The sequence below is a fragment of the Aethalodelphis obliquidens genome, unplaced genomic scaffold (genome assembly GCF_003676395.1).
Source record: "Aethalodelphis obliquidens isolate GAN/ISIS:26980383/991018 unplaced genomic scaffold, ASM367639v1 scaffold2, whole genome shotgun sequence".
Classification (NCBI taxonomy): Eukaryota; Metazoa; Chordata; class Mammalia; order Artiodactyla; family Delphinidae; genus Aethalodelphis; species Aethalodelphis obliquidens.
The window spans coordinates 73,249,582-73,383,637 of NW_020837946.1; the positions used below are offsets into that span (position 1 = coordinate 73,249,582).

A 134,056-nucleotide genomic window follows, 5' to 3' on the forward strand; every position below is an offset into this window, starting at 1 on the left:
AGTACCACTACAACAAGTATTACTACTCCTACAACTACTGTTACCATCGTATAGTGTGTCTTTGTGTTAAGCACTTTATATGAACAATTTCTAATGTTCACACAATCCTAGAAGATAGGTCCTATTATACCCATTTAACAAATGGTGCAATTAAGTTAATCAACTTTCTTGAGGTCACACACAGTGTTATATTGTGATTTACAATAAGAAATATATATTTGGTCTTCATCCCCACTCCTGATACAGAGCTCCCAAAATCTTTCGAATTTCCTGTGATGAGAGCAATAAAAGTGACTTTTGTTATGTGAAAGTGGTGACTTTTGGAAAGCACCTGAGGATGGGGCAGGTTGCCAGTGGAGTTAACCATGTGGTTAGAAGTTTGAAAATTTCAGTCCACCTCCCACCTGCCCACACACGTTCTGTCACCTGGAAGGAGAGAGGGGCTGGAGATTGAATTCTATCACCAATGTACAGTGATTTAATCAATCATGCGTATGTAGTGAAGCTTCCATAAAAACCCAAAAGTACAGGTTTGGAGAGCTTCTGAGTGGGGGAAGAAATGAAGATGCAGGCCCAGAGAGAGCATGGAATCTCTACACCTTTTCCTTGTACCTTGTCTTCCATATGGCTGTCCTGATGTATATCCTTTTATAATAAGCCAGTAATCTAGTGAGTAAAATGCTTTTCTGAGTTCTGTGAGCCTTCGTAGCAAATTAATCAAACCCAAGGTAGGGATCATTGGAACCACCAATCTACAGCCAGCGGGTCAGAAGCACAGGTGACAACCTGGATTTAGGATTGACATTTGAAGAGGGGTGGCAGTCTTGTAGGACTGAGCCCTTAACCTGTGGGATCTGATGCTTTCTCCAGTAGATAGTGTCAGAATTGAGTTGAATTGTAGGACACCCAGCTGGTGTTTGGAATTGCTTGGTGATGGGGAAAAACCCCCACACATCTGAATGTAATTGATGAACCATACCATAGTTAGTAATTAGCAAAAATGGGACTAAAATACAAGTCTGTTGGAGACTCCTGCATCTGAGTGTCAGGACTGATCTTTACAAAGTGGTAGCTCTCTCTTAGTCAGGACTGAGATTCTGGAATCTTAGAATGTTCTCCTAACACAAGGGTGCATTAAAATTAATCCGATCACTTTCAGTGCCAGGCTCCACTCTCCTTGCTATAATGCAGCCAGAACGATTGTTGTGAGACACAAATCTGGTCATATCACCACTTGCCCTAAATATTTAACAGCTTCTCATTGCCTTCTGTATACACATCTATCTCCTTCATATGGTTTATAAGTAGGCTGACCATATGACCCACTTTCCTGGAATAGCTTCAGTTTTCGCTTGCTATTTCAGCATAATTATTAACAGTCTTTCACTCACAAATGTGTCCTGGTTGGTTGATAGATTGTAAGTTCATCCTATTTATAAGACTTCATTATTTGGGTTTTGCATATATCTCTAGTCTTATCTCTCACCATTTCCTCCTTAAATTCTCCGTCTGTCTCATTAAATGCCTTTCCATTCTCCTGACACACACTCTTTATCTTCCAGACTATTGCCCATACTTCTCTTCTCCTGGGCCCCTTTTCATCTTCTTTCAACACTGTTCATTCTTTAGGTTGCAGCTTAGTTCAGTTGCATGTCTGTCTTGCCATCACTCGGAGCACCAGTATTCTTGCCCTCATGGTCCTTAGCACATTGAAGCTCAATTATGTATATATATGTCCGAAGCCACCACTATACCATAAACTCTATGGTGGGGATCATGTCTGTTTTGTTCACGTTTTCCCCAGGAGTTACAGCTATCCCATTTACAAAATAGATGCCTTGTAAATATTTGATGAGTAAATGAGTGAATTTGGATATATGAGAATGCCTAGGAGAGAATCAACACATCTAGGCTCTCAAGTGTGGAGTGGGGATGTATAAGGGGTTTAATAGTCAGCAAAACAAGGGGCAGGGCCGTCTGTGTCACTGTGAAGTGAGGTACAATGGACTTCACAGTGCCCTTCAGGAATATTTTTTCTCTTTCTGGCTGCCAAAAAAAATTTAAGTGTGATTTCACCTGTGTCAACAAAAGACTGGTGGTTGAGGCATGAGCTCACAGGATATAAACTTGCCTTGCTCCTTTTCCACACCTAGGTCCCTTATTCTGCTAGGGAAAACTCAAAATGAGCACAAGGCATGTTTTATGTACAATTGTAAAGTGGTAGGTGACTTGGTGTTCTTGCACATCCGCTTCTCAGGTCCTGTCCATCTAGGGCACGAGGCTAAGCTTCTGAAAGGGATTCTAAATTTCCCATGAGGATATTCAGAGTTTTGCTAACTGTTTGCTCTCTTGGTTGTATTCCGAACACATTTTTCTTTTCCTTGATTAAGCATGGGTAGAGCAGGTTCTGGAAACCACGGCCAGTAGGCCAAATCTGGCCTGCTGCCTGTTTTTGTAAATAAAGTTTTATTGGAACACAGTCATGCCTATTCACTTAAATTCTGTCTGTGGATACTTTCTTGCTATGATGGCAGACTTGAATGGTTCCAACAAAGACCCTGTAGCCCACAAAACTTAAAATATTTACAAGTTGGCCCTTTACAATAAAACCTTGCTGACCCCTGGCCTTGTGCCCCAATCTGGGACACCTTGGGAAGAATCTAGGAGCTTGCTACTTCCAAGTGTGGTCTGTGAATCAGAGACAATTGCATCCAAAAACTTACTATGAATATAGAAATCTTGGGCCCAACCCCAGACCCATTGAATCAGAAACCGTATTTTAACATGATTTCCAGGTGATTTATGTGTACATCAGATTTGGAGAGCACTTATCTAGGTTCCTCTGGAGACTGAGGAGAACCCTCAAAGAACTCACTCTTGAGAAGACATTGCCTCTAAGATATGCAGAAAGTTTAGATGGTGGCCTAACGTTTACAGGTTTCAGGAGTATCCTTATGCTAACATGCCGTACTTCAGAACCTCAAGGAATAAAACCTCAACAATGGAATCTTAAAACTATGGAAACTGATAAGGTGAATATTTTGGAGCCAGAGAAACTCCAAGCACTTCTCAAGTCACACTATTCAGTAGCCACGTATTTTGACTTTGAAGGAGGCCAACCCTGAGCATTTTTTGAATCCAAGAGCGGCTCTGGGGGATTAGTGGTGCTGGTGAGAAGCAGCTGCTGTTTTATTACACGCCTCAGTGCTCCATTTTATTGCAATGACAAAAATACCCACTCTCTCTACGTCTCTCTCACTGTTTCTGATTTCTTTTCCCCTGTGTCTGTAGTTGGTACTAATAGCTTTGAGGGAGAGAGGCAAGGTGAATTTTTTTTTAAGTTATTTGTTATCCAAAATGTGTTTTGGTGGCTCTAAAATGAAAAAAAATGTCACGTGAAAAACGGCTATTTTTCTGTTGCTCTTGAAACCTCATGCTGGGGATAATTCCTGGAACCCTGTAAGAATCATATTGAGCTGTGAGCGTGGCAGTGCCTGTTCCAACAAGAGAAATAGGTTGATTGCTATCAAACAGTGCTTTTATGTGAATACCAGTGAAAGCTGTAGAATATTCTGTGAGTTATTTAGTGGCAAGGCAATGAATGTCTCCGATAGCACATGGTGTTCCTCTTTAGAGCAAAAGATGTGTTTTCCCTCCCCAAACAATTCAAAATAAAATCTGGAGTCACGGACAGAGAGTGCTCTTTTGTTGTGGTAACTGGGCGGTTCTAGTGTCAACCTGGGAAATTTAATAAATCTCTTCATCAACTTCATCACTGTAACATTTTGTCACAGTGAGGAACACACAAGAAGTTTGTTTGGTTTGCCTGTTTTTGTGGCTGTTGCTTTGCCCAAGATTTTTATTTCACTAACCTTGGATTCAGATCCTTTGGTCGAAGAGAAAAGAACACTCTAAATTTATTAGCTGATTAATTTGGAAAAAGTACACTTTGTATATTTTGGAATCTGAGAAGAATAGTCCTAATCACTCTCAATTCAGCACTGTAGCATGGGACAGGGTTGGTTTAGAAACCATGCTTTTAACGTCATCTATTTCTGACCTTACTGCACTCATTTCGATAGCTAGTCATTAATAAATTTGATTGATTTTGATATTGTTTTCTTTATCTGACTTTACCATTTCCCTGATGCAGATTCAAATGAGTCAGTTAAAACAAAAATTGTGTCTAAAAGAAAAAAAGAGAAACAGAAGAGATTTGGATACTCCAATATTGCTGGTTGTATGGATTCATTGAAGCAGGCTTTCAGCTGGGCAGGGTTGAGGATGCTGGTCCAAGAGGGTTTACAGACCTAAATGTCAGTTGTGCTCCCAGTACCCTTGAAAGACTCAGTGACCCTGGAGCCCAGAGACCATACAAATGGATTTAAGATTCTGAACTATGGCAAGTTTTTCTCATCAAATCCTTTGCTGTTATAAATGCAGTCTCCATATCTAGGGAATGAGGACTAAATATTCCCCATGTCAAGGGAAAGCCCACCTCCTCTTCTTGAGACAGGCTGTTCTGATCCAAGTAGACTCTTTGAATAAGTAGAATTCATGTCTTTCCTTGTTTATCAATTGATTTTAAAAGTTTCTAAGGTTCTAGTTCAGCAAATGGTACCTGCTCTGGGCCAGGTCCTACGTCAGCACATGTTTTTTAAGTTACTCCTTCCAGTTACCTTGTGGGATTAAATATATTTACTCCATTTACTGATGAGGAAACAGAGTCTCAGAGGGTGAGTATCCTAGCCACTGCACCATGCTGCATTGGGTTATAAGTGGGTAGAAAGTCCTCCTTTATTAATTCATTGTCCGTAAGTAATGCCTAAGGTAACTAATATACAATGTGCTAGGCACTGTACGCAGCGCCGGTGATACAAAGGTAGATGAGTCACTGTTTTTGCCCTCAAGGGGACCCATACCGAATGGGAAGGTATGGATTTCATTTTTCAACAAATTTGAGTTGTTGTTTTTGTTGTTCTGAATCTCTTTTATTGCTTTTGCTTGGCTTTAAGAGTGTAGTTGCTATATGGCTCGTGCTGAGTAGGACCTGTGTGAATTGACTTAGGCAGAGCCTTTGCCCTGAACGTTTACACCTCATGACAGACATAATAGACATGGAGATGACTGCACAACTGTAAGGCAATGACAAATGTGCTCATTAGCAACGACAGCTAACTGAAGAATCTCAAATTTTGAAAAATACCATTTATCCAATACATAAAAATAAACCTTTGAGTATCCAAAATAGAAGCCACCGAGTCTATTTACTAAAGCTCATGTGCTTTATTTGCAAGAAAACAATCCAGGCCCTCACTTTCAACCAGTTTATTCTTATCTCACGCAGAATTTTAACACAATTGGATATCTACTTGCAGCTTATAGTACATTAAAAAAGAAATTTGTTTATCTTTGGGCATTGGCTGAACAAAAGAAGAGATTAGATTACCCCCAAAAAACTTATTAATAATTTTGCTGAAGGCTGATTTTATCCACTGGAACCGGGAGATAGTGCAGAAAATGTATTTAAAAGAGTTTAAAACAAACACATTTGATTTGGCTTTCCCATGAAGCGCATGACTGAGTTTGTCTGTTTTCAAAACCACCATACCTTTTACTGAGAGTAACTTCATCCTTTACCCTTTTGCTCCATTCCCTCTCATTTTTCATTGGTTGGTGTGCATGGCTCTTGTGTGTTGATAGCCCCAGTCAATCATTAACTGCCGAGTTTCTGCAAACTCAATGAGAGTGGCTTTTAGTCTTACACCCCCACACAGTTTCCCATGGACTTGAGTGGAAAACATCAAGCTAGAGTTTCACCATCTTTTGGCAAAACAGTCTTTCCTGGAGTCTTGCCTAAGTTGCTTCATGTTGTCAGTCACTAGACTAGGCTTCTCCAGGGAACAGCTACTCTAATAAGAAAGGAGGCCCTATGAGGCAAAAGGAAACCAATGGCCACACTACGTTCAGAGACAAAATTGCTAGCCATCTTGGCAATGTGATTATGGATCTTGGCTTAAGAGCTTCCATTTCCAGGTGGTACATGAGTTACTTTGTTGACTTGTGAAGTCTTTTTTTTTTTGAGTATGTGGCTAAATATTTCTGAGAGTGGATTTATAAATAGTATCTGATGATGACTCTGTTCTTGAGAGGGAAAAAGAAGAAGTGAAAAAGGGTACCAGGAGGACTTCATTTTGTCATTTTGAAGAATTATAATATGTTAGTTACCTAAGGAAAAGTGGATCTTTGAAACTGAAGGTGAGATATCAAATATAAATTCTTGTTTTTCTTTGAATAGTGTAGGAAAGGGATGTGTAGTGTTCTTGTCACTTTTAAGAATTACGTAGCTGAACACAGAGCAATGCAGAATCTTGACCAAATGTAGCAGAGTAAGACAAAAATGGGAAGAGCCAGAAATACAACGCAGATCTCTTGACTTGTGTTTACATGTTCTACAGGCTAGTCTCATGTTTTTATAACTCGTTTTGATAAGTTGCCCACTCTTTAAAGGTTAACATTTTATGACCAAATGACTGAGAAACATCTGTCTCTGAGTCAGGATGGTAAGAGAAGCACAGTATGAGGGATACCACTAGATAAGAACAAGGCAAGGAATACTAGACTTGGTATCGCTCTCAAAGAATCTCTATGTCTAATGAAAAAACTTATATTTGATTCTTTTTCAGTGCTTCTTCTTGAAATCAGATATTTAAATTTAATGTAATTTTGTATTTAAAACAATTAATAGAATTGGGGGTTTATTTATCCAGTGATTAAGTGTCTGAGACACAAGTGGCCTTAAAAGTGATAAACATAGATGAGACTTACATTACAAAGTTCCTCAGCTGAATTTCTCTTTGACCACTCTGTATAATCACATTTGTATTTTCTAGAATTTTATACAGTTTACAGATGATCCAAATATTTTTCCCTTACCTTTTTCTTTCATAATGTTCAGTTCATAAAATCATCATCATCACCACCACCACCACCACCATCAGCATCTTCATCACTGCCCTTATTATTATTGAGAAGATGTTAAGCTCTTGACACATATTAACTCATTGATATCTCCCAATAATCCAATGAAGTAGATATTATTACTATCCTGATTTCCAAGGCACAAAAAGTAATTGGCCCAAATTTATACAACTAGTATCTATCATTGAGGACAGTCTTTTAAACGTTATTCTATAATGCTTTAGGCCTAGTGAGACCTTAGGGAAATTTTAATTTAGCCCCTTATTTTGCAAACTGAGAAGCTAAGGACCACTGTGAACTGACTTTCCTTTGGGCAATTCTCGGCAGAGCTTTGATTAGTACTCACATTTCCTGATTTCCGGTACAGGGATCTTTCTAATACTGTACTTTGCCCTTATCTTCGAGGTACTACAATCTTCACCAGAATGTCCACTTCATAAGGGGAAAAATATAGAAACAAAAGCACTTTGCTCTTCCATAAATAAAATGTTTGGTAGGAATGGAGACTTAGTCTATTGATTAAAATAGGATTCTTGGAATATTTTTATACTCATTGCTACCTGTGAGGTCCTGGTAACCTGGATATTTCATGGAAGGCATAGAATATTAACCATCTTTAGCCTTTTAGGGAAGCGATTTTTATCACCAGTGTCCTTAATTATGAAGGGTTGTAAAGTCCAGTTTTCTTATACCCCTTCTCTGTAATATCATTCACAAATGAGTCACGTTGAGTTATATCGTAAAAACACATAGTATACATTTCTCATATCTAAAACAATGAAGTTAAATAACCACATCCCTAGAATAAAGTTGAACAATACTTGAGTAGGTTTGAACGGGATTTGATTTGCCTTCTTCTGTCCTTGGAGAATTTCATAACTATCCAGGAGTAGTTCTTTAGGCATATGCAAGATAAGTGACTTCTTCTGAAAATGCAAAACTCATTGTTGGTTAATATCTGTTAAATACAACTAAAGATTCAAATACACCAAAGAAAAATGGAAAGCATGCTTTCTGCCAATTAATAGCTGGCATTCTAAAAAATCTGAAAGTGAAGGTCTTCTAGTATTTTGGGGTACTCAATTGTATTTAATTATGAAAACTATAGAACATGATTCTTCTTATAAACTGTATTAATTACAGAACAGATTTCTGTATGAAATTGAATTAATTTTAAACCTTCTTTGTGGTAAGGAATTTGGATTATGAAGTACCCAAAGGACTTCATAATGAGGCAGCTTCATTTATAAGCAGGACATCAATCTACCTATTTTGCTTTTGAGCAAGACTCAAACTTATGGGTAAAATATTCCCTTGGGGTAAAGCAGATGCCTTCAGAAGCTGCATTAATAACTATTTGCAGTAACTGTTTATGATTCATGAGCTAAGCGGGGTTATTTTCCTATGGCTCACCAGACCATCTGTAAATTGGCCTGACACAGAGCTTCAAAGGAATAAATAAACAGTAAAAAATTCAGAGTTAGAATTGAGGCTGTTTTCTTAATGTGAAATCCCAGTTGTTGCTGTTTTTAACCTAATCAAGTACTTTTCCTTTTCATTGAGGTCTAAATGTTGACTGTAGGTTAATTTCAGCATATAAGCCTTAACATATGGTAAACAAGTAAATATTTATTTTACATACTCTTCCTAAGGTTTGCGTATATTGCATATATTAAGTAAAAAATATGCATGTCATTTAAAAAATTGTCTAAAAATTAACAAAAAAGGAGAAAATATGCATGTCCAGGAAACCCAGAAAAATAATAAAGTAATAATAAAATTAAAATAATAAAACAATAATATATATTATAAAATAATAATATATATATAACCACCAGGTCCCTGACTTCTCCATTTTCTAAATACAAATAAGGTCTCAATGACTTTAATTATATGGATAATTGTTTAATTATCTAAATGTAAAGAGTATATATTTATGATAAATGTAACACATGACCCTGTACAATTCAAACAACACAGAGATGAATAAAAAATGAGAGTGATTACCTACCACTAACCTCTGTTTTTCAGGTATTTATAGAGTGTAAAATTCGAGGCTCTCCTTCACAAACACATCTAAATATGTGCATATACATACACATATGTAGTCTTTGTTTTATAGACACTGGGACTTATTGTATGGTAATGTTTTTTAATCTTAAAAGTGAACAACTATGTATAAAGATTAATTTAAGTTTTTTAAAAGCAGTGCATTATACCATGCATTGCCTTTTAAAAAATTATTTCCTTGTTGATATTGATGTTACCTTCAACATTTTTTTTCTATAAAAAAGCTTCCTGTTGAAGATATCCTTGTAAATGTCCCAATAACATTAATCATTACAATTTTAATAAGTAAAATTTATTCTTGATTCAAAGTTCAAAAGGCACACATGAGTATATAATGAAAAATCAATCTCATTCCTACTACTATTTCCCAACTACTCAGTTTCCTTTCTTTTCTTGTGAATCCTTCCAGAGATTTTCTGTGTATGTGTGTGTGTGTGTGTGTGTGTGTGTGTGTGTGTACAAAATTTTCCTCCATATATGCTATCATAATCTATATACTCTTCTATACCTTGCTTAAAAAAATTTTATTGGAGTATAGTTGCTTTACAATGTTGTATTGGTTTCTGTTGTACAGGAAAGTGAATCAGCTGTACATATACTTATATCCCCTCCTTTTTGGATTTCCTTCCCATTTAGGTCACTACAGACCATTGAGTAGAGTTCCCTGTGCGATACAGTAGGTTCTCATTATCTTGATTTTTAAATTCATAATAGATTGGTCTGTTTAAGCTGCTTATTTCTTTTTATTGATGCTGAAGTGTTCCCTTATATGGATTAGTGTAATTTATTCATCTTATTAAATGTTAAGTAGTCCCTTATTAAGTTGTTTCCTATCTTTGCTATTACAATAAAGTGAATATCTTTATATGTATACAATTTTCACCCAGGTGATTGTATATCTGTACCATCATACTTAAATACAGAATTGTTGGATCAAAGAATATGAGCAATTTTATTTTGAAAAAGTTAAAATTGCAAGCCTCTTTTGTAGAGAGATTGTATCAACATACTTTTCAACCAACAATGTATAAGAAATATACATTTTCATAATTCATTTTACATAATGTATTTTCCCTTCAACTCTGTCCAACATAGTTTCTCTTTCTCTCTCTCTCATCATGGCCAAAATGGTAGATGAAAATGTAACCTCATTATGATTTTGTTTACTACTTTTTTTTTTTTTGCCAGCCATGCAGCTTGTGGGATTGTAGTTCCCTGACCAGGGATCGAACTTGGGCCGGTGGTAATGAGAGTGCAGAGTCCTAACCACTGGACTACCAGGGAATTTTCTGTTTACTATTTTTAAAAAGTATCAGTGAGGGTGAACAATAATTCATATATTTAATAATCATTTGTATTATCTTTTCTATTAATATTTATCTTCCATTTCCCCCAATCTGATTCTTAGATTTTTCTTATTGAGTTACGTGAACGCGTTACATTTAAGGCTATTGGTTGTCTAATAGTGGTGTTGGTTGCAAATTCCCACCCTCTCCTCCCCAAAATTATCATTTGTCATTTGACTTTTGGTCATTATTGCAATGCAGAAAGTTTTTATTTTTATGTAGTAGAATTTATCATCTATTTTTAGTGGTTTCTGAGTGTTTTTTTTAACATCTTTTTTGGAGAATAATTGCTTTACAATGGTGTGCCAGTTTCTGCTTTATAACAAAGTGAATAAGCTATACATATACATATATCCCCATATCTCCTCCCTCTTGCGTCTCCCTCCCACCCTTCCTATCCCACCCCTCTAGGTGGTCACAAAGCACTGAGCTGATCTCCCTACGCTATGCGGCTGCTTCCCACTAGCTATCTATTTTACATTTGGTAGTATATGTAAATCCATGCCACTCTCTCACTTCGCCCCAGCTTACCCATTCCCCTCCCCCGTCCTCAAGTCCATTCTCTATGTCTGCGTCTTTATTCCCGTCCTGCCCCTAGTTTCGTCCAAACCATTTTTTTAGATTCCATATATATGTGTTAGCACACAGTGTTTGTTTTTCTCTTTCTGACTTACATCACTCTGTATGACAGACTCTAGGTCGATTCACCTCACTACAAATAACTCAATTTGTTTCTTTTTATGGATGAGTAATATTCCCTTGTATATATGTGCCACATCTTCTTTATCCATTCATCTGTCAGAGGACACTTAGGTTGCTTCCATGTCCTGGCTATTGTAAATAGGGCTGCAGTGAACATTTTGGTACATGACTCTTTCTATGTTTTTCTCAGGGTATATGCTCAGTAGTGGGATTGCTGGGTCATATGGTAGTTCTATTTTTAGTTTTCTAAGGAACTTCCATACTGTTCTCCATAGTGACTGTATCAATTTACATTCCTACCAACAGTGCAAGAGGGTTCCCTTTGCTCCACACCCTCACCAGCATTTATTGGTTGTAAATTTTTTGGTGATGGCTATTCTGACTGGTATGAGGTGATACCTCATTGTAGTTTTGATTTGTATTTCTCTAATGGCTAGTGATGTTGAGCATCCTTTCACGTGTTTGTTGGCAATTTGTATATCTTCTTTGGCGAAATGTCTATTTAGATCTTCTGCCCGTTTTTGGATTGGGTTGTTTGTCTTTGATATTGAGCTGCATGAGCTGCTTGTAAAGTTTGGAGATTAATTCTTTGTCAGTTGCTTCATCTGCAAATATTTTCTCCCATTCTGAGGGTTGTCTTTTCGTCTTGTTTATGGTTTCCTTTGCTGTGCAAAGCTTTTAAGTTTCATTAGGTCCCATTTGTTTATTTTTGTTTTTATTTCCATTTCTCTAGGGAGGTGGGTCAAAAAGCATCTTGCTGTGATTTATGTCATGGAGTGTTCTGCCTATGTTTTCCTCTAAGAGTTTTATAGTGTCTGGCCTAACATTTAGGTCTTCAATCTGTTTTGAGTCTATTTTTGTATATGGTGTTAGGGAATGTTCTAATTTCATTCTTTTACATGTAGCTGTCCAGTTTTCCCAGCATCACTTATTGAAGGGGCTGTCTTTTTCCATTGTATATTCTTGCTTCCTTTATCAAAAATAAGGTGACCATATGTGTGTGGGTTTATCTCTGGGCTTTCTATCCTGTTCCATTGATCTATATTTCTGTTTTTGTGCCAGTACCATACTGTCTTGATTACTATAGCTTTGTAGTATAGTCTGAAGTCAGGGAGCCTGATTCCTCCAGCTCCGTTTTTCTTTCTCAAGATGGCTTTGGCTATTCGGGGTATTTTGTGCTTCCATACAAATTGTGAAATTTTTTGTTCTAGTTCTGTGAAAAATGCCATTGGTAGTTTGATAGGGATTGCACTGAATCTGTAGATTGCTTTGGGTAGTATAATCATTTTCACAATGTTGATTCTTCCAATCCAAGAATGTGGTATATCTCTCCATCTGTTTGTATCATCTTTCATTTCTTTCATCAGTGACTTATAGTTTTCTGCATACAGGTCTTTTGTGTCCTTAGGTAGGTTTATTCCTAGGTATTTTATTCCTTTTGTTGCAGTGGTAAATGGGAGTGTTTCCTTAATTTCTCTTTCAGGTTTTTCAACATTAGTTATAGGAATGCAAGAGATTTCTGTGCATTAATTTTTTATCCTGTTACTTTACCAAATTCATTGATTAGCTCTAGTAGTTTCCTGGTAACATCTTTAGGACTCTGTATATATAGTATCATGTCATCTGCAAACAGTGACAGCTTTACTACTTCTTTTCCAATTTGGATTCCTTTTATTTCTTTTTCTTCTTTGATGGCTGTGGTTAAAAATTCCAAAACTCTGTTGAATTGTTGAATAATAGTGGTGAGAGTGGGCAACCTTGTCTTGTTCCTGATCTTAGTGAAAATGATTTCAGTTTTTCACCATTGAGAACGATGTTGGCTGTGGGTTTGTCATATATGGCCTTTATTATGTTGAGGTAAGTTCCCTCTATGCTTACTTTCTGGAGGGTTTTTATCATAAATGGGTGTTGAATTTTGTTGAAAGCTTTTTCTACATCTATTGAGAGAATCATATGGTTTTTTTCCTTCAATTTATTAATATGGTGTATCAAATTGATTGATCTGCATATATTGAAAAATCCTTGCATTCCTGGGATAAACCCCACTTGATCACAGTGTATGATCCTTTTAATGTGCTGTTGGATTCTGTTAGCTAGTATTTTGTTGAGGATTTTTACGTCTATGTTCATAAGTGTTATTGGCCTGTAGTTTTCTTTCTTTGTGACATCTTTGTCTGGTTTTGGTATCAGGGTGATGGTGGCCTCGTAGAATGAGTTTGGGAGTGGTACTTCCTCTGCTATACTTTGGAAGAGTTTGAGAAGGATAGGTGCTAGCTCTTCTCTAAATGTTTGATAGAATTTGCCTGTGAAGCCATCTGGTCCTGGGCTTTTGTTTGTTGGAAGATTTTTAATCACAGTTTCAATTTCAGTGCTTGTGATTGGTCTGTTCATATTTTCTATTTCTTCTTGGTTCAGTCTCGGAAGGTTGTGAATTTCTAAGAATTTGTCCATTTCTTCCAGGTTGTCCATTTTATTGGCATATAGTTGCTCGTAGTAATCTCTCATGATCCTTGTATTTCTGCAGTGTCAGTTGTTACATTTCCTTTTTCATTCCTAATTCTGTTGATTTGAGTCTTCTCCCTTTTTTTCTTGATGAGTCTGGCTAATGGTTTGTCAATTTTGTTTGTCTTCTCAAAGAACCAACTTTTAGTTTTATTGACCTTTGGTATTGTTTCCTTCATTTCTTTTCCATTTATTTCTCATCTGATCATTATGATTTCTTTCCTTCTGCTAACTTTGGCTTTTATTGTTCTTCATTCTCTAATTGCTTTAAGTGTAAGGTTAGGTTGTTTATTTGAGATGTTTCTTGTGTCTTGAGGTAAGATTGTATTGCTATAAACTTCCCTCTTAGAACTGCTTTTGCTGCATCCTATAGGTTTTGGGTCGTGTGTTTTCATTGTCATTTGTTTCTAGGTATTTTTTGATTTCCTCTTTGATTTCTTCAGTGATCTCTTGGTTTTTTAGTAGTGTATTGTTTAGCCTCCATGTGGTTGTGTTTTCTACAGATTTTTTCCTGTAATTGATATATAGTCTCATAGCGTTGTGTTCAGAAAAGATACTTGATATGATTTCAATTTTCTTAAATTTGCTAAGGATTGATTTGTGACCCAAGATATGATCTATCCTGGAGAATGTTCCATGAGCACTTGAGAAGAAATTGTATTCTGTCGTTTTTGGTTGGAATGTCCTATAAATATCAATTAAATCCATCTTGTTTAATGTATCATTTAAAGCTTGTGTTTCCTTATTTATTTTCATTTTGGATGATCTCTCCATTGGTGATAGTGGGGTGTTAAAGTCCCCTACTATGATTGTGTTACTGTCAATTTCCCCTCTTATGGCTGTTAGCATTTGCTTTATGTATTGAGGTGCTCCTATGGGTACATAAATATTTACAATTGTTATATCTTCCTCTTGGATTGATCTCTTGATCATTATGTAGTGTCCTTCTGTATCTCTTGTAATAGTCTTTATTTTAAAGTCTATTGTGTCTGATATGAGAATTGCTACTCCAGCTTTTTTTTGATTTCCATTTGCATGGAATATCTTTTTCCATCCCCTCACTTTCAGTCTGTATATGTCCCTAGGTCTGAAGTGGGTGTCTTGTAGACAGCATATATACATGTCTTGTTTTTGTATCCATTCAGCCAGTCTATGTCTTTTGGTTAGAGCACTTAATCCATTTATATATAAGATAGTTATTGATATATATGTTCCTATTACCATTTTCTTAATTGTTTTGGGTTTGTTATTGTAGGTCTTTTCCATCTCTTGTGTTTGCTGCCTAGAGAAGTTCCTTTAGCATTTGTTGTAAAGCTGGTTTGGTGGTGCTGAATTCTTTTAGGTTTTGCTTCTCTGTAAAGGTTTTAATTTCTCCATTGATCTGAATGAGATCCTTGCTGGGTAGAGTAATCTTCATTGTAGATTTTTCCCTTTCATCATTTTGAATATGTCCTGTCACTTCCTTCTGGCTTGCAGAGTTTCTGCTGAAAGATCAGCTGTTAACCTTATGGGGATTCTCTTGTGTGTTATTTGTTGTTTTTCTGTTGCTGCTTTTAATATTTTTTCTTTGTATTTAATTTTTGGTAGTTTGATTAATATGTGTCTTGGTATGTTTCTCTTTGGATTTATCCTGTATGGGACTCTCTGTGCCTCCTGGACTTGATTAACTCTTTCCTTTCCCATATTAGGGAAGTTTTTAAGTATAATCTCTTCAAATATTTTCTTACTCCCTTTTCGTTTCTCTTTCTCTTCTGGGACCCCTATAATTCGAATGTTTGGGCATTTAATGTTGTTCCAGGGGTCTCTGAGACTGTCCTCAGTTCTTTTCATTCTTTTTTCTTTATTCTGCTCTGTAGTAGTTATTTCTACTATTTTATCTTGCAAGTCACTTATCCATTCTTCTTTCTCAATTATTCTGCTATTGATTCCTTGTAGAGAATTTTAAATTTCATTTATTGTGTTGTTCATCATTGTTTGTTTGCTCTTTAGTTCTTCTAGGCCCTTGTTAATCATTTCTTGCATTTTGTCTGTTCTATTTCCAAGATTGTGGATCATCTTTACTATCATTACTCTGAATTCTTTTTCAGGTAGACTGCCTATTTCCTCTTTATTTGTTTGGTCTGGTGGGTTTTTACCTTGCTCCTTCATCTGCTGTGTGCTTCTCTGTCTTCTCATTTTGCTTAACTTACTGTGTTTGGGGGTCTCCTTTTCGCTGGCTGCAGGTTCGTAATTCCCATTGTTTTGGTGTCTGTCTCCAGTGGCTAAGTTTGGTTCAGTGGGTTGTGTAAGCTTCCTGTTGGAGGGGACTAATGCCTGTGTTCTGGTGGATGACGTTGGATCTTGTTTTTCTGGTGGCCAGGACTGCATCCTGTGGTGTGTTTTGGGGTGCCTGTGACCTTTTTATGATTTCAGGCAGCCTCTCTGCTAATGGGTGGGGCTGTGTTCCTGTTTTGCTAGTTGTTTAGCATAGGGTGTCCAGCACTGTAGCTTGTTGGTCGTTGAGTGGAGCTGGGTCTTAGTGTTGAGATGGAGATCTCTGGGAGAGCTTTTACTGTTTGATATTATGTTGAGTCGTGAGGTCTCTGGTGGACCAACGTCCTAAACTTGGCTCTCCCACCTCAGAGGCACTGGCGTGACACCTGCCCAGAGCACTAAGTCCCTATCAGCCACACAGCTTGGGAACTTCATGTTAGTCCGGTGGTCAAGACTCAGCTCTTTCACCACCATGGCCCAGGTTCAATCCCCCGTTAGGGAACTAAGATCTGAAAGCAAATGGTTTCTATAGTGACAAGATACATCCACACTGGTGTTGACTGAAAGGAACATATCTCAGACCTAACAGAGGACACAGAGGATGGATATCTTTGGGAATCTTTCTTTTCTCCAGCCTTTCTGTCCTTGGTCCTGGCTGTGGACCCTGCAGTGCCTGGTAAACTGGCTCTCATCCTTCAGCGTGGTCTGGGAGTCCCTGGAGAACACAGAGTTAGACCGAAGGATGAGAGTGCCTTTGTAGAAGTCCACAAATCCTGTAGCGTAGTTCCAGCGTAACAGGCATACGGCCCTTCACCTGCGGCTGGCAGCACGGCATGCCGAAATTCGAATTTCGTGCGTCTGGCGAGCTGGTGTAGCATCCAAGATATATTTTTTAATAAGCTAAAATAGGGACTTCCCTGGCAGTCCAGTGGTTAAGACTGGGTGCTCCCAGTGCAGGGGGCACGGATTCGATCCCTGGTTGGGGAACTAAGATCCCGCATGCTGCATGGCGCGGCCAGACACCGAATCTGCCATCTGCCAGCACCTTGATCTTGGACTTCCCAGCCACTCCCGTTGTCCGTCTTTGGTCAGCCAGGGTGGAGACATGTTCCTGCCCCTATGGCCCGAGAGACTGCACAGTGACTGCCTGAGTTTTGTTTGATAATTAGAAAGTTCATGTCATGTTCCAAGTTGTTTAACAAAATCACTTGATCTTTTTAGCACTTCTACAGATTAATATTTTTTCACATTTAGATCTTATGTCCATCCAGAAATCCATATCAAGTTTCAAATTTACTCATACTGATTTAATGCCCAACATACATGACACAAACCCCTACTTAACTAGATTTGAGGACCTCAGCCACTGTGTTAGTGTCCTTCAGTTGTTTTCTGGATATTCTCATAGGGGTTATTTCATGAACCATCTGATATGAGGCAGGATAATTTCTTGGCTATAATTATAGCTTCTGGAATCAGACAGGTTTTGATTTGAAATCTGGTTCTGCTATTTACTAGCTGTGGCATCTCCAGAAAATGTGAGTAGTTGCTGAAGGTCATAGCAGTAATAAGACTTACATCATAAGATTGCTGGGAATATTAAATGAGATGATACATGTCATCCTGATACACCTAACTGGCAATATTTGGAATGATTATCATCATCAACATATTAATGTGATTATTAATAATTAATAATAATGTTATTATTGTTATTATCATTAAAGTCAGTTTGCTGGGTAGAACCCCAATTGTGATAGCTTCCTCTGCTGATCTAGAGAGAGCCCAAGTGATGCCAAAGGTAAACATAGTGGGAATGTCATTGTTTAAGGTAGTGTCTCTAAACGTGCCACACTCCCAGAGCCACACGATTTTAGAGCTGGATTATATGGAAAACTGTTGACTGCACATTGCCACATGGGCCCTGAAGAACCTGGCCTGCCCACCAAGCTTTTCAAGAAGGCTGAAGACCCACATTCATCTAATTATGAGATTCAAACCCAGGCCAGTAGGCCTGGTGAGTAACCGGTATAGAAAATAGAGAAGAGGGACTTCCCTGCTGGTCCAGTGGTTAAGAATCGCCCTCCAATGCAGGGGACATGGGTTCGACTCCTGGTCAGGGAACTAAGATCCCACATGCAGTGGGGCAACTAAGCCTGCACACTGCAACTAGAGAGAAGCCCACGCGCCACAACTACTGAGCCCGTGCACCACAACTAGAGAAGCCCTCATGCTGAAACTAGACAGAAGCCCTCATGTCACAATGAAGACCCAGGGCAACCAAAAAAAAAAGAGAAAATAGAGAAGAATAGTATATTTATAACCCTGAAAGAGGTAAAACTTTCCTGGGATTCACAAAATTCAGAAGTTATAAAGGAAAGCATCAACTGATTTTAGTATCTAAAAGTTCAGAATTTCTGTGCAATAGATGTCAAAATTAAAGTCAAAAGACAATTGTCAACCTGACAGAAATTTTTTGCAACATATGGGCATAAAATGATATCAGCCTTAATATCTAAAAATTTCATGCCAATTAAGATGGGAAAAAACAACCTAATAGAAATTCAAGAAATTACAAATGATTAATAAACATGTGAAAAATGTTCAAATGCAAATTCAAACAGAGATATATTTTTGCCCTTAGATAGACAAACATTTAAAATATTTGTAATAGCCAAGAGCATATAGGTATATTGCAGGTAGAATATAGTTTGGGAGTACCTAAAAAATTATACATTCACTTTGAATTGGCAAATGCCACTTCTAGACATCTTTTGTACATACATGTGTGTACTAAGATATAGGATTAAGAGAATTAATTGCCACATCATAAAAAATATAGAAACAATTTAAATATCCATCAACAGAAGAATGGTTGATATGGAATGCTATACAATGGTTAAAAATCATGTGGTAAATTCTAATAAGGAACGGTTTCCCAAACATACTGCTGTATGAAAATGCAAGTTGCAGAACAAAATGTATAGTGTGATTCCAGAAGTGATAAGAAATCCTCCAGACAAAAGTATATATAGTGTATATACTTATGTAGAAGAATGTCTGGAAAAGTCATACGTAAAGGTTAGTTTAGAGTGCTTCTGTTAAGGAAAGTGGGATCCTCTGAGGAGAGGGAGGTGGAGAGGTAGGCGAGAGAGTATGGGAGATTTTCACTTTTTATTCTCTATATCTCTCTGTGGTTTAAAGGTTTATGACTAGAATGTATTCAAGTACTTGTGTATCTGAAACTTAACAAAAATGACATGGTTATCCTTACACAGTACTGCTTGCTGCAAAGTTTAATGGAATAGTTTCTTCTAAAATCTCACCTAAGATGATTTATAGTTTCAGAATACAGTTGGAAAACCAATTATGAGTTCACAAATAATCAGGGTGTATAGCAGGATTGCTCACAAACCACTAAATTTAGGACTGGTGGCCGAAGTCCTTGTTAGAGCTGGTGCCGGTTATAATGAGGTGATTTTGCTGACAAACTGAACCCAGCCCCATCATACTAAATTCTGCACTGCAGCAAGTAGTGTCACATTCTGGGATGGGCTTTCTTTCTCTGCTGCAATCCTACTGAACTTTTGCTCTTTAACATATAAGAAAAACGGTGGCAGAATGAAATTTCCCTGGTATCATTAAAATTGTGAAACTAACTTACAGTTGTTTGGCAAAGCCATTGCATAAGAACATAATTTTTCTTGAAATTTCATGAGAAAAAGCTTGATGCCCTCATATTCATGAATTTTCTCCCTCTAAGAATGGCCTTTTTGGTCTGTCATTTGTTTTCCTGCTTTTGACAAAGACAGAGGTCCAAAAAATATTTCACTTTCCTCTTGTCTGTACACACTATCTGCATAAGCAAAGCAAGAGTGAAAACACCATGGTAAACAGCAGTGATATTCATCTGTGGTAGCAGGGAATGAAGAGGACTGTGACAAAATAGTAAGTGCACGCCCCATCCAAAGAGGCAGCTTCGTTCAGTTCCAGCTGGTTGTTATCATGTTGGAATGGAAGTCCAGTGCTGCAGATTTTCTAATTTTTAAGGAGAAGCCAAAAAAAAAAAAATTCTGAGTTTATGTGGTTATTAAATATTGGGAAATATAAACTATAAATACAAAATATAATGTGTAAAAATCACTTAGCCAGCCCTGTAAAACATATGAAAACCAAATTTAGCTTGTGGGCCACCACTTTGCAACTCTAGATTCATGTCATTCTTTTTGTCCTGAATGCTCTGCATCATGGGTTCCCAAACATGGCAGTGCAAAAGGATTCTCTATGGAAGTTATTAAAAGTCCAGACTATCAGGCCCTATTCAGTGTACTAAACTTGTAATTACATTTTTAACAAGTTCCTCTATTAACTGTATACAGCTTGCCCAACAAGAGCTTTTGAATAGCTGCCTATCAGCTACAATTGGAATAGCAGATGAAATCCATCTTGAATGCAAATCACAATCTATTAATGGTAGTTGCCCAGGGCACTGATTTGAGGAGAACTGTCTGAGTGTGACCAGGTTCAGTGGGGAGACTGATGATCTGTTAGTGATGTCTACCTTGGGCATAGACAGGGAGAAATGCGGTACATGTGCAGTTTCTTTGCTGACCATGACCAATTGGTTAGGATCTGTGCTTTTAAAAATAATATTTAAATAGCTCCATGATGTGGCCTCACCTTCTTCTCTGGTCTCATCATCTACTATATCCTGCCTCATATGTGAATCTCCAGTAACAAAGTATTTGTTGCTTCCCATATGTGTCGTTCTGTTTCACTGCTCTGTGGCTTTGCTCCTGCACTTTCCGTCCCTTACGCCCTCCCTTTCTGGCTGACTCTGCTCCCTGGGTAGGGCTCAGCTTGGACATCTTCTTCCAGAGGAGGATTTTTCTGACTTCTTCTCCCTCCCTCTTTATTTCAGGATGGGTTAAGTGCCTTGTGCTTCCTCATATGAGTGTCCTAAGAATATCTCCATCATAGTATTTGTTTCATATTATTAAAACCATCAGCTTACACTTGACATTTCTTTCCCAAACTTGGAGCTTTCCCATCTTGAATATTTTATTCATATATGTATAAACACACAATGTATCATCAATTACATAACTAAACTACATCTGATATATCTGTAGTGCTGAATTAATGTTTATTAAATTGAACTTAGCCATTTTTATTATGGATAGCCTTATATTATATATGTTTGTATTGGAGACTTATCTTTCTTGCTGAATCTTATCTTGCTTAAACATAGATGTTAAAAAATGTTGAAGCGTAGAAGCGCCTTAGAAATTATCTTATTAATGTATTTCTCTTGTAATTATACACAAGAGGAAAATGAGGTTAGGAGAGGAGAGAAGCCTATGTGGTTAAGCTTAATTTCTGGAATCATACTGTCAGGGTTCAAATCCTGGTTCACCACTTCCTAGCTATGGGAACTTAACTGTAAATTCTGAGCTTCACTTTTTTTGATGCGAGGATGAGGCCAATAATATTAAGTCCTTAAGAGGGATAATATGTTGTTTCAATGAGAAAACCCCTTTTTTTACGCTTGGTAAAATTCTTATCATGTTTCAAGCACTAACTGCATGTTACTTGTTGTAGTTTGCCCCTAAAATACATAGTAGTTAGTGAAAGAACCAGAAGAAGAACCCAAGTTTTCTGACTTTCATTCCAGTTACGTTAACAGTTTAATTAATCCTCTACTATGGCAGACTACATGTTTACCAGTTTTGGCACTGGCCTTGCCCCCCAAACACCTAATACTTAGCAAGAGGGCTAAGCAATGAGGGCTTTTTGCTGGAGCCTTTAAAAGTGCGTGCAAGGTAAAGGGAAAGCATTCTTAAGCAAAAACAAAACAAAATGAGAACAATGACAGAAATTTGGACTAGATGAATAGACAAATTCTTTTTCTCACATGTAATACATTCTGCAAAACATTTAGCTAAGCCACTGAATACATTTCGAGTCAAGTTTGCTTCGGTGGTTTAAAAATAATCATCCAAGGTGAGTTGGAGGGAAACATGTCTGGCTGTGTCCTCTCAATGACAACGTGCTTGTAAAATGGCGAGCATTTGGGAGTCCTTGATAAAATCATGACAATCATTTGAGCCATAATCACAGTGAATAGTGTCAATAAATTATTCTTTTAAACATTGTCTGTAGCATTACATAATGTTCAAGTTCTTGTTTTTAAATCAATTCTACAGGATTCTCACTAATCTAAAGAAACCAAAAATATTTTACCATTGCAGTGGGACAACCAATTGCTCATCAGTTCAGCTTTGTATAGAATGTTCTATTCAATGTAATGTCTGGCATCCATTTTCTTGCCTTGCCTACAATATCCTCTATCAAGGCTTCAAGACATTATTTAATGTTAGCCATGCTCACTGGAAACTGATTAGTTTGATCATATATATAATCAAATAATCAATTTTTAACAGATGGTTTTAATGGATATGTTTTTAATATATATTATTGTAAAATTAATCTGTTTTAATATATAGCATCAAAAGGTTTTTGATAATCCCAATATTGAAGTTGACAGAAATCATTGTGTTTTTATTGAAAACAATAATGCTTAACTATAGATTTAGATCAGTATATCGTAGGAACCTAAATCCTTTTAAAAAAGGGATATATGTTACCTGTGCAGAGTTGAGGCTGGCATGGTACGTTGGTTCTTTATGACAATGTGATCTACCAAACCAATGCTGAGACTGCCCACCTCCAATTCTTTTGTTAATGAGTAAGAACTGTGTCATATTCCTACCACAGGACAAAGGGGAGTGACTTAGGCCAATGATAATTTAGTCCACAGGGCTGGACACATTGCAACCAACAAATCAGAAGGAAGGGGATAATGAGCAATGGGGCAGTAACCAAAGGTGTGTGCTGCATCACCTCTAGAAATCAATTCGAAGAATAGATCCTAGTGCTAGGATGATGAGTGTTTTCTCACACCACGATGGCATTCCTAATGATCAGGCATTCATGTTCGTGAACAGCTTGGAGGATAAAGGTGTGCAGAAGTAATAACTAGCATGAATTTAGCTGTGGTAATAAGATACATACCATTTAAAAACTGCTCTAGTATCTATGCAAATACGATACGTATTTAGGGAAACTTTTATTATTTCAGGCCACCAACTGGTGCTAGTTAATAAGAGGTTTTAGTTAATAAATAGGATTAGTGTTACACCAAGAGTCTCAGGAAATAATAGTTGTTCCCAAACCTGGCTATGAAGCTGAATCACATGGACTTGAGAAATTCCAAGGACTTGTGGGATAGATGAAGAGGTGTTAGTATGAAAGGTGGAATGGTCCAACGTATTTTTAATTTGAGCAATAAAAAAGCTTTGAGATATTTTGTGACCTATAGAGTTTAGAGTAACACCGTATGAAATAAACACGCCTGCCCTGAGCACGCTGGTATTCTTAAAAGGTGAATAAAACGTACTCAGGTGTGAATAGAAACCCTCATTTAAAAAAATGGAACAAACTCGCTTGTGTTTGCCTCTATCCAGTGGTTCTTAGCTTTCTTGGTTCAAGGGCCTCATTGAGAATCTGATCAAGGTTATGGAACACTTCCCAGAGAGATGCACATTTACATATTCACACAGTGCTTTGAATATTAATACTCCCTTCTCTAATGTTCTTGGTCTTATTAGAAAAACCGAAACAGCATAACTAATAACTAACAACAGATACGATTGATCAAGTCCTTACCAGTTTTCCAAGTTCTACCTAGATCTACTGAATTAGAAGCTTCAGGGGCTCAAAAATACGTAATTTCATAAAGTCCTTTTGTTGTTTCTGATGAAATTAATTGGATCCCTCTTGATTAGTCAGAGAAACAAGGGCTTTAGAGTCAGACAAACTTGAGTTAAAAAATCAAAACTTTACATTCAATGAGCAAGGAAGTCACTTAAACACTGTGTCTTAGTCCCTCTCACCTATAGAATGTGAAAGGCAGCTGTCTTCACAAGAGTGTGATAAAAATAATATGATATAATGTATGACAGGCTCAGAGCATGCCCCTAGCATATAGTAAGCACTATATGCATCTTTTCTTTATCGTAGATACTCATAAGGGGCCTGATTTGTTTGCAGTGAGGATATTGTCCTAATATTAAATAATTCCTTGAGATAAAAAATTCAGAAAGCAGAAATCATGATACTAAAACCAAGATAAAATAGCAAAGGCAAGAGCTGCAGATGGCTTTTATTTGAGTCACATAATGTATAAACATATTATCATGGCAGAGCTTCAGAAAACAAAGCTCATTTCTCCCCAGATGCACAGGTCTCATCTTTAACCTTAATTTTGCAAGGCTTCTGGAAGGTTTCCAATTCTTAAAGCTTTTAAATTTTCATGTCAATATAGTGAATTCTTGGTTGTGTGAAAGGAGACACAAGTGTTCAGAATGGTTCTGAATTGGGAAAAGGATAATATAAATCATGTTTTATGTCTAGCAACAAACCTTTGAGCATGATGCAATAAACACTGTGGAGAAGAGTTAAGATTTAGAGATGTACCCCGATTGTTTGGTCAACCAAAAAAGAATATTCTTATTGGAAACGTTAGCTTTAAAAAGGATAAAAATGGGGGGTCTGGGTTAGGCAAAAAAAAAAAGAACAGTAGCGGCATTGGGTGAAATAACTGAGAAAATGGAAAAGGAGGAAACAGCCAAAAACAGGGAAGCAGTGATGACTGCTGGCATTTTGGGAGAGATTTTAAAGTAATTTTGCATAGCTCAGTAACTTACTTGGGAGGTTTTCTCTCGCTTCTTAGGTTAATGTATCTTTGATACATCCAAGAATCTAAGAGATGGGTCAGGAGAGTTAAGGTCAATGATGGAGTGTCCCGAAATAGAATCAGATCACTAAAAGAGCTTAGTGACATTTAGTGACCCATGAGGCCACTATTGTCTCACAGAGAATCAACATATGAGATAAATATTTGCCCTGAGCTGGTGAGTGTCCTCTCAAAATGTTGAGTGCGGAACCATGGCTGTGAATCAGTACTTTCACAGAGAACAGAGCCAACACGTGTTTGTTTTTTTTCCGTGGTCTTTACGTTTTCCACCCATGGACTTCACTGAAAATCTGACAAAAGATTTTATATACCCTTCCTAGAGAAATTGTTTACATTTACATATAAGCATAGTTTTTTGTTGTTTGATCGCCACTGCTCTAATGTTCTTGGTCGTCTAGGGAAATATAAACAATGTAACAAGTAATAATACCTTCAATTATTAATTAAGCTAATAATAACTAATAGTTACCATTAATTAAGTCCTTACTGTGGTAAGGCCATTGTGCTAAGCCCTTTATATGCATTACCTCATTATATCCTCACATTTACCCTATGAATTAAGTAATATTATGGACCCCATTTTATAGATGAGAAAACTGAGGCTTAGAGAACTTAAATAGCTTGCTTAAAGCTCTACGGCTAGCAAGTGGCAGAGCCTGGAATCAAACTGAGGTCCGTGTGGTGCCAGTGCATATAATCTTAAATACTCCTTCATAATACCTCTAATTTTTTTATAGAATTTTTTTATAGGCACTTAAGATTCCATATTCCAACCTGGGCTCTAAAAGATTAGTGAACCTTCTGAATTTATACATTGTGTGCGTGTGTGTGCAATGTTTGTTTTTCTGGAGATCGATAGCTTTAAGCGGATTCCCTTAGGATACCTCATCTAAAACAGTAAAGAGTCAGTCATCTAGCTCTGTCAGATTTTAGCTGTGGAGTAAGTTAGGCCATCATAGAGCCACATATTTGGGCCACATTGACCGTCTTCTCTCCACTTCTGTCATCTCACAGAATTGCTGTTATTGAGTTGTTTTTGGAATAATGCCCTAGTCTTGAATTGAAGAATACTGCCAGAAATAGATGTATAAAATATACGACTGCATTTGTTTTAGGAATATTTTTGAGTATATTTTAAATATACTCAAATATTTTAAATATTTAAAATGTTTAAAAATACCTCCAGTGTCTTCTAAACGAAACCTCAACCAACAAATTACTTTTAGAAGAGAGAATATACCTTCCTTATGCATAATAAAGAAAGCAATGATGTATCCCTTTACGCAAAAGCCAAAATTTCAGACTCGAATCTGCAATCCAACTTTAGTACTTTTGGAGGGGTCTTTGGCTTGCACACTTGAATTTTATCTCACCCTCAGTTATAGTCATCTACTCTGATTTGTATTTTCCCTTGTTTTGTGTGTGTGTGTAAATAAATATATATATTTCATTCCATGAATTTTTGTTTTTGGCGGGAGAAGGATTTATTACTTGCAGCAAGTAGGGAGAACACAAGGGATCTTTCCTAAAGCAGTGTCTCCATTCCATGAATTCTTGTAAAGCGTCTGAAATTCTTTATGGAACACTGAGGAATATAAATTAAAAATATAAGTTTTCCTCCTTCTTCCTTTTCTATCACTTCACGCCTAAAAAGAGGCAGAGCTTTAAGACCTTGCAAATGTTTGTTCTTTAATGCCTTAACCGACAAAGATCATTTTCAAGGAAATGATCCCCAGTTAGGGCAAAATAGCTGATTAAAATAATACAAATGCCTTCAATGACAAACACTTTTCTTACTGATTAACTTAGCAGAGGACCATATCTTGCTTCCCTCCTCCCCTACAAATATTTTCTCAGGCAAAAATGGATTTCTTTCATTCACGACTGGATTTTCTGAGAAGTAGCTGTATTGTAGCTATTTTGTGTTGTGAATCTAATAAAGCCACATGGTTTAAACCCAGATTTGAAGGGGCAAAGTTCTCTTCCGGTTGTGTATACTTGAGTACCTGAATGTGAAGTCTAGCCCAGTGAAAAGATCAACACACCAGCTCAGGCGTTAGCTAATATGCTGGTATTTATGCATAGAGTTAACATTTGGCTCAAGAAAGAACTTTGAATTTTCTTAATCAGTTAAAACAAGTAATTGGTTAAGAGTCTAAACCTTGGTGCCATAGAGCATGATTCTTGAAAACATTTTAGGTCAGGTTGAACCAATTATGAACTCTGCTGGGAAACTGTAAAAAATCAGGAAAAACTTTAAGACAGCTACAGTGGGTGTCTGTTCTGAAAAAAATGTATACAGAAAATCTTTTCCACTGCCTTGCATACCAAGAGAACTCTCAAATTTTTGCTTCTCACCAAGATCAGTCTTATAAACCCTACACTTACATATCTCACTACTGGTTCCTCAGCTCTAACGCATGTCTCATCATTTCGAACTCAGTATCTGAAGTGGAGTTCATACACATCCAACCTGACTCTTTTTTTTAAGTATAGTTGATTTACAATGTTGTGTTAGTTTTAGATGTACAACAAAGTGATTCAGTTATGCATATATATATATAAAATATACTTTTTCTGATTCTTTTCCCTCATAGGTTATTACAAAATATTGAGTATAGTCCCTGTGCTATACAGCAGGTTCTTGTTGGTTATCTATTTAATATATAGTAGTGTATATATGTAAATCCAACCTGACTCTTCTCAGTGTTCCCTCTCTGAGTGAATGGCCCACCCAGGGCAGGCATCAGAACGCTGAGGGATACTTGAATCACTCCTCTCCTTTCCTGTCTCCCCCTCCTCTTTCAACAAACTGCTCTTTTTTCTATTTCCTTTGTCAAAATTTGTTCCTGCCAAGAGTCTTTTTTCAGCCAGATGACCGAGCAATCCTCCTGGCTAGTGAGCTAGATTTCACTCTTGCCTAGGCACAGCCCATTCTCTGCATGAGAAGCTGGAGTGGTATTTTAACATTTCAATCTGATCATGCCATTCCCTTTATTGAAAACTTCCAGTGACTCCCATTACTTTAAAAATTAGGATCCAAATCCTTAATGTTGCCTAAAAGGTGCCCACCTGATCTGAATACATCTTCAGACTCATCTCTAGCATTCGGATTTCTCTAAAACCAAGTGCCTACTTGCCTTGAGTCTTTCATACACACACACACACACACACACACACACACACACACGCAAGCACTCAACCTCTAACTAATTTCTATTCTACTTTCAAACTCTGCTCAACACACATCCTAACAGAAACTTTCCTTGCTACTTCTGACAGATTCAACCCACTGTAATTTTTAGAGTACCCTATATTTGCCCTTTCTAATACTTATCACAATTTAATTAATTCTGTAACTAGTTTTTAATATCTTTTTCTTTTGTTTGACATAAATTTCAAAAAAGTAGATGACATTTTTTTTTTTTACACTGTATACCCAGTGTCTGAAATTAGTGCCTTGCACAAAGCAGGTATTGGGTGAATTAAGTAACAACTGGTGAACCACCTTGTGAGTTAGGTACAAAATGCCACTCTAAATAGTTATATGATTTTTACCTTGTGGAAATTATTAAACATTAATGCTACTAACTTTTCCTATTTCCTTTGGGAAGAAGTCAATTTTAAACACAATTTTTAGTAAAAACTAGGAAAGAAGAGGATGGACATATACATTGACTGAGTGCTTACAGTGTAGAACGGCTTTAGATCATCAAGCGATACTAATTCTAGTGTAATTCTCACAATTGCTCAGTGAGAATTCATGAGAAAAGAACAGAGACCCAAAGGATAACTTGACCATAGTTACACAGTTATCAAATGGCAGAGATGGCAATAATTCAAAGGTTTCAACAAAATAAGTCCACTTTTGGGAAATAACAGGACCAAATGTATCTTCTGGTGTATTAACACTTGTTAACAAAGGAGATGCTGGGATCTAGGTGTATTTGACTCAAGTGTCAAGAAACCATTTCCATCACATAACTGTCACTCCATCTATGGAATGAACGAAGAAAAGGCTCTTAGCAGTAGTGCTTTGATATACACGCTGAAGATGTATTAATTGCCCATAAAACTTAAAACTAAAGTGAAACTTTGAGGCATTGTAGGAGCCATGTAAGTTAAATCAAGATACAACATAGCAAGTTTTCCATCTGCTTCTATGCCATGTGCTATCAGATACTTTGACCTTTGAGATTTATGAAAGAGTACGACAAAATCCTGTTCTCCAGTTTGTTTATCCTAAGGACATCATGGCTTCAAGGTCTTCCAGGACCTTGAAGAAACAGATGACAACCTGTTGTCCACTTCTCTGCCTCTCTGGTATAGTCTGAGCTTGATCTCTTAATAGATAGCTGCAGCAGGGTAATGGGACAGGCCACCCTCTTCAGCGAAATGAAATTCATATTTGGTGCTTTTGATTGCAGACTTGACTGTCAGTGATCCACAAAGAGATACGTACGGTGCTGCAGTGAATTGGGTCCTTGCTACTCTGTGTGTGTGCACCTGAATGTGCACCTGCATGTGCACCTGAATGTGTATCTCTTTTGGTGCTTTTGGTGCTTTGGATTCTGATATGGTTCTCCTGTGAAGTGGTAAGGTCACACCTATGTGGGTGGAAGGAGAGTAAGTGGTCTCACTTTAAAGAGTTGGATATTACTGGAGTCAATGATGTGGTGAAGAGGAGGATTCTCAGAAAAGAATGAACATTTAGAAGGTGGGCTTTAGAAAGGCAAGAGGGAATGTCTGTTGCTCTCTGGGGTCAGCCTCCCCCTAAATAAGATGGCCTCTGCCGAACAGGCCACAGGGAAATGAGTCTGGAGCTGAGGGGGGAAACGCCTCTTTAGGAAACCACAGGAAAGAACATGAGCAAATAATACTTTATGAACTATGTTGCCTGGTTGTATGTTCCTATCTGGTTTGGTTTCCCTTGTTATTATATCTGAGCTTCAAGTGGAGTTTGTTTCACTCCTCCAGCCTTGCATCAACTCCAGGACTAGGAATTTAGAGAGCAGTTGTGTTCCACATCAAGCTGTAGTATTACACGTGAATTTTTCTTCTATTTATGTCCCCATGTCCCCACTCTCTGGGCCCACGTGGTGGTGGCAGAGTTGATTACTGAGCTGTTTATCCGTCAACCTCTTGCCTACATGACAATATTCTCTCCATTGAAACCTCAGAAGGTATTAGACTTGAGTTATTGAGCAAGGTTCTGGACTCTTTAGAGGAATATCTTTAGATTCTTCTTTCTCGTAAGTTTCTCCATAGCCCTCAGATTTCCCGCTAATAATTGCTGTTTTCTGAAAGTCATGTAAGAAAAAATTTTTCTTCAAAAAAAAAAAAAACACTTAAAGGCACAATATACAAATACACAGCTATATACTAGCCTGATAGAATTTTGTTCATTCTGAAATATAATTTATCAACCAATAACCATACAATTTCAGAACGTTTCTTGTTTGAATGGGAGGAATGGGTGGGAGATTAGGAGCCCTTTGTGTAGGACAGAGGGGGCAAAAGAGGAATAAGAGAGGCTAGAAATAGCAAAGACCAGCTGGGCTTACTTTGCCTCTTTTCTTGGAGTGAGGCTAATTTACTTTCAACTGGTGGAGTCCTTTTGCCCAGAGTGGGAAGAGATAAGCTGTGAGCCAACTTGTTTTTCAGTGATGGACCAAGTATTGGATGACTTTTTCCCTCAACCACAGCAGTTTCTTAAGAATCTGGTTTCCAGAGAATTCATAAATAGAAGTATCAATGTATTTTACATCTCTATACAATAGATAAGGAGAAGGGGCACACCAAGAAAATAATGTACCTCATCTTCCAAAATGTCATGGTTTGCTGTATGTTTGATAATCCTAATGTAGGAGTCACCTTAAAGGAAATGAGTGGGTTGATAATGACTTATTATGAACCTCTAAGAGCAGGACACATGTGGGGTCCTATCACAAGATAAGCACCCTACTTGGCAGCAGGTTAGTAAAAGCTACTGGGTCACATAGACAATCCAACAGGAAGTAATTGAGTTTGGATTATTTTTGAGATCTCCCAGCATCCTTCGCATCACTCTCAAGTTTACTCCTCTGGAGCTTTGGGCAGTAATGCTTTCTATCATTGTTCTTTTTGGTTTCTTGTCCTGTTAGGTTATAGAAAAATGCCTGATGTCTCAGTTTAGGAACAAGAGTCTCACTCTTAAGGGATAGAAAGTGAGTACTTCTGATAACTATTTTTGGGCTTTTGTCATTGGCAATCTTTTTTACTTTGTGCATTTTATGTTTTACAGCCAAAAGTAAATAAATAAATAAATATTTTTAGAAACCTGATGCTCTGTTCTCAAGCTTTCCTTGGAGCTACAGTTAGGGTGAAGAAAGGCACAGCTAGTGTTCAGATGCAGCAGCAGGAGAGATCCTAGCGGAATCATCCACTGTCCGGCCTCAGAGTGTTGATGGCATCAGATGCACTGTCTGTGCCCATTGGGGGACAGGGCAGAGCACTTCAAAGGCCAGTCCCCCTGGGTGCTTATTATGTGCCAAGTTAATTTCAGTTGCCAATGTCAGAACTGCCAGTGTTAGAACTAGCAATACGTCTTAGGTAGCATTCTGTTACATGAACACATTTGTACTATAAAAAGATCCTTCTGGCTGAAGAGTCCATGAGAATAGATCGGAGAGGAGTGAATCTCAAGGAAGGGGGACCAGCTAGGAGGCATATTTGACATTTCAAGTAAAAGAAGATGATGATTTGCGGTAGGATGGTCGCAGTGAGATGGAAAGAAGTGAAAAAATTTGAGAGATTTTTAATAAAAGTTAGAATCCATAGAAACTGCTGATTAACTGGATGTAAAAGATGAAACAGAGGGAAGTGATAAGGGGGAAAGAAACAGGGTATTTGTCTGGGGTTAAAAATAACTGTCCTTTTTGAGTGATTTACTCAGGAAGAGATGCATTTGTACTGAGTCATCTAACTCTCTTACCTCCTTGTAACCTCACTCTGGTAGAGTATAATTACAGGCCCATTTTAAGGAAATGATCCAAGTGGTGGAGGCTTGCTTACTTGGAACTGAATCTCTGACCTGCCTTTTATAGATAGAGCCTGTATTGAATGTGCCTAATCAGCTTAGCACACTGACATTAGCCAGTGGAAGAGAAAACAGACAAAGTTTGAGTTTGTTGAAAGACCATATTAATAGTATTAAAAGCATACAAAAATCAGTGAAGGGGGTGCAGTCATTTTGGAAGGTGGTGAAAACACCTAGTGTGAATACTTTACAAAGATATTAAGCTTTTAGCAGTGGCAGTCGAGCTAAGAAACTGATATCCCCCCATTATCCATGTCCACAGAGCGGGGTCATTATTTTTCTTTTTTATGAGACCTGAGCTGTCTCATGAGGTATAGACACTTTGAAGGTATATATTGTAGAATCTCAACAAAGTTCCTAAAACACATGACTATTTTCATGGGATAGAATTAACAACAGACAAGAGAAGAAGAAGAACCGAAGTGAAACTAAAATTTCCCAATGTAAAACTTTCTGGGATTAAGAGATGAGATGAGTGAAGATGAGTGTGTCATGCACTTCTTTAGAGAGAATGTGAGTTTAGGGAAGGAAAAACGCAGTAAAATGAGAAAAGATTAGACCTTGACAGTATATAGCAAATTATCATAGTATGCCTCCTCACCATATGCTTGTTCCATGACAAGTTCATGTTCCAAGATGAAATGAGAAATTAAGATGCATGGCATTCATGATTCTGGAAAGGATAATAATAAAAGAAACCTGTACAATAAAAAAAATCCTAAACAACCACACCCAACCAATAGTCATTTTCAAAGTTCAGTTATTACACATTTACTTGCCTTATTCATTTGGAATGTTATTCTGCAAATGCATCAAATCTTTACAATTTATACCTGTTTCCCTGGTTATGTAAGATTTACTCACCCGAAGTCTGTTTTGCTGATGGGTTATGAACTCCTCAATTATTTGTTGTTTTTGTTTTCCTTTGATGATGGGAATCCAGGAGTCATGATGTAATGTTGCTATGGTAATGAATATGTACAAATAGATGATTAAGGGTGGGGGGAACCTTAAATCTTTAGAAACATATTTGCATGTAAATTTCTTTCCAGTGAAATTTTTTAAAATTTCACATGTAAATTTTTTTCTGTTATGTACAAAAGTATGAAAGAGGTACTATATTATATCATATCTTGAACAATGCATTTGTGCTGCTTATATTAAGTAACAGGAGTCACTCACTATGCTCCAAGGAGTGTTTTCTTAATAATAGTTCATTTTTAAAGATATTGGATTAAAACTGGATTAATATCCATAGGTGCGTTTATGTGTGTGTGTACAAATAAAGTATACTCTTTTAAGTAAAAATTGGGACACATTATAAGGGTGAAGCTCTTTTCTTCAAGGCTATCAGAAGTATTTATAGTTGCCTAAGAATATACTTTGCCAGCCATTGGAACTCAATACATGCTGAGTGGTTAACTTGTTACTTCAGAGCTGCCATAGAACTGATGTTGGAAGAAGACATGAACTTAGGACAGAGGGAAATGGTATTTGGAGATGTAGTTTAATATAATCCTACAAGTTAAGTATTTAGATTTTGACTTATTAACCTTTTTTTTGTTGTATCACAGAACTTTGCACCAAGATATCAAGAGTTGCTGCTTCCTTCATTGGCTGGCCACATGTTGTCTGGCAAGGTACTTAACAACACTTGGCTTTATTATACTGTGCTTAAGACAAAGGTAATGATCTTTTGCCATTTGAGGAGGATTCATTAGACCAGCATTGTCCAATAGAGATAGAATGCGAGCCACACATATAATTTAAAATTTTCTAATAGCTATATTAAAAAGTAAAAAGGAAGAGGTGAAATTAATTTTAGTAACATATTTTACTTGACCCAATGTATCCAAAATATTATCATTTCAACATGTAAGCAATATAAAATTATTAATGATATATTTTTACATTCTTATTTTGTAATAAGTCTTTGAAATCCAGCGTGCATTTTTTTTTTTTTTTTTGCGTTGCGCGGGCCTCTCACCGTTGTGGCCTCTCCCGTTGCGGAGCACAGGCTCCAGACGCGTAGGCTCAGCGGCCATGGCTCACGGGCCCAGCCGCTCCGCGGCATGTGGGATCTTCCAGACCGGGGTACGAACCCATGTCCCCTGCATCGGCAGGTGGACTCTCAACCACTGCACCACCAGGGAAGCCCCAGCATGCATTTTATACTTACAGCACATGTCAATTTGGACTAGACACAGTTCAAGTGCTCACTACTCACATGTGGCTGGTGGATAACATAGCAGACAATGCACCATTAGACTAAGAGGAAAGTGTTGAATTTATTTAGAATATTGAAGTTATTCAGTATCAGACTTCTTGGGATAATAACCTTGCTTTCTTAGAAGATGAGAGCTTTCCAACTTGCAGGGAAATTGCTTACTGTATTCAAGAGACAAAATAAATATGTGGAGGGTAAATACCTGACATTAGCATAATGCCTTGGTTTGACAGTATGTTCACATTCACTACCCTTTTTAATCCTGTCGTGGTTCTGAGAAATAGGGAGGAACGAAGTTCCACTTACTTTTGAGGAAGCAGGCCCTGATCTTTAGGCTCCAAGTCTCATGATCGAATGGTAGATCACCATCTAGGGTATAGTTACCAAATAATGAGCAAGCCAAGTCAGCCAAAATATAATGTGTTCTAGCATTTTCTTTTCTTTTTTTAAAAAAAGCATCTGTTTTGTGGGTGTCTGGAAGGGCTCAGGCTTGTCCCAGATCTCCATTTTTTTTTTTTTGATTTATTTGTTTGCTTGGATCCAGAATGAAATGAGAACAAAGTCTTTCTATGCTTAGGAATGTTTTGATTCATACAAGGTGGTGGTGGTGGGGGTGAGATCCTCAAGACTGTCACTATTATGCATCAAAGTCCGACAAATATCCCACCCCCAATACTGTGACTCTTTGATTAAGTCAACTGCATACAGCATTTCACCATAGGTCTTCCATAGATGTGCTATTTAGAGCTAAAGTAGGTGAAGAGGCAAGTAATATCTCTTACTCCAAAGCAATTCATTTATATGACAATCACTTTTCAAAGAGGCCCCTAACAGCAGCAATAACACCAGCACTGGATTCTTGGCTTTTTGTGTTGTTCAGTTTAAAATAATCCCATTCAGATTGACATATACACACTACTATATATAAAATAGATAACTAATAAGGAGCTACTATATAGCACAGGAAACTCTACTGAATACTCTGTAATGGCTTATATGGGAAAAGAATCTAAAACAGAGTGGATATATGTATATGTGTAACTGATTCACTTTGCTGTACACCTGAAACTAACACAACATTGTAAATCAACTGTACTCCAATAAAACTTTTAAAAAATAATTCCATTCACTTTAATGTACAAGCTACATACCTGGATTAAATTTAGGCTAATTTCTATTAATTGGTAATGCTGCCCTTATATTTTCAAACGCAATCCACATGGGAAGCACACTCATTTGATAAGCCCCAGGGATTTAAACACTACTCAAAGTGTCTAGTGCAGTACTTTCAATCATTCTTCACCTCCCCTTAAAGCTTGTGTATGATTCCAACCCGCCCCTCAGTTTTTCAACTGCTGAAATTGTACTTGCTAAGTATTTTGCATAGGACGGGTCCTCTACTTCCTTCTAAACCTGGATTACACATTGCAGACGACCACATCACCTGGTGCAGGTAGTCCAGCTTCGGTCGCCATTCTTGGGGGGGCGGGTCACTTGAAGGCATCAGATTAGAGATGAAGTTTGTTAAGCCAAAACTATAGGTAGCCTAGGAAGTGAGGCACCTGGTTATTTCCAGGGCTGGACAGAGAGGGCGCCCTTCCACAGACGCGCGCACAGCCAGGACGTGGCGGAGTTAGGAGCCAGGAGGAATACCCAGGATGTTTCAGGGCTCAGTCTAGTTAGAAAACCTTTAGGGCACTGGACAACAAATGAGTGTCGAGACCTGGACGCGTGGATCTTCTGTAGGAGACTATAGAGCGGAGCAACAGGAAGCAACTGCTGCAGGGTTTAAGTCTTCCTGAAGTCTCAGTAGGGCTTTCCCTCCTGTCCCGACGCCCTTCTCAGCGTATCCAGTCTTGGGGACTCCGCGCCACCCCACCTGCTTTCTTTGCCTCCCCCTGCGCCCCCCCCGCCCCCACCTCTCTGCGATCTCACTGCTTCTTCTGCGGGCCGCCCTTGCCCGCCAGCCGGGCTGCGGCAGGCCCCGTGCGGCTGCCGGAGGGCCCAGGGGGCGGAGGCGCGGCAGGGGCGGGCTCTGTCGCCCCCCCGCCCCCCTGCCAGCCGGGCTGCCGGGGCCAGTGGCTGGAGCGCCGCGCACCGCCAGCCGCGGGGGCGGGGGATGGGGGAGGCAGGGGAGGGGGGCGCCCGCGCTGATTAGAGCCAACCGCACACTTCAAAAGGGTGTCGGGCAGTGCTTCCCTCCTGCGCCCCGGGAACTTCAAAGCGGCCCGCGCTGCCCCGGCCGTCGCGCTCGGCTCCGGGGCCTCGCAGCCCGGGCGCGGCGCCTGGTGGCCATGACCCGAGCGTTCCGCGCCGCGCTTCGCCAGGCTCTCCTGCTGCTCGTCGCGGCCGCCGCGCTCTCGGCAGGTACTACAAGCGACCCTTTCTCCGCGCCCGTGAGGGTGGGCGTTGGGGGCGGTCTGCGGGTGGGCAAGGGGTGGGGAAAGAAAGTGCTCCGAGCGAACTGACCGTCCTTGGGGCGGAGTGCAAAGCGCCAGTTAGATTGAAGGGGCGCGGGATAGGGCGCAGCGTGGGCACCTGAAGTCGGCCAGCAGGGTAGACAGGTGTGTTGGGGATGAAGCCACCAGGAGGGGGAAGAGCTCCAGGGACGTTGGGGTATGGGATTAGGGGTGAGGTGGGTGACACATTTGGGGGCAGATTGTAGCGGAGGGAGTAGGAGAGTGTTTGTGGGTGTGTGCAGGGCTGGGAGTTGGGTGGCACCGTGAGTTCACTCTGCAGGGGCTTGGGGGACGCTCCGTGCTGAGCTCCGGAGAGCTAAGCAAGGATGACGACACGGTGGTGGTGGGAGAGTGGGGAGTGGTGGTGGCGATTCAGTCAGAGTTTTAGGAGATGAGGGATACCTCAAAAGCCGCTGGTGCCAAGCTCTGTAGGCGGGAGTGGGAGCTTAAATCTGCGTGGTTTGCAAGGCACAATGCTTTCGAGGTATGATCTTTACTAAGAGCTGCAGGGAAAAAAAATTCTGGCAAGAGTCCCAGCGTTTATGACAGGTCTGTGCTTTGATAGGCTAAATAGAGCCCTCGGCCCAAGCTAGAAATTAAACATTTCTTCATAATGTTTACTAGAAACTGGGGCAAATGCATATAGTGTGCTATGATGAAGAGCCCTTTAACTCTAAAATTCTTTTCATTATCACATTATTCTGGGTTATGGAGAGAGACCAGGAGCAGATTCCTTGCTAACTCATTCTTTAAACATGTCAATCAGACATTTAAGACATTTGCACATAAAAACCTGGTGTTTTTCCGTAGGGCTGTACTTTGTCTGAAGCTGATTTTGATGCATTTTTGTTTTCTCCGATGACAGTCTGTTTGACATTAATAGCTATACTCCAGGGTAGGTAGTTTTCCTCTTAGTGACATGTGCACGAGAATGTTTTGAATAGTATGATTGCTGTCACGTGCAGATTCAGTGTTTCAGATGGTCTGAGAGACTCACCAAATACAATATTCAAATGAAAATTTGATTGTTGGAAGTGATCAGTTGATACAATATTAGAATGAAAACATTTCAGTTATCTTTGAAAAGGCACAGCCTTTTAGGAAGCAGTTACCCAGAGACTTGTCAGGAAGATGATGGGATAAAGGGAAGTATTTGCATTCAGAGTTAGTAAATTCATCACTGAGAAGAAGAATGACTATGGGAAGGTCTTTATGAGAAATGGGCAGAAACTCCACTAACTTGGAATACTCAAAGTGCTCTTGATGACTTAGTAGAATTTACACACACAAAGTCTTCTGGAGATCACAGTTTTAACTGGACACCTGTGAAGTTGCCTCTGAAGGCTATCTGTACAAACCCTGTTTATTTCAGGGAGCTAATAGCTTTGTTGCAGACATTTAAAAAAATAGACTCAATTATTTTTTATCTAGCTTGAAAGGTATATTTGGTTGTATGACAGAATCATTAGAAGATTTCAGAGACTCTGGGCATAGCAAAATAGGAAACACATGCCCTGCCTGCTATGTTCTTAAAAAGGCATGGAAACTTTTGACATTGAAATGTACAATAGATCATCCATTCAAATTTGATTGTTTCCTTAAAATTTGAAGGCTAAGAAAAATGCCTGATATGGAAATAATGTGGCAATACAGTAGAGAAGGACTTATCAAAATTGAACTTTAACGATGAACTTTTCTATGTAGAATGCAATCATTCTGAAACCTGTTTAAGAAATTTTACTCCTCTTTGTGTCCCACAGGAAAAAAAAAGTATATTGCAATCTACATTTTTGATTCTTATTTTTTTATACAAATCTTTGATTATTTGATCGAGGGAGTCAAGGTTATTTATTTATTTAATCTTTTAAATTGTTTTCTCATGTGGCTACCTTCATTATCTTTGACCTGGTCACTTTTTTTTTTTTTTTTTTTTTTTTTGCGTTACGTGGGCCTCTCACTGTTGTGGCCTCTCCCATTGTGGAGCGCAGGCTCAGCGGCCATGGCTCACGGGCCCAGCCACTCCACGGCATGTGGGACCTTCCCGGACCGGGGCACGAACCCGTGTCCCCTGCATCGGCAGGCGGACTCTCAACCACTGCGCCGCCAGGGAAACCCTTGACCTGGTCACTTTTACAAATTGCATTGTTAATCATATTTACCATGTTTTGGAGATGTACATGCCATTGTTGACATGTTATATGATAAGTTGCTATTGACAGTGACATAGCAAAACCACATGACAGAAAACACTACTTTCCAACTTGGCTCTGTTGAGCACCAAGCCTAGGACCTTAAATATCTGAAGATATTGATGAACGAATAAACCCTTTTTGCTTTGGCTGTTCTTCCCCAGCATCTCTAGCACCTTAGGTATGTAAAGCCTTGACAGCAGAGTAGAAATCATTGCTCCTTGGTGAAAATCTCAAAGGGTAACCGCTGGTCTGGTGGAAACTTAGAGAAACTATTTATTGGTCTGGACTGGCTAAAAAAATTAGGCTGCTCTGTGTTGCTCTAATTATCTAGTTTCTGGGTTCCTTGATGTTGATAAGAAAGACCTGACATGACCTCACAACATTTATCATGTGTATTAAACAAAGAATTGCCAGAAAATGCCCTGGAGTTCTCAAATTTGAAGCTGGACTTGGACATTATACAGATTTACACATTGTATATTTTCTACTAATTTCATGAAACTCCTTTGTCTTCTGGCTAGAAAGGATTATTAAGAGTCCAGAAAGCTAGATGCTGTTACTCTAAAGGTGAAAAGATAACTGTTGCATTTAATAACCAGAGTGGGGTAGGGGTTTCAGGTAGTGAGTTTTTTTTTCCCCCCACTTAACAGCAGTTAGCAGTTCCTACTATACATTTTAAACTGTGCTGGAAGTAAAAGTGAAAGCCTTGGACTGAGTTTATAATGCAAAAGATGGCACCTTTGCCCTTCTTTAAGCATGGTCATTTATTGGTTGATTGACACAAGTGTAGCAAGAGGCTCCCTGGTTCCAAAAAAGAGACTTCTTTGGACTAGGAGAAACTCTGTGCAGAAGTCCTTGGGAGCGTATTTCTTCATTGATTGTACTGCCTGAACCTGTTTTCTAGCCTCAAACTTACAGAAGTATAAAATAGAGAGTTCCTCCGATTTTCTACAATGACGCAAAAATACAGGATTTGAGGTGTGAGAGTAAGAGAGGAGCAAAGGATGACACAAAATTTTGACCCAAGCAATAGAGGAATAGACCATTAAGTAAGGTGAGGCTGACTGCAGGTGGAGCAGGCCTGGGGAGAGGTGGGGCATGGTGGAGGAGAGCTGGAGCTCAGTTTTGGGTATGTTGAGTGTTAAATGTCTCATCGGTACTGGGGTGGAGATGTCATGTGAGCAATTGGTTTTGTGAGTCTGGAGTTCAGTCTGACCTGAAGATTAAAAATCTAAAGCCAAGGGCATTTACAGATAATTTTTTTTACTTATTTATTTTTAAATATAATTTATTTATTTGACTGCATTGGGTCTTCATTGCTGGGTGTGGGCTTTCTCTAGTTGTGGCGAGCGGGGGCTACTCTTCGTTGTGGTGCGCGGGCTTCTCATTGTGGTGGCTTCTCTTGTTGCAGACACGGGCTCTGGGCGTGTGGGCTTCAGTATTTGTGGCTCATGGGCTCAGTGGTTGTAGCTCACAGGCTCAGTAGTTGTGGCACACAGGCTTAGTTGCTCTGCGGCATGTGGGATCTTCCTGGACCAGGGATCAAACCCATGTCCCCTGCATTGGCAGGTGGATTTTTAACCACTGCACCACTGGGGAACTCCCTTTAGATAATTTTAAAAGACACATTAAATACAGTCACAGATTTAGTGAATCACAGCATGCCCAGTTAAATTGAATTTCAGATAAACAACAACAAATAATTTTTTAGTATAAGTAGGTTACAAATATGACATGGGACATATATATATTAAAAATTAATTGCTGTTTAATTCTAGTTTAACTGGGTAGTCTGTACTTTTATCTGGCAGCCCAACATTAAATAAATATTGTGGTGAGATGAACTGCTTCAGATATATGTATTCCCGGCTCTTGCATTAGAGAATACACTTATTTTCTAGTTCTCATCTCTTAAAACTTCTGTTCTAGCTTTGCTGCCATCCCCATGTGTATCTCTGAATAGATCACTTCCAAGTCTTGGCACTGAATGTCCTTCTGAGTCAACAGAGGGGGATACCCAGCCTTTCCTAATCTTACATGAGTACCTTAACATAAAAGGATGTGTGAAAAAGAAACAATACTCTCTAGACTCTCTGCAAATATTTATTGTTACGTGAAAGCAGTTGGTTTTGCCCAAAGTTATGGTCTTTTGAATGTGATTGTTGCTTTCAAATGCATTTTTAGAGTACAGGGGGACTGGTTCCAGGACCCCCGGGATACTGAAATTTGAAACTTGAGGATGCTCAAGTCCCTTATGTAAAACGGTGTAGTATTTACATATGATCTACGTACATCCTCCCATGTATTGTACTTTAAATCATCTAGATTACTTATAATACTCAATACCGTGTAAACACTATGTAAATAGTTGTAAATATAATGTAAAACCTATGTAAAGAGTTACCAGTGCATGGCAAATTCAACTTTTGCTTTTTTGGAACTCTCTGGAGTTGGTTGGTTATATCTGCAGATGCGGAACCTGTGGCTACAGAGGGCCAACTGTGTTTTCCTTTTGAATAAACATTCATGTGTTTCTCTTTAAAAAACTTCTAGGCAGCAGCTGAGATCCAGGTTGTTGTATTTTTCTTGGCAGAACTTGCATCTCTTATTGTAAATAAGGAAAGGTTAGAAGAGAGGAGAACAACTAGGGTCACACAGGACCTGATAATCTGACAGTTTATGGTTCCAGAGCATCTTCCTAAAAGAATGATCTTGAGTCCTTCAGGAGAGGGACAGGGATACATAAATATCAGCCAGAGGATGTTTAGTTCCTGCTCTAGCTAAGTCTCGACCTGCTACCAAATAATTAGCATTGGCTTCATTTTGAGGTTTGCACGGGAAAAGTGTCCTATAAGTGAACTGTAGGCATGGATCATTAAAAACTCAAACAGATATGTTCACATGAATAGAAAGAGTTTGTTTTAATAAATAAACAATAGGATTAATTTTCAAATATAAATGGAAAACAGAACTAAATAGGAAAAAAAGGAAAAGTTCTAAGCACAGAGTGTGTATTTATCATTCCTTATCTTTTATATCTTTTTCTGGATTTTTTATCGATTGGGATTTCATGTTTAAAAATTTTCACAGCAAATACTAAAAATCTCAAGGTTTATCTTTACATTGTTTAAGAAATTGGGATAGGACTTCCCTGGTGGCACAGTGGTTAAGAATCCGCCTGCCAGTGCAGGGATCACGGATTCGAGCCCTGGTCTGGGAAGATCCCACATGCCACGGAGCAACTAAGCCCGGGCGCCACAACTACTGAGCCTGTGCTCTAGAGCCCGTGAGCCACAGCTACTGAGCCCATGTGCCACAACTACTGAAGCCTGTGCGCCTAGAGCCTGTGCTCTGCAATGAGAAGCCCACACACCACAATGAAAATTAGCCCCTGCTCGCCGCAGCTAGAGAAAGCCCGCGTGCAGCAACAAAGACCCAATGCAGCCAAAAATAAATAAATTAATTTATTAAAAAAAATTGGGATAATATTGGGATATGTTCATAAATGATATAGAAATTCAAGATAGATGCACAACTATATGAATGTACTAAAGCCATCAAATTACATACTTTGACAAATTGTATGGTATATTATTTTATCTCAATAAAGCTGTTAAAAAAGTAAATATAATAATAATAAAAAAAAGAAATTACTCTTTTGTTAAGGGACCTAGGAATACCTAAATACTGTCTTGGTTCAGCTGTGCCTCTCCTCCAGTCTAAGATGGCTTACTAAGTGGGGCATCTAGAAAAGGGAGGGAAAATAAGGCAAGGTAACTTTTTTTTGTTGTTGCCTGGTACTTTGGCTGCAAATTCCATGGCAGAACTCTAATATTCTCCCTTTTTCTAAACTTTGAACAACTAAATAGCCTAGGATAAAGAAAGGGAGGTTATGATAAGTCAGAATCCTGGATCCTGACACTACGCTACCAACAAAAGGTCTTGCAATGCATGGATGAAGCCAGAGTGACAAAGCAGGGGACCTCTATCTCCAGTAGCTCATGGTAGTTCAACCTTCATGGCAGCTCTGACAGGAGTTCTAGGCCATAATCTCAGGGGTGACTGCTAAGTGGGGAAAGATGGAGTGTCTGTGGAGTTAGGTGGCTGGTTCTCTTCTATGAGGAAGCAGGTCCTGCCCTTCCCACGCTTGCTATGAAAAGAAGTAGGAGACAGGGACATGACCATGAGCCCTGTGCCTTTCATGTTCTTTGAAAGCTGGATCCCTGAAGTGCGTGGGTCTCTCGGTTCCCTGGAACCTGAACAATACAGATCACTACTCCTCTCACTTAGGGATCCAGCAAAAAGTAAAAGAGAGGGAGGAGGTGAGTAGGAGTGTGAAAGAGACAAGGAAGACTTTATTTTCATAGAAGCCAATACTCCATTATTTTTCACTCTTTTGCCTTATCATGTGGCTCTTGAATTCATCTGCTCTGATTGGCCAACCAGGCTAACAAGGTTCTATTCTGTCCTGATGCTTCCCTTTTTCTCCTCTAGAATAATTTCCCTTTTCTGTTGTTCTCTTCTGGTTTTTTTAGAGTAGGTATGTGAAGATGCTGTTTCTTCGGAACTGTTTTAAATTAATCCCCTCAAGAATTCATGGGTGAATCATTCCGTATGACTCAAGAGCTTGGCTTATTAGTTTTTTTAAAACAATTTAAATTTGCCAGTGACTTAAGCATCCCAAATTAGATCAGTCTACTTTTTCATTAAACTTTTCACGTCAAGAAAATGATTAGGTTCTCTAATTTTGAAAGTGAAACACATATATTTTCTTCTAATCTGTTTTATCATTCTTGTCTCATGCTAAAGTAAAATGACAGAGATAGATGCTACATCTCTGTATGCTGATTAAGTTCCTTATACATTTTTCATTCAGTGCCATGATTGAATTAATACTTTGGTCAAAAACCAGATTAGAAAAAAATCTAATCCATCAGGATCTGGACAATCATCATTTTAACGCAAAATGTTTAGTTTCATAAGTGCATGCTTATCTTAGAGATGTTAACTCAGAGGGTGGTAATCCAGATTAACACAGCTTTCAGGAGCCAGATTGTTTTCAAACAGAGCCAAAATATATTAAAGAATATTAACTCATCACATCTCATAACTTTATCTGATGACATTTTCCTGGCCTGATCCCCTAGAAATGTGTTTTTTCCTTCTTTCCATTCCCCTTATTTATCTTCAAGAGTAAAGATCTACACTGTGAACCTTTGCCTCTCTAAAATCATAGTGAGACTGCATTCTCACTCAAATTCCACTTGGAATCAAGAGTGTGTATTTCCAGGAAATAGACAATACACTCTAAATTTGAAACACTGAAAAAAGAATAATTATATGATTAGCAGAAGATTCCTTACAGAATAATAAATACATAGTTGAATGAACCTCTCTCCCTTTTATAGCTGTTCTCTAGATACAGCTGTTCTCTAGATATATTAGCTATATTATATTAAAAGACATTGCTTTTTTGCACATAGAAGAAAGTTGACTTTGTTAAAACAGCTGGACCTCTTTAAAAGGATTGAGAGTTACTGTGACAAATCAAGATGAGATGCTCCTTTAGAGTTAGTTTTCCTGAACTCTCCTTTGGATATTGTCTTTATCATAGTTTTTCATAATATTTCCTTATTACCTTTTTAATACCTATAGTATTTGTAGTGCTGTCCCTTCTTATATTCTTGACATTGAGAATTTGAATATTCTTTCTTTTTCCCTTGATCAGTCTAGCTGGAGGTTTATCGATTTTATTGATTTCTTTCAAATAAAAAACTTTTGGTTTTATTGATTTTCTTTGTTGTTTTTTTCCTTCAATTGTTTTCTGCTCTTATCAGCACTGTTTCTTTTCTCTACTTACTTTGAATTTATTCTTTTTTATTCTATCTTCTTAAGTTGGTACCTTAGATCAAGAGTTGACAAACTTTTTCTTATAGGGGCAGATAGTACATATTTTACTCTTATGGACCCTACAGTCTCTGCTGCAGCTACTTAATTCTACCATTGTAGTATAAAAGCAGGCATAGACAATACATAAATAGGTGTTGCTGTGTTTCAATAAAATTTTATTTACAAGTGGGACAGCCAGTGGGCCATAGTTTGCTGACTCTTTCTTAAGTCATTCACTTAAGACCTTCCTTCTTTTCTGCTATAAGCATTTAAAGCTCTAAATTTCCTTCTCAGCAGCTGCTTCAGCTCATCCATAAATTGTGCTGTACTGTGTTTTTGTTACCATTGAGTTCAAAATATTTTCTAGTTTTTGTGATTTTTCTGGGACCTGTGGGTTATTTAGATATCTGTTGGTTAATTTCCAAATATTTTGGGAATTTCCAGATCATTTTATTATTGACTTCTAATTTAAATCCATTGGGGATGAAAATACATCAGCTGTATGATTTCAGTTTTTTAAATTTCATTTTTATTTGTTTCAGAACCTAGCATGTGTCTGACCTGGTGAATGTACCACATGCACTTGAAAATAATATGTGTTCTGTTGTTGTAGGGTGGAGTGTTCTATAAATGTTATTCAGGTCAAGTTGCTTCACATGTTATTCAAGTCATCTATATTTTTACTGATATTCTGTCTTCTTATTTTATCAATCACTGAGAGAGGATTGTTGACATCTTCAACTTACATTTGAATTCAGCTATTCTTCTTTTTAGTTTTTCCAATTTTTGCTTTATGTATTTGAAAAGTTTGTTAATGGGTACATACACATTAAGATTATTATGTCCTCTTGATGTATATTCAGCATTAGGAAACCACTTGCTTTATCCCTGGTAATATTTATTATCATGACATGTCTTTCTTTATCACTGGCAGTATTCTTTGCTTTAAAGTCTACTCTGTCAAAATTAATATAGACATCCCAGCTATGCTTAATATTTGTATATCTATCCTTTTTTTACTATTAATATAGCTATTCCAGCTATCTTGTGCTGAATGTCTGCATGTTATAGATTTCCCATCCCCATATTTTTAACTTTATGTGTACATACATACATTTATACATGTACATATACATAATATATACATATGTATATATGTATGTGTGTGTTTATGTATGTGTATAGATGGTTACTTGAAGAGAGCAAATGATTAGGTATTGTTTTTCATCCAGTCTTCCATACTTGTCTTTTAAATGTAGTGTTTAGACCATATACATTTAATGCATTTATCAATGTGGTTATGTTTAAATCTGTCATCTTATTATGTTTATATCTCTCCTTCTCTTTCTTCCTTTGTTTGCCTTCATTTAATTGACTAAATGTTAGTATTCTATATTATTTCTTTTTTTAAAATTAATTAATTAATTAATGGCTGTGTTGGGCCTTCGTTTCTGTGCGAGGGCTTTCTCTAGTTGTGGCAAGCGGGGGCCACTCTTCATCGCGGTGCGTGGGCCTCTCACTATCGCAGCCTCTCGTGTTGTGGAGCACAGGCTCCAGGTGCGCAGGCACAGTAATTGTGTCTCACAGGCCCAGTTGCTCCGCGGCATGTGGGATCTTCCCAGACCAGGGCTCAAACCCGCGTCCCCTGCATTAGCAGGCAGACTCTCAACCACTGCGCCACCAGGGAAGCCCTTATATTATTTCTAATACTAGTTTATAAGCTACATCTCTTTGTTTTTAGTGATTACTGCAAGATTTATAACATCCATCTTTAAATTATCAGAGTTTAATCTAAGAACATTATTATCATATTCTTCCATTTCTGTCTTCTTGTCCTTTGTGCTATTAATCTCATATATTTTACTTCTAAATATTTTATGAACCATGGGACAAGTTATTATTCTGGCTTTAAATATTTAATTTTATTTATTTTATTTGTTTTTAGTTTTATTAACTTTTCCATTGAAGTATAGTTGATGTAATTACCTTTAAGTGAATTAAAAAATGAATGTGGGGGCTTCCCTCGTGGTGCAGTGGTTAAGAATCTGCCTGCCAATGCAGGGGACACAGGTTCGATCCCTGGTCCAGGAAGATCCCACATGCCACGGGGCAACTAAGCCCGTGCATCAAAACTACTGAGCCTGAGCTCTAGAGCCTGTGAACCACAACTACTGAGCCCTCACGCCACAACTACTATAGCTCGGGTGCCTTAGAGCCCGCAGGCCGCAACTACTGAGCCCACGTGCTACAACTACTGAAGCCCGTGCACCTAGAGCCTGTGCTCCGCAACAAGAGAAGCAATAAGAAGCCTGCACACCACAATGAAGAGTAGCCCCTGCTTGCCACAACTAGAGAAAGCCCACACGCAGCAACAAAGACCCAACGCAGCCCAAAAAAAATAGAAGAAAAAAATGAATGTGGTATTTTGCGTTTACCCACCTATTTATCATTTCCATTTATTGCTCTTCATTATTTTGTGTGGATCTGAATTTACAACTGGTGTCACTTTCTTTCAGCCTGAAGAACTTCTTTTAACATTGCTTGTAGCTCAGTTCTGATGACAATACATTTATTTTATTTTATTTTATTGGAGTAGATAATAATGTGTTAGTTTCTGCTCTACAGCAAATTGAATCAGTTATACATATGTATATATTCACCCTTTTTAGATTCTTTTCCCATATAGGTCATGGCAGAGTATTGAGTAGAGTTCCCTGTGCTATACAGTAGGTCCTTATTAGTTATCTATTTTATATATAGTAGTGTGTATATGTCAATCCCAATCTCTCAGTTTGTCCCTCCCTCCCCTTTCCCCTCTGGTAACTATATGTTAGTTTTCTACATCTTTGACTCAACTTCTGTTTTGTAAATAAGTTCATTTTTTTTTAGATTACACATATAAGTGATATCATGTGATATTTGTCTTTCTCTGTCTGACTTACTTCACTTCGTATGGCAATCTCTAGATCCATCCATGTTGCTGCAAAATTATTTTGTTCCTTTTTATGGCTGAGTAATATTCCATTGTATATGTATACCACATCTTCTTTATCCATTTCTAATCTGTTTTTGTTTTCTGGAAATGCTTTTATTTTCATTTTTCTCAAAATTTTATTATTAAGCTTTTCATACACTGGAATTGAAAGAATTTTATAGTTACTACTGATACATTCACCAACTAGATTATATTTGCTTTGTCCATATACATCCATTTATCTCTCTATTCATTAATACATATTATTTTTGATGCATTTTTAAATAAATTACAAATAGCAGTACACTATTCTCTAAGTACCTCAGCATGCATGTCATTACACAAATTCAATATTTGCAAACACTTGCAAACACAACACTATCCTCTTTTGATGAAACATTTACATATAATGACATTCACAAGTCTTATGTGTGCATTCTTGGTGTTGAGAAATGCAGTCACTTAATCTTCTTCAAGATGTTAATGTTAAACGTCACCACAATGAGTTTACTCATGTCCTTACCCAGTCATTTCTCAATGCCATACTCCCAAAAGCATTTGCTGTTCTTATTTTTTTCACTGTAGATTAGTTTTGGCTGCTGAGTGTGTTGCTTTGTAAATGCCAATTAGGTAGTTTGTTGATAGTGTTGTTCACATCATCACATTTTTACTGAGAGGGGAGTGTTAAAAATCTCCTACTGTACTTGTGGATTTGTCTCTCTCTCCCTTTATTTCTGTCGGTTTTTATTTCATGTGTTTTGAAACTCTCTTATTAGACACATACACATTTAGAGTTGTCTGTCTACCTGATGCAATGACTATTTAATTACTATAAAGTCTCTCTCTTCATCTCAGTAATACTTCTTGTCTTGAGTCTATTCTCTCTGATATTATTATAACCATGCTTCATATTTGCATGTATATTTTCCCCATCCTTTTACTTACAACCCATCTGTATCTTTATATTTGAAGTGCACCCTTTGTATATAATGTTCAGTTGGTTCTTGATTTTTATCCTTTAACGATATGACAATATCTGCATTTAATTTGGTGCAGATATTGCATCAAATTAAATGGCTAGTCCATTAATATTTAGTGTAATAATTGATATGGATTTAAGCCTACCATCTTGCTATTTGTCTCTCTTTCTATTGTTCCTCTGTTTCTTCTCTTTCGCCTTCTTTTTGTTTGATCATTTTTGGGGCATATTCCATTTATTTCCTTTATGGATTTATTTACACTCTGTTTTAATTATTGTTATTTTTAGTGTATCTAGAGTAACCTAAAATTAATAATAATAAATTAGGTTACTCTAGACCTAACTGTATTCTTTCTTAACTTAATGTTTACTTTGAGTCAATATTGTACTATTTCATACTTCACTCTTTATACCTGACACTTCATTCTTCCTACTTTACTCCCCTCTTTATCCCATGACATCTCCTACTTTAATGTAAAGACCATATAATAATATGATTACATTTACCAATAGTATGATTATACTTGACACCAACCAAAAATTATTAGAAACACAAATAATCAAGGAAAAAACCTTACTGTCCGGAGACAGGGCACTCAATAGAACCTAGTTTAGATGTGATGCAGATATTGGAACTATCATACAGGGAATTAAAAATAACTGTGATTAAAAGCTGTGTGGAAAAGGTGAAAAATATGCATGAACATCATTTGCACTCTGAGTGCCATCCCAAGTGAAAGAAAATTGACAGAGTGAGGCACCTTTATTGATAAAGGCTTGTTTTTTCAAAGGATTAAAGCTTAAATGACAGAGCTTGGTTTATGAGTCCTAAATGGAAAATGCTTCCCAAACAGGTGTTGAATTCCTCCCTATTCACAACTTGCTCAGCTTAATACATGCTTCTTGTGCTCCCTGAAGTGCCTGAAAGTTTTTATTTTTAATTTAGTCTTTTTGCTTTGAAACAGGTTTCATTTACTGTGTGCTTTTGGCATTATTTATTCTTTTCAATTTTATTTTCTAAAATACTGTTGTCCTAGATTCTACTCTACCCTGGAGCCCATTTTTATGTTTTAAAACTGATTAGGTGGTTTATTTCATTTGTTTGCTTCTGTTTCCTGATTTTATGTTTAGTAGAAATAAAGCACCATGTTACAGTATGCCTGATGAGAAAAAAATATGCCTGAACAGACGTGGCATTTTAGCAGAAAGATAGAGTGTAAGAAAATGTCAAATGGAAATGCTAGATGTGAAACATGAGAGGAAGAATGTTCTTGATGTGCTTATCAGTAGACTTAACACAGCCGAAGAAAGAATCATGAACTTGAAGATGGAACAATAGAAATTACCTTATAATTATGTAATTTTACTATTATAGAGTCATTACACAAAAGTGGAAGGTGTCAGGAGGTAAAGACGGAAGAATGAAAAGAACAAAAACAGGGCATCCAAGAGGTGTAATACAATATCAAGTGGCATAACATATGTGTAAATGGAATCAGGTGGAAAAGAGAATGGGATAGAAGAAATATTTGAAGAGATTGATGAATAATTTTCCAAATATAATGAAAGATATCAAATCATCAATCACAGAGACTCAAAGAAGCCCAAGCAGGGTAAATATCTCTCCTTCCAAACCCCACACTATTAGACATATCATATACAAATTGATCAGATTCAAAGATAGAGAGTAAAGCTTGAAGGAAGCCCAAATAAAATAGACCTATAACATACAAAGGAACAAAGTTAAGAATTAAAGCAGATGTCTCATCAGAAGCTATGCAAATCAGAAAACAATAAAGTGACAACTTTAAAGTACAGTATAAAACTGTCAACTCAGTATTCCATAAAGTTATCCTTTAAAATGGAGGAGAAACAGACATTTTCAGGCAAATAAAAACTGAGAATTTATTACCACAAGACCTGCACTACAAGAAATGTTAAAGTAACTTTTTCAGACGGAATGAATACAACATCAGAGACTTGTATCCACAGAGTGAAGTAAAGATCTCTGGAAATGGCTAAAATGAAGATAAATATAAAATAAATTTTTCCTTAACTTTAATCACTCTAAAAGATGATTGACTCTCTGAAACAAGAATAAACTCTGTGAGTTTATAGCATATGTATGGATAAAATGTATGACAGCTTCAGCACAAAGGATGGGAAGGAGGAAATGGGAATATACAATTGTTAAGTTTCTCATATGTGAAGGGTTATATAGTATTATTTGAAGTTATACTATAATTAATTAAAGATGTATATTTTACAATCAAGGGCAATGCCTAAAATAGTAAAGTGTAAATTAAAATATTAAGGTATAAATAAGAAACAAGTAATGTACATAAAATAAAATGAAAAATTTTAAATCCCAAAACATGATGACAAAATGGCAAAGGCACCAAACATAGATGGAACAAATAGAAAGAAACTAGCAAGATGGTAGATTTTAATTCAACCATATCCATAATCACATTAAATGCAAGTGGTTTAAATACAGTAATTAAAAAGATGAGACTATCAAATTGAAAAAACAAACAAGAACTAACTATATGCTGGCTATAAAAAACTCACTTTCAATATGAGAAATGCACTTTAACTATAAAGACACAAATAGGTTAAATGTAAAAGAATGAGAAAAGTGGTACCATGCAAACAATAATCATAAGAAAACTGGAGTGACTATCTTAATTACAAAATTGACTTCAGAAAATGGAATGTTGAAAGGGATGTTCCATAATGATAAAGGAGATAACTAACCAAGAAGATATGATAATCTTAAATGCGTATGCACCTAAATACAGAGCTTCAAAATTCGTGTAACAACAATTGATAGAACTGAAAGGAGAAAAGACAAATCCATAATTAAATTTTGAGTCTTCAACACTCCCCTCTCATAATTGATAAAATAAGCAGACCAAAAATTAGTAAGAATATATAAGGTCTGAAAAATACTTTTAACCAACTTGACTTAATTGACATTTGTGTAACATTCCTATCAACAACAGAATATACATCATTTTAAAGTGCACATAGAATGTTAATCCACATAGATCGATTGTGGGTCATAGAACAAACCTAATAAATTTAAAAGAACTTAAAATATACAGGGTATTTTCTTTGAACATAATGGAAGTAAACTAGAAATCAACAACAGGAGCCTACCTGGAAAATCCCCAAATATTTGGAAATTAAGCAATAAACTTCTGAATACTCATGGATCAAAGTAAAAGTCAAAAGAAAAATTAGATATTTTTAATGCAAGGAAATGAAAACACAACATATCAAAAACTGTGGGCTATACCCAAAGCAGTGATTAGAGTGAAATTTATAGGAACAGCAAATAAAGCAAACAGAAGGAAGGAAATAAAGGTAAGAAGAGAAGCCAAGGAAGTTAGAAATAGAAAAAACATTAAAGAAAATCAAGGAAACCAAAAACTTTGTTTTTAAAGATCAATATAATTGGTTTACCTCTATCTAGATTTACCAAGGAAAAGGGCAATACACAAATTACCAATGTCAGAAGTGAAAGACGACATCACTATAGACCCTACATACATAAAAATAAGGGAATATTTCAAACATTTTTATGCTCACAATTAGGATATTTAGATAAATGAACACATTTCTTTTTTTTGACTTTTTTTATTGGAGTATAGTTGATTTATAATGTTGTGTTAGTTTCTGCTGTACAGCAAAGTGAATTAGTTATACATATGTATATATCCATTCTTTTTTAGAGTCTTTTCCCATATAGGTCATTACAGAGTATTGAGTAGAGCTCCCTGTGCTGTACACTAGGTTTTTATTAGTTATCTATTTTATATGTACTAGTCTGTATATGCCAGTTCCAATCTCCCAATTTATCCCTTCCCACTTTTCCCCCTTGGTAACCATAAGTTTGTTTTCTACATCCATGACTCAGTTCCTGCTTTGGAAATAGGTTCATTTGTACCATTTTTTGGTTCCACATATAAGTGATATCATATGATATTTGTCTTTCTCTGTCTGACTGACTTCACTTCACTGACAGACTCTAGGTCCATCAACCTCACTACAAATGGCATTATTTCATTCTTTTTTATGGCTGAGTAATATTCCATTGTATATATATGTACCACATCTTCTTTATCTATTCCTCCATCAATGGACATTTAGGTTGCTTCCATGTCCTGGCTATTGTAAATAGTGCTGCAATGAACACTGGGGTGCATGTATCCTTTTGAATTATGGTTTTCTCTGGTTATATGCCCAGGAGTGAGATTTCTGGATCGTATAGATCCAGCTGGATCATATGATAATATCTCTATTTTTATCGATAGTGTTTTTAAGGAATCTCCATACTGTTCTCCATAGTGGCTGTACCAACTTGCATTCCCACCAACAGTGTAGGAGGGTTATGAACACATTTCTTAAAAAGTACAAACTACCAAGTTTACTCAAGAAGTAACTGAATAGTCAGAGGGATTTATTTCATAGCTCAAAGCTTGAAAACTTTTATCAAAGAAGTATCCAGTCCCAGATGGCTTAACTGGCGAATTCTATAAAACATTTTAAGAAGAATAATGTCTATTTCCACAAATTCTTTCAGAATATGGAAGTAGAGTGAACACTTTTCAGTTCGTTTTATAAGACCAGCATTACACTGAGACCAAAACTAGGTAAAGACATCTCAATGAAAAAAACCTACAGACCAGTATCTCTCATAGAGATGCAAAAACTTCAACAAAATATCAAATTGAATCCAACAATATAATAACAGGGTAATACATCATGATCAAGTGGGGTTTTACCTGGGTATACAAGACTTTCGACATTCAGAAATCTGTTATTACAATTCACCATTTCAGTAGCCCAAAGAAAATAAAAATATGACAATATCAATAGATGCACAAAACCCAGATGACAGCACTCACATCTATAATAAAAACTCTCGGGCTTCCCTGGTGGCGCAGTGGTTGAGAGTCCGCCTGCCGATGCAGGGGACGCGGGTTCGTGCCCCGGTCCGGGAAGATCCCACATGCCGCAGAGCGGCTGGGCCCATGAGCCATTGCCGCTGACCCTACGCGTCCGGAGCCTGTGTTCCACAACGAGAGAGGCCACAGGAGAGAGCCCCCCGCCCACCGCAAAAAAAAAAAAAAAAAAAAAAAGTGTAATTAAAAACTCTCACCAAACTAAGAATAGAAGGTGAACTTTCTTAACATGAGAAAGAGCTTTTTCAGAAAACTTACGGCTAACATTGTACTTAGCTGTGAAAGACTGGATGCGTCTCACTAAGTGTGGGAACAAGGCAAGGATGTCTGTTCTTACTACTTCTAATAAATACCAAATGTAAAGTCCTAGCCAATGCATTAAGGTAAGAAAACTGTATAAAAGTCATATGGATTAGACAGGAATAAACAAAAATTCTTTATTCACAGATGATTTGATTTTATATATTAAAATACTAAAGAATCTCCAAAAAATTATTAGAACCAATAAGTTCTTGTTTAAGTTCAAGGTTGCATGATACACAGTATAAAAAAATCAATTGTCTTTTTATGTAGTAGCAATGAAAAATTAGAAATTGGAAAAAAGGAACCATTTACAGTAGCATTTAAAAATCCATGTAGTATTTAGGTATCAATCTAACAAAATATGTGGAGAATCTGTATTTTGGAAACTGTAAAACACAGTTGAAAGATTCAAAGACCTAAATAAATGGAATGATATACTATATTTACAGAATTGAAGGCTCAATGTTGTTAATAAGTCAGCTATCTACAAATAAGTCTATAGATTCAGTGTAATCACAGTCAACATCCCAATCAAAATTCCAGCAGGGAGTTTTGCAGAATTCACCAAACTTTAAAAAAAAATTACTATATATGGAAAGGCAAATGAGCTAAAAGAACCAATCAGTTTTGAAAAAGAAGAACAAAGTTGGAACCTCACAATGCCTGATTCAAGGCTTATAAATCTACAATAATTAAGACAGTGCATTACTGGCAAAAGGAGAGAGGAATATTGGTTAATGGAATAGAATAAAGAAATGAGAAATAGATCCACACATTATGATCAATTGATTTTTTTACAAAAGTATAAAGGCAACTCAGTAGAGAAAGGACAATCTTTTCAACAAATGATGCTAGAAAAATAGGCAAAAAAAAAGAATAAAGAACCTCAAAACATGACTGACATGGTTATAATTGTTAAGTCAGAATGGGTAATACATGTAAAAATAACATCTAAAACTATAAAAACTTCTAATAGAAAACATAGAAGAAAATCTTGTGATCTTGGGTTAGGCAACATTTTTTAGATGAGAGCACCAAAACCATGATCCATAAAAGAAAATATTGATAAATTGGACTTTATCAAAATTTAAAACTTTTATTCCTTGAAAGGTGCTGCTAAGAGAATGAAAAGACAAGCTGAAAGCCGGGAGATAATATTTGCAAGACACATGTTTGATAAAGCACTTGAATAAGAATATATGAAGAATTCTCAGGACTCAATAACAGGGAAACAAAGAACCCAATAAGAAGTGGGCAAAAGACCTGAACAGGTATAAGGAAGATATCTGAATGGAAATAAGCACACCAAAAAATGAGGAAACGCTTATTAAAACCACGACATGCTGCCACACACCTGTTCCAGTGGTGAAAAAACCCAAATAAAACAAAACAACAAACAAAAAACAAGATAAAAATACCAAGTGCTGTCAGGAAGGCTAAATACCTAGAACTCTCATACATTACCAGTGGGAATATAAATGGTACAGCCACTTTGAAAAACACTGGTAACTTTCTATAAAGTTAAACATACACTTTCTGTAAAATGTACTAATCCCACTCCTAGATATTTAGAGAAGAGAAATGAAACATTTCATATAAAAATCTGTATATTAATGTTTATTACAGACTTGTTCCAAATCAGCAAAAACTTGGGAAATACGTCCTTTAACTAGTGAATGGATCAACAAACTCTTGAGCATTCATTCAATGAACTTTAAACATTTTTAAAAAAATTTTTATTGGAGTATAGTTGATTTACAATGTTGTGTTAGTTTCTGCTGTACAGCAAAGTGAATCAGTTATACATACAGTTTTAGATCCTTTTCCCACATAGGTCATTATAGAGTATTGAGTAGTGTTCCCTGTGCTATACAGGAGGTCCTTATTAGTTATCTATTTTATACATAATAGTGTGTATATGTCAATCCCAATCTCCTAATTTATCCCTCCCACCCTCTTTCCTCCCGGTAACCATAAGTTTGTTTTCTACATCTGTGACTCAATTTCTGTTTTGTAAATAACTTCATTTGTATCATATTTTTTTGATTCTGCCTATAAGTGATATCATATGATATTTGTCTTTCTCTCTCTGACTTACTTCACTTAGTATGATAATCTCTAGATCCATCCTCATTCAATGAACTTTGGTTGTATGCAACAACATGAATGAATCTCAAATGCCTTCAGGCAAATGGCAGAAGCCAGACTCAAAAGGCAACATTCATTTGACATTCTAGAGAAGGCAAATGTATAACAGAAAACAACATTGTTTGCTATGGGCTGGGGTAGCAGGAGGAGTTGTCTAACAAGCTGTATAGGGAATTTGGGGGGAAATTTGAACTGCAGTTGTCAAAACTCATAAAACTGTATACTAAAAAGGATGAATGTTACCATATGTAAATTACACCTCAATAAACTGGACCCTGCTTCCCAAATTGGAATGCATGTGTATGAACTAGGGAGTCTTAATATAAATCAGGAAGTCAGCAGATAGTTGTTCAAATTGGTTAATCAAGAACAGCACTCTATTTTTAGAGTTAATGCCCTAAGACAGTATCCTAAAAACAAGAACAAAAATAGTTAAAAATGGGTGCCTCTGGGAAGTGAGACTGGACAGATTCTTTTCATTTTAATTCTTCCTATACTACTTTTTTTTTATCATGTGCATTTGTAACATTGATTAAACAAACAAAAAATTAAAAATTACAAGTAATTGATTTACTTTTGTTATATAACTTCCATGTAAGTAAGGGATGTCTGTACATATTAAAATGTTTTTTTGTGTGTATCATCTTCAGTCTGTAAAATAGCATAAGGTAGACAGAAATGAAATCAAATTAGGGTACATAAGGCTGTGTTTCATTCATTAGCGGGGAGTAGTGATTTCTTCTCTTAGCAAAGGAAATTGCAACTGAGGGTTGTTATCCATACACAGATAAAGCCCGTTGTAAATGTGGCATTGCTCACCTGCTTTTTTAGGTGAAAGCATTTGGTTCAACTTGAAAGGTCATTTATCACCTACAAGAGAGCACTTATGGGCTGCTTTGGCTCTTTTTGTTGGTTTACTATAGCATTAAGCTTGCTTATGGAGAATTTTGCTTACATCTGCAGTCTATACACAGACCCATTAATGCATTAACAAACCTTATTTTGCTGAGTCAGGTTAGAGGTACCCCTTGTTTAATACAGTGTCATGCACATAGTGGGCAGTCAGCATTTTCTTGATTATCTTCTACACAGTCAGAGAAAGTCACCTTGCTGGTTTTGACACTCTTCTAAGACAAATTAAAAGATGAGAGGAAATGTTGTAGAAAGATCATCAGGCTACACTAGTGTGTTGGTTTATGTCCTCGAGATCAGGTAAGATTCCAGTGTAGAGTGGGAGTCATTATGTGATATTCATATATCTGAATTTTCAGGGATAGCCCTGCTTTCAAATATGCTAGCCTATTTTCAGAGCACAAATTACAATTTTTGGACTTGAAAATAGAGTTGCTGTAAGCAATGGGGTAACATGGCAGCACACATGTGGGTGAATGCCAGACTCTGCCATCAGTGTTATTTTAAAGGCATAGGCAGAAGAGCTGACTGAAGATATCCCTATGATATCCTCAGGCACTCCCTATGAACTAAATATTTTAACAGAGCAAAAAGTGATTTTAACAAAACTTTTTTGTTAGTTTCTGATCATAGCATTAATATGTGTTCATTATAGGAAATTAGGGAAAAGTGTTCAAAAATGTAAAAATCATCTTTAGTTTGATACCTCAGAGATAACCACTATTACTATTTTGTTTTCTTTCCTCCTAATCTTTATTTCTATGTAAATTAAGATCATATCCTAGATGTTTTATGACTCTACTTTTCATTTAATATCTATAGTGAGCTACTCTAATTAAATATTATTAAAAACAGAGTATTATGCTGTCATATGTATTATCAAAATTTATTTAAACATTTTGATTTGGGGATATTTAGGTTATTTCCATTTTTCACTTTTGTGAATAATAATTCCGCAATGGAAATTTTAAATAAAATTTTTTTTTTGATTATTTCATATAGAGGAAGTGGAAATGCAACCGCAAAGATGATAAACATTTTTAGGACTCTTGAGACAGATATGTCAGATTGTACTCCCAAAAGTTTGTACCAAATGATACTCCATCAACTGTGTGTAAAGGTGAAATTAATTGATCCCCTCTTGTCATTTCTGGTTGTTATAATTTACAAAATAATTTTAAATAAAAATTATGTCTTTGTATTAATTTCCTGTTTTGATTATTAATGAGATTAAAGCTTTTCATGTTTATTGAAAGTTTTTCTTTCTCTGTTCATCTTCTTTGTTCATTTTTCTATTGACATATTTGTCATTTTCAAATTTATTTGTCAAACTCAAGAAATCATTGATTGATATGTGGGAAAAAAATAAGTGTAGCAACCAATATGAGAGTTAACATTCTAGATACTTCTCTTTGATCATGCTCAGATGTCAAAGCTTTGGGGTTTTCTTAAGACAAAAAAAGTCTATTTCGAGTTACAGCTGCTGATTTTATCACCTTAGTGGAGCAGTTTCACTACCAAAGAAAAAATTAATCAAAGCCAGAAAGAGTTGTCAGAAACACTCACAGTTATATTCAGGGAGTATGGTTTGGGCTTTGAATGTTGAGCTCTGAACAGCTTATAACTTATAACAGCAGGAACTTAATTTTTAGGTTTTTTGTTTTAACCTCTGTGTGTCAAATGTTTTATACAAAATATCTCTTTTAATCACAAAAACCTTGTGAGATTGGAATTATTATCCCTGCTTCCCCAGTGCGTAGTCACATTTAGAGAGGTGAAGAAACTTCCCGGGCTGTGCAGCTGGTCTAGCAGTGGCTCAGGATTTCAGCTACAGATGTGGAGTCTTCTGAAGCACAGGATGCTTTCCCTACACCTTACTGAATTCCCACAATGTTAAACTTAAACGAACAGAGCTAGAAAGATAAGGGTTGTTTTTATTATTTTGCTACAGTTTTTGTTTTGTACTGTTTTATACTGGCTTATCACGACTGTAGCAGCAAAACTCAGGACTACCTGCCTTAGACTTTCCTTTTCTTTTGGCTTAATATGAATTCTTTGAGGTTTCTGAGGTCCTCTAATTTCTTATATTTCTTCACTTTTATGTCTTGAAATATATTTGCATAGCTGAAAAGCAAGCAGTTATTTTGTTTAATAATGCTTTGATAAACAAAAGGAAGACATAATTCCAGGGAAAGCCATGTAACCTACCTTCTGTAGCAGCTATGATAATCCCTAGAGGTCTGAGAATTACATATATTTTAAAAATTATGAATTTAAAAATGTCATCTCCCACTCATCCGCTCCCACTCCTACCCATCTTCTTTGAATAGAGGAAGGTAATGCTGCCCATTTCATGCTTGTACAATGTAAGTTCTTCACAGTATCCAAGCTAAACCTTTGAGTTTTGGGGTCAGTGTTGGAAAGAGGCCCAGTGGGATCAGCCTTAGAGAAAACTTTCCTTTTAAATCACTTGCCCTCCTCTTCCCCTTTCAACTCTTCACTTGCCACTCTATTTTTAGTTAGAGTAGGTTCTTACTTTGTATAGTTTCCTTTTATTTCTAGATTGAGAATTATCTATTCCTTACCATATCTGATCGTAGAAATGAAGAACTGTGGATTGTGATAAAAATTTCTGACAAGTGAGCCCTTAAGAACGCTGAAGACTTTAATTTTTCAATTTTATTTGCCACTTTCATTCTAAACTTGCTACCATTTTGTCTCTTTTTCTATCTGTGTATTCTTTTAGTCCTGTTGTTTGACTATTAATTATTAGTTACATTTTTCTTTATTGATTATTTTAATTGCCTCCTTTAAATAAGTCAGAACCTCCTTAGCTTTTAAAAGTTTATCTTTGTATCAACTTTCTGTATTTTTTTTTTTTTTTTTTTTTTTTGCTGTACTTGGGCCTCTCACTGTTGTGGCGTCTCCCGTTGCGGAGCACAAGCTCCGGACGCGCAGGCTCAGCGGCCATGGCTCACGGGCCCAGCCGCTCCGCGGCATGTGGGATCTTCCCAGACCGGGGCACGAACCCATGTCCCCTACATCGACAGGTGGACGCTCAACCACTGCACCACCAGGGAAGCCCCAACTTTCTGTATTTTGTTCCATTTTTTATAAATAGATTAAATATTTCACACGTTCGTATTCTCCTTTCATCACCAAATTCTCTGTGTTCCTCTCCCACTTGGTTTCTATCTTCTCTACTTCATAGAGATTGAAAAGACAACACTAGCTTTCTATGACTCAGTGGACTTCCAAAGTATGAACTCTGATTATACACTTCAATCTTCAGCAGAACGATGCAATAGTCTCCTGAACAGGTTTCTTCGAGAACTAAGATTCTAGGACAATGACTTCTTTGTTCTCTGGGTATGCAATCACTCACATTGCTCTATCTCATACTGCATGGTGACCATCTATGCATTCACCTCTTGGAGTCATAGATCTTTAGAACTGGGAAGGACATTAGAGGTCATCTAATTGAATTCTTTCTTGGATGGATCAGTTGAGGTCGCAGAAGTCTCAAAGGCCATGTTACTAGAACTAGGATTAACACCCTGCCTCCAAAATACACTGAACTGAATCAGAATTCCTGGGCCGTTCTTTTCTTTACCTAGGTTCATTTCTCCATGCAACAGAGTAGCAACCTGTGCTCATCACTACAAGATATTGCTGGAAATCATATCCTTCAGGAGGTGGTTATAATTGGTAATAATTTCTCATGGAAACAATGTTAAAATTGTACAGTGTGTTCCTGATTAAGAGCTCATCATCAAGTAAATCACAGATTTGAGAAGCAGTATATTGAACACAGGTCTGTAATAATTTTAAAAATACCTTCCTCCAAGTTCAATAAAATAGACCTAAAAGTACAGGTTGATTAAATACAGTGTTAATATCTGTGCCCCAATACTGGTGGAAGCATTTACAAAGTGAATCTTTGGCAGGTGAGAATTTGCCTAGACTGAGCTCATTGAGTTGAGCCCAGAAGGCCCAGCAGTCTGTTTTCTGAACAAAGAAGTCCCTTGTTAGTCAAACACTGTGCTGTCTCCCACTATTAGCTTTCTTTGTAGCTTGGCGTGCGTGGCTTTTATTATTCAGCTTTATTCAGTTTTTTGGAACGTTCCATATTGAATAAAAATAGCACTGTGGATGGTTGCCTCTTGCATTTAAGAGAACATTTCTATGTGGATTGTGGCCATTGATCATGAACAAAACAAAGTACAGGAACAGGTTGAACACTCAAGTTCCGCTTTCTGATGCACAGTTCATCCCTAGATGAACAATCTGTATCAGAAAAAGACAAAAGAAATGTAACATGATAAAATACAATTATGTTTTACAACATCTGAAAATTTTAAAAGATATCCTTGATCTTATTAAGGTCTGTCCTTAAACCTGGGATTTATGTCTTTCCTTACTTCATTGGTATTGTAATTCCCTTTCTTTTTTGAAATGATGCTAATAGAGTGTGCTTTTTTTTTCTTTTTTTAATGTTCTTCCTTGGGAAAGCAAAAATTTAGTTCAACCCTTGACTGAGTCTCAAAATTATTTTCGAAATTTTACGGGTGGGTGATATCCCCAAATCTGGTAACCATTACTATCAAGTGTGATTTTATGTGAACATCAACATAGCAGCTCTATGGGCAATGGGATCTAAATGAATATGCAAATAATAAGTATTAAAGACTTAATTATCTATTTTTCTTTTATTCATTTTATTTCCAATGTCAAATAATAGAAAACTAAGGGTGTCAGATTTTTATGTTTAGTTAAAAGAAATACGGGTTTTAAAAATGCTTGAGAGGGACTTGCCTGGTGGCACAGTGGTTGAGAATCTGCCTGCCAGTGCAGGGGACACGGGTTCAAGCCCTGGTCCAGGAAGATCCCACATGCCATGGAGCAACTAAGCCCATGCGCCACAACTACTGAGCCTGCACTCTAGAGACCGTATGCCACAACTACTGAAGCCCGCGTACCTAGAGCCTGTGCTCTGTAGCAAGAGAAGCCACCACAATGAGAAACCTGCGTACCGCAACAAAGAGTAGCCCCTGCTCGCCACAACTAGAGAAAGCCCGTGCGCAGCAACAAAGACCCAACGCAGCCAAAAATAAATAAATAAATTTATTTAAAAAAAAAAAGGCTTGAGAAACGCTACTCGGGAGTGGAGGTTATTCTGTAAAAAGTATCCCGCGTCCTCTCTATGCTGCCACTAGATGGTACCCAGGATCACTGGGAAGGCATCTCTGGAGTGAGACTCTCTCTGGGCAGGCAGGGGGTGAAGCCAGCCGGAGCTGACTGGGTCCGGAATTCACTCATGCCAAAGCCCGGCTGACATCCTGGGGATCCGGGCAACCCGAGGGAGGACCTGCAAACCGTTCAGGTGAAGAGGAGGTAGAAGTCCCCAGGCCCTGTACAGGGGGAGGGCTCTGAGCCCCAACCTGCAACTCCAGGGAAGGTGACTGAACCTTCCCAGTCAGTGTCAGAAGAGTCGAGGGGCCCTTGGGAGGGTGGTGCCCAGGACACTGAGATGCTTGGACTGGGAATGTAGTTCCATCTGGGGAATGGGTGTGACAAGAATATATTGGCAAAGTGGGGACAAGTTAGCGCCCATATATTTCAGCCCCATAACAGGAGCTATTTCCCCACTGTCCAGTGGGTGAGGACTGCCATGCTTTCCCCAGGCTGGTGGGGCTGGCTGGAGGGTCTTTGGGGACTGCTGAGAGTGTGGGGTGGGACTGGTACTCTGAATGGGGGAGGAGAGGAGACTGGGGATGGTGAAGAACAATTGTGCTTCTCAAGACTCACCTCAGAGGAACCTTCCCTATCCACCCCTGCCCCCTCCCCAGCTGAATTAAGCAGCACTCAGCCTCTGTGTCCTAACACACTGTGTACACATCTCTGGCTCCGTTTTCCACATTATAGTACTGTCCTTTAACACTGCAATTTCTTTAGGAAATGACCTTTTTGCTTTCCTCCCTACCTCCTTTCCTTAGCTCTTACCATGGTGTTTGACACATAATAAATACTTGTGATGGTTAATTTTATGAGTCAACTAGACAAGACCATGGTACCCAGTTTTTGATCACCAGTGTGGATTTTGTTGTGAAGTTATTCTTAAGATGAGATTAACATTTAAATCAATAGTCTTAGAGTAAAGCAGATTACCCTCCATAATTGGGTGGGCCTCATCATATCAGTTAAAGAGCTTTTGAGGAAAATTAAGGTCCCAGAAGAAGGAATTCTGCCTCCAAACCATTTTTAGACTTGAGTTGCAACATCAACTCTTCCCTAGGTCTCCATTCTCCTGACCTATTCTGCAGATTTGGAATTGTTAACCTCTACAATCCAGTGACCGATTCCTTAGAATAAATTTCTCTTTCTCTCTGTAGGTACAGATGTATAGATATATATATATACACACATACGCGCATGTGTGTGTACACATCCTACTGGTTCTGTATCTTTGGAAAACCCTAACTCGTACAATATCCTTTTTGTTAAAGTCTAGTTTATATTTATCACCATATACTATCACAAGATTTTAATTTTCAGATTCTACATATAAGTGAAATCATATGATGTTTGTCTTTCTCTGTCTGACTTATTTCACTTGTCATGATGCCCTCAAGGTCCAGACATATTGTCACAAATGGCAAGACTTCATCCCTTTTTATGGCTGAATAATATTCCAGTGTGTGTGTGTTGTGTGTGTGTGTGTGTGTGTGTGTGTGTATGTGTGTGTGTGTGTGTACCATATTTTCTTTATCTATTCATCTGTTGATGGACACTTAGGTTCCATATCTTGGCAATTGTAAATAATGTTGCAGTGAACATTATTTACATATATAATGTTCATATACCTTTTCAAGTTTGTGTTTTTGTTTTCTGTGAATAAATATTCAGGAGTGGAATTGCTGATTATATGATAGTTCTATTTAAAATTTTTTTAGGGACCTCCTTTTCCAGAGTGGCTGCACCAATTTATATCCCCATGAACAGTGTACAAGGTTTCCCTTTTCTGCACATCCTCACCACCTCACTTGTTTGTTCTTTCCTTCTTTCTTTTTCTTTTTTTTTTCTTTTTTTTTTGCGGTACGCGGGCCTCTCACTGTTGTGGCCTCTCCCGTTGTGGAGCACAGGCTCCGGACACGCAGGCTCAGCGGCCATGGCTCACGGGCCCAGCTGCTCCGCGGCACGTGGGATTTTCCCGGACTGGGGCACGAACCCGTGTCCCCTGCATCGGCAGGTGGACTCTCAACCGCTGGGCCACCTGGGAAGCCCCCTTTTTCTTTTTTTTTTTTTTGATAATAGCCATTCTAACGGTATAAGATGATATCTTCTTGTGGTTTTGATTACACTTCCCTGATACAAATTCTTAAAAATTGCAATATTCTTTTAATAATGTTTTAAAAAACATTTTTAACATCTGGGAACTTGGCATAAAATAATTCACTTATCACCTTCCCTGGTGGCGCAGTGGTTAAGAATCTGCCTGCCAATGCAGGGGACATGGGTTCGAGCCCTGGTCCAGGAAGATCCCACATGCCGCGCTGCAACTAAGCCCATGCGCCACAACTACCAAGCCTGTGCTCTAGAGCCCGTGAGCCACGACTACTGAGCCCACGTGCCATAACTACTGAAGCCCACATGCTTAGAGCCTATGCTCCGCAACAAGAGAAGCCACTGCAATGAGAAGCCTGTGCACTGCAACGAAGAGTAGCTCCCGCTCTCCACAACTAGAGAAAGCCTGTATGCAGCAACGAAGACCCAACGCAGCCAAAAATGAATAAATAAATAAGTTTAAAAAATAAACAAAAAAGATTTATATATTTTTTCATACCACAAATTCCACATGAATTTAATGGTTAGTGTATAAAAAATCATTAGGTGGAATAAAATATTGAACATTTAGAAAACATCTGGATGGGAGATTTTTCAAGCTTGAAGGCAAAGGAGGAAAGTGCCAAGTAAAAGACTGGTAATCCAGAGGAAATATATATATTTTTCAAAACAATGAAGATGGTACATTAGGAAAAAAGCAAATAAAATGAAAGTGGGAAAGGTTATATGTGACACATATGACAAAGGATTTCTATCTTTATAGACAGCTCTTTTAAACTGAGAAGTTTCAAGATTTTTTCCAAGAGATAAACGGCATGGACAAAAAATCACCTAAGAGAAAATCCAGAGGAAATATTAAAAAAAATTTCAACCCCATTAGGAGGGAAAAGCAGATTAAAATGAGATGCAACTTCCATCTGTCATATTATTAAGTTTTTAGTGAGAATATCTAATGCTGAAAAATGTATTGTGAAATAGGTACTTTCATAAGGGCCAATGGAAATCTTAATTAGTACAACTTTTCTGGAAAGCTGTTTGACAATTCTATCAAGAATGTCAGATGTTGTAATTTTGGGGGCTCTAGATTAGGAAATTAAATTTGGTTAAAAATTAATCCACAAAGATGTTCAACAGTGTTATTTAATTGCAAAAATTAGAAACAACTGAAATGCCTAAAAGTAAGGAAATGCTATATGCCATCCATTTACATTAATAATAGGTCTATCAATACCATCGAATTACCATAAAGAAGATATTATAAAGCTCATGATATAATGCTGACAGACTTAAAAAGCAGCATTTAAAATTGTGTTTATAGGTAGAATTCAACTGTGAAAAACTCTTACGGAAAAAACTAGAAGAAAATATACTATAATGAGAATATTATAGGGTTTTGAGTTGTGTTATGAATTTAGCTATCTTATATTCTTCTGTACTTTGCAGTTTTCCACAATTTTTAATTTAATACTTGTTAATTGGGTTTTTATCATATGCCATACCGTCTTCTAGTTGTTGGAGAATATGATGGTAGATAAGGCAGGAAAAGATCCCTGTCTTCATGAAGTTTTCATTCTAGTGAGGCTGATATAATAAATAAGCTAATTACAGATTGCAGTTAAGTACCAGAAAGGATGGAGAGCAGATGGTCTGGCAAGAGGAGTCTGTGAAGATTTCTCTGAGGTGGAGATGTTCGAGCTGAGATCTGAAGAATTAGAAGGAAAGGAGGAGCATGACAGGCAAAGGGACCAGTCTGAGCAAAGACAATGATGTGGGAAAGAACTTGTTATTTAGAACTATAACAAGGAGACCGGTGTGTCCAGGAGGCTTAGTTATAAGAAATGAGGTTCAAGGATTGAGAAGAATCCAGACTTACTAGGCTCTTAGGTCATAATAATGATTGTGGATTTTGTTTTATCCTAAATGTAATTGGAATCCATTGAGATTCACTCTTCTCCTAGGCAGAAGACAATACAAAATCTCAGGACTCGAAGGAACAGTTTGATAAGGAACCACTTAGGCTGCCAACGTAAGAAAACTTCTCAAATTCAATAAGAAGTATATGGGAGGGTAGCAGAAGACATGTATCCTGTGATTAGGAACAGCCTTTTCTTTGACATGATGCTTTGAGATGGGAGACCCCAAACAGCGTCAGTCCTTTTCTTCCTTACATGACTACAGTCAAGGTCTAAAGTTGTAATCATGTATATACAGTGATTTAGGGATTAGTCAAGAGTCTGGATGTCAAGATCAATTCAGAGAGGCTTTGAACTTTCCTCTACTTCCCCAAAATATCATGCTGACCTCGAAAAGAACATTAGATTCTCATATGATAAATATAGAGCAAGATAAATCATCTTTAATATTGACTGGAGAAGTTTTGTTGGATTACAAACCTGTAGGATCCACTCACCCACTGAAATATGTGTGTGGATCTGGAGGTACAAACCTGTCCTTCACTGGGTGCTCATATTTCTAACCCAAGCTCTCTATCTATGATAGATCGGGTAACCCCAAAATTACTTATATTGAGAATTGTGACCTGAGCTCAGAGCAGAAGAGGGCTATAAAATTGGAGGGGTCTTTAGAAATCGAATCTACTTCCTGACCTTATGATATATCGGATGAGGAGTCTAAGATGCGGAGAGGTTGAGAAATTTGTCTGAAGTCTTAGGTGGTTTATGGTAAAGGTGGGCTGAAACCTCAGGTTTCATTTAGTGCTGCTTTATTTTTTAATATTTATTTATTTTATTCTATTTTATTTACTGATTGATTTTGGCTGCGTCAGGTCTTACTTGCAACATGCAGGGTCTTCGCTGAAGCATGCAGGATCTTTCACTGCCATGTGGGCTGTTCGTTGTGGCATGCGGGCTTCTCTCTAGTTGTGGCTCAGGCTTCAGGGCGCGTGGTCTCTGTAGTTTGCGGCATGCGGCTCTCTCATTGAGGCGCGTGAGCTCGGTAGTTGTGGCACGTGGGCTTAGTTGCCCCTTGGCATGTGGGATCTTAGTTCCCCAACCAGGGATTGAACCCACGTCCCTTGCACTGGAAGGCGGATTCTTTACCACTGGACCACCAGGGAAGTCAATTTAGTGCTGCTTTTGGATTGAGGATGTTCAGAATGGCTAATATTAGAATTCAAGATGTGCTGGACTTTTCCTAAATTGAGCTCTACAACTGGAAGTGAAAGTGGTTCACTTAGATAGCATCCCTCCTGTTAGGGTGGTTCTGCTCCTTCTCAGCCATGAGGATGAGGCCTCCTGGAACAGGGAATACAATTGCCATTTGCACAAAGGAATGGTTTTCCGTTGTGCTGGGTATACATTCCTATATTTTAGGAGTTATGAATTTCTTTGGATACAGCCAGGCAAATATAATTTCTAGAAGTTGAATTTCTGCTTAAAGCTCATTTAGCCAAAAAGTTTGCTTTTATATTGCCCATATTTTACTTCTTTATTTAGCATCTTTATTGTAGTATAATTGCTTTACAAGGTTGTTGTTAGTTTCTGCTGTATAACAAAGTGAATCAGCTATATGTATTCATATATCCCCGTAACCCCTCCCTCTTGCATCTCCATCCCACCCTCCATATCCCACCCCTCTAGGTGGTCACAAAGCAGTGAGCTGATCTCCCTGTGCTATGCAGCTGCTTCCCACTAGCTATCTATTTTACATTTGGTAGTGTATATATGTCAATGCCACTCTCTCACTTCATCCCAGCTTACCCTTCCCCCTCCCTGTGTCCTCAAGTCCATTCTCTACATCTGCATCTTTATTCCTGTCCTGCCTCTAGGTTCATCAGAACCATTTTTTTTTTTTAGATTCTATATATATGTGTTAGCGTACAGTATTTGTTTTTCTCTTTCTGACTTACTTCACTCTGTATGACAGACTCTAGGTCCATCCACCTCAATACAAATAACTTAGTTTCATTTCTTTTTATGCCTGAGTAATATTCCATTGTATATATGTGCCATATCTTCTTTATCCATTCATTTGTCAATGGACACTTAGGTTGCTTCCATGTCCTGGCTACTGTAAATAGTGCTGCAATGAACATTGTGGTACATGACTCTTTGAATTATGGTTTTCTCAGGGTATATGCCCAGTGGTGGGATTGCTGGGTCGTATGGTAGTTCTATTTTTAGTTTTTTAAGGAACCTCCATACTGTTCTCCATAGTGGCTATATCAATTTACATTCCTACCAACAGTGCAGTAGGGTGCCCTTTTCTCCACACCCTCTCCAGCATTTATTGTTTGTAGATTTTTTGATGATGGCCATTCTGACCGGTGTGAGGTGGTACCTAATTGTAGTTTTGATTTGCATTTTTCTAATGATTAGTGATGTTGAGCATTCTTTCATGTGTTTGTTGGCAATCTGTATATCTTCTTTGGAGAAATGTCTACTTAGGTCCTCTGACCATTTTTGGATTGGGTTGTTTGTTTTTTGATATTGAGCTGCATGAGCTGCTTGTATATTTTGGAGATTAATCCTTTGTCAGTTGCTTCATTTGCAAATATTTTCTCCCATTCTGAGGGTTGTCTTTTCATCTTGTTTATGGTTTCCTTTGCTGTGCAAAAGCTTTTAAGTTTCATTAGGTCCCATTTGTTTATTTTTGTTTTTATTTCCATTCTTCTAGGAGGTGGGTCAAAAAGGATCTTGCTGTGGTTTATGTCATAGAGTGTTCTGCCTATGTTTTCTTCTAAGAGTTTTTATAGTGCCTGGCCTAACATTTAGGTCTTTAATCCATTTTGAGTTTATTTTTGTATAGGGTGTTAGGGAGTGTTCTAATATCATTCTCTTACATGTAGCTGTCCAGTTTTCCCAGCACCACTTATTGAAGAGGCTGTCTTTTCTCCACGGTATATTCCTGCCTCCTTTATCAAAGATACGGTAAACATATGTGTGTGGGTTTATCTCTGAGCTTTCTACCCTGTTCCACTGATCTATATTTCTGCTTTTGTGCCAATACCATATTGTCTTGATTACTGTAGCTTTGTAGTATAGTCTGAAGTCCAGGAATCTGATTCCTCCAGCTCCATTTTTCTTTCTCAAGATTGCTTTGGCTATGCAAGGTCTTCTGTGTTTCCATACAAATTGTGAATTTTTTTGTTCTAGTTCTCAGAAAAATGCCATTGGTAGTTTGATAGGGATTGCACTGAATCTGTAGATTGCTTTGGGTAGTATAGTAATTTTCACAATGTTGAATCCTCCAATCCAAGAACATGGTATATCTCTCCATCTGTTTGTATCATCTGCAATTTCTTTCATCAGTGTCTTATAGTTTTCTGCATACAGGTCTTTTGTCTCCCTAGGTAGGTTTATTCCTAGGTATTTTATTCTTTTTGTGGCAATGGTAAATGGGAGTGTTTCCTTAATTTCTCTTTCAGATTTTTCATCATTAGTGTATAGGAATGCAAGATATTTCTGTGCATTAATTTTGTATCCTGCTACTTTACCAATTTCATTGTTTAGCTCTAATGGTTTTCTGGTAGCATCTTTAGGATTCTCTTTGTATAGTATCATGTCATCTGCAAACAGTGACAGTTTTACTTCTTCACTTCTGATTTGGATTACTTTTATTTCTTTTTCTTCTCTGATTACTGTGGCTAAAACTTCCAAAACTATTTTAAATAATAGTGGTGAGAGTGGGCAACCTTGTCTTGTTCCTGATCATAGTGGAAATGGTTTCAGTTTTTCACCATTGAGAATGATGTTGGCTGTAGATTTGTCAACATGATCTTTATTATGTTGAGATAAACCCCCTTTCCAGAGGATTTTTGTCATAAATGCATGTTGAATTTTGTCAAAATCTTTTTCTGCATCTATTGAGATGATCATATGGTTTTTCTCCTTCAATTTGTTAATATGGTGTATCACATTGACTGATTTGCATATATTGAAAAATCCTTGCATTCCTGGGATAAACCCCACTTGATCATGGTGTATGATCCTTTTAATGTTGGATTCTGTTTGCTAGCATTTTGTTAAGGATTTTTGCATCTATGTTCATCAGTGATATTGGCCCGTAGTTTTCTTTTTTTGTGGCATCTTTGTCTGGTTTTGGTATCAGGGTGATGGTGGCCTTGTAGAATGAGTTTGGGAGTGTTCCCTCCCTCTGCTATATTTTAGAGGAGTTTGAGAAGGATAGGTGTTAGCTCTTCTCTAACCGTTTGATAGAATTTGCCTGTGAACCCATCTGGTCCTGGGCTTTTGTTTGTTGGAAGATTTTTAATCAGAGTCTCAATTTCAGTGCTTGTGTTTGGTCTGTTTATATTTTCCATTTCTTCCTGGTTCAGCCTTGGAAGGTTGTGCTTTCTAAGAATTTGTCCATTTCTTCCAGGTTGTCCATTTTATTGGCATAGAGTTGCTTGTAGTAATCTCTCATTATCCTTTGTATTTCTGCAATGTCAGTTGTTACTTCCCCTTTTTCATTTCTAGTTCTATTGATTTGAGTCTTCTCCCTTTTTTTCTTGATGAGTCTGGCTAATGGTTTATCAATTTTGTTTATCTTCTCAGAGAACCAGCTTTTAGTTTTATTGATCTTTCCTATTGTTTCCTTCATTTCGTTTTCATTTATTTCTGATCTGATCTTTATGATTTCTTTCCTTCTGCTGACTTTGGGGTATTTTTGTTCTTCTTTCTCTAATTGCTTTAGGTGTAAGGTTAGGTTGTTTATTTGAGATGTTTCTTGTTTCTTGAGGTAAGATTGTATTGCTATAAACTTCCCTCTTAGAACTGTTTTTGCTGCATCCCATAGGTTTTGGGTTGTCGTGTTTTCGTTGTCATTTGTTTCTAGGTATTTTTTGATTTCCTCTTCTATTTCTTCAGTGATCTCTTGGTTATAAGTAGTGTCTTGTTTAGCCTCCATGTGTTTGTAGTTTTTGCAGGTTTTTTTCCTATAATTGCTATCTAGTCTCATCGAGTTGTGGTCAGAAAAGATACTTGATATGATTTCAATTTTCTTAAATTAACCAAGGCTTGATTTGTGACCCAAGATATGGTCTCTCCTGGAGAATGTTCCATGAGCACTTGAGAAGAAAGTGTATTCTGGTTTTTTTTGGATGGACTGTCCTATAAATATGAATTAAGTCCATCTTGTTTAATGTATCATTTAAAGCTTGTGTTTCCTTATTTATTTTCAATTTGGACGATCTGTCCATTGGTGAAAGTGGGTTGTTAAAGTCCCCTACTATGATTGTGTTGCTGTCAATTTCCCCTTTTACGGCTGTTAGCATTTGCCATATGTATTGAGGTGCTCTTATGTTGGGTGCATAAATATTTACAATTGTTATATGTTCTTCTTTGATTGATCCCTTGATCATTATTCAGTGTCCTTCTTTGTCTCTTGTAATAGTCTTTATTTTAAAGTCTATTTTGTCTGATATGAGAATTGCTACTCCAGCTTTCTTTTGATTTCCATTTGCATGGAATACCTTTTTCCATACCCTCACTTTCAGTCTGTATGTGTCCCTAGGTCTGACGTGGGTCACTTGTAGACAGCGTATATATGTGTCTTGTTTTGTATCCATTCAGCCAGTTTATGTCTTTTGTTTGGAGCATTTAATCCATTTACATTTAAGGTAATTATCAATATGTATGTTCCTATTACGATTTTCTTAATTGGTTTGGGTTTGTTTTTGTAAGTCTTCTTTTGTAAGTTTCCTGCCTAGAGAAGTTCCTTTAGCGTTTTTGTCAAAGCTGGTTTGTTGGTGCTGAATTCTCTTAGCTTTTGCTTGTCTGTAAAGGTTTTAATTTCTCTGTTGAATCTGAATGAGATCCTTACTGGGTAGAGTATTCTTGGTTGTAGGTTTTTCCCCTTCATCACTTTAAATATGTCCTGCCAGTCCCTTCTGGCTTGCAGAGTTTCTGCTGAAAGATCAGCTGTTAATCTTATGGAGAGCCCCTTGTATGTTATTTGTTCCTTTTCTATTGCTACTTTTAATATGTTTTCTTTGTATCTAATTTTTGATAGTTTTTTTTGTTTGTTTTTTTGTTTTTGTTTCGCAGTATGCGGGCCTTTCACTGTTGTGGCCTTTCCCGTTGTGGAGCACAGGCTCCAGACACGCAGGCTCAGCGGCCATGGCTCACAGGCCCAGCCGCTCCACGGCATGTGGGATCTTCCTCGACCGGGGCATGAACCTGCGTCCCCTGCATCAGCAGGCGGACTCTCAACCACTGCGCCACCAGGGAAGCCTGATAGTTTGATTAATATGTGTCTTGGCATGTTTCTCCTTGTATTTATCCTGTATGGGACTCTCTGCACTTCCTAGACTTGATTGACCATTTCCTTTCCCATATTAGGGAAGTTTTCAAGTATAATCTCCTCAATTATTTTCTCAGACTCTTTCTTTTTCTATTCCTCTTCTGGGACCCCTATAATTCAAATATTGGTGAGTTTAATGTCCCAGAGGTCTCTGAGACTCCTCAATTCTTTTCATTCTTTTTTCTTTATTCTTCTCTTTGGTAGTTATTTCCACTATTTTATCTTCTAGGTCACTTATCCGTTCTTCTGCCTCCGTTTTTCTGCTCTTGATTTTTTCTAGAGAATTTTAAATTTCATTTATTGTGTTGTTCATAATTGCTTGTTTGCTCTTTCATTCTTCTAGGTCCTTGTTAAACGTTTCTTGTATTTATTCTATTTCCAAGATTTTGGATCATCTTTTCTATCATTACTCTGAATTCTTTTTCAGGTAGACTGCCTATTTCTCTTCATTTGTTTGGTCTGGTGGGTTTACCCCTTGCTCCTTCATGTACCGTGTATTTCTCTGTCTTCTCATTTTGCTTAACTTACTGTGTTTGGGGTCTCCTTTTCACAGGCTGCAGGTTCACAGTTCCCATTGTTTTTGGTGTCTTCCCCCAGTGGCTAAGTTTGGTTAAGTGGTTTGTGTAGGCTTCCTGGTGGAGGGTACTGGTGCCTGTGTTCTGGTGGATGAGGCTGGATCTTGTGTTTCTGGTGGGCAGGACTGCACCTGGTGGTGTGTTTTGGAATGTTTGTGAACTTACTATGATTTTAGGCAGCCTCTCTGCTAATGGGTGGGGTTGTGCTCCTGTCTTGCTAGTTGTTTGTCATGGCATGTCCAGCACTGTAGCTTGCTTGTCATTGAGCGGAGCTGGGTCTTAGCGTTGAGACGGGGATCTCTGGGAGAGCTCTCGCCAATTGGTATAACATGGGTTCCGGAGGTCTCTGGTGGACCAATGTCATGAACTAGGCTCTCTCACCTCAGGGGCTCAGGCATGACACCCGGCCGGAGCATGAAGACCCTGTCAGCCACACGGCTCAGAATAAAAGGTAGAAAAGAAAGAAAGAAAGAAAAATAAATAAATAAAGTTATTAAAATAAAAAAAACTAAAAATAAAAGAAGAGAGCAACCAAACCGATAAACAAATCCACCAATGATAACAAGTGCTAAAAACTATACTAAAAAGAAAAACAGACTGACAGAACCCTAGGACAAATGGTAAAAGCAACCCTATACAGACAAAATCACACAAAGAAGCATACACATACACACTCACAAAAGAGAAAAAGAAAAGAAAAAATATATATAAAAAGAAAGAGAGCAACCAAATCAATAAAAGAATCTATCAATGATAATAAGCTCTAAATACTTAACTAAGATAAACATAAAACCAGAAACAAATTAGATGCAGAAAGCAAACCCGAAGTCTACAGTCGATCCCAAAGTCCACCGCCTCAATTTTGGGATGATTCATTGTCTATTCAGATATTCCACAGATGCAGGGTACAACAAGTCGATTGTGGAGATTTAATCTGCTGCTCCTGAGGCTGCAGGGAGAGATTTCCCTTTCTCTTCTTTCTTCGCACAGCTCCCGGGGTTCAGCTTTGGATTTGGCTCCGCCTCTGCATGTAGGTCGCCTGATGGCATCTGTTCTTCGCCCAGACAGGAGGGGGTTAAAGGAGTGTCTGATTCAGGGGCTCTGGCTCACTCAGGCCGTGGGAAGGGAGAGGTACTGAATGTGGGGCAAGCCTGCAGCGGCAGAGGCCAGCGTGACCTTGCAACAGCCTGAGGCGCGCCGTGTGTTCTCCTGGGGAAGTTCTCCCTGGATTACGGTACCCTGGCAGTGGCGGGCTGCACAGGCTCCTGGGAGGGGAGGTGTGGATAGTGACCTGTGTTTGCACACAGGATTCTTGGTGGCTGCAGCAGCAGCCTTAGTGTTTTATGCCCATCTCTGGTGTCCGCACTGATAGCTGTGGCTCATGCCCATCTCTGGAGCTCTTTTAGGTGGTGCTCTGAATCCCCTCTCCTCATGCACTCCAAAACAATGTTCTCTTGACTCTTAGGCAGTTCCAGACTTTTTCCCTGACTCCCTCCAGCTAGCTGTGGTGCACTAGCCCCCTTCAGGTTGTGTTCATGCAGCTAACCCCAGAGATCCCAACCTCTCCCTGAGATCTGACCTCCAAAGCCCGAACCTCAGCTCCCAGCCCCCACTCTCCCCAGTGGGTGAGCAGACAAGCGTCTCAGGCTGATGAGTGCTGGTTGGCACCGATCCTCTGTGAGGGAATCTCTCTGCTTTGCTCTCTGCACCCCTGCTGCTGCACTCTCCTGCATGGCTCTGAAGGTTCCTCCCACCCCGCCCCAGCCTGTCTCCACCAGTGAAGGGGCTTCCTAGTGTGTGGAAACTTTTTGTCCTTCACAGCTCCCTCCCAGAGGTGCAGGTCCCATCCCTATTCCTTTGTCTCTGTTTTTACTTTTTTTCTTTTGCCCTACCCAGATATGTGGGGAGTTTCTTGCCTTTGGGGAGGTCTGAGGTCTTCTGCCAGCATTCAGTAGGTTTTCTGTAAGAGTTGTTCCACATGTAGATTTTTTTTTTTTTTTTTTTTTTTTTTTTTGCGGTACACGGGCCTCTCACTGTTGTGACTTCTCCCGTTGCGGAGCACAGGCTCTGGACGTGCAGGCTCAGTGGCCATGGCTCACGGGCCTAGCCGCTCCACGGCATGTGGGATCTTCCCAGACCGGGGCACAAACCCGTGTTCCCTGCATCGACAGGTGGACTCTCAACCACTGCGCCACCAGGGCAGCCCTAGATGTATTTTTGATGTATTTGTGGGGAGGCAGGTGATCTCCACATCTTACTCCTCTGCCATCTTAAGGTCCTCTGCCCATATTTTATTAAAGCTACTTTCTTTTTCTATTCTATTTTTCCTTACCATTAAGAAAGGAAAATGTTTTGAAATGACCATATGACAAGAAAATAAAATTTTGAAAAGGAATACAAAGGGTCAAAGAATTTCCATTGCCCTGTCTAGCTTTACTTCACAGACAGTAGTGCCAGTTGTCCCGGTTCCTTTCCTGTTGCTGTCCTTTTCATATTCAAAACACTGATGAGCTTGAGTTGTTCTTTTTTTAACTCAGAAGTCTGCAAATGATGAAAGGCAGCAGGTCAAACCTGAGAGTTTTCTGAATTAAAAAAATATTTTGCATTTTATGTCCTGCTCCCAAATTAGGGAAATTGAATCACCTAATTTTTGGAAAAGAGGAAAAGGTATGTGTCAGAAATTTATGTAAGGCACTGGCTAATAAATGTTTTAGCATATAACCCCCAAATGTAGGAAACCAGTTTATTGAAAATAGTATCTAATTCAAAACAGTAATATTTCCCAACCAAATATTAGTAAGAATAGCACACAGACACAAGTGATAATTGGGTTCTTTTTTGTAGTCTTACGGTCTTTACATTTCTAGACACCAGGGTGTGCTTGCCACCACATGTAAATATGGATGAACATTTATTTTCTGGTTGATTAGAAATATGCACATCCTTTGGTTTCATGTGGGTAACAGATGTCTTGTGGGTAACAGATATCTTGGCTTTTATAGACTAATTGGCAAAGAGGGGGAAGAAGAGGATAATTAAAAGGGTAGGAGGAGACACAAGAAAAATGCAATCTTCCTTGTGGGGAAAATCTAATAGACCTCCTTATTACGGGTAATTACCTCCTTCTTCAACTTCATTTGCTATCCCTTTCCATATGACTCAAGTACAGTGTAATGGGAAAGTATAAAATAAAGAAATGTAAGTCTGACCTGTTGTCTGCTAACAACCAGTTTTATCCTGTCATAGAATATTCTAGTGTAATTGACTCAATAACATAATTCTTTTTAAAAAACAAAATATGAATGCATGTCTTGTCTCTAATGGCAACCTATGTTTTAATTGGTAACACTAGGGATCTATGTTCAGTCTTGCATTTTTCATTTCCCACCAATCCACTATGTGCAAGACTGAATACGTTTGTAGGTTGTGTCTTAGATATACATCTTAGGTTCGTTTTAGTTTGCTGTTTGTTCTCTGTCAGTGCTACAGTACAGCCAATTGACCTGGAATAAATGAGGACGTTTAGCAATTGTTTGAAGCCATTATCATCAACAAATCCTCAGTTTTGTCAGTGTTTTCCATCATGCAAGATTTAAAGTAAATGTGTCACTTAACTATGTCTTAACTGTATCACTTTGGTCTGTATTATTCTTCTGATTGGTACCTTTTACTTTGAATTGAAGGAGTTTTTTTTTTTTTTTTTTTTTTTGCAGTACACAGGCCTCTCACTGTTGTGGCCTCTCCCGTTGCGGAGCACAGGCTCTGGACTCACAGGTTCAGTGGCCATGGCTCACGGGCCAGCCGCTCCGCGGCATGTGGGATCTTCCCGGACCGGGGCACGAACCCGTGTCCCCTGCATTGGCAGGTGGACTCTCAACCACTGCGCCACCAGGGAAGCCCTGTAATCATTTTTATAAGGAGCTAGTAATGCTTCCAAGAGAAAGTATCAGATTATGTACTTAGAAACTTACACTTAATACAAAACTTAAACAAACTGAAAGGTAAGATTATTTATACTAGATATTAGGCACAGGATATTGACTTTTATTTGACCACTTGTCTCAGAAAATATGTAGGCAGAATTTGTTTAAAAAGATAATTAGGACAATAAAGATCAAAATATCAATTGTCCATTGTTAAGTAATTATTAATTTCTTTTTGCTGTATTAGAATTAAATTTTATTCTAAAAATAAAATATTTTCTTGTATATAAAATATAAATTTTATAATAAGTTATATTTTATTCACCATTGCTAGAAACTGGTGAGGTGTGAGGATGGTTTCTGTACCCATCTTTTTTTTTTTTTAATATCAGCTTTGGTAGGATAGAGACAACATTGTTTGAGTAGTCTGATGACTGCCACATAAATTCAGTCACTTGATCTTTTTGAGCCTCATTTCATTATCTGTAAAATGGAGAGAGTGGCAACTAATTCCCACGGTTGCACTGGGAATTATACGCAACGATAAGCACACATGAAACTAACATATGTTTAGTTATTGAGCACTTTATGGTTGTCTCCACTCATTGGACCCATATCCCTTAGTTACTTGCCTTGATTTCCAGGCTAGGCTTCTCATGGAAATAGAAAATTCAAGGAGACTCTGATGAAGAGTCTAGTAACAAATGGTTTGAGACTATGTGTCAGGAGAGTTATTCTTCCCAACTTCAGCCCCTTAAAATATGAGATTGAAGAATAACCACAGTGGGGTAGGTTTTTTAATTGTAAAAGAATTTTCCATATTTTTAAATTTCCGTAAGTTGTAAATTCATAAAATTGTAAAATGTTGGCACTCTATGAGACTTCAGGATTTCTAGACCCACTGCCCTTCCCCTGGTTAATTTCCCATTTTTCAGAGGAAGGCACTGAAGCCCTATAAGGTTAAATATCTTCTCCAAAGCCAATCAACAAGTGAGTGACAGAGCCAGGACTGGAAACTTGGTGTTTTCCTGAAATCTTTATCTGTACTATCACAAGACCACCCTTCTTTGTGACCACTGGGGATCTAGCCTGGACCATTAAAAGAATAAGAGCTTTCAACTCACTCAGCCATGCAGAAAGAGATGCATTTCTTTGTTATGCTTTTTTATTTTTATTCTTTATTGGAGTATAATTGCTTTACAATGTTGTGTCAGTTTCTGCTGTACAATGAAGTGAATCAGCTATATGTATACCTATATCCTCTCCCTCTTGGATCTCCCTCCCACCACCTCCCCCATCCCATCCATCTAGGTCATCACAGAGCACCAAGCTGAGCTTCCTGTTCTTTATAGCATGTTCCTGTTAGCTATCTGTTTTATGTAAGGTAGTGTATATATGTCAATCCTAATCTCTCAATTCGTCCCACCCTCCCCTTCCCCCACTGTGTCCACTTGTCCATTCTCTACATCTACGTCTCTATTCCTGCCCTGCAAATAGGTTCATCTGTACCATTTTTCTAGATTCCACATATATGCATTAATATCTGGTATTTGTTTTTCTCTTTCTGGCTTACTTCACTGTATGACAGACTCTAGGTCCATCCACATCTCTCCAAAGACCCAATTTCGTTCCTTCAAATGGCTGAGTAATATTCCATTGTATATATGTACCACATCTTCTTTATCCATTCATCTATCATTGGACATTTAGGTTGTTTCCATGTCCTGGCTATTGTAAATAGTGCTGCAATGAACATTGGGTACATGTGTCATTTTTAATTATGGTTTTCTCAGGGTATATGCCCAGTAATGGGATTGCTGGGTCATATGGTAGTTCTATTTTTAGTTTTTTAAGGAACCTCCATACTCTTCTCCATAGTGGCTGTATCAATTTACCTTCCCACCAACAGTGCAAAAGGGTTCCCTTTTCTCCACACCCTCTCCAGCATTTATTGTTTGTAGATTTTTTGATGACGGCCATTCTGACCCATGTGAGGTGATACCTTATTGTAGTTTTGATTTGCATTTCTGTAACAATTAGTGATATTGAGCATCTTTTCATGTGCCTCTTGGCCAACTGTGTGTCTTCTTTGGTGAAATGTCTATTTAGGTCTTCTGGCCATTTTTTAATTGGGTTGTTTGTTTTTTGATATTGAGCTCCATGAGCTGTTTGTATATTTTGGAGATTAATCCTTTTTCCATTGCTTCATTTGCAAATATTTTCTCCCATTCTGAGGGTTGTCTTTTCATCTTGTTTATGGTTTCCTTTGCTGTGCAAAAGCTTTTAAGTTTCATTAGGTCCCATTTGTTTATTTTTGTTTCTATTTTCATTACTCTAGGAGGCGGGTCAAAAAAGATCTTGCTGTGGTTTATGTCAAAGAGTGTTTTTCCTATGTTTTCCTCTAAGAGTTTTAAACCCAGAGATAAACCCACACACATATGGTCACCTAATTTATGACAAAGGAAGCAAGAATATACAATGGAGAAAGGACAGCCTCTTCAATAAGTGGCTCTGGGAAAACTGGACAGCTGCATGTAAAAAATGAAATTATAACACTAGCTAACACCATACACAAAAATAAGCTCAAAATGGATTAAAGACCTAAGTTTAAGACTAGACACTGTAAAACTCTTAGAGGAAAACATAGGAAAAACACTCTTTGTTATGCTTTTTAAATGGTCTGTGCACATTAGTTCATTCAGTCTTTCTTTATGGATTACAAATGTATTTTGATTGTTTCATAGGACCACCAGCTTTAACTCCTCCAGTAAAAGAAGACAGAGTCACTAATATTTACATAGTAATTCCTATGAGCCAGGCATTATTCTTAGGACTTTATGTAGATTAACTATTTTATTCTCCATAATGACACCGTGAGGAGGTATATCTCACCTTTCATATAAGGGTGTGGAAGCACAGAGGAGCCAAGTAATAGCCAAGATTATTACCAGGATTTGAAGGCTTTTGTCAGATTTGAATCAGAAGATGCTAGAGAGAGGGAGATCCCACTGTCAGAAGATGCCTGGGTGGATGGATCTTTATTATATGAGCTCTCTTTTATGCAAGGAGAGTGACTTAAAACATTTCCAAATTACCTAGATTTTATATATCTAGCTCTCCTGAGTCCCAATCAGTCTACATTATTAGGTTCTACCATAGCACATTAATATCAACAAAAGATTATATTTATTTATATTGATAACCACTAGAATAAATAGAAGAGTAAGCTATTATACTTGATCCAATGTTGATAAAAAAAAGGTATTTTATTTCATGATTGTAAGTCCCTTAGCATGTAGTAATAAAAATGTTTGTAGGGATGGTATTTTGCTGTTCAAGAACAATTATCAAAAGAAGAGGTAATTTCTATTGATCACTAGGTGGTTTGTTCTTTCTTACACATGCAGTTATATAGGAATATTATCTATATTGCTTACATTGGTATTTGAAGTTGAGTATAAAAATGGCCATTTCTGTATCAAATATTTTACAGGTATAAAATCAGCTCCAATTTGAGTAATTAGCAATTTAAAGACTTTAATTTGAGAAAAAAGTGATTGTATGGAAAAACGTTGGACATTCAGAAATTGCAGGGTGCTGTTACGATTTAACAAAACCTTCATTAAAGTAATGATACAAAAGGTTTATTCAGCATTGTTCTATTTAAAAATAATTTAAATAAAATTTGAATAAATTACTCACAACCACTGGATTATTCCAGTGGTTGACGTGATGACAGATATTTAACGTCAGAACAGAAGTGCTCTACCACTTTGAACATGTGAGTTAACGTGGGGTGTGTGTGTATATGTGTGTGTGTGTTTATTAAGTAGGGAATGTTGAGAAAACTTGAGAAGAAAACAGATTAATTTAGCAAAGTCTAATTTTTGAAAGTTTTATTGATGCGAATATATTAAATTCTATGATTGATTTGTTTTGCTCTACTGAATAGATGTGTTCATTAAAGAAAATTGCCTGAGGGTCATGGTCTATGTTCAAATGACTCTCGTTCTGAGATGTATTCTTTAGTGAAGAGGGGGAAGTATAATGGCTCATCAATGCCTTAAAGGTAACTGTGACAATACAATAATGTTAAAGAATCACAGAATATAAATGTGAAGAGTCACACTATTTTTTAAAGCTGTAAATATCTATGGTTAGGTTTGTGTTTAGCACATTCACTTAACAATTTAAAGGAGAAATTGTAAATGAACAGAATACACTGGACTGTTCAGTTACTCACCTCCTGTAACAATACTTATGTTCTACAAGTGATGCTGGACAGCGCCCCTAGGTTGCTGTGTTACTGTATCCTAGCATTTCATAGGAGCTATTGATTTAGGAAAGAGCTGGTTGAGCTTAAAAAGGAGGGATTTACACCATGGATTAGAAAATTGTTTCAAAATATAGTAGCAACTGAATAAATTGCTTGTAAAAATATAAGCAATAGTAAATGATGATTGGGCAACCCTTTTGATAAAACACATTGCCGAGAGGGAGTAACAGCTTTAGCATGTGTGTCTATCTAGTACTATTTAAACCCTCTCTCAATCTTCATAAAGATTGAATTTCGCTATTCAAGTATTATGAAATAAATTTGCATTATAGCTTCCTAAAGCTTTTTGCCTTACCTTTTCCAGGTTTGAAGTGTGTTTGTCTTTTGTGTGACTCTTCAAACTTTACCTGCCAAACAGAAGGAGCATGTTGGGCTTCCGTTATGTTAACCAACGGAAAGGAACAGGTGATCAAGTCCTGTGTCTCTCTCCCAGAATTAAATGCGCAAGTCTTCTGTCATAGTTCCAACAATGTTACCAAAACGGAATGCTGCTTTACAGATTTTTGCAACAACATAACTCTGCACCTTCCGACAGGTAAAGGGTTTATCTTTGTTCATGCCAAATTTAATTGTACTCTTGGAAAGTTATATACACATGATAGAAATCAAACTGTTTTATGTTTCTTTAAATAAGAAAATCTGTTTTACAGTTCTCTCTCTCCCTTTTTTTGTTTTTGGTAAAATTCTCTAGAGCCTAGTTGAGATTGATTTTTTAAAAATTGCGCAAGACTGTCAAAACATTGACAACAGCATAACAATTTTGAAGAAATCTGTACACGAGTTGTATTTTTTGAAGTGATTAATGAACCTAAAGTAAAATATAAATTTTTATGGATTCTCTTAAAGGAAAGAAATTAAAATGTATACCAAGAAAAAGAAGAGAAAAAAGAGCAAAACAAAAATAGTAGATTGCCAACTTTTATGGAGACAGAATCTTTTTTTCATAGGTAACTTCTGCATATCTTCTTTGCCCACACTCAAGTGAGAGCACTCATTAACAGAAGACAGATAGAATGGAATTTGACCCTTCATTATTGTGCAAATATATTCTTGCCTTTCCCCCAATTTCATGGAGTTTTATCCTAATTTACAAGGTACAAAAATCTTAATCTGGCCTTTTATCAATAATCTGGAGTCTGAAATTTTGGGGGCTAGTAAGGGGCAAGTAATTCAAATTAAAAACTAATTTATGACATGAAAATGTCCTGCTTGTAGATTTTCTTTAGTACGTTAATATCTATACACAAATACATATTCTTCCTCACAAATGAACATTTACATGTACTGTTATCCAATCTCAGATGTTCATATATCACCATATTCTAATATAGTATTTTTAACCTATTATTATTATTATTTTTAATAAATTAACTGCTCTCCCCCTTTTTTACTGGAGAACATTTACTTTATGCAAAAACTTGACATTACTTCTACAAATGAAAAACCAATTTACTTGCCATAAATAAAAGGTAACTACGTAAATAAACAAATGTACTGACTGCATTACAGTTAGGTATTTTGTATTTTCTTTTTGTTTAAAAGAGAAGACAGTGGTGTTAAAGACATACTAACATGAAATGAGTGCTTTTGATACATAATCAGAAAAACTAAGAGAACTAGAGGAGAAATTCTTGTGTGATTCAATGTTATTTAGTATCATGTTGGTTTACCACTCCAATTAATCTCAAGAACCCTTAAAAATCATTTCATGAACCACCCCTAATACTTGTCCCATTCTTTGAGAAACACTACTCTGAAGCATTATCCTATATGTTACGACCTCAGAAGTCATACTTGGCATATTTCATCCCCCAAAGCTACTAGGAGTCTTTGATTTTAGACCACAGTTATTTTGTCTCAGATTCCATAGACTTCCTTGGTTTGATAGTGATCTGGTATCTATTCTGATACCAGAATTTTTCTTTCCTTATATATTCTCCCCTGATTTTGGTGGACCAGAGAACCCTAAAATGAAGGTCCCCTATATTTGATGCTGGTCTTCCCATGACAAGATCCAAAAGATTAAGGAGGGGAAGGAAAGTCTCCATATTAGGCTGTGGCAATGACCTCTTTAATGTGTCTTCTTAATAAAGAATTATCCATAAGACCATGTTCTGCCAGTCAGTATGGGTACAAGACAGTACTTTGACTGCAACAAAAGGTCTTGGAGGACAAAATGGTTCACACGCAGTTGGGCAAATTAAAGGTGCTTAGCGCAGCTAGGATGTGGGTCCTTCCCAGCCCAACTCTAAACTGTCTAACTACTGAGATGCCTATGATCTACCTTTAAGTCCGCTTGGGAACCAGACTTTCTTTTTAAAAAATCAGTTTTATTGAGGTATAATTTGGATATAATAAAATGCACACATCTTAAGTGCACAGTTTGATGTGTCTTGACACATACATTTGTGTAACTGCCACAACATTTCCGTTACCTCAAAATGTTCTCAGTCAATCGCCACTTTCACCAGGGCCGGGAAACTCATCTATTTTCTAATAGCTGTAGATTAATTTTTACTGGAGTTTCACATAAAAGGAGTCCTATGGAAGATATAATTTTGCACTTGGCTTCTTTCACTCAGCATGTTTTTGAGATTTATTCATGAAGTTGGGTATATCAGCAGCTTGTTTCCTTTTTACTGCTGGGTAATATCCCACTGTATGTTTTGTTATTTTTACGTTTTCATCCACAATGGGTATTCAGGTTGTTTTCATTTTGGGGCTGTTATTAACAAAGCTGCAATGAACAATTGAGTACAAGTCTTTGGAGATATGTTACCTTTCTCTTGAGAAAATACCTAAGAGTGGAATTGAATGGTCAAATAATAACTATATGTTTAATTTATAAATCTAATCTCCCAAATAGTTTTCACACTGCTTATACCATTTTATGTTCCCAATAGAAGTGTATGATAGTTCCATTTGATCCATATTTTTGTCAGCACTTGGTATAATCAGTCTTTTTAATTTTGGCCATTCAAGTGATTGTATAGTGGTATTTCATTGTGGTTTTAATTTGCATTTCCCTAATGATGATCAATTATTTTTTTCTTGTGCACATTGGACATTTGTGTTTCTTTCTTTATAAAGTGTCAAATATTTTACATATTAAAAAAACTGCGTTATCTTCTTATGGTTGAATTTAAGAGTTCTTTATATATTCTGAATACAAGTCCTTTATCAGATATGTATATTATGCCTATTTTCTCTCATTCTGTGGATTGACATTTTGCTTCCTTGAAGGTGTCTTTTGCAGAGTAGAAGATCAAAATTTGATGAAGTATATTTTATCTTATTAAAAATTATTAATGGTTCACATATTTCATGTCCTGAGAAGTCTTTATCTATCCAAAGGTCATAAATATTTTCTTTTATGTTTTCTTGTAGAAATTTTAACATTTCAGCTTTTACATTTAGGTCTATGTTCAATTTAAATTTAATTTTTGTTATTATGTGAGGTTAGGTGGAGTTTTATTTTTTCCACATGTATATGAAGTTGTTCCTAGCATCATTTGTGGAAAAATCTATCCTTTCAATTACTTTGACCCTTTGAATTAAAATAAAGTGACCATGTATATGTGGGTATATTTCTGGCCTCTATATGTCTATACTTATGTCACTATCAAACTTTCTTGATTATTGTAGCCTTATAGTAAGTATTAAAATCAGGTCGTATGACCCCTCCAACTTTGTTCTTTTTCAAAATTGATTTGGCTATTCTAAGTCCTTTGAATTTCCATTTAAATTTTGGAATTGGTTTGACAATTTTCACAAAAATATGATGAAATTTTTATTAGATTGAGTTGAGTATGGATTATTTGGAGAAAATAGTCATGTTAATAATATTAACTCTTTTGATCCATGAACATAGTATGTTTTTCCATTTATTTAGTTTTTCTTCAGTTACTCTTAGTGTATTGTAGCTATCAGAAAACAGGTCTTATACATATTTCCTTGAATTTATCCCTAAGTATTGCATGTTTTTAGATGCTACTATAAATGGTATTTTTAATATATCAATTTCTAAATGTTAACTGCCAGTATATGAAAATAAAATTAATTTTGTATATTGACCTTATATCCTGTAAGCTTGTGAAAATAGCATATTAGTTCTAATAGCTTTTTAAAAAATTCTTTGGCATTTTCTACATACAGAATAATCTGTGAGTACAGACAGTTTTACATCTTCCATTCTGATCTCTATACATTTTATTTCTTTTTCTTGTTTTTTTGCACTGGCTAGGATCACTAATATGATGATGAGTAGGCGTGGTTAAAGATCCTTGCCTTTTTCCTGGTTCTAGGAGGAGTGCACTCACTCTTTTACCATTAAATATGAAGTTTTTTTTGTAGATCCCTGTTATCAACTGAGGAAATTTGCTTTTATTGCTAGTTTTGGGAAAGTCTTTTTTAAAATCATGAATGGATATTAACATTTTTCAAGTATTTTCATGGATTTATTGAGATTATAGCATGACTTTTCTTCTTTAGTCTACTGATATGATGGATTATCTTAATTGGCTTTCAAAGATTACTTATAACAGGGAAGGTATGTATTATCTAGCCAGTTAATTAATATGTCTACAAAAAATGTTATGTGACATTTAATTGATATCAAATTTCTTTACATAAACTAAAAATTTGTTTCTTTTAGTGACATGGGTATGGTAAATTGACATTGAATTGAGTAGGATTGCATATGCAGTCATCTTGTGTTAGGTTGTTCTCTCTGTGAGGCAGCACTGAATGGTTATTAGCTGTGTTTGGAACAGCAGCTGTTGGAGAGGAGTTGGGAACCTCTAGGCTGAGCTGTGATATAGCCAGTGCCAAGAACTCTGCTGTTTTTGTGTCATCAGGTGAGTGTGATTGATATCCCCTGCTCTGCCTAGTAAGAATTTATCAATTCCAAATGTGATCACATGTATATGAAATATATAAAAGCACGCTGAAAAGTAGACAGTGTGATATTTCCACAGTACTTAATCCTCTGCATCACATTCATGGGTAAAATGATAGAAGAAAAGGTTGAGAGGTGACCAGAACAGGTTGGAGAAACTCTGGGACTTCCCTTTTCAGTTTCAGCTGAAAGCTAAGTGGATCCTTCCCTTTTGGCTCTTTCATTCATCACCCCAGATTGTGGTGTCATTTCTGGCTAACTGACTTCATGTAGGTACAGTTACCCACTCTTGTCATGTTTCAGCTGGCTCTTTTCCGTCCGTAAGTCCTGTTTGTGATGATTGGGCTCTTGCTTTGTTTCTTTGTGACAAACTTCCTACCTTGAATACATCTCGTGACTTTTTTCTCCCCCCTTCCTCTCCCTGATGGTGTCCTAGTAACTCAGCAACTGGAGATCTGTAGGCACAAACTCTTGCCCTCCTAAAAATCCTCTTAAGTGTTTGATTCTAATTCTTAAAACTTTAGACCAGTGGCTTTCATACAGCTTTCCATTGTGGCACACAGAAAGAAATACATTTTATATAATTTCCCCCAACCCACATGCACACACATCTGAAACAAGAATTTCACAAAATATTCTTACCCATAAAATGTACAAGGTACTCTGTGCTCTTTCATTAAGTAAAAATGCTGATCAGACCCCGTAAGTTGTTTACATATTTACAGTTGAAGAGAGACTGCTTTAGTTGATATTTAAAATGTGGTAATTTTAAATGCAGCAAGGACATTTATTATTTTAATTAACTAGCTCAACAAACTATTAAGAATCTGGTTACTATTTTAATTTACAATGTTTTTCTTTTAAGTGGCCTTTTAAAACCTTCTTACCCATTCATTTATAATACTAAATTGGATTAAAGTTGAATTAATTCAGATCATTGTAAGCAGGATTTGATTTAGATCACATTAAATTTGATCACTTGCCCTTAAAAAAAAGTACTTCCTTGCTTCACATTGCATGTGGGTTTAATTTTCAGGAGTTAATTTTTTTGATAGAAGTAATTTTATAGTTTAGTAGAAATATAACATTAGAAAAATTGCTCGTTTCCCTGAAGCTTATTGTAGTAGATATCTTTGATGTCACTGGAGTGACCTTCCAAGTTCAACTATTATCACAAATATTTAGAGGGCTTTTTTCTAAGTAAACTTGAAAGGTGAAAACCATTTCCAAAAACAGGCATGTATTTGACTAGTGCTTGGAGCTCATGTCTCTACTAATAGTAAATATGTTATTTTCATTATACGAACATACTGAATATTTAAATAATACAATTAATATAGGCTACGCAAATCAGTTAAGCAAGAGAAACATATGTATTTTATGTAGTGTAACCTAATTTCTTATTACTGTTTATTTCTAGACCAGATAAAAATAGCTCTTTTAAACTCCAAAAATATCTGCCCACCTTTCTGGATTCTACTTGTCTTTCCCTGACTCCAGTGACTTTAGATCTAGTACTCTCAGGCTTCAGTACATTTCCTGCACAGTAACTCATGCAGATTGACCACTCACAGCTTCCTCTGAAATTAGGAGAGAAGCCACTTTGGTGGGAAAAATTCACCTCAAAAATAAATGATGTTTTCTTAGCTCTTCAAGAGCATTTCCATTTCAATAAAAAAAGGACTTATTTACCCAAATTAGTGCGTACTTTTGGGGTGGAGGATGGGGAGGGGGATTGTTTTCAGGGTAAACAAACAAATAATAAGTGACAAAGTTCCATTCTTTTGGAAAATGTTCCAAAAGATGTTTGGGGTGTGTGTCCCTGTAATGGGTTCTGTCTGTGAGCCCTCTAATAAGTTCTCACAGTTTCTTTACTGGTTTTGTGTAAGTTGGGCCTTCTGTATCTATTCTTCAAGCTTCTTAAACTGTTTTCCCTATATTTTCTAATATTTGAGTCTCTGATAATTAATTAATAATATCTACAGCTTCTATGAGTTTGAATCTGCTGACTCATATTCTGGGTGGCTACTTTCCTTGCGTGTTTTTTAATTTTTGATTGTGAGTTCATGTTTTGAGAATCATATCTGGAGGAAACTTTTGATGCCTGTATTTAAAATATGTTCCTCCAGAGGAGATTTATATTAGCTACTGCCAGGTATCTGGAAGTGCTACCAACTCCAACCCATTCAGTGTTTTGATTACGTTTTTTTGGCCAACATATAGCATGAATTCTGGCTCTAAGCCTGCCTATATAGATGCACACTTATGGTGAGGACCTCTCAGAGAGGTTTTTTTTTGCTCTACCCAAAGTCAAGGTTGAGACAGACAAATAGATGAATAAACACCCTGTCTCTCTCTGCAGAAATTTTCTATTTTGTTTTATTTTCAATGTAATGCCATTCATATTTGACTGATTTATACCAGGATCTCTGATCTGACCTTTCACAATTTCAGGAACCATGTTTTATTTCCTGATCTTGTTATACAATCTGATAAACTAAGCACTGAACTACCAAGAACTGGCAGATGCCTCCAGGGTAAATGGCAGTCCCAGTGCTCAGATACCTCCTGGGATTTGCATTTTATTTTTGGCTGCTGAGCAATTCATTTATTTTCCTCCCAGGTTAATCATATAATAGAAAAAAGACTTTTTCATTTATATTTTATTCAGCATTTTTGTGTGTGCTGTACTAAGAAGGGCTCTGTGGACATCTAAAGTGTAACTTGGCAGAAGTGGAAACTCCAGGATGGTTTATTTTTGAAATGATGCTGGCATAATTATCTATCCATCTGGAAGAAAACAGGGCTGTACCACAGTGTCATACCATATACAAAAATAAATTACAGCTTGATTAAATATCTAATTGTGAAACATAAAACAATTTAAATGTCAGAGGAAAATTTAGGAAAAAAAGGGTTTTTATGACTTTACAGTATGGAAGCTGTTTTTAAGTAAGACAGGAAATCCAATTGCTGTAAAAGGAAAAGACAGATATAATTGACTACATGCAAACTAAAATAAAAATGAATAATAAAAGATAACATAAATAAAACCAAGATAATGAAATATGCGATAGAAATATTTATAGCATATATGACTGGAAAAAAAATAACTATTTAAAAGATAAAGAGCCTCTGTGTATGTGTGTGTGTGCATGTGCACATGCCTGTGTACATGGCAAGGGAGAGAGTGGAAAGAGAGAGAAGGAGAGGGGGTGCTAAATGAAAAAATGGGCAAAAAACACACATGGAAATTTTACAGAAGAGAATCTTCAAAGTGGTAAAGTATTGAAAAGATGTTCAACAAAACTAATAGCTGGGGAGATGCAAATTAAAACAACATACTATTATTTTCCACCCACTGGATTGGTAAAAGGTAAAGGAGGATGTTTTCAACTAAAAGTATCAGAAACTTAGATAATATCTTAACTAGTGAGGGAGTTCACAGCCTCAGCATGACAAGAAATCTGGAAGTAGGTTCTTTCTATGATTTGTTAACAAAGAGACTCAACAGTGTCAACAGCCTACTTCCAGTTTTCTTTTTATGTGAATTGGTGAACACCATTATTGTTTAAGACATTATTATCTAACTTTCTGATGCTCTTATCTGGTACATTTTTTTCCTCACGTGTATCTGCTTTTTCTAACAAGGGAAATGTTGGGTTTTGCTATTAACAATTTGAAGATTCAGGGAAGACAAAAGTAAAACATCATGATTTGCTCAGATTGGGTCGTCTAATAGAAACTGCCATGTTTAGCAGAATTATCAAAGGTCTCTTTCCTTATTGCAAGTTTAAACCAGACGTAAATACATCTCCTTCTAACCTCAGGGAGGAGGCTTGGGTTTATTACTAAGCAGAACAGGGGAAAAAAAGAAATAATGACAAGCAACAACTTTAAAACAAACCAAAAACCTTATTCTTGAGAAGCTGTGGACATAGCATAGCCATCACATGGATTTTAAACCTGAGTTTCCATTGTCTGAGTGGTACTCTCCAGAAGAAAAACTTTTTTAAAGTATACCCAGACCAATAGTGTCCCCAGTTGCCTGCCAGAAGAAAGTTCAAACTCTCTGGAGAAAGGCACTTTAATATTAGGTCTCAAAGAGACACAACAAACACTTTTTCAAGGACATGAGAAGTACATAATGAAGAACAAGGACTCCAAGCTTACAGGGGTTCAGAACAGCATGAGCATGAGCCAATAGAAGAGAGCACAAAGTTTCATATATTGGAATTATCAGACAATAATTATAGAGTAGCTATTCTATGTTTAAAGAAACAAAAGGCAAATTTGAAAACATTTGTTAGAGAATAGGAAATTATAAAACAATGACCTAGCAGATTTGAACAATATTGAAAAAAACTTTTTAAAATTAAAGATACAATAACAAAAATTAGAAACTTAATGTATAGGTTTAACTACAATTTGTATAACAACAACTGAAGAGAGAATTAGGGATCTGAAATATGGGTCCGAAGAAACTATTTTGTATTCAGTAATAAAGAAAATACATAATGGAAAATATGGAAGAGAGGGTGACAAATAGAGGAAAGTATAAGAAGGTTTGATATGTGCTTTTACATATACCATGCATAGATTACATTAATAAAAATGTTGACATATTACTAGCAGGCAAAATTAACTTCAATGAAAAAAATTACTAGAGTTAAAAAGTTCACTTTTTAATGATTAAAGTTTCAATTTACCAGGGATTCTTTTTTCTTTTTAATTATTTTAAATTTATTTTTGGCTGCATCAGCTCTAGTTGCGGTACTCAGGATCTTCGTTGAGGCACACAGGATCTTTCGTTGTGGTGCGTGGGCTCCTCACTGTGGCACACAGGCTTCTCTCCAGTTATGGCATGCAGGTTTTCTCTTCTCTAGTTGTGGCGCATGGGCTCTGTGGCGCGAGGATTCCAGAGTGTGTGGGCTCTGTAGTTTGCGGCACGCAGGCTCTCTAGTTGAGGTGCGTGAGCTCAGTAGTTGTGGCACGCGGGCTTAGTTGTCCCGCAGCACGTGGGATCTTAGTTCCCTCACCAGGGATCAAACCTGTGTCCCCTGCATTGCAAGGCAGATTCTTTACCACTGGACCACCAGGGGAAGTCCCTACCAGGGATTCTTAATAAATTTAAATTTCTGTGTACTTAAGAATATGGTCTCAGACTTTCCTGGTGGCACGGTGGTTAAAAATACACCTGCCAATGCAGGGGACACAGGTTTGATCCCTGGTCCAGGAAGACCCCACATGACGTGGAGCAACTAAGCCTGTGCACCACAGCTACTGAACCTGTGCTCTAGAGCCTGTGAGCCACAACTACTGAGCCCATGCGCCAAACTACTGAAGCCCTCATGATCTAGGGCCCGCGTGCCACAACTACTAAGCCTGCGTGCTGCAACTACTGAAGCCCACGTGCCTAGAGCCCATGCTTTGCAACAAGAGAAGCCACCACGATGAGAAGCCTGCACACCACAAGGAATAGTAGTCCCCACTCGCCGCAACTAGAGAAAGCCCGTGTGTGGCAACGAAGACCCAATGCAGCAAAAAAAAAAAAAAAAGAAAAGAAAAAAGAATATGGCCTCAAAAATAAAGCAAATATTTACAGATCTATAAGGAGAAATAAAGAAGTCCGTGATCTCAGAAGGAGATTCACCACTGTCTTGGTAATTGATAGAATAAGTAGATTTTTTTAAAAAACCAGTGAGACTACATAAGGTTGAAACAACATGATTTATGAGCAACCTAATTTTTAGAAAATTATAATGTAAATTGTAATAGTCTTATGACGTATCTGTAAGGAAAATTTCAAAGCCCAAGACGTTCTACCACAAAATTCTGCTAAATTTCCAGGAACAGATAACTGTGTAACTGTTACACAAACTCTTCCAAAACATGGACAAAAAAGAAACACTCCTTAACCTATTTTATGCATAACCTTGGTATCAAAACCCAACAAAGACAGTATGTAAAAAAGAAATTACAAGCCATTCTCATTTATGAGCACATATGTAAGTATCCCAACTTTAACCTGTAACAATACAGGAAAAGGGATTCTGGGAAGCACAGTACAAGGAGAAATGATTATTTGCCAAATCAGGATAATGATTACCCTGGAGGTTGGGAAAGGATATGATCATGTTGGGTATCTCCGAGTGGGGGAACAGGTAGTGGGTAAGGGGGCTGGTGATCCATGGGGGTTTATAATTATTTTTATGCTCAGTGTATATGTTGTATGCACTTTTCTGTATATTTATTATATTTCACAACAAAAGGAAAACAAAACATCAAGTTTCAAAGTAACTTTTTTTGGCCACACCGCGCGGCACGAGGGATCTTAGCTCCCCGACCAAAGATCAAACCCGCACCCCCTGCGTTAGAAACACAGAGTCTTAACAGCTGCACCACCAGGGAACTCCCAAAGTAACTTTTGAGTATGGGTAAATTTATGAAAATTACACATTCTCTTAACATCCGGAGTTGATATCGGAGAGCTAACCAGCTGAGGACATTATTTAATTCTTTCTTTATAAATTTTCATACTGTTTGTTTTGTTGCAAATGTGTTCTTTTTCTAATGAAAAAATCTAATGGATCAAAGTTTGCTAAGACTATAAATGTTTCAAAGACATCTAGTTTCCTCCAATACCCATTTAGTAGCAGAACCTAGACTTACCTAGGTGTATGGCTCTCCTACCAACTGACAGTATTTTCAGCTACTCTTACTGGTAGGTGTGGCGTAAGTTGTGGCTAATGAGTTGACTGGCAGTGTTTTGGAGAACTTCTGAGAAGACCCATTTAAAACAGAACTGGCACCTTATATGCCATCCTCCATCATGCTGCCTGGATGTAAAGGATGGAGTTTAGCAGCTGCCTTGGACTACATGATAGGGATGGAAACAAGGGAGATGAAAGGACCCTGACCAAAAACTACATGGAACCAACCTACTGACATTGGACTATCCATCTTCAAATTTCTTTTACGTGAAAGAGAAAATGAAACTTCTGTATAGTTTCCTCTGTCATTAGTAGCTAAATCTAATTCTAATGAACATAGAAACAGCAAAACAAGTCATTGAGAGTTCTACCTGCTTATTGGTTGTACCTCACCCACAGACAGGTTTCATTTGATCTACGTAGTTTCTGGGAGAAAAGAGTGAGTTTCTTTATAATGTTAAACATTGAGTCAGTATAAAACTCCAGACATCTGGCTTATCTTGAAAAAATCAGAAGCTTTGGCATTCTTGAAGTTGGCTGTAGCAGAAGTGACTGATTTCCTTATTGGGCATGAGCTTTCCTTGTTCATTCATTCACTCATTCAATACCTATTGAACTTATATCCACTGGCCTAGAGTTCCTACTATCAGTAGTTTAGTCTATTTTCTATTTTAATATAGTTGGGTTATTCTGTTTAATATAATTTTATGTCTGACTTTCCTTTCTTATTATTAAAACATGTCTTTCCTATGTGAAGGAATCACATTTTGTTGCTTGTTTCTTTCATAGTGGGTTGCATTGTGATTTGTAACAAATGATTTCTGGTGACTCTAGGTGACATCGGAGACATGCTCTGAGAAATAGTGGTGATGTCAAATAGCATCAAGAACATTCTAAAATTGTCTATGAAAGTTCATCGAGGATAAGGTTAGGAAACCTGGGCTAGAGAAACCTCTTATTTATAGGGTTAATTTTTATAGGAACTGCTATTTGGTTTATGCGTGCACTAATTACCACCCTTCATATGGAAATAGAGTATTCAATAAAAACATTCAAGTTCTGGGTATCTTTGTTCCCATTTTGCTACCAAAACATACAGTGACTGAAAGGGTAAGTGTAATAATAATTTCTGATTTTTCCTTTTGGAGTTCAATACACTATTTTAATACTATCGTATTTTTGACTAATTCAAATAATTAGTTTCAATAAAGAAAATACATGCACAACATTAAAATGTGAGTACTTTCCTAATTAACGTCAGTACAGTTTTCACCTTCCTGTTCTCAACTGTGTAAAGAAAAAAAGAACAATTTATTATTTATATCAGCTAGGGTAGATGAACAATGCATATTGTTAGGCACATGTCTAAATTAGACTTTAAGGCAAACTGAAGGATTACATTTGAAGGAAGATAAAATGTGAAAACATTAGAATTGAATTTATCAAAATTAATCATTTTAAAGCGTGCTATAATTATAAAAATTTGCAGGCTCAGATAGTGAATATTATTCTTTGGGGAGCTGAAAAGTCTTGCTATCTTAATCCCTTTAAAAAATCCATTGTTGTCTCAACTTTTATGGTTTTCTATTTTAAATGTAAATTTATTGCTCTAGGCAGTGTAAGGTGATATCAACATGCTGAGAAATACTCATGGGACCCCTTGTGGAATTGTTCTGCCACCACATGAACAAATCCATTTGTAGCTCATTCTCTGAGGATTCCCCACACACCTGACAGGTGTGCCAGACAGGGATTTTTTTTTCCCCATAAGCTGAAAGATGCTATGATTTTTACATTTTGAAAAGTCTATGAAATATAAGCATACAAAAAGTCAAACTTGTACTTTAAATGTTTAATATAGGAAGCATTTCTTGTCTCAAGGAACAAGTACACTGATTTTAATTATGAAATTTTGTTCATAGGGATTAATAGGAAATTGAAAGTAAAATTTATAACCAATTCTAAATTGAGGATTTTACACTATGTAAGCCCTACTCTTCTCAGTTACATAAATACTATTACCTGTTTACTCAAATATTTTTCATGTGATTATCATATACAGGATGTTGAACTGGGTCAAAATATCATTATCTCATGTAGTCTTTTCCAAATGGACAAGCTGCTTTGTGTGAATGTGTTAGCTGAGGGAGAAATTCTATTAGCGTGAACTTTAGGACAGAGAAGTGTAACTTTTCCTTGTCACCAATATTTTTAAGTGCCTTCTTTGAACAACGCCCTCAGCTATGAGATAGGGTGCTTCTTCCAAGGAACTTTCATTTTTCTTAAGTAAAAGTTTGGCTTAAAAAAAAATTAAAATATTCTTTGAGTAATTACTATCTAATTTCTTTATAGATATGTATCATTCAAGAATACACACTACTATATATAAAATAGATAATCAACAAAGACCTACCGTATAGCACACAGAACTCTACTCAATACTCTGTAATAACCTGTATGGGAAAAGAATCTGAAAAAGTATAGATATATGAGTATATATAACTAAATCACTTTGCTGTACACCTGAAACTAACACAACATGGTAAATCAACTCTACTCCAATATAAAATAAAAAATTAAATAAATTAAAAAATGGATATGTGTTTTGATGACAGATTAAGAAACTGATCTCTGGTGCGTGCCCTAAAATTAAGAAAAACTGCGAAGCCGATTTGAATTCTTCCTACATTGTATTAATCTCACCTCTGCTTGAGTCAGAGTTCTTTCTACCCCTTATGCCAAAGATTATACTCTTCAATCTAACATTCTTATTTCCTTAATATATAAAATCATTGTTATTTTTAAATTCAGGTGCTGGTGGACAAAAGAAGATTTGAGGCTTCTCAGTGTTCCTCCCAGAAAACTGGCAGCACAAGGGGAACTAGCTAGGAAATATTTTGATGTGGGATGCTGTCTGCCTGTTACACATGCATGAACTCAGGCCAGATGTAGACCTTATATACTAGTAGCCATTTATAGATTGATCACTGAATGACGGAATGGCCCATCAATACCTCATCTGATATGGTTAAAAGGCAGAAGTAATTCTCATGTTATTTCTGTCACTGTCATGGCTCAGTTGAATCTCTAGATGAGAAAATATTCTGCCATTGTTCAGTACTTGAGGTTCATGTTGATCAGAAACAACCTGTTTGACATGATTATTCTCACTCTGTGAAGAAGGGGGACCATTTGCTTCCCCCTATAGTGAAGCATGTTGGAGGGATCTAATCAACTTAACTTCTAACTGCATTTTTCTTGGTGACATTTATAAATATAAGGGTCACTGTGAAGAAGTAGGAGGCTAGGACAAGCTCTCGTGGGTGGTGGTGGAGGGCTCCCTGTAATCAGGAGTAAAGAATTACATGGAAATGTTAGACAAATAAAACTGCATTTGTGACTTAACTCCTTGGACCCGTTCTACATCCCATGTGTGTGCTTCACACATGAAAAGTTTTAGTTACATATTCTTTATACTAGACTGATTCATCATGAATGGAACTCTTCATCATGATCTTTTTCTTATCTGCCACATCTCTCGCTCCTACATAAAGTTTTCTCCGTATTTTTACCAGCCAAATTGCTTTGGAATTGTACCCTAGATAGTAGATTTTAAATTCCACAAAGATGTGGACTCTGCTCCACTCTCTGCTCCCCATCCCAGAGAGTTGTTCTCAGTGCAGTATTATACACACCAATCCATTTGGTTCCAGGTTTTGAACCAATTTAGTAAAGCAACCAATTAGAAATGTATTTTCATTACCATCAGGCCAATGTTTGAGATAATGGTACCCATATTTCTGGGTGCTTTGAAATGGCAGGTAAAGGAGAAGATTTGGGAGATTTCTTGTTGCTTAACATGTCACTCTGTTTTTGACAAAAGAAATCATTCCTGTTGAGCTAATTAGCAAGGTAGCTTTGAATATCTTAGAGGTAATGTATTTCTTTTTTCTGTTTCAGCTGCACTTATTATTTCCACACTTTCCCGCCAGAAACCTTTGAACTAAACAAAAGGCTCTTTAATTGAAGTCAGAGGTCATAGAAGTTTATAGGGTAGGTAGATGGACTGTACATCACCATGTCATTCAGTTGTTCCTAGTGGCATTTCTTCTGGTGCCAGGACAGAAACAGACCTATCAGAAAGCATCTCGAGCTACACTGTCTTTTTGGTTGCTTTATTCTGAGAACATTTCAAAGCCACAAGCTGGAGAAACAAATGCTTCCCTTTTCCTGGGGTGGGCGGGGGGCGGGCGGGTGGTAGGGAGGCAGTTGAAGACTTGATATTTATACGTTCATGGATTCAACCTTGCAATAATAGCATCTTTTCGCTTGGGGAAAACTTTTGATAAAAGGAATAGGGGTGGTTCAATGCTAAATTAGTTTGTGGTTTCTTTAGGGGTGCTTTGGACCCTCTTAAATTTAGGTAGCTACTTGCTATAGCAACTTTTGGGAAGGAAGCACTAACCTTGAAATGATTCATAAAAATTCACTTCGTCTGGATGAAGACCTCTGTTTTCTTTGCTCAGATTTGTTTTTAAACAGCTGTCCAGCCAGTATATATCTTTTCAGTCACTATATCCTCATTTTCTGTACATCGCTCCATTGTAATATATCAGTTTCTAGTCAGTTGAATGCCATTCAAATACAGTGAAGAAATATACCTTTAAGTTGAACACAAATATACTACAGAATTTTTGTGTTATTTGAAGGCACTGATCAAGTCCACATCTCTCCTCAGTTCTAAGGCATCTCCTCCTATTAGCATATACTAAAGAAATACAAATTAATTAATATGAAGGTCATATAAATCTCATAAACGTCAATACTTTCATACTTTTAATAAAGAAAGAGAAAAGGTCAGCAGGGGAAGAAACATGGAGATCATGCCCACATTTTCTCATCTTTTTCTTTTCATCTTGAGAAGTTTGCCTCCCTAAAGCCAGAAATAGGAGGTGGCGAGGAGGTAACAGGAACTGTCCTGGGAGAAGCTGAGGCATCTAAACTGGTTCTGAACTTTATTTGGGCAGGAGTAACCACCACAGCTTTCACAATCACCAGTTCCACTCCTGTCTCTATGGAAAGCTGCAAATTCACAAAAATAGTTTAAAAAAATTTCTCCTTTCTTTCCTTTTTTCTTCCTTCCTTCCTCCCTCCTTCCTTCCTTCTTTTTTCCTCTCCCTTTTTTTGTTCTTACCTTCTTACAATCTTTTGCCTTTTGTATGATTCCCTCCAGCTGCCCAGAATCTTCCACCTCATACATTCCCTTCTTCCTGGCTTGTTAATACCTCCTTCCCCTGTGTCATCTTGGTTTAATGGACTGCAGAACTTATATAGGGGAGACTTTTGTAAGCTAGACTCTCATCCATGTGGGCTAGTGTTTGTCTCTTTTTTCCCAACCTCTTCTATTTAATTTACTAGAGAGTGAAATAACTAGAGTTAGCAATGCAGCACTCCCAGACCTCACTTTTGGGATTAACGTATGCCACCATGGAGCTGCTTATTCCGTGGAGATATCACCTCAGTTGACATGGTCTCAAAATTTGGAAATTATCAAATAATAAAAGTTCTCCTGGGACTTCCCTGGCAGTGCAGTGGTTAAGAATCCGCCTGCCAATGTAGGGGACATGGGTTTGATCCCTGGTCCAGGAAGATCCCACATGCCACAGAGCAACTAAGCCCGTGCACCACAACTACTAAGCCTGTGCTCTAGAGCCTGCGAGCCACAACTACTGAGCACACATGCTGCAACTACTGAAACCCGCATGCCTAGAGCCCTGCTCTGCAACAAGAGTAGCTACTGCAATGAGAAGCCCATGCACCACAATTAAGAGTAGCCCCTGCTTGCTGCAACTAGAGAAAACCTGTGCACAGCAATGAAGACCCAATGCAGACAAAAAAATAAAAATAAATAAAATTATAGAAATGGAAAAAATATTTAAAAAAGCAAAAAACAAAGAAAAGAGTTTTCCTATGATCAAGAATGTAAAATCTGGGGCTTCCCTTGTGGCGCAGTGGTTGAGAGTCCACCTGCCGATGCAGGGGACACGAGTTCGTGCCCCGGTCCGGGAAGATCCCACATGCTGCGGAGCGGCTAGGCCCGTGAGCCATGGCTGCTGAGCCTGCGCATCCGGAGCCTGTGCTCCACAATGGGAGAGGCCACAACGGTGAGAGGCCCGTATACCGCAAAAACAAAAACAAACAAAACAAAAAAGAATGTAAAATCTGTTGGGAAAATTAATATTTTCATCCGAGATAACTTATTAAAATGTATTCTTAACTGCACTACTGTCTTTTTCTACCATGACTTATTGGGTGTAGACCACAGTTTTCTTCATTTGTCTCCTGTAGAGATTACAATCAACATTTGGTTTAGAAGATAGTTTTACAAATGTTTGCCTTAAAAATTGCTCAGTGCTTAAGGAGCTCTTTCTGGATGGTGTTGCTAGCCTTTTTCTAGCCGAGTCATCTTTTTTTTCTTACTAACTCGTTTCAGTAAATTGTTCACAAAAGTAGAAACATTGCCCATCTGTAATAAACATCCCTGAGAGCAGTAGCCATCACCAGAGCTGTGCACTTTTATAGATATTATTCTATTTTCAGGCTTGCTGACCTTTCGCCTCTTTATTGGTTGCCCTATATAGTGATGATCTGAGCTCTGCTTAATAGAGCTTTACTAAAATGAAGACAATCAATAAACTTTTTAACAGTAATGTTTATACTGATAGTTCCTAATAACATGTATCAAAATAAAATTTAGCCATATAAATATATCCAATAGTGGAGTTTTATTTTTAAAAACATGTTTAGGTACATGTTTATGTAAGTTGCAAATGGTTAAGTACATTCTGTGGCTTTCTTAGAATTCCTGGAATACCTTTGTGAGGACATAAAAATATGGATGCAACTTGAAATGTAGATTTGAAAGATTATTATGAAGTGGATTATAAAACTTTTTTATAACAGCAAACTTCAGAAGTGCAACTTCCATGGTTAATGATTTCTCATTCAAAGTCAAATCTGAGATCTCTTGTAGCACCTTGTCCTAAGAACACTCAAGGCCAAGCTGTCCTCATATGCACCTGTACAACTTCTAATGATTTCAGAGGAATCCTGCAACACTCAGGAGAAGGAAAGTTGGTGATCTGCCAAAATTCACCTGGCAAAGTAGAAGAGCATGAAATATGTTTGTTTCCAAAGTTCACTTAACAGTTTTAAATATTTTACTCATTGATAGTAGATAGACTACTATTTTTAGGCTTATAGTGAAACTTTTATGAACACATCTTTGAGGAATTTGATTCTTTTTCCTTTAGAATTAAATAATATTTGTTTTCAAATTATGTTCACATATTCTGGTTAACATGTTGTAAGTAAAATTCAAGTGCATTTAGTATAATAAGCTCTCCTGGGTTGTCATTACCAAGAAGGAAGTCTGACTTAATTCCTCCTCTCATTAAGAACTAGCATATGTTTTTTTGGAAGAAATCAGATAATAAATAAGTGAATCTATGATGTGCCAGGTGGTGATAAGATCCAGGAAGTTAAATAAAACAGGACAAGGGTATAGAGAGTAAACGGGGAGTGAGAAGGAAGTACTATTTTAGATAGAGTTGTCAGCCAAAACCATCATCTCTGCCTGCATTATTGCATCAGGCTTCTAATTGGGTTGTAGGTATTTTCCAGGTAAACATCCTCGCCACAAACATTTTTGCAGCAAACAGTTTTTGCCATATAACTAATTGGCCGTAAGGTAATTTTGCCATGAAAGATGAAATAACTGGTTGACAGTTTGGTTTCATTTCTCCATTGATGGAGTACTCCTATTTTTATATTAGATAAATCTTAGCCCTCATAATGGTCTCTACAGTGATGAGTAGATGTGGTGATCTTAAAATACTGGATGATAACAATTATGTCGACTTGATAGAAAAGACAGTAATAAATTACTGGAAGTGTGAAATAAGAGAATGTAAAGCCAGATTGCATACGATACTAGAAAATGATAACATATTGGTTTGCAAATCCTTCGGTGATTTGAAGGTGCAGAGTTGAACCCACATTTCCCATGCAACTTTGGAATGTCCATCAGTAGACGTGTGACAATTTGCCAAGAACAAACAACAGCATAGAGGTTTTCGTGAAGCAATACAAAGCTCAGTTACAAGTATGCATCCGAGCATTTGGAAACTGATACCTCTCTTAATTAAGGAAGAAATTTTAGCGAAAAGGTGTGATGCTGAATGAGGAGACGAATCAACAAGCAAAAACAAAAGGTATAAAATACTATGAACGAAAGACTTGGAAGACAAGTACTTAGGTACAACTCATTAAATAAAATTAGTTATTTATGCAGTATCACCATGAATCTCTTACACATTTTACATGTATTCAAATATTTTGTATTTCACTATAAAGTCTTTTAAATTTTGTTATTCATTTTTCACTGTTTCATTGTTTCCTTTTTTTTTTTTTTTTTTTGCGGTACGCCGGCCTCTCACTGTTGTGGCCTCTCCCGTTGTGGAGCAACAGGCTCCGGACACACAGCCTCAGCGGCCATGGCTCAGGGGCCAAGTGCTCTGAGGCATATGGGATCTTCCCGGACCGGGGCACGAACCCGTGTCCCCTGCATCGGCAGGCGGACTCTCAACCACTGCGCCACCAGGAAGCCCCATTGTTTCCTTTTTAACGTCACTTTTATTTTTTGTTATTTTATCTTTTACAGCAGAATTGCCTTATGGCCAAGTAGTTATTCAGCAAAAATGTTTGCGGCAAAAATGCTTACCATGAAAATACCAGATACATTGTAATTGGTTTCTTAGCTTTTACTTTGTGCCCCTAGTGTCTGTTCACACAGTGGTCACCCAAGATATGTTAGATCCTATCTTTTGTCTGTTCAGAACCCTGTGCCAGCTTCCACTTGGAATACAATTCACAGTCCTTTTAGCCTTCAAGACCCCACATGATCTTTTTCTTTTTGACCTCCCTGACCCCATTTCCTTCTACCTTTCTCCTCATTTACTGCACTTGAGGCAAAGATTGTTCCTGAACACTCCAAGTAGGTCTCCACCTCAGGGCACCTTGCACTTGCTTTCCTTCTGCTGGGAACATGCTTCCCTGAGCTACTTCTCTTGGAGCTCCCTGCCCCCTCCTCAGAGTGGCCTTCTGTGACCAGTCTTTCTAAAGTAGTGTCCCACCATCACTTTGTCTCTTTGTTCTGTTTTCTTTTTCTTCATAGCACTTATGATCTCTTGCTTTTGTATTACATACCCATCTGTGGTTGTGTGAGAACATAAGCACCACAGAGCAAGGATTTGGGCTCTCTCACTCACTGCTATATTTCCATCACCTGGAATAGTGGCAGCATATTGCAAGAGCTCAGTAATTATCTGTGGCTAAAAGAATGAATGTGCCTTAAGGATGGATTGCTGAAAAATGGGGAGAAAATAGTAATAAAATGTCAAATGGTTTGGAGGTTTTAAAAAGGATCGCAGGTGCTAGTGCTTTCCATGATCCTAATTCTATCTTCCATTGTCACCTAGCAGAACGGAACTGCAACTGCATCCTCACCTCAACTCCCTTTCCCCGCCTTTGCTTTTATCATAGAGAGTCTTCACCAACTAACATGAGTGCATACTGTGTAGCTGCACATTATAGATGTAAAATTTTGGTGATCGCATTTCCAATTTCTATAATACTTAACGTGGGTTAACATATGGTCATGTTCTTTCTTTTTTTGATTACAGCATCACCAAATGCCCCAAAACTCGGACCCGTGGAGCTGACCATTATTATTACTGTGCCAGTTTGCCTCCTGTCCATAGCTTCACTGCTGACAGTATGGGCATGCCAAGGTCGACTGTGCACCTACAGAAAGAAAAAGAGACCAAACGTGGAGGAGCCCCTTTCTGAGTGCAATCTGGTCAATGCTGGGAAAACTCTAAAAGATCTGATTTACGATGTGACTGCCTCTGGCTCTGGCTCTGGTATGTGCCTATTGTTCATTTTTCAGTAAGAAAAACTCTGCTTAAAAATAACACCCATTTTAACAAGAAAGGGCCCAAATATTCTTAATTCCATTGTTTAAAATGCTTGATATGGTACATTCTGGCATGGAAACTCCTTTCAGGATTTGAGGAAGAGTAAAAACTGTCCTGGCCTAAAGAATGAAGTCTTCTCAATTGCTTTTTGTGCCTTTAGGTGTTCAGATTCTCATTTTCACATGCCTTCAGAATTTATTTCTGAAGCCAGAAAGAGTTTTTTTTCTCTGCCCTCTCCCACATTATGGTTAGTAATAATCATGGTTGCCGTCTTGGTCACGTTTCATGGGCACAAAATAGTTACGGGGCTTAAGCAGTTGAGTTCTGGGGAAAACATATTAGTTATGCAAAGTAGCGTTCTTTGCTTGTGATTATAAAGGTCTTTGGAATCGGTCCCCTGGGATCAAGAATGTGGTCTTAAAGCATAGAAACGGAAGATGAAAGGGAGCAGCACAGCATTCCTGGGCTGGCTTGTGCTCCTAAGGTTATATGACAACTCTTTCCCTCTTTAATGGAACTTCAGAACCCCTGATGAAGCAGTTCAAAATACCAGGCTGTATTATGGCTTAAATGAGCCTTTCTCATAGCACAAAGCATCTGAGGGCTTTTTGTGTTTCCGGTGACAGAAGAGCGTTGACCCCCGACCCACATCCCGTAATAACAAACTCCCTAAAATGGCAGGGGACTCCCAACTTTCATGTATAATTCCAGAAATCCTGTCAGCATGTGGTGTTGCAGAAACATGAACGAGGGTAAGCCTAATTGAGTCATTTCAGGCACCCCTGCATCCCATCTTGCTTTGGAAAGATCATTAAGGATGATTACGCCAAACAGATTTTGAGGAACTCCCTTGCCCATGGCCTTTGGGAGTGTCCAGGCAGGCACAATTAACAAGGGCAGGTGACAGAGCGTTGGTAGCATCTATGTGGGCATCCATATTTAACAAGAAGCAGCTTTGGACTCAGAAGTATTTATCAGAAAAGAGAGGCCTAGGGCTTCCCTGGTGGCGCAGTGGTTGAGAGTCCACCTGCCGATGCAGGGGACACGGGTTCGTGCCCCGGTCCGGGAAGATCCCACGTGCCGCGGAGCGGCTGGGCCCATGAACCATGGCCGCTGAGCCTGCGCGTCCGGAGCCTTTGCTCCGCAACGGGAGAGGCCACAACAGTGAGAGGCCCGCGTACCGCAAAAAAAAAAAAAAAGAAAAAAAGAAAAGGAAAGAAAAGAGAGGCCTAATTATGTCATCCAGAAAGCCCAGATAGTTGGCTGCTTCTGGGGGCAAGATCGCTTGCTCACTGACCAAAGCCTCAATGTTTACAACATCACTGCACAAATCAGGCGGCATGTTTTCAAAGGAGGAATACTGGAAAGAGTATCTCCAAACTGCGAAGTTTATAAAACTGAAATCCAGATTAAATTGTTGGATAGAAAGTTGACATTTTTTCTTTAAAAGTAAAACTTACTAGGATTTAATACTCTTTCCTTCCTTGAGTGTTACCTTTTGGGGGCCACTGCTCCCTAACTTCCTGAGCCCTGGCAACGTTCTAGGCTCAGAATATAGGCACAGAAAGCTCTGATTTGTGCCAAATTCCTTGAAACCTTTTACAATTTATTAAAAGGTTCAAGTGATTAAATAACCATCTATTTAATCCCCACCAAACCTTTCAGTTCGTATGAAGAGGTAAGGCAGAAATATGTGTTTTGGAGCTACTTCTTGACTATACTTAAGATTGACCAAGGATTTCCCTTTCAAATAAAAGTAATGAAGATTTTATAACTGGAGACTGGATATTTAGTTTAAGAAAGCGGTTGTGAGGCAGGGCATAAAATCAAAAATTAACATTAAGTTTTTTGGTATTTTTGTGCATCTTGAAACCTAAATCTGGACTTATTGACTGCTGGACCCTTTCCTCTTTAGATTATTCTAAGTTCTCTCTTAAAAGAAAGCCGTGAATATACCCAAGCATGGATGATTTCTTTAATGATCAACTTAAAATAGTTCTAGGCACTTTTCTCCAAAGCCAGCTGCATATGTTTGCCAGTGACCACTGGCTAACAGTAATGGATGGCCATACTGCCTTTGATCATCAGGGAGAACGGGTCCATGTGTAGCAAGGCTTCTGTCACAAAAGCTCATGCATAGGAAGGAAATCAGGAGTTCTGCTTCTCCTCTGCTTCTCTTCCCTGGACATCGACCTTAAGCAAGAAGCAGCTTTGTCAGATGTTGAGAGACAAAAATTATGAAGCATATCCCGACCTGGTCAGGGACAGATTTCGAAGAGATATAATGTTCGCAAGAGAGGAAAATGGACTGGTGTTTGACTGGATGGTCTTTGAGAGATCATGGTGTCTCAGGTGGCTTCTAAGAGGCTTGGTAGGTTTCTGCTTTCCTGTCGTGATATAACACTACTGATGGATGGTGACATTTCCATAAGTCAGGCATCAGCCCCTGGTAAAAAAGAGTAACATAGCAGGGAGAGCCAAAGTCCATGTGTCTTCAAAGGAAATCTCTAAGTGTGTAACACAAAAATTACTCAGATTATTTTTGGTGGTTGCTTTGAAAGATGCTGAAGCAGTTTTCATTGTTTTACCTCCTCAACTTAATTGCTGTGCTGAGTACCTTAGATGAAATCCTTCTTTGTCCCTGGTCTGAGGCATTGATTATGTGCCTAATCAATTTGCAGTTTGAAAACATTGGCTTATCTAGTTCTCTAGCCAGTTGTTGTTGTTGTATTGTTGGTATTGTTGTCGTTGTCATTGTTGTTGTGATTGGTCGTGGTGATGCTTTTGTGAGTTTGTGTGTGCAAGACGAGGGGAGGGAAGAGAGAGAGATTGAAATTGTACTTTGGCTTAATAATTGTTAGTACAACTTTCATTGTGTGGCAAGTAGTGAAACTGACTACGGCTTACAAAAATATCCTGGATAGTTTGCTGCTAGAAATCTTTCCAGCTGGGGAGGACTGTAGTCATATCCACTGAATGGTGAGAGCATAAGAATTTGGACTGAAAAACAGTGTTTTAGTTGTAGGTCTGACTTCCACTTATTCCTGGGCAAGTTTTTGACTACCACACAGCCCCAATTTTCTCATCTCTAAATGATAAAGTTGAACCAGATGATCTCAGAAGAACTTTCTGGCTGTGAGGCTTTGTGACTAATTGTTGAGATCCATAATAGCAAATTTATAGTCTGTGCTTATTTAGTCATGGTGGGTGGTTCTCATGCACATGAGAACATCTGAATAAACTGGCTCATTTCAGGAGCAGAGGTCGAAGCCTACAGGAGCTTACAGGGTTGTTGCTATAAGGGTTTCCCAGCCATCTGAGCACAATGACAACTAAACATGACTTTCCCAAATAAATTATACTGTGACCTCTTTAGCTATTTTCCTTCTAATTATAAGAGTAATAAATATTTATGGACTATTGTGGACATTAAGCAAATGTAAAGAATTAGAAAGGAGAATATCACAATTTGCTTCACCCCGATTCCACTAAATAGAAATACCCATCATAGCATTTAGCATATATTCTTTTCAGTCTTTTTCCCGTGAATATTTTCAATAGCTAGATACACTTATCTAGATGGATAGAATGTGCTATGCTATTTGTCTTTAACAAAAGTATTTTTTCACTTAACAAGGTATGGTTTTTATTATAGCAGAAGTACTTTCCTATGTCATTAAGAAATAACTCTTCATAAACAGCATCATTATTTTTGGCTCTAAGTAATCCATCCTTAGACATAATGTTAAGGGCAAGCCATTGTTGAACATGTAATAGGCCAGATACTGTGCTAGGTGCTTAACATGCTTATTAATTCTCAAAGTATCCCTATGATATAGGTAATATTATTGCCCACAGGTTTTCAGGCAAGGAAGCAGAAGCTCAGAGAAGTTCAATAATTTGCCCATGATTACCATGTGGCACAGATGAAATCTGAACCCAAGCCTTTCTTATCTGTGGTCTCAACCTCTGCACTGTACTTAACAATTTTTCCATTATCAGACACTTTTCCTTACTTTTTCTATAAGTAATAATATATTAAATATCTTGACATAAATTTTTCTGCATTTTTCATTAAATCTTCAGAATAGAATTCTAGAGGTAAAGCTATTGGTTCAAAAGAACCTAAACATTTTACATACATTCAGAATATATTTTCTTTGACTTTCTTTTATTCCACAGAAAATATCCATTTGATATTTTCTATGACTGTACCTTGCTTTCAGTGTAACATGATTGCCTCACTTCATCATTGAATTCGATTCTTCACTTTCCAATTTTAACTTGGTTTTAAAAAAAATTCATAAAGCATTCTCTGTTGTACTAGGAATCATATTTTATTTTAGAGGCTAAAAATTTATGCTTTTTAACCTTTGTGTATTTAGCAAACTGGCTTCAATGTGCAAATCAGAGAGATTTGCAACAATTTTGGAAAATTAGATATCTGCAGTGGCAGGCTATATTCAAGAAATTTTTATTTGTGAATATGAGACGAGAAATCATAGTAAGAATTTGGAGTGCTTTTTGAGCATGCTTTGACTAAATTAAAGTTTGGTATAATGGTGCTTATTTCTTCGAAATCAGTAAAATTACTAAAGTGGTTAAATGTTTGCTTTTTTATGTGAAAATAATGGTCATCATGACAGTTATTTTCTGGCAATTACTTGTTTTTAATCATCAATTTCATCTTTTCTTTGGTTAGGTCTGCCTCTATTGGTTCAAAGAACAATTGCAAGGACGATTGTACTTCAGGAAATAGTAGGAAAAGGTAGATTTGGTGAGGTCTGGCACGGAAGATGGTGCGGGGAAGATGTGGCTGTGAAAATATTCTCCTCTAGAGATGAAAGATCTTGGTTTCGAGAGGCAGAAATTTATCAGACTGTTATGCTGAGACATGAAAACATCCTTGGTTTCATTGCTGCTGACAACAAAGGTATTTTCAATCTAATTGGGTCCAGCAAATAAGATAGTATGTCTACTATCAGAGGAGAATAAATAATCTCTTTGTTTTAATAAAATCTACGTAAAAGTCTGATTTCTTTTTTGAGGAAAGAAAATGCTTTCCTCTTCTCCACAGATAAATGTGCAATAAATGTAAAATAAAGCAGGGCAGACGAGTGATATGAAGTCATGATGACACTATAGCCAGCTTGATACTTAAAATATTTGATGACTGGTATGGCACGGGAGCTAACCAACCGGAACAGAAGCTTCAACTGGAACAGAGTTTTGGGAGAACCCTGCCATGCTAGGTTTTTTTTTTTTTTTTTTTAACATCTTTATTGGGGTATAATTGCTTTACAATGGTGTGTTAGTTTCTGCTTTATAACAAAGTGAATCAGTCATACATAAACATATGTTCCCATATGTCTTCCCTCTTGCGTCTCCCTCCCTCCCTCCCTCCCTATCCCACCCCTCCAGGCTGTCACAAAGCACCGAGCCAATATCCCTGTGCCATGCGGCTGCTTCCCACTAGCTATCTACCTTACTACGTTTGTTAGTGTGTATATGTCCATGACTCTCTCTCGCCCTGTCACAGCTCACCCTTCCCCCATGCTAGGTTTTATCCCTTTAGTTGCTGGGTCATAAAAAGATCTGGAGGCACCTTGAGGGTTCAGGAGTTTCTTTGGGTGTCCAGGGCAAAGGAATACCATTGGAAGTTTTGAATAGCAGCTGTTAATTAAACAGGACAGAAATATTTCAATATTTTGATAACTGGTACAAAGATACCAATGAATGATAGTTGAATATTCATCTTTGTTAGGACTATACTTTCATCTGTACAGCAGATCTCAACTCCAGGACTCTAGTTTTCTAGGAACATTATTAGAATGGTGGCAAGCAAGACACTTTTAGTGAAATTAATGTACTTTGAGTATGATTTATATCGTGAGGTTTAACATTAACAACCCCAAATAACACTGCTTTATGAGATTTGTGGAATAAGACAGACCATCAACTTTTTGGTATTTAAATCAATAATCATAAAATTTTGTGTATATGCCCAGTAATCAGGGATTGGTATAGAGTTTGTGGATTACCTATGCTCTCTTTCTTCTTTTTGCATAGCTTTTACTCACTTAGCTGTGCAACAATTCCCTTAAAGGGAAACAGGGAACAAAGGTGAGCAAAACTTGATCCAGTCAATTATTTTTTTATTTGTATCAGTTATACTCATGAAGAACTTTGGAGAGGTGGAGATTATAACATCAATCTAGCCACAAATTATCTGTGGCTATCAGAAACCTACCATTACCTAGGAAAATTTAAAATCTATGGTTATTTCTATTTAATATAAGCTTGATCATGAAAGTATTTATGATTACTTAGATGGCCAAAGGGAAGTTTAGTGTTATTATACATTTTGGCCATAGTTATGTTTGCTGATGATTTGTCTTTTCTGATTTGCCAGGGAGAAACTGAATAAAGCCAAGTCAAGCCAGGGAGAAACTGAGCTTAAAAAAGGAAAAGGTTCTTTCCAAGTTCTTAACTATACTATTGAAAATGAAACATTTCTTATTAAGCTGTTAAGAACTTTTACTTTTTCTTCTTAACATTGAGCTAAACTATCTACTGGTTAGCTTCGTTCGCAATGTTATGAAAGCAGTAATGACTGCCGTTATATGGATCATCCTGATAGAGCTAATTTAATCATGACATTTATTGGATTATAAAACAATATGCACAACAGAGATCACCCTTGATTGTCTCTTCTTCAGTTTAACTGGTCTACCTGTGTCAATGGCTTACTTGTCAGTGGCTTTGATTCCAAGTGGTCTCTAACATCACTTTCATTTTCATGCATTTCTATATCTTTTGCAACATTTACAGTTTCACTCTTTAGTTTAGTCAACTGTCTGACAAAGACATTGATACGAGAGGGCAAAGATAGCCGCTGGTGTTAAACAGGGAGAGAGGTGTAAGTGTTAGTTTTATATGTGGTCAGTTTATTAGTGAACTTTATCATGTTATGTTGATTTTTGCATCCCTAGGAAATGTTATCACTACCTGGATTTGGAAATTAAATACTTGGATAACCAGGAGCTCTTGTACATAAAGCACTAAGTACAAAAATTCCTTAGCAAATGTTCTTTAATTATAGTTCCCTTTCACTGAGGATCAAAACTGGTCAGGACTTCCCAGGGCTATTGTAGACATCTGATTCTGAAAGCTAAAGCTAAGTCTAGGGACTCTAATACCTAGAGAAATTTTAGGCTAATTTCTCGTCTGCTAAAAATCTTTTATAAACTGGATTAGCTTTGGTTAAATAAGGTAAATTATTTGAAAAGGTCTAGTAATTGTGTTTGGCACTTATATTAAGCTTTGAGGGAAATCATAAATTTCATATTTTGAAAGATGAATAATATGACCATCCTTGGAATGTTAGAGTTTTATGATAGTAATAATACTTTGTGTAAATTTGTTATATTTCTGTTTTTATTGGTACAATCTTTCTTAAAAGCTCAAGAATAATTTATAACACAACGCTGAGCCTATATGCATCTCTCAGTAGTTTCTGCCATAATGTGGTTGCTATTACCAGCAGGTATTGATATAGAGGGAATAAGAAAGGAGTAGTTCAGTTGGTAGAATCACTGCCTCACAGCTTCCTATAGCAATGGTGGGTACATGTAACAGGTTCTAATATGTCAATCGGAATTCGTTGAGAATTTTCACCCTACTAACTTGGACTGTAAGTATTATCACGGAAGGAGTTAACTTTGCTTTGTTAACAACACAGATTTGCTTTAAACACTGACATTTGTTAAAAGCTTTTGGCTTCTTTCTCAACATAAACTTACAGCAACAAAATAACTTTTTCCTGTTAGATAATGGAACTTGGACTCAACTTTGGCTTGTCTCTGAATATCATGAACAGGGCTCCTTATATGACTATTTGAATAGAAACATAGTGACAGTGGCTGGAATGATCAAACTGGCACTTTCAATAGCTAGTGGTCTGGCCCACCTTCATATGGAGATTGTTGGTACACAAGGTATGTATTTTCTTTCTAATTTTTTTTCTCCTTGAATATGAAGATAGAAACACTAAGTTGTATTTTAGTGTTCAGCTGTGTTTTAGTTTATTACAATTATCAAATGTAAAGAAACACTAAAGGTATTTTATAAAGCTGAAGGTTTTGTCATGATATAGCCAACTCTCATCTACATACTTGTCATTTTGTATACTATCCATAATGATATTTTTATTCCTAGTGGCTCTATCTTTGCTATTTACAATATGTACCTGAGAGATCTTGCTTTGGTGGCAAATGCTCTATTTTCAGAGAATACAAATGATTTAACTGTTTACCTTTGATAATTAAAATAATTAGAAAGAGTTATTCTGACCTTAAAAAAATACTTATATATCATGTACTTGAACTCCAAATAATATACACTGTCTCGTCTGTTTATTGAGTTAATAGAGAATTGGCTCTAGAAAGTCAGTCTAGTCACCGTAGTGCTTCTCAGATTTGGATTCATGATCCCTTTAAACTCTTAAAGATTATTGAGGACCCCAAAAGTTTGTATATTTGGGTTATATCTATTAATATTTACTATATTAGAAACTAAAATTGAGAAATTTTAAAGTATTTATTAATTTACTTTAAGTATAATAATTAACCAATTAAATATTAAAATAAATAACATAATTTTTAAAAGTTACATAATTTTTGTAGTACAAAAGCCAATCTAGCTAAAATAATGCCATTTTACACTTTTGCAAATCTCCTTAATGTCTGGATTTTCATACCTGTTCTTCATTCAGTCTGTCCCAGTATGTTGTTTTTGGTTGAAGTATGTGAAGAAAATGTGACATCACACAGATATGTAGTTGGAAAAGAGCCTTAAGGACCCCCAGGGATCTTTGGGCTGCATTTGAGAACTGCTGGTGTAGGATGGTAGAAGTTTGAAACTTGTTTTGTAAGAGAATATTTGCTATGTTCTTATGTGGACATAGCAATGCTAATACTTTCCCTACTTATTCAGCAAATATTTACCAGTGGTTACTAAATGTCACCTAGTGTTCTAAGCATTGGAGGCACGGTGATGAGTAAGACATAGCCACTGCCCTTAGGTAGCCTACAGTCTAGTTGGGAGGGACAGATAATGCATATGAATGAGTAAGATAATTTAGATAGTGATAAGGGCTATGAAGAAGGCAAAATGGGATAGTCTGATGGAGAATGACTTGGAATGTAGAATGGGGGTCAGGGAAGACCTTTCTTAGAAGATAACATTTGAGCCAAGTCTTCAAGATGACGCCTTTCAGAGAGGTTCAATCTCCAGTAATGAAAAAAGTGAATATGTTTACCTTATGCTTCATAGGTAAACCTGCTATTGCTCATCGAGATATAAAATCAAAGAATATCTTAGTGAAAAAATGTGAAACTTGTGCCATAGCAGACTTAGGGTTGGCTGTGAAGCATGATTCAATACTGAACACTATTGACATACCTCAGAATCCTAAAGTAGGAACCAAAAGGTAAGATAACTTACTTTGGTAGCATACTGAGACTTATGACTGCCCATAAACATGAATGCCTGGGATATGTGTATAGGGAGGTGGGTGGAAATCCAAAGTTGGAAACCATTAGGCCCAAGAAAGCAAGAAGTCTTCTCTGGGTCACCGAGAAATCAGTGGCACAATGGTTATAAAGCAAGAAGAGTTGGCATTTGGTCATATAGAAAGTAGCTATTTGTGTGGGGAGTCCAGTGGAAAGGAACGGTGGAAGTGATGGTGATATATTATTTTTAGCGTGCCACATCTGAGAATAGTTTTCCTACAGAGAGGAGGAAAAAAATGTTAGCAGTGTATAGCTCTTCCAAAGCCTTTATATCAATTCTTCAATACCTCGTAAATGAACTGAAACTCAGGGCTAGTTCCATACATTCAGGTCCTAACAACAGATATAGAATCAATACACTTAACTAGATAGGTGATATAATATATATATATATATATCTATATAATATAGGTTATATAGATATATATCTATATAATATTCTCTCAATATTTAAAAATATTATGTAACATATTTACCTATAGTTGTACTTATCCATAAGTCTCCCCAGTTGATGTGTATTAAGGTAATATGAGTTGGACACAATTCCCACTTTCAAGGAACAGAATCTCTGAAAGTTAAGAACAAGCATGATTTATATAGAGCATACCACACGTATGTCAGGACAGACCCATTAGTAATGGGATTCCTGGTGTTTTCTTATTATAGCCAGACTGTGGCCATATGGCCAGCATACTTCTGTTTCCTTTCATTTGAATTTCAGGATCTGTGCTACTTTGGCATAATTCCAGGTTTCTTGACCTTGAAATCAGAAATAACCAAAACACTTTCCTGGAGTTGTTAAAGGCCCTTGAGAGTAGAGAATTTCTAAGCTGGTATAGTTAGCCTACAAGCCATATTTGAGATTCCAGGCCAGTCCCTCTGAGTCCTTCACTTTGTTCCCTGGGAGACTTTAATGGGGCCCCAGAAACACTTTAGGACAATTTATTCAGACTGGGCAGCCCTAAGGGACCTCTTCTTTTTTCCCTTTAAAAAGCAAGTTTTAACTTGTCTGTCAGGGAAGTCTGGGATGCTGGATTCCTTCAGAGAATCTAAAGCTTTTAAAATATTGGGGAGAGTGTTGCATCCTCACCTCAATATTCTGAGAAATCCTCGATATATCCCTAAGACAGCTAGGCTCTGTCAGGTCCCAGGGACTGTAGAAGTTTTGATTTAGTCCTATTCAAGCAAGGCTGTAATTTTATTGGAGCCAATATATAATATGAATATATGTCTTGGAGCCAATGTATAATAACATTGTTCATTCAGAGCAGGTATTTGTGGAATGATGCTGAGCACTGTGTTGGAGTACTGGGCCCACCATGATGAATAGAACATACTCCTTGCCCTCAAGGAGCTTTCTTGGCTACAAACTACTGGAAATTGAGTTCAATCTTTCCTATTGAGTGCTTTCCAAGTACTTGGCTCCTGGCCCACAGGCTTTAACACTAGGATGATCTCTAGTTCTATTTAAAATGTTTTAAAAATTATCGTTCAATAATTAAATAAATTTATAAATAAATAAAACACACAATTATGTCAATAGATGCAGTAAAAACATTTAACTAAATTTAATCTCCATTATTGATAAACACTCCCAACAAACTAGAAATGAAAGGAAACTTTCTTAATCTTATAAAGGACTCCTACAAAAAACTTACAGTTAGCATCACACTTAGTGAACCCTGGCCCCCTGCATTGGGAACGCAGAGTCTAAACCACTGCGCCACCAGGGAAGTCCAGTTAGCATCATACTTAATTTTATTCTATTATAGTGGCTCAGATCAACCTGTAAATTTGATGTAAACTGCCTTAACATATTGTATATCAGGATTTATTAACATTGTGTTTTACTGGACTGCTATAAGCTCATACACAGAATCTGAAGTGTGCATGTTTTTGAAGGTACATGGCTCCTGAAATGCTTGATGATACAATAAATGTGAATATCTTCGAGTCCTTCAAACGAGCTGACATCTATTCTGTTGGTCTGGTTTACTGGGAAATAGCCCGGAGGTGTTCAGTTGGAGGTAAGATTTTGGAAATATTCTTTGTGTCTGCCTTTCCTTGATGCTCTAATTCAATGCACTATATTGAATCGTTTCTAAATATTTAAGAGATTACCTTTTGGCGATATCTTTCCAGTGGCAAAAGTGGAGCATTTTGAACAGAACGGAGATTTTAGGTTGTGATTACCGCTTAGTTCTCCTGATAATTCTGATTTCCATAATAATACTTTGCAAAGCACTTGAAAATTTTCTTCTTTGAGCTGTATTCCTATTTTATATCAGAAATTAAACCCAAGGAAGCTAAATGACTTGCTAAGGCCGCAGGACTTAAATTGAAGTCTTCTGGTTCTCGGGCTTTTCTTGTTCATTTCTTTCCGGTGATGATGTATGTGTGGGGATTAAAGTGGAGGACAGAGGTAAGCAAAGACTAACTTCCTGACTCTACTGCTCCCAGCAGTTTAGAGATTAATAATGAGAGGAAGAATTTTGGAAGATGAAACCCTGTAAATGCAGTCTGATGAAGTTGTTTCATCAGTGGAGAAAAGTTAAATCCTGGTAGAAAATGATTTAGATTTTTCAGTTTCAAGTGAGACAGACTTAGTCCTAAACCTTGGTTCAGCAACTTCCTGAATGTCTGACTTTAGGTGAGTTATATGGTCTCACTTTCCTCATCTGTAAAACGAAGATAATAAAACTGACCTCTTGGGCTTTAAGGATTTAATGGACTAATTCAATTAATTCATGTGAAGCTTTTTGTATAGAGCCTGCTCATAGTAAACATTCAATGAAAGAACTGTCATTATTAAACCACTGTCAGTTTTTGCATTTTGTATTGATGTCATTTTGCCTTACATAAATCTCATATTTAAAAAAATGAAAAGCTTAAAATTTAAAATTATATTTGAATGAGAAAACATGCTTTCCCCCTTTTATTCCTAGGTTAGATAATAAAATATTCAGGAAGATGAAACTATTCACAGAAGCAATAGACTTAGAGTGGTGCAGAAACAGTACATGGACACTGGAATCCCCAAGCCTGGGATCAAGTTCCAGATCTGCCACTTACTAGCTATGTGACCTTGAGAAAATTCATGACACTCTTTGTGCCTCAGTTTCCTGATTCTGTAAAAATGGGATACTATGTACTTTCTTTAGTCAGTGCTTTTGAGGAATAATTAGTTAAAACATGTAAAGGGCTTAGGAAGGTGCTTGGTAAATAGCAAGATTCAAACATGTTATTATTTTTTTTAATTTCATACTGATATTTGTCTAGATTTGCTTTTAGATTTTTGTCCTTAAATTTTCTTCAACAGTTGAAATGGTAATTTAGTTAACATGATTTGAATTTCATTTTCTAAATTATGCCAATCTTAAATATTTAAATTAAAAGAACTATAGTTTAATTCAATTGATTCTGTAAGGAAATTCTTGAACTCAGGTAACATTCTGATAATTAAAGTCAAATCTTTGTCTATTATTTGAGACTCTTTAAATATTAACCTTCACGTTGAACTGTTCATCTTCAAATACCTTTGGCCATTTCTCTGGAACATTCTCAGATCTAGTAGCTGTAAAATCCAAATGTAAAAAACTCAGCTCTTAAAAGATTGCCTAACAATTTTCAAAAAGAGAAAGCTATTGTGTTTTCAAAAGGAGAAATATACTTCATTCATGGAGAAATATACGTCATTCACAGATCAGTGAGGCTTGCTGTAAATTTTATAATTAGATATTACTTCTGAATTGCACAATGGCATTTTATGAAAATCAAAATTTACATAATTTTCATAATATGAAATTATATTTTTATAATTATTAAGTTATGTAAATGTAACATATTTTATATATGTATAATTATATAAAATTATATATTTTATACAGTAATTACATATACTTTTGTCTCATATAACTTGTTTAATTATCAAAATTATATAAATTTTCATAGTATAAAATTTCATAAACTTATATAACTATTCAACTTAGTGCTTTAAACTTATATCTTTGGTTTTACAATGATACATAATTTTAATAAGCCTGATTTTCCAGTTTTCCAGGGTACCACTTGTGCCTAGAAAACTTAATTGGTATTATTTTGAAGTAAACATCTTTGTTTATTATTCACACTGGGAAATTTATTATGCAACTTTTTTATAGGAATTGTTGAGGAGTACCAGTTGCCTTATTATGACATGGTGCCTTCAGATCCCTCAATAGAGGAAATGAGGAAGGTTGTCTGTGACCAGAAGTTCCGACCAAGTATTCCGAACCAGTGGCAAAGCTGTGAAGTAAGGCTATGTTCTTATGTGTATTTTTCCCATTATAATTTTGAGGTAAGTATCAGGGTGGATTTTCAGAGGCCATAGTCCTCTTTATCTAGGCATCCAATTCATTTCATGTATGTAGGTATATGTCTTCATATAAGCTTCAGAAGGATTTTATTCCCTTTAGCTGTCAGTATCATAAGGCTAAGTTATGTGGCAGGAACAACCTTGACATCCCAGTGACTTCACACAAGACTTTATTTCTTGCTATGCCAAGTCCCCTGTAGGTTAGGCAGCTTTCATTGGAATCTGTGCTCCCTGTGGTGATTCAGTAATCCAGGTGACTTTGATCTTGTGATGCTGCTATCTAAACACATAGTTTCCAGAGGTCTAGGTCAGGAGAAGAGAGGAGCTGGAGGGTCACACACTGGCTCTCTAATACTTTGGGTCAAGTGACACATTTCATTTCCACTCATGGTTCATAGACCAGAACGAGTCACACAGTCCCATCCAGCTGGAAGGGAGCTGGGAATGTCGGGAACACAGGCATATTCGGTGGGTAGTCAATGTCTGTGCTACACAGAGTATTACAATTTCAGTCATCCTTAGAGTCAATAAATTATTCCTAATCCCTAACTTGCTGAAGTTTGAGTTTATTCTCTTCCATCAGAAAAGCTTCCCCATGGCAGGGACCATTGTTGTTTATCTCCTCATCTTGTACCACACATGTAGTAACCATCATAGAGCAGACGTATTGCAATGCTTGTTCTGCCTGTGTGAAGAGAGAGACTTCTCTAGCTCCCACAGGAAGTAAAAGGGAAGGTGGAGGAAAGACTATAAATCATCTAACTAGTTCCACAACTATTTTAATGCTTTAATCTCCCCCATCCCAATTATGACTGTTTGTCTTCTGCCATATTTAAATGTAATACTTGAGGCGATTTTTTTGGTGACATCTTTTAGTTTTGGCTCTGTCATATGTCATATCTTATACGGTTACGTTTTTCCTCATTTTTCTTCTCCTTCATGTTTTGCTCAACTCATTTCCTATTTAAGGCAAGATTTATGTCCTGATATTTCTATTTTGTGTAGATAGCTTACCTATATACTCATTTGAGAAGCAGAATTTGAGGCATTTATAAGCAAATTGAAATTAAATTAAAATTTTTTCTGATATTAACCATTTCATGCATATGAGAGGATATTAACATATATGTAAAGTTATATGTAAAGATAATAGAATTCATGACCAAGTTTAAAAAATAGAACACTTCCAATACCTTTGAAGATTCCTCACCCCTCTGAGAGGCTACTATTATAACTAATCGTTTTATTATTGTCTTGCTTTGCTTTAAAATTTAGCCATACATATATATATATATATATATGTACGTGTATATGGCTAACTTTTGTTTATTTGTGAAATATATTGACACTTACTATAGATATTCTTCTTAATTTTTTTTACTTTACCTTATATATGTATAGCTATAATCTGTTTATTTTCATATCTGTGTAGTATTCCATTGTATGTATCTAATTTCTTTTTTTCACTCTACTGTTGATTGTCACATGTGTGATTTTTAGTTTCTTTTAAAACAATACTGCTGTGTGTGTGTGTAAAAATTATTTCTTTAGGGTATAAAACTATAGATTCTTTTGGGGTGCCTACATAGATGATCATATCCCCAAATAATGAGAGTCCGGGGACTCATACCTTTCTTATTGCAGTTTCTAGGATTTCCAGTATAATGCTGTGTGAAAGTTATGATAGTTTTGCCCCTTAAAACTTTGCATGTCTTACCTTTGACACCTTTTTTTATATTAGTTTTGTTTTTTATTGTTTGTTTTGGGGTTTTTGTTTTCTTTTTAAAATTTTCTTTGTTTTTTGTTCTGATTCTGTGAAAAATGCCATTTATTTGTTTTGTTTTGTTTTAAATATACTTTTGCTTTTTACTTATGTTTAGACTTTTCTCTTTGCTTTTTAAAATGTACTTTATTTTTAAAATATTTTATATCATTTAATTCTAGCATCTAATGTTTTGATAGGTTTGATTTTCCTGTTTGTTGTTTTGACTAACTCTTGCTTATGATACTTTATTTCCTCATCTTCTTGTGAATTTTCACTATGAGCTCAGGCTTACTGCAACATTTTAAGGCTAAGGTTTGATTTTTTCTTTACCAAGATCAAAGATTTAGACAATTTTCTTCACAAAGTTCCTTCTAAGACCAATTCATCCTTACAGTCTGGACTTTGTAAATGTCTTGATCTGACACCTTCTGTGTGCTTTGGGCTGTATTTCCTGTCTTTCACATATGGTCCATCAATTCTGAAATTCTAGACTGTGAGATCAGCAAATGCCATCAGAGCAACACCTTGCTTCAGTGATTTCTTATACCTCTCTGGATTCATGCATTCTCATTGTTTTCCCCTCTGAGTATTTATCTTATTTATTTACCAGTTCACTTATACTGATTTTTTTTAATTCAAAATTTTTGATATTAGTATTTAGATCATTATTTTATTGTGGCATAATTTACATATGATAAAATGAATAAATCTTAGTATATAGTTTGATGACTTAAAAAAAAATGTATATGTGTGTACTTACCATCCAGAGCAACACAGGGAATTTCCAACCCATCCCTTATCCATTTTTGTCTTTCATGTCCTTTCTTAGAATATTTTAAAAGATAGTCATTCTACCATATTCCCAGAATTTTCAATTAAAAGAGGATTAATAGCCTCCCTCTATAGGATTAATATCTGTGTTTTGACAGGATTTTTAAAAATATTTTAATTCCACTACAAAGATTTTAAAGAAAGTTTACATATTCTGAAAGCCCAAGGGCAGAAATTGTTAGCTTTTTTATACATAACATATATAATTTCTTAATTGAAAGCATTTTATTTTCATGTAGCTTGAAAGAAGAGGAAAATTTTCATAAAATGCATACATAAAATGCATAAAACGATTAATCGTTTCAAAGATTATTGATCATCTCAAGAAGATAAAGCTATTCAATTGATTTCACTTACTCTAAAAGGATGTTGTGTAAGGTGGCCATATTCTCTTTCCTAAAATTACATCCAACAGAGTAGGTGGAAGACAAATAAACAACTAATCACTAAACAGAAAAGACTAAAACAAATGAAACTGGTCCATCATTTCACATTATGCCAATCAAACATGACCTTAAAAATGATAGTGTAATTCCATAAACCAAAATGCCACTGAGCAAAGGCTCCCTATCATCTCCTATAGCTACCTTCAAGGTCCACAAATGATGGCTTCAAATCATCTAGCAGATCAGTGGGCCCTGTGCCTCTGCCTGAAGCCAGAGGAGATCGCCTGGCCCCTTTCTGAGAGGAGACACCTGGCCTGTCTGAGAGAAGACACCCTGGTCTCCCTAGGAGAGGAGGTGCCCTGATCTCTGTTTGAGGGGAGACAGCCTGGGCTCTGTCTGAGGGGAGATCCCTGGTCTTTCTATGCTAGAAGTTGACCTGGTCTCTGTCTGAGGGGAGAAACTTTTTTCTCTGTTTGAAGGGAGAGCCTGGTCTTTTTATGAGAGAAGTCACCTTTGTCTCTGTCCATGGGGAGACATTCTGGTCCCTCTCAGGGGAAATGCCTTAGTCCTTGTCTGAGGGGAGACAGTCTGGTCCCTTTCTGAGAGGAAATATCCTAGTCCTGGTCTGAGGGTAGATGTCCTGGTCTCTGAGAAGAGACACTCTAGTCTTTTTCTGAGAGAAGTCACCTTGGTCTCTTTCTGTGGGGAGATGCTCTGGTCCCTCTGAGGGGAGATGACCTGGTCTCTGTCAGTGGGGAAATACCCTGGTCCCTTTCTGAGAGAAGTCACCCTGGTCTCTGAGAGGAGACGCTCTGGTCTTTTTCTGAGAGAAGTCACCCTTGTCTCTGTCTGGGAGGAGATGCCACGGTCCTTGCCTGAGGGTTGATGCCCTGGTCCGCGTCTGAGGGGAGATGCTCTGGTCCTTGTCTGAGTGGAGACGCCCTGGTCTGTGTCTGGGGGGAGATGCCCTGTTCCTTGTCTTAGGGGAGACACCCTTGACAGGATTTTTGAAGTGATTTGGCCCTGATCTCCTTCTCATATTGATTTAAGTTTACTATTTCTGTATCAGAGCTTAGCATCGATTCCTGTGTTTGTGGCTTTTCTTCTCTCGTACTGTGTTTTGTGCTAAAGACTTTGATATTTTCTCTCTTAAAGGCACTCCGAGTCATGGGGAGAATAATGCGCGAGTGTTGGTATGCCAATGGGGCAGCCCGCCTAACCGCCCTCCGGATTAAGAAGACTATTTCTCAACTTTGTGTCAAAGAAGACTGCAAAGCCTGATGATGAGAATTGTGTTAAAAAGAAACCTCTCACATCTTTCTTTCTCATTTTTCCTTTTTATGTGAATTTTTTGGCCTTTGTTTTGTCATCGTTGCTGTTGTTCTACCTCAAAGATAATGCAGTGCAGTATTTAAGTGCCCAAAGGCACCATGAAAAAATAACTAAAGTCAAGTGTGGGCTGGAGTTGACTTCATCCACTCCCCATGTTGTCTTTAATTTTATTTTGAAAAGCAACACATCAACTCATCTTTTTATTTAAGAAACATATTACAAAAGTGAAAATAAGCTATATGAAATAATGAAAGTTATTAAGGTTTTATTTTACTTGAATCAGGAGCACATGAATGAATAGAAAAGAAAATATAAAAGCCCATTGTTTTTTCCTGAGATGAAAACACGTTTATTAAAAATGTGGCCTGGAGGATGTTATATCTAAACAAAACTTTAGATCATAGAATCTGTGGTTTTCTCTTTAAACAGGATCTTTTAAAAATTAAATATTGCTCTGAACTTTAGTATACAAAACATGTAAAAGTAGTGCTGCTCAGGTGGAAGATGGAAGGGAGATCAGATCACTTCCCTGGTTTCTCCTTCCCTGTTCTCCTCTTCATAATCCACCACCACAGCAGCCCCTGAGGCAAACAGTTGGGAAGTCACAAGGTTGTTACTTTCTCTTATTTTCAAATGAGACACCTGACACCTTGAGACATTGACAGATGTCCCAAAGTCACATAGCTAGTGATAGAGCTGGCACTAGGTCCAAATCTTATGATAATCCACATGATAGTTAGCTAGCTTCTTACTTTACCTTTAATTCCTATAGCATTTTTTTCTCCCTATGGAGAAACAACATCTTTCATGACGGAATTTGTGGTTTAGTCAAACGGAAGACAAATTAGGTTATTTTGCAGAATCATAATGGATCTGTATGAACTCTCAGGACAATATCCACTGACATTTTCCTCATAGAAATTCCATAGTCACCCTATTTGTTAGATGAGTTTTAATGTTCTCTGAATACTTCCAGACATTAATCAGTCATAAGGTCATAAATTGTCAGAGATGTCTTTAAGATGTATTGCAGAGGTCCCTACTACTTTTGTACATATACATTTAGAAAGAGAAGAACAGAAAAGGAAGAGACTAGTAGGGGATATTTTGAGGAAAAATTAAGAAAACTCTTAAATGAAATATGATAACCAAACCCAAGCAAGGGTTATCAGTAAAGAGATATTCCCTTACCCTTTCAAAATGAGCAATGGGTACAGAAGGCTCATGATAACTTTGCTTTTATTCTATTTCCTGTGGAGACAAAAGTGATACATTCTGAATAATACATGGAACATTAAATATTTCCTTCAAATCTATAATTCTGCTTTGGTGAAGGAAGATTTAACATGGTATCGTTTATTGCTCTAAAACATTGTTTCCTAAACTCTGTTCCTTAGAATGCTCTTCTGAGATGATCAAAGACCAAAAGTGTTCTTTGATAGATTTTTAGAAAGTGATACCGCATATTAGTATATTATGTGCTTTGAGGAGTCTAGCAGTAAAAAAATGTTACTTGAATTTCTTTAACTGGATTTTCCAAATTATTTGACCAATGGAACTCTTTTATAAAAACCGGGAAACCTTTTACTAGCCCACATTTTAGTTTCTACAAAGCATGACTTGGGTAACAATGTTCTAAAGGATATACCTGTGTATTATCACATAGAGTACAATCTAGTGATTACACTTCATTCCACTATGGAAATGTGTTACTAAACCCATCTTCATTTGACTAGGATGAGATATCAAAGGCAAAAATCTGACAGCTGTGGTTTACATATACCTTCATTCTCATTCATGCAATTATCCATTCATTAAAAAATGTGGGGCACTGCATATCTTCCTTGCCACAATTTTGGGTTCAACAGGGAAATTAAAAGGTGGATAGGTTCTGCCCTCAGGGATTTTAAAGTCTAATTTGGGAATGGGAACAGGGATGTGGGTGTGTAGGGGAAGTAAATTGACAAATGTGAGGATGTCTTGAATTCTATATGACCGTGGGTTTCAAAAATTGCTCTCAATTTGCAGCACATGTAGGAAGTATCTTTATTGGTTATTTGAGACAATCTAAATTATGTAATCAATTTTTTAAAGTGCATATGGGAAGGAATTCTAAAAAGAGCTTCTGTGAAGGAGTAATCTTGCTTGTGCTTGTTACCTTGGTTTCTCATAGATTGTTTCTGCATATATGAGAATGAAATTATTTATTTACTATGATTGTACTATAGTTTCATAAAAACAAGAGTAATATTTCCTCTTTTATTCACATATGATGGGTGAATATACTTATTTAATTTTTGAGAGAAGGTGTTTTATAATCTCCCATTTTCCTTGACATTATGTTTTATAATCTATTTGAAGGTGTCCAAATATAATTCCATATTTTTATTGAGTCAACTTCCACTGTAGAGAAATCTGTACATTTTGAGATATTTTTCTTGTTTTTGTGTTTGTTAACTATAACTCCTAAATGAATAGTCTTATATTTCAATTTCCAAATGCATTTTTAAAGAAAGAGGGTAGGTTAACATAAATTATAAGAAAAAGTTAAAAGTTTTAATTTTTCCTTAACTTTCAGAATGATTATAAATAGAAAATGCTCATTTACAGAAATATGATCCAGTTTAGAGCATTAGGCAAATTTACTGTATATAACCTATGCTGTTAAACTTTACATTATTTCTTTTTAATGCAGTCATTGTGTAATATTTATTTCTTTTGAATTGTGTTACAAGCAAAAAATAGTCTTCTTAGGCTCAAAGTGTCAGTGTTCTTTGCTCCTTTCGAATATTTTGGCTTTGGGTATAACGTGAAGCTTGGGAAAATGCTATTTATGAAATTTCAGTATTGTATAAAGTGGTGATGGGATTTATATGCAGCATCACTTCCTTAAACTAAGGGAAACATCATTTGTTGTCAATATTTCAGCATGAACTTGTTGCCTTATAAGCTAAGCATTTAAGTGTGTAATTGGTACAGATTCTGTTGTGTGCTTTCTTCTGTCTAAAATATTTGGCATGTCACATCTAGAATTCTTAATTTATGTTCTGACTTGAAAGTTAAGTGAAACATGACTGTGTCGTGCACTATTTTAGGTATAGCACTTGCTTCTCATCTTTATACTTTCAATTAACTTTGCATTTTAAATTTCCATGATTATATGAAAATAGTAACCTGATTGCAGTGTCTGAAGACTTCAAAATCAGCTTTTATTTTAAAATGAAAATCTACAATAGATTCACTAGGTTAGACGTTCCATAAAAGTTTATTATTTGTAATATTTCTACCTTAGTAGAATTATTAAATAAAACAAAAGAAAACTACTTCTACTATGCTGGATTTTTGCCACCATGTGACTTATTGGGGCAGAGAAAACTCAGGGCTATCTTAGAATTTACGCAAAAGTACCAGGGAAACTACTTAGCAAATCATCTGAAGACAGGGAGCTCACATTTGCCATTATATAAAGTTCAACTTAAAATTACTTAGCAGGGAATAGTTTCTGATTAATTATTTAAAATAAATACGGAAATGTAATTCATTTACAAAAATTTATTTAAAGTCTGGACATTTTATTTCCCACCAGGAAATTAAGAAAGTAAAAATAGCAAATGAGTGAAGGTGATGGTAGTTGATGTCTTCAATAATTGTTCCTTTAAATAAATTTACAAGTACAACATTTTAAGTTATTTGGAAATGTTTAAGAATTAGTATCTTAAAGTGGTGTCATTGTGGTTTCTGAAGAGATTCTAAATATTTTTTCTTTTGTGAAACATATTCTTCTGTGTTTGATAATGTTTTGTATTAGCTCCCTCCACAAGCTAATACCTACATGGACTTGATGCATTATTTAGTGAAGACAGTAATCCCTTTGCTTCCGAGGGCTTCTTCTAAACAGAAAAAATGTCAGTTGGAATACAAAAATTTCATTAAAATGTTAATATTAAATAGAATTTCTATAGTATAGACAATTTTTCAAAGTCTTTTAATACAAATTTTCAGATATTTGGCTTTCTTTTCTCCCTCTAGCTTTTCTTTTATGCTTCATTATTTTTCTCACCTCCTTTTAAAATATTCCCTCACTGTCTCCCAAAATTATCTTTAGTCTCTAATTAAAAAAAAAACAAAAACTAGCTACTATTTACCTTAATCATTTTACTATTTAGCCTTCTAATAAAGGGAGAATCCCTTGGTGGTCTAAATTAGTTTAGTGGTGTCACAGACAAAAACCAAACCCAGTATTTGGGAACTGTAAAGGATGTAAGAAATTTTATAATTCAATTCCCATATTTTGTTAGATGAAGAAACTGAAGATCAGAGATTAAATGACCACTAGTTATTAGCAGAACTAATGTGAGAAACCAGTGGTGACACCTACCACACTGCCCTGCCACATCCAACATTTAATAATTTAAAAATAATTAGCATCCATGTATACCTACGTTGAATGTAAACTAACATGCCATTTAATGGTGATGATCAAATCCCCCTTCTCTTTTTATTTCTGCTAAAATATTCTGCTCACTCATGGTGAGATCAGTGAGTAAAACTAAAATAATCTAAGGAAGAGTTGTAAAATAGTTGTCCAGCTAGGTAGGTGACCACTGGAGTGCTGAATAAAATTTAGAAATCGTGAGAATATAGAATTTCTTAGTGCAAGTAGTGATAAGAGATGCTTCATGACTTCTTTCTATAAGGATTGTTCTTTATATGCACTGGAGTGGGAGTGAAAGATGATTTGGTAGTTGAACGTGGGACCATGTGTAAGTAGCACATTATCTTACTTCTTTCTTAGTTTCTCATTAGTTCATCCTCGGCATTCACATTCTTTCAGTGCATTAAAAAATATCTTTGCTAGATTTCATCAATTCCAATCACTGTTCTTTTAGTATTCTAGCTCCTGTTCAGATTACTACACACTGAACCTCTTAACAAGATTTTAATCTCCCGTATCCACATATGAGAGCTTTCATCTCATGCCTTCTGGTACTTTTTCATTAGCATTATGAAGAGTGTATTTGTTAACGGCAGAGAAGACTTTCTTTTAAATTTTAAAAAGACTAAGCAGTCTAGGTATATTCTAGCTTTTAGCTAACATACAAGGGATGTATACTTTTGCCTTAATGATAAATTCCACCTAAGACGTAGATTGGACAGAGAATGTGAAATATATGTCCCATAATGTGATGGCTAAACTTCTTTCTGCTATATTTCATACTATTGCTTTGTTTTGCTTTGACTGTCTTAAAATTAAGCCATTATGCTATATGGTTTGGAATATATTATATTGATGTTAGGTAATAATCCCCATTTAAAAAGTCCCTCTATTAATATAACTTCCAGGATACTTCTTTTTTTTTTTGCGGTACGCGGGCCTCTCACTGCTGTGGCCTCTCCCGTTGTGGAGCACAGGCTCTGGACGCGCAGGCTCAGCGGCCATGGCTCACGGGCCCAGCTGCTCCGCGGCATGTGGGATCTTCCCGGACCGGGGCACGAACCCGTGTCCGCTGCATCGGCAGGTGGACTCTCAACCACTGCGCCACCAGGGAAGCCCTAGGATACTTCTTAATTAAGTTGTAGATTAATACAACATTTGGGAGAATATGAGCTCTATCTAATCCTAGATTTTAATATTTTCAGATATGACTACTTTTTTTTTATCATTGGTCAATGTTATCCTACAAGAAGTTTTTCTCTCCATAACTAACAGTTTTAACTGCTAGATTTTTACTCTGGGCTACATGAACATGAATACTAGCATAGCCACTAAGAATCCAACTGTATTAGGGAAATTAACCTTATGCTGAGTGTCACCAGATCCAGCTGGGCGTGTGCTTTGCTAGAATCCTCTCAGGTGAGGGGTAGGTAGGGGCTGAACTCCAACCTGCAATTGCAGAAATATTTTTATAGTTTGCAGAAAAGCACCGTATTAGCTTATATAGCTTTAGAAACGGGCCTGCTTACACATCTTCAGAAAATGAGAACTAAAACTTCAAAATGGTTCCTGATATCTGCAAGTTGAGAACTTGGAAAAAAAAAATACTTTAGATTTTCATCCTACATTCCCAAGAGAGCAAAAGAGATTGCATGTTTATCTTGTTGATTTAATTTTTCAACCCAGACAATAGGTAGCAAGACACATGGACCCTAATTTTTATATCTCCATTGAGTTTTTAATTCCACACCCAAACCTATTTGCTGACTTTGCCTTTAAAAAGGCAATTACGTGCCTAAATTCTAACTAATGCAGGATTAGAGTGATATTTACCAATATCTCCATTTCCTCCAGTAGGCTAAATACAAGTTGTTAAATATTTTTGAAAATCCAACTTTTTTTTCTCTTTATATAAAGGAAGGTTATTTTAGCCAACATACTAAATTCTAGTTCATTTCCACAATGACTAGTGTTCAGCTTTTGTACTCTTCTGATCCTAGACTGGAGAAAATTATTCAAACTTAATCTGTGTTTCAGATTTTAAAATATCCTAAAAACAGAAAATTAGATTCAGATCTCGAAAAAAGTAATTTTGGATTGACTTTCAAAGTACTAATACTAATTATACTTTTCTTTTGGTAGTGTGACTTTTCTTATACCTAAGAACATATTACAAATGTCAAAACCATTGCATTTTGACATTGCAAAGCATGCCTTGAACTCTTGAACTACTGTGAAAAGAATCACTGTTGTAAAGACATTGTAAGCTAGCTGAAATTCTTAAGAATGTAAAAAGATATTACCTTTCAACAGACAGGCACAAATGAATGTATATAAGAAATATGAAGAAATAAATTAGGTTTTAAAATGAGAAATAGGCAATAAATTGTATAAAATATATGTAGATGGAAATTTTAGTAGTTGCAATTTAATCATTGATGCTGAAGAGAATTCCAAATTCCAAAGAGAAATGAATGACATTCAGAGGTTTCATTAATTTCTAGCTGGTGGAAATATGCATTTTATAGTAATATATGTATACTTATTTTGTTTAAAAATAACAGTATTTTAGAATTTAGTATGAACTCAGTGATAGCCTTCATACCAAATGTTTAACTTTACCAAAAGCAAGTCATAAAAGTATTTATTTTAAAGCTTTTAAAAATATTATTGCATAACTTTCAGTTGCCTCCAGATGTAAATAGGTATCTGCCTGAATGTTATATTTTTATGTATGCATTTTCCAAAAAAGTATTGTTTTGTAAAGTGGCAAAAATAATAAATTAAGCACTCCTTGAACTTGTTTCTGTGAAGCATATAGAGCTCTATTTTAAATAAAAAGAAAAAGTGTCATATTCCAGTTTCTATACAATTATGTTCTATTATTTTAAAGTCGTATTTATATTTGCATGCAGTATATGGAGGGGGTTTTGGGAATTTAAATGCTGCCTCCATGGGCACTGGAATTTTCCTTCCTTCCTTCCTGGAAGTGACACTTGCTTCTTCAACAGCTATTTCTCTACATGAGACTTAGGACAATAGCCTTTGTTTTACTTTTCCTGTAGAGTAACAGGAAAAATATTTGAGCTGGGTTGTCCTGCTTTCAAGCCTAAAATAGCTTCCTTCACACTTAAAATAAAAGCCTAACACTCACGAGGTCTACAAGCACCTTGGGGATATGGACTCTGACAACCTCTCTGCCTTTATTTCCGGTATCCTCTTATCTCCAGCCCCAGCTGTTCTGGAGATGCCTGATCTGGCTGTTCCTTGAACTTGCCCTACACATACCTGTCCAAGGGATTTGCTCTATTTCCTCTGCGTGTTCCTTCTCTAGACATTTGTATGGCTTAAGTTTCTGTGCGAAAACCATCACACCAAACAGACCTTTCTTGCCACCCTTTCTAGAGCAGCACCCTTTGTCATTCTATCCACTCGGTCTGTTTTATTTTTCTTTATGGCATTCTGCATTAGCTGGCATTATATTATATCATGTGTCTTGTAGTATATAGAACCATGGTGACTAAATCCTTGAGCACTAGAATTAGGGGTAATTTCAGCTAAGTTTGAAGACGTAGATTTTTAAAATTTATTTTGTATTTTTAAAATTTTTTATACAGCAGGTTCTTATTAGTTATCCATTTTATACATATTAGTGTAATATGTCAATCACAACCTCCCAATTCATCACATACTTTAGATGGACATTTAATTCCTGAGTGATTACCTTAAGCTATCATTTTTCTCTCTCAAATTGTTTGATAGAGAACACTTGGTAGCACGTGTGACTCTTGGAAATAAGAACCTTAAAACATGAAATTTTGTATTACAGGTTTTTTTTTAAACATCTTTATTGGAGTATAATTGCTTTACAATGGTGTGTTACTTTCTGCTTTATAAAAAAGTGAATCAGTTATACATATACATATGTTCCCATATCTCTTCCCTCTTGCGTCTCCCTCCCTCCCACCCTCCCTATCCCACCCCTCCAGGCGGTCACAAAGCACCAAGCTCACCTCCCTGTGCTATGTTGCTGCTTCCCACTAGCTGTCTACCTTAAATTTGGTAGTATATATATGTCCATGCCTCTCTCTAGCTTTGTCACAGCTTACCCTTCCCCCTCCCCATATCCTCAGGTCCATTCTCTAGTAGGTCTGTGTCTTTATTCCTGTCTTACCCCTAGGTTCTTCATGACATTTTTTCCCCTTAAATTCCATATATATGTGTTAGCATACGGTATTTGTCTTTCTCTTTCTGACTTACTTCACTCTGTATGACAGACTCTATGTCTATCCACCTCATTACAAATAGCTCAATTTCGTTTCTTTTTATGGCTCAGTAATATTCCATTGTATACATGTGCCACATCTTCTTTATCCATTCATCCGATGATGGACACTTAGGTTGTTTCCATCTCTGGGCTATTGTAAACAGAGCTGCAATGAACATTTTGGTACATGCCTCTTTTTGAATTATGGTTTTCTCAGGGTATATGCCCAGTAGTGGGTTTGTTGGGTCATATGGTAATTCTAGTTGTAGTATTTTAAGGAACCTCTATACTGTTCTCCATAGTGGCTGTACCAATTCACATTCCCACCAGCAGTGCAAGAGTGTTTCCTTTTCTCCACACCCTCTCCAGCATTTATTGTTTCTAGATTTTTTGATGATGGCCATTCTGACTCGTGTGAGATGATATCTCATTGTAGTTTTGATTTACATTTCTCTAATGATTAATGATGTTGAGCATTCTTTCATGTGTTTGTTAGCAGTCTGTATGTCTTCTTTGGAGAAATGTATATTTAGGTCTTCTGCCCATTTATGGATTGGGTTGTTTGTTTTTTTGTTATTAAGCTGCATGAGCTGCTTATAAATTTTGGAGATGAATCCTTTGTCAGTTGCCTCATTGGCAAATATTGTCTTGCATTCTGAGGGTTGTCTTTTCGTCTTGTTTATGTTTTCCTCTGCTGTGCAAAAGCTTTGAAGTTTCATTAGGTCCCCCATTTGTTTATTTTTATTTCCATTTCTCTAGGAGGTGGGTCAAAAAGGATCTTGCTGTGATTTATATCATAGAGTGTTCTGCCTATGTTTTCCTCTAAGAGTTTTATAGTTTCTGGCCTTAAATTTAGGTCTTTAATCCATTTTGAACTTATTTTTGTGTATGGTGTTAGGGAGTGATCTAATCTCATACTTTTACATGTACCTGTCCAGTTTTCCCAGCACCACTTATTGAAGAGGCTGTCCTTTCTCCACTCTACATTCCTGCCTCCTTTATCAAAGATAAGGTGATCATATGTGTGTGGGTTTATCTCTGGGCTTTCTATCCTGTTCCATTGATCTATTTTTCTGTTTTTGTGCCAGTACCATACTGTCTTGATTACTGTAGCTTTGTGGTATAGTCTGAAGTTAGGGAGCCTGATTCCTTCAGCTCCATTTTTCGTTCTCAAGATTGCTTTGGCTATTCGGGGTCTTTTGTGTTTCCATACAAATTGTGAAATTTTTTGTTCTAGTTCTGTGAAAAAAGCCAGTGGTCATTTGATAGTGATTGCAATGAATCTGTAGATTGCTTTGGGTAGTAGTCATTTTCACAACGTTGATTCTTCCAATCCAAGAACATGGTATATCTCTCCATCTATTTGTATCATCTTTAATTTCTTTCATCAGTGTCTTATAATTTTCTGCATACAGGTCTTTTGTCTCCTTAGGTAGGTTTATTCCTAGATATTTTATTCTTTTTGTTGCAGTGGTAAATGGGAGTGTTTTCTTGATTTCACTTTCAGATTTTTCATCATTAGTGTATAGGAATGCCAGAGATCTCTGTGCATTAATTTTGAATCCCGCTACTTTACCAAATTCATTGATTAGCTCTAGCAGTTTTCTGGTAGCATCTTTAGGATTCTCTATGTATAGTATCATGTCATCTTCAAACAGTGACAGCTTTACTTCTTCTTTTCCGATTTGGATTCCTTTTATTTCCTTTTCTTCTCTGATTGCTGTGGCTAAAACTTCCAAAACTGTGTTGAATAAGAGTGGTGAGAGTGGGCAAGCTTGTCTTGTTCCTGATCTTAGTGGAAATGCTTTCAGTTTTTCACCATTGAGGACAATGTTGGCTGTGGGTTTGTCATATATGGCCTTTATTATGTTGAGGAAAGTTCCCTCTATGCCTACTTTCTGCAGGGCTTTTATCAAAAATTGGTGTTGAATTTTGTCGAAAGCTTTCTCTGCATCTATTGAGATGATCCTATGGTTTTTCTCCTTCATTATGTTAATGTGGTGTATCACATTGATTGTTTTGCGTATATTGAAGAATCCTTGCATTCCTGGAATAAACCCCACTTGATCATGGTGTATGATTCATTTAATGTGCTGTTGGATTCTGTTTGCTAGTGTTTTGTTGAGGATTTTTTGCATCTATGTTCATCAGTGATATTGGCCTGTAGTTTTCTTTCTTTGTGACATCCTTGTCTGGTCTTGGTATCAAGTTGATGGTGGCCTCGTAGAATGAGTTTGGGAGTGTTCCTCCCTCTGCTATATTTTGGAAGAGTTTGAGAAGGATAGGTGTTAGCTCTTCTCTAAATGTTTGATAGAATTTGCCTGTGAACCCAACTGGTCCTGGGCTTTTGTTTGTTGGAAGATTATTAACCACAGTTTCAATTTCAGAGCTTGTGATTGGTCTGTTCATATTTTCTATTTCTTCCTGATTAAGTTTTGGCAGGTTATACCTTTCTAAGAATTTGTCCATTTCTTCCAGGTTGTCCATTTTATTGGCATAGAGTTGCTTGTAGTAATCTCTCATGATCTTTTTTATTTCTGCAGTGTCAGTTTTTACTTCTCCTTTTTCATTTCTAGTTCTATTGATTTGAGTCTTCTCCCTTTTTTTCTTGATGAGTCTGGCTAATGGTTGATCAATTTTGTTTGTCTTCTCAAACAGCTTTTAGTTTTATTGATCTTTGCTATTGTTTACTTCATTTCGTTTTCATTTATGTCTGATCTGATTTTTATGATTTCTTTCCTTCTGCTAACTTTGGGGTATTTTTGTTCTTATTTCTCTAATTGCTTTAGGTGCAAGGTTAGGTTGTTTATTCGAGATGTTTCCTGTTTCTTAAGGTAGGATTGTATTGCTATAAACTTCCCTCTTAGAACTGTTTTTGCTGCATCCCATATGTTTTGGGTCGTCATATCTCCATTGTCATTTGTTTCTAGGTATTTTTAAATTTCCTCTTTGATTTCTTCAGTGATCACTTCGTTATTAAGTAGTGTATTGTTTAGCCTCCATGTGTTTGTATTTTTTACAGATCTTTTCCTGTAATTGATATCTACTCTCATAGCGTTGTGGTCGGAAAACATACTTGATACAATTTCAATTTTCTTAAATTTACCAAGGCTTGTTTTGTGACCCAAGATATGATCTATCCTGGAGAATGTTCCATGAGCACTTGAGAAGAATGTGTATTGTGTTGTTTTTGGATGGAATGTCCTACAAATATCAATTAAGTCCATCTTGTTTAATGTATCATTTAAAGCTTGTGTTTCCTTATTTATTTTCATTTTGGATGATCTGTCCATTGGTGAAAGTGGGGTGTTAAAGTCCCTTACTATGAATGTGTTACTGTCGATTTCCCCTTTTACGGCTGTTAGTATTTGCCTTATGTATTGAGGTGCTCCTATGTTGGCTGCATAAATATTTACAATTGTTTTATCTTCTTCTTGGACTGACCCCTTGATCATTATGTAGTGTCCTTCTTTGTCTCTTCTAATAGTCTTTATTTTAAAGTCTATTTTGTCTGATATGAGAATTGCTACTCCAGCTTTCTTTTGGTTTCCATTTGCATGAAATATCTTTTTCCATCCCCTTACTTTCATTCTGTATGTGTTTCTAGGTCTGAAGTGGGTCTCTTGTAGACAGCAAATATATGGGTCTTGTTTTTGTATCCATTCAGCCAATCTATGTCTTTTGGTGGGAGTATTTAGTCCATTTACATTTAAGGTAATTATCGATATGTATGTTCCTATTCCCATTTTCTTAATTGTTTTGGGTTCGATATTATAGGTCTTTTCCTTTGCTTGTGTTTCTTGCCTAGAGAAGTTCCTTTAGCATTTGTTGTAAAGCTGGTTTGGTGGTGTTGAACTCTCTCAGCTTTTGCTTGTCTGTAAAGGTTTTAATTTCTCCATCAAATCTGAATGAGATCCTTGCTGGGTAGAGTAATCTTTGTTGCAGGTTTTTCTCCTTCATCACTTTAAGTATGTCCTGCCAGTCCCTTTTCACTTGCAGAGTTAATGTTGTAAGATCAGCTGTTCACCTTATGGGGATTCCCTTGTGTGTTATTTGTCGTTTTTCCCTTGCTGCTTTTAATATGTTTTCTTTGTATTTAATTTTTGACAGTTTGATTAATATGTGTCTTGGCGTATTTCTCCTTGGATTTATCCTGTATGGCACTCTCTGTGCTTCCTGGACTTGATTAACTATTTCCTTTCCCATATTAGGGAAGTTTTCAAC

At 36.9% G+C, this 134,056-nt stretch overlaps 1 protein-coding gene across 1 annotated transcript; it reads left to right on the plus strand.

Annotated features, from left to right (window-relative positions):
* Positions 1–36,037: 36,037 nt before the first annotated feature.
* On the plus strand, positions 36,038–121,317 carry ACVR1C (activin A receptor type 1C). The gene is made up of 9 exons (XM_027115312.1): positions 36,038–36,344; positions 81,548–81,778; positions 102,597–102,836; positions 107,593–107,823; positions 110,720–110,887; positions 112,224–112,380; positions 114,365–114,489; positions 116,623–116,753; positions 120,954–121,317. The coding sequence occupies exons 1-9, from the start codon at positions 36,272–36,274 to the stop codon at positions 121,077–121,079; spliced, it is 1,482 nt and encodes a 493-aa protein (XP_026971113.1). The 5' UTR covers positions 36,038–36,271; the 3' UTR covers positions 121,080–121,317.
* The last annotated feature ends 12,739 nt before the right edge of the window (positions 121,318–134,056 follow it).

Coding starts and splice junctions, on each gene's coding strand:
- ACVR1C (XM_027115312.1), top strand. CDS start 36,272: ATGACCCGAGCGTTCCGCGCCGCGCTTCGCCAGGCTCTCCTGCTGCTC. Junction 107,824..110,719: donor CATTGCTGCTGACAACAAAG/GTATTTTCAATC, acceptor TTTTCCTGTTAG/ATAATGGAACTTGGACTCAA. Junction 112,381..114,364: donor CCTAAAGTAGGAACCAAAAG/GTAAGATAACTT, acceptor ATGTTTTTGAAG/GTACATGGCTCCTGAAATGC.